This window comes from Erithacus rubecula (assembly GCF_903797595.1).
Source record: "Erithacus rubecula genome assembly, chromosome: 3".
NCBI lineage: Eukaryota > Metazoa > Chordata > Aves > Passeriformes > Muscicapidae > Erithacus > Erithacus rubecula.
This window is the reverse complement of record NC_136689.1, coordinates 38,379,106-38,523,284: the sequence shown is the minus strand read 5'-3', so window position 1 is coordinate 38,523,284 and position 144,179 is coordinate 38,379,106. Positions and strand designations below refer to the sequence as shown.

The window sequence follows — 144,179 nt, the reverse complement described above, 5'->3', positions numbered from 1 at the left end:
AAACAAGTAGCCAAACCTGGTTTCCTCCTTTCTCTGCCTCAAACTTGTCAGCTGCACTTCATCTGCCTCTGAAAGTAGGGAGATTGAATTAACGTATTTTGATTGGAAAAAAGAAGAAAACTTAAAGGAAGAAAGGGCACAGTGATCAGAACAAAGTGAGCAGGACAGACCCAGGAGGGTTTTGACACATTATCATTTGGAAATGGCAAAGCAGAAATCTGCTGTGACTGCAGTGTTTCAAGATTACCAGGCAAGAAAAGTACCTGCCTACGCAAATAAGTTCAACTGTGACATGGAAAACTTGGAGGTGTGTCCCACTCATTTCATAAAATGCCTTTTGGTCATTCTAAAAATACAGCTATCCTTTTGGTGGTATAATTCATGACAAAACTGTAGGGAGTGACAGCTAAGAAAGAAAATTAGCGTTGCAATACTAAGACCTGAACAGTGTAAACAAGAATGTTAACATTAAAAAAAGGAAAAATTCAAATCTTGCTCTTCAATGGAGGCCATTGGATTGGAAAAATCTAGGGGATAAAATGGACTTGGTAAAGGTTAAAATGCAAACAGAACTGTGTTGCACAGGAATCAACAGAGAAATAGGAAAGAGGGGAAGGATGTTATCCTGACTAGAAAATAGATGCGGAGTGCCAGAGCATCTGTATGAAAATAACTGGGGGCAGAATTCAGCTACTAAAATGCTCTCACCTGTCTTCCAGTCCTACTGCTATGTCCCATTGTGGTCTCCAGTCCACCCTCCCTGGGCATTATAATTGCACCTGCAGGTACCACCACAGCCCTTAAGGTGGGTAATGTGAGATTGGCTGGAAATGCCACATCTTCTCACTTACTGAAGCACATGAAATTCTTGTAGGTTAGGACCCTGTCACAGAAAGGATGTGAGTATGGCATGAAACCAGTTAATTCACTGTTTTACTTTGGTTTAATAAAGATAGGCTTTGCTTATCACTCAGATGCAAGACATGAACTGAGTTAATATTTTTCTTCAATATCACAAAATTACCTTCAACCTGGGATCCTGTTAATTAAATGCCAGTGCTGCTCAGCAACATGAAAATGTAAGAATATATTTGTTCTGTTCCATACTTACTGGATTGTATTTTACCACCTTAAGTTCCCTGATTATATAGACACAAGATACTGGCAAAGCCTCTCCCTGCTGAGGGTTGTCCTGAACATCAGACTTATTTGTGCAGTGCAAAGGTGTAAGGGGTGACTTGTGACTTGAGCTCTGATAGTCCTGGGATACTGCTTAGACTAAAACTCCTTCCTACAGAGTGCCTAACCAGGGGATTTAACTCTGCAATACAATTTTTTTTTTTTTTTTTTTTTTAGGTGAATAAGGTATTTTCACCTATTTTTCCAGCTGCAGTCTTTTCTTCCAGGAATGTGGCCATAAGCTTAAATATAAGGGTTTTCCAGAAGTTTGAGCATGTCTAATTATTTGCTTCTTGGCAAGTCAACTTTAACATTGCTGAGAAATTTTTAGGTTTCAGATGCAGGATCATCAGTGTCTACATTGACATATGGATTTCTGGTTGAAATCAGAGCACAGTTACTTGCAGCAGCATTTGCCTTTCACAGAAACCAAGTGGTCAGTCAGGTTGTCCATTTTGTTCTTCAGGATGGATGCTGGCTACAGCTGGAACAGGAAGGAACACAGCAGAATCCTAGAGCTCCTGTCCTACACAGGAATAAAAAAACCACTCAGAATCTATTGGTCCCAGCCAGACTGACTCCACACTTTTACTTGCCTGCCAGGGATGCCACAGCCTAAGCTGTTTCTCTAGCACTTTGCAGGTCTGTGTGCACAGCTCCTAGTCAGCTCTGGAGGAGCCCAGCCCTGGCACTGAGTGAGTGGACACCTTTTCTGTGAAGAAGACTCCTGCCAGGTGATGTAAAAGCATGGCTGAATAATGGCACAGCACTAGGTCCTGCTCAGGGAGGTGAGCTCTGTCCCCAAAAGTTGAAGAATCTGAATACAGGCATACTGTGAAACTGTTAAAGTGGCTAAAATCATGTTTGCTCAACTTATATCCACTGATGTTTCAAGCCCCACCCTACCCCATTATAGTACCAAGATGGGGGATCACATCTAAAGGAAAGTCATCTTCAAACATGGATGAAAAGTTTTGCAGTTCTTGGGACATACAGTGATGGTGGCTACAGTCTTTCAAGTAACACTGTGTTTGTGCAGGAGCACCTGTGCACAGTAATTTACTGGCATAAACTCCACAAAAAAGCAGAGACTATAATGTAAGTGGTCTTGGAGTTCATCTCCAGGCACAAGTGGTTTCTGAGTTCTGGCAATTAATAGTTTCCTTTTGGCAGTGTGCTGAGGTTGGCTAAGCTGCAGTACCCAGGGGCAATGAACTGGAGGATTTAAGAGTGAGCACAGGCTAGCTTTCAGTCAAGAGTGTGTGGCTGCTGGAAGAGACAGGGCTCTTCTTTTGCAAGAAGATTTGTACTCTACAAACCATGTATTTACAAGTACTCTACGCCTGCAGTTTTGCAGGGAGGAAAGACTGCTCACTCTCATTCATTTGGACTGGCTGGTCCTTTAACAAGGTTATTCTATTTAAATGAAAATTGATATGTTTTTGTCAGGCCAAATGGACTTAAGAGTCTATTTAATATGCATCGATCTTTGTGCATGAGAATTCAGAATATATGCTGTTGCATGTTGTAGCTGGGTTTTGGCTTATTTTAGGGCAAAAAAATAATTGGTAATATACAGGAATGGGACAAGACAAGCAATGACAGATGTGGTTTTCACAGTTTGTAGAGTGGCAATAGTAGAAGAAGATTTACCATTCCAAGGGATGAGATGTGCCTTTTAGTTTCAGGAGGAAAGGATGACATACATTTTGTATCATGTCAGTGCTTCCTGTTCACTGTACCAGCATTTGCCTTCCTTCATAGACTTTGGTTTATGCAGGATTAGTAATGTTCTTTTGGTAGGTGAGATGTTGTTCTGCAGCATTGAATATAGTGGATTATTTAGAGTTTGAAAAATCAGTTCATTTACACTCCAAGAAAGATAACATATAATGTGGACAAGTGCTGTTTGTGCACAAAAAAAAAAATGTAAAAAAGTGTCATTTTGGAAGTATCTTGGGTTTCCCTTTTGTATTTTCCATTTTCTTTTATTTCCAGCAGAGGGCAGGTTTGTGCTACAAAACCTGTTTGCTCGCTTGAGATAATCCAATGTGACATTCACCAGGCATATCCAATCCTTCTCAGGAGGGGGAAAGAAAAAAAAAAAAAAAGAGAGAGAGAGGAAAAAAAAGGGTATTCTTCGGTGGTATTTTTCCCTGGAAAAATTTTATAAGTTTCTTTTGTTTAGTTTTTGGGGGTTTTTAAGAAAAAATTTAAAAAACCTAGATGGAATCTGGTAGCTTTGCTAAAAATCTAGTCCCCAAATGCATTCCTCTTGTTTTCTAAAACTGTTGTGAAATTGCCAGTGGTTCATTTCTCTCAGTGCAATTCTTCCCTGTTTCTATCACAGTAGGAATATTTAAGATGTTTTCAATAGTCAACTGTTCAATGCACTTACTGTTGCACAGACATTACATGGTTCTGTTACAGTTATACAGCATAAAATGCTGTTGTACCAGCAAAACACAAATATAATTAAGGCCCAGAGGCTAAAAACTGTAAAAAAAAAAAAATAAAAATTGTATAATCCTGGCATGCAAAACACCAAGGAAAAAAATCAGGTGGTTACATCACAGCAACAAGCCCCAGCAGGGTTAACCACATGCCCATGTTTGTGTAATTCTTCTCAATGCCATTTTGGTTTCAAAGTGACATGTTGTGGCAGTGCCAGAACAGGGCGTTCTGAAGCAAAGGAGGTGAATGGTTTTCTAATTCATGTGTCATCCCTAGGAATCTTGTTCTTTCTGCTGCAACTACTTCACCTTGTGTTGCTTGTGTGTGAATCAACAGGACAATTTCAGCTCCTCACTGGATGCACCAGCTTCTGTTTCCTTAATGTCTCATTGCTGCTTTTTTTGTCTTCCATGTGATTTTGAGCCTTGGGTTTTACTTTTTTTTTTTTCCATTGTCACTTTGCATGCTGTGTCCCTAAATGCCATTTTGATGAAAACAGATATATTTTGCAGGCATTTGTACCCATTAGCCAGTGTTGCTGTTCACTTTCCTATCTGCTATACAAATTCACATCAAAAACTTCTTAAAACTTCTTTTTTTTTTTCTTTTTTTCCTATACTTTTCTCAATCCTTTACTTTCCTCGATCTGTGTCATTTTGAAAAGTATGGACTAGCACAATATGTGGTCATCATAATCTAATATTTTGAAAATTGCAGCAGAAGTGTAGCCTGCTGCCAACAAACTGTGCACTGCTGAGTTAGAAGCTTTTTTTGTCAGTGTTATCCAGGATAATGCCTCCTCCTCACCTTTAAGCTGGTTTTGTAGCTTCATGTTTTCTGTTATTAGAGGGTGGCACCATTTTCCTCTGCATTGGAAATTGGCTCTCACTCCCTCCAGTATTAACATTATTATCTGGATTAGTCAGAATTAGCTAAAGAGAGAGTGAGCTTCACCAAGTCAGAAAGCACAGCCTTCAGTTAACTGGTGAAATGTTAGTGATGACTCCCAGCCTCCAGTGTGTCACTGGTGTGGGCAACGTTGAACCCAGGTCTCCAGAGGTGGAAAACTGGCCCAAGGGATAGATACCTTCTCTAAATCCCATCACATCCCTAACAGTTATTAGGGCAGAATAATGTTTCATGACCTTTGGGTTGTACCATTACCATAACATAATCTAGCTGTGAGAGCTTTGCAAAGGTCATTGTAGAAATAAAAATATTGCCTGCTGTGATCCATACCCTCAGACACAAAAGAAAATAAATATCCTAATAAATGTAGTGATATTTGCACTATAGGGCACAGTGCAAGGGTCACGAGACATTATTCTGCACTAGTAATAATGTCACTATTTTATTCTTGCCCATTGGTTACTGTATGACATTTGTGCTTGCAGGGAAATTCCTGTGAATATCAGTAACTTAAAACACATTGCCTGGAGGGCCTATTGTTCTCCCACTGAAGTCAATGAAGTCAATTTGCCATTTGCTTACCAGTATCTGGTCACAGGACTAACCGAGCACTCCTCATGATCAAAACTGAAACTGTTTCAAAGTGGGTTTGGTGTTTTGTTTTCTTTTTCCATTAAAAAGTATTTGTACATTGGACCTCCAGTGAAACATGTTTCTTAAAAGATTGCAGATAATTTTATCATATCCATGGAAATTGCCATTACTGGATATGTAGAAGACAGATTATATGATGAGGTTTTTATTAAAAAAAAAAAGTTCAAGTCCTAATATTCCTAGGTACTTGTGTGATGATTTATGACCTGGAAGAGAGACATTACCCAATATTTCTTCATTATATTCTTATGTGATAGGTAAATGACTGTCTCTTCTATTTCTCCAACAAAGAAATATATTAATTCAGACTTTTCTCCATGACATGGCTGGAATAATATAACCAAAATGACAGAATTCTTAATAAGATAGCCTGAATTTTGGAGGTGTGGAAGTTGTTGGTTTTGTCCAACAGATTCTTGATTTTGTGCTAGTGGAGCTGGCAGCCCTGAAGCATTTTGGGGGGGTTTTTTAAGCTAAGGTATGTCAGTCTTGGTCCATCCCTATGAGATTGTGAGCTATGTCTGAGCTCTTAGAGGAAGTGGTGGACAGTGTGTATGCAAATGTGGCCCATGTTGGCCTTGGCCTTTGTCTGGAAACACACCTTAGCAATCAACAAGTTTAATATACCTCTGGAAATAAATCTGAGAAGAACTTCGCTTCTCATGTGTGACAAAGGAACTATCTGAGAGCTCAGTCAGTGGCAGGATAATTTAATTAATTGTTTTGGATAATGTGGTGCCTGCCTGTTGTCTGGCTCCACCATGGATGAGGTGATAAATGTTTCCTTCCCCAGCCTCAGTATGTGTCTGTATCGGAGAAAAACAACACCAGTTCTGAGGGAAGTGCATAGACTGTTATTTTTCAAGAGCTTGTGGTGACTAAAATTGTCCCCAGCTGCAAGGGAGCGTTCATGTTTACAATCTGAGGAAGCAGGCAGTGTTGTACCATCCAGGGTGCCATGCCCTGATTGCTGCTCAAACATGCTGCAGGCAGGATTGTGACACAGGAGGGGTTTTGGTGCAGAGCATTGTGAGGGTGGAAGAGGGGCCCTTGTAGATCAGGTGCATCCTTACAGTAGGACTTTGTTAAACATGGAAATATAGTGAGATCTAGTGGCAAAAGAGCTGTCACCTCCTTGAGATCCACTAAGCTCACCTCAGTGTCACACCAACCTGTGGCTCTGCCTTGAACATGAAGTCTAAGCCTGGCTCCAGACAAAGAAAGAGTGGGAACCACTCGTGTGCCACGTCTAGTGCATGAGACAGGGCAAAGTCAATACACAGGGCTGACATTCAAGGTGTGCTCCACAGAGCTGGGGAAAGACTGAGTCTGCTTCTCCAAGACCTTGTACTGAACAGCGCAGGCTGATCCTGTCCTTGTTTTCCTACTCCTTTTCCAGGCCAGGAGAGCAGGCAGATTTGCATAGTCTATTCTGTAGGCATCTGAGTACAATTTTTCCTGTGGGTGGTAGTATTTAGAAAGTGTCCCGCCTTGCCACTTTCAGATTGCTATCACCCTTCCCGATGGGATTAGGAGCCTGGCTTCACAGGCATTGCCTGATCCAGCTGGCTTTCATAGGGATGAGGTGGGTAGTGGTGAGAAAACAGGATGGGTGATGACTGTGTAGCTGTGCTGGTAAACTTTGCTTGGGGGAGGGGACTGAGGGGAAGACATGGGGACAGAGGAAAAAGTTATAATTCTCACCCATAGAAGGAATTCCTTTAACATTTGAAGGAAATTATCAGGGAGCAGACACCAGTCATGCTTTTCTGACTCATTGTCCTGTTTTCAGACAGCATCCCACTCCAGTCTCCTCCTGCCTGTAGCACTGCTGTCCCGATTTATTTCTGTAAAAAGTTATCACAAGAATTTCCCACTTTAAAAATATAATTAAGGAATTAGTGTTGTAATACATGCAGTTTTGCAATGCGCTGAAATCACTGAGAAAATTAACTTTCCTTTTTAAAAAATAAAAAGCAACAACATTCATGCAATCTACAACCTGCATGATTTGAGATGCTCTCATGAGCTCTTCACTTCTTTATATAGAGTCTGCCCTTTGCTCCCAGATGATCCTGACACAGGATGCCTTCAGAGGGACATAAAGTACAGTTTGATCTTATAATGAAGGTTTAGGTAAGAAGATGTGCTCTTCTCCCTAGCTTTGGAAGGAGGAAGGTCTGCAGAAGAGAAATGTTTTTTCAATGTTAGTGGCATCCACAAAAAAACAGGAAGAGTGGTCTGTGAGGTACAAACCGGTGTGTGTTTTCTTCTAAGTCTACTTCCCAAGTTTTTTTACTAATGTGCTATTTGGGAGTACTAAGGAACAGGCAACTGCCCCTTCCCAAGCCTCTTTTATACAGTAGAGTCCAGAGGTAAAAGGCTGGTATAACTTTGCAGTGTCCTCGTGGAAATTGCTGTAAAGGCTGATTTTTGCCACAGGTAGGTTTGAAAGCTTGACTTAGCATGTCTTTAGCAGCAGACACAAGCACTTTCACTTCTGGTCCAGAGTGTCAAGGATCAGCTTTGTCAGCAATAGAAACTCAATCATCTCACTTGATACCCTTTAATTAGACATGCATGCATATATAAATGCATAGATTATCTAATGCCTCCTACTGCAAATTTCTCACTGAAATTAATGAGTTTATTCAAAGAGTAAACTATGAGTAATAATGAATAATATTAGTACTCAGCATGACTAATAGTGGTAAGAGGGAGAGTCTTAATGACTTAGACAAGGAGGGTCTGCTGGGAGCCAGCATAACGATTTGCACAAATAATTCCTTTTCAGAGTGATGAAGCTTGGAGCTTACTCAGAGCCAATCATTAAACGACAGACCCCATTTATCACAGGCATCTTGATCTCTGTCTCTGTGCCTTTCTCAAGGCACAGCTTACTTGTGTGGCAGAAAATGAGTCATGCCCAGGCAGTCGGTCTTCTGATCCCTGCTCTGTTTAGTGTAGCTCGCATCTTTGCAGCAACTTTTATGGAGAGATCATATTTCAAAAGCCTTTAACAAAGCTTGTCACAGGGTCTTATTTTTCATTTGACTGGGAGAGGGAGCATGAGATGAGGAACTGGCTAAGCAGTAAGAAAAAAGCAGCATGAGATTATATTTTGTTACAGTTAACGCTTCCTGGTGCAGTGCCTGGGAGTCTATGTGAGGTTAAGCCATACTGTAATATATAAGTGTCCCTGAAGGATCTAAAAGAGTGGAAAGAGTGATGCAAAATTAAAAAGCAACATTTATGAAGGTTTTTAAAAGAATTAAACATGAGATTGTTTTCCTTTATATTGGATGCTAGATGATCAGCTCTGAATAGATGTCAGGGTATATTTGAAGTAACTAAGACAAATTGGTATGTATATATTACTGTAGAGTCATATACAATAAAATAAAGTCTGCTCTCAAGCTATTCCTCCTTGCTGCAATTTCAAGTTTTTAGGGAAAGACGTGGTGAAAATTAGTTTGGGATGAGGAAATTAGTATTCCTCCTCAACTGCAAAGCAATTGGAACTTCTTTGGAATTAATACTGAAAGGGTGAATACTTTTTATCATTGTAAAAATTCCAGTTCCTTTTTAGTTCTTATTTCCAGTTCTTGCCACTACTTCTCCATCTGTAGCGAGTGCCTCTGCTTTTCTCATTATATATTGTTCAGTAGTTTCATGCCACTAATACAAAAATCTGTGAAATGTTAACAATTTAAAGAGATATCTGGTCAGGCTGGATTTCAGAAAATAGAGTCAAGAGGTCTGGAAAAAGGCAAAGCTGTATAAATCCAGGTTTGTCCTAATCTATCATTCAGATGCTGCTATGGCACCTAATTTTAACAAGTTCCATGTCTAGAAGAATAAGTTAAACTAAAAAGATATATCAGATAATGAGCTTCTGAAAACAGGTCATTTCAGGCTGTTTTAATTGAAAATGTTGTCTTGGGGATTTATGATCCAGGTCTGGACCACAGTAATATTTAAAAGTTTAATCCGTTAAGTGTCTCCTGTTGGTTGAGGGAAAATGCTAGTCAAAGTGTGAAAGGATTAATTCCAACAGAGAATCTCTTTCAGATACTGTTTCTGTATGATTAAAGCTCAGAGCAGAGTAGTTTCTGTATTAGGGTCACATAGAGTCAACCACCTCTCAGTAGCAGTTTTGCAATATGATTAAATCACCAAAGGCATATCAAAATCACTCAATCCATTTTAATTCTTCTTTTATATCATATCCAACTCCAAGTTTTCCCATGCTGTAGGCTAATGAAAAATAAAACCTATACTGCCTATCCTAAAGGAGAATACTACTGTAAATGTTCTTGAAAAGCTGTATTCATAAGCAGCATGTAAGGGATGTAATTTTAAAATAATCCTTGCTTGTAGGCCTCTCATTATATCATTGACCTAAAGATGATCAGGCCCAGTCTGTCTAAATGCAGTTGTCAGCTGCCTGCTTGTCTGATTACTGCATTATTACACCTCTTGTGTACTGGAAGGTAAGAGTTTGAAGGTACTGTGGGCCCTGGGGGTCAGTTAGCCACCATAGCCTGCCTTTTCCACGAATATGACTAAAACAACCACTTCTTTTCTGTTTGATGGATTAGATGAATAGGCTTCTTCTCTACAGAAGAAGACTCAGCAGGTTGATTGTTGTGTGAGGCAATGAAGGTCAGGCAGAGGGGCATTACAAAACTGATGAATGATTCTGATTGATGGAACTTTTATTCCTAGGCATGCAAGAATGGAAATCTCTTTTATAAGAGCTAACAGAAGGCATGCCAGAATAACAAGAATGTTCTTGTTGATTTATCTGCAGCTGGTATTGGGTCTGCGGTAGTGATTAAGTAAATAACAGCAGTTCTATCAAATGTTTGCAAAAGTGAACAAAATCAACAGCACATCAAAACTGAATTCAGATTTCTGGGGTATAAGCTTTGCATAGACTGTGCATTTTCATATCGTACAGAGATTTACCATGAACACTCGGATCTCACCATTGCTGTGGCAAATGCAGTGTGTGTTCAAGAGTGCACTTTGTGTGGCAAGTTGCAGTTTGCTGTTTCTTCTGAAATCTTCTCTGAGTTTTAAATCAAAGTCTGAAAGTCAGAAAAGCCCGTGTGTAGGGTTATTATATACCACCTGCTTGTTACTCAGCAACAAACTAAGTTATCTTTTAAAGAGTGTTTAAACATTTGAATAAATTACAGTGGGAGTTGTTTGGGTTTTATCTTGTTTGTTTACCTTGTTTTATCTTGATAAACTATTGAAATGCATTCAGAAATCTCCATTGCAAAAGAATAATGTGCAATGAACTTTTATATGTGGCAGCTGTTAATTACATCCTTCCCTCTTGCAAAGGAGATCGTTCTGTGTGGTGCAGCATTTTTGATATCTCATAAGTTAGCTCTTTGTCATATCCTCTGAATAAAGCAGAAGCGAGCAATACTGCAAATGGAAGAAATTCTTGATACCTTTGGAATTACTCATCTACTGTGTTGGAAACTGTGAAGAAATCTTTCTTATTGTGTATCCTTCTTTGTCTGTTATTTTGAAGGAAAAAAGCTGCCACCAGCCAGCCAGAATCACCACTTAGGTCTTCAACAAGCAGCTGCTAGGAGCTTGACTTAGAAATGAGACAGACAAAAAGCGGAAAAAATCCTCTCCAAGTGGGTGGGAAGGAAAGAGAGCTTTTACGAGATAGAATTTCTGAATTTCCTTCCTTGCAAGTATGTTACAAAAAGTTGTTTTTGTTTTTCAGGAGGGAAATGCTGCTAGTGAAGTAGTTAAGGGTGAACCATTGTGTCAAGGTAGCTTGCCAGGGGCTGCACACGTGTTTCAGATCAGCTCTCATGTTGCTGATGATTCTTATGCCGCTGAGGTTTTGCTGTTGACTTAATTATGAACAGACAGTGTTCTGTCTCCTTTATGGCTTATGAAGCTGTGTATGATATCTAAGATCTTCCATTTGCTCTCCAGAGAATGTGCTCTTCATACAAGACTGCCCATCTGATTCTGAGGTGTTCACCTTCATTTCTTCTGTTTTGTCAATAGAATTAAATGAACATTTTGAAAATTTAGTATTCAGTAATTCCAGGAGTCCACACAAGCATGGAATAAGCGAGCCGAATAACTGGATGAATGCATTTTAGGGAAATGACCATGTTTACTGACAACAGTTTCCTCATAATTCTACTGCTTGCACAATATTAACTATTGTACAGCTTTCTTGCACTTACTGTCTTCACATTCTTCAGACTAGAAAGAAAATCAGATCATTGCAAATAGGTTTGAACACTTGGCAGTGAAGAAGCTGGAACATAAAAACTCAGGAGAAGACTGTTGAAGTGTTTGCTGACTGCCATTTGTTTGCTGACAATGGACAGATTGGTTCAGGCGAGCACATCATCCATGATTAAAGCTAGACAAGACCTGGAAACCAACCCATTTCAATTTCAGACTCAAACATGTTTATTTCTTGTCCATTTTATTTTTCCTTTTTGTTCTCTTTTTTTTTTTTTTTTTTGCTTGCTGTCCATCTGTTTGTGTGTTCTCAACAATTTCTGGGTTCTTCCATGAGACAGAATAGGAAGTACCAAAAGAACATGCCAAGATCAATTATCCCAAACATGGATTAGTCCCTCCAACAAGTTAACCCACCTGGGGATGGCTTTGTATTCTTGAGAGAGAGATAATGTGAGGGTGGTTGTTTAACCCTCATTGCAAATGAGAGAACAGTTTTCAAAATATGGTTAGTAAGTTTAGGCTCATGGGTTTCTTGGAAAGAAATCTTGGAAAGATGTGATGGAGGAGAAGGACTAAGGCTCAGAATTCAGCAATTCAGATTTAAATCTTTGAGAATGGGCTTCAAATTACTTACTAAGTTACTTATTTTTGTCAATGGGAATGGCATATGAACCTCCTGTTTTCAGACATTTTCATCTTTGTTCTTTTTTTCACCCTCCCCACGTGGCCCTAGAAGTGGTGTAACTACAGCAGTGTGTGGGATGGAGTCATGGCTAGGATCAGAAGGCTGATTTGTCTGGAACACAAGCTGGCTGCAGATGGTTATGTGTCACTTGGGTGACACAGGGAACCCTGGTGTGGTTCCCTGTGCAGGCCTGGTGCAGCTGGCCAGCACTAGTAAGGGGTGCTGCAGGATCACTTTCTTTATTAAGATTAGTCTATTTTCCATATTTTAAAGGGTCCCGTTCCCCCCCCCCCAAATTACAAAAGGAAAACCAATGTTCTTTGTTTTAATTTCTTCCTCAACTTTACCTCTTGCATTTCATGAACATGGATAGTTTAAATAGGAAATTTTAAGAATGTGGATCTATTGTCCATGTATGGAACTTTCTTTGTCATTTTGAGAAACTAAGGAGATTGCCTTTAGTAGCATGGAAAGGTATTGATAAATCTAATTGTATATGTAAATTAATTACAATTATATCCACATCTCATTTTGTGGAGATGTCTAGGTATCAATCTAGATATGCTATGCATTAAATATGCATAAGTATTGAACAGCTGTTTCCATAGTGGTGAACATCTGACTGAAATTTGACTTTGCAGAGTGAAATATATTTATTTATTGATCTTTTATCTAATGCTCTTTGCTTACAGCAAAATTGACAAGATATGCAAAAACCCCCCAACCCTCTGAAAATATACCACTTTGACTGATAATATGAGGAAAGATCAAATATTAAGTCACACCTGAGACATGTATTTTTAGGCACATTAGCTTTTAAGCAGCAGTGCTGATCTTCTTGGAGGGAGCATTGTTTTAGAAGACTGGCAGTCAGGTGACAATCATCAGTCTGCTTTCTCCTTTTAGCTTTTGCCCTGGAAACATGCTATTCAGAATCATTATCTGCATTGCAAATATATTTGCAGTAATTATGCCTCTGCAGGCTAGATGAGCCATTTCATTTTTATTGTGGCATAAAAATGGTTTTGAAATCTCTGTACCAAAGTAATTAGCAGAAGTGAAGGAGGAGATCATGGGGCTGGATTTTTTTATTTTGCTCAAGTAACATGGATTTGCTATAGCAAGTTGGAGAAGGCTGATGTTTCACTCTGACTTCATCGATACTGTAGGTGCAGGAACAGCCATGAGCACTGTGCAACTGACTAATGGATTTACTTGGTGATTAATGCCTATTATCTACTTTACTTCAGACTTTGATACTTGCTAAACCGATTTTAAATAACTAGAAATATGCTGAAATCGCCTCAATTTCTTGCAAAATTGCTTCCTGTGAATAGGGTGCTGCTTAATGCAAGCTAAAACATGCATTTGGGGATACCATTGGGGAATAGGCCTGCAGAGAAGACAAAACCAACTTTGAAAGCTATCATATGTTTAAGACACAGTGTGAGTTTGGAGCTAGCAGCTCCCAGATGTAGTAATGCTCTTTTTTTCCCAATACCTAGCATCCTCTGGACAGACACTGTCTCAATTAATCTGTGCTTCAATGCAGACTCAGGGGGCATGCATGAGGTTAAATGTTACCAAACTCTAGATGCATAATTCCTATCAAAGCTAATGGGAATGACATGCCTACATGTTAGTGTATGCACATGGCCTGATACTATCCTGTGATGCTATTTGTGATGGTGTAGGGGTTTTGCAGTGTCAAATACACATTATATGAAGTGTTATTATATACCAATGCTAGCATGCTTGTCTGTTATCATGATCCTTTTGAAATGCTGTACTGCTCCTTTCCCTATCTCACCTGCCATGTTTCTCTTCTAACCACAACTTGTGTTATTTGCACAACCTCTGTTCTCCAAAGTCTCCACACTCCTCTTTTTATTCACCCTCTCCTCAATTCCATATGACAATGTTTTTCTCTTCCTCTAGAGAAGTTCCAGAACAGAATTGCTGTGTTTTCAGAGAGGGAAAGGGAGTTTCATTAGCCAGAGGGATCATTCACCAAGAGATTTGTGGAGCATCAGCATTCTATGTGCCTTGTGACCCTGTGCCAGGGACATTTGCCAGTTTTTTCTCTTCTCAAGGGTTTTGAGATTAGAGAGAAAAAGGTGGCATCCTATAGGACAGACTCTGCTTTTTGTCAGGGCTAACTGACCCAAGGTACAATTAATGTGGCTGTCTTCCACTCTTAATCTCAAGAGCTAGTTTAGATACTTGCAAGTCCTTCTAGATATACTGTGTATCAGTTAGCTCAGAGCCAAGCTCTGCAAACCAGTAAAAGGTGTCTTTGGGAGAAAGGCTGCACTGTTTCTCTGTTATACATTTGTTGTTGAGGCACAGGTTGCCTTTTTCTGTCTCACTATGGAAATTGATTGCTGAATTGAGAATTGAATTGAATCAGAGTCCCAGTCTCTGCAAGAGCATCCTTCCCAATTGCTTGCAACAGGGCAATTTCCATAGAATGGGACTTTGCTGCAGGTGTCTTCTGGCTCTTCTTTCAAGGTTTGGCATAGGTGACTTAAGCAGGTTAATTTATAGGGGAGGTGAGTATAATCACCACTGGCAAGAGCCAAATGTTGTGGGCAGGCTGTCCAGACAGTGCTGTGCAATCCTTTCTTGCCCTTGGGGCTACAAACTTGGCTTTCTCTCTTTTTCCCATGCCTCTTTAGCCCCAGTAGTTTTCCAATATATGCTTGGTATCCTGGAGAACTATAATTAATGTTTTTCCTCAGAGCAGAGAAAGGCAAAACTGCAGGCTATGTTGCTCTGCTCTGCTCTGCTCTGCTCTGCTCTGGATGTCTAGAGCCAGTGAAATGAATGCTCTGAATGTACTGGCTGCTCCTAGTCAGGGGAAGGGGAAGCCCTGTATAGGGAGGAATGTATATGGCAAAATGCCCTTGATGGCAGAGCCTCAGAAGTGCAAAGAATCAACAGTTGTGTACTCACATGCATAACAATTCTCCACATGAACATGGTGACCTTCAGTCTTGTGGTCTTTGCTAGGAGACTGAGAGCCAAGCACAGCTCAAGCAACTTGAGGAATATGTCTCTGCAGATTCTGGCATGCCTTGGCCTTTTTTCTTGTGCCAAGCTGAGCCTCCAATCATCTACAAGATGCTCCCAGCACAAATTCACCCTTTTAACCTCTCAACACACCTTGTATATGTGCGTGCACATCCTCATGCTCTAAGGTGAAAGGGAGCCAGAGATGGCAAACAGTTTTGGGGAGGATAAGTAGGTACAAGTCAGATAGATCTCTATGGCTGGTAGGTCTATAGTTCACACAGGCAAACTGAGTAATATGAGAGAGATGAATACTTTAATGCTGTATGAGCAAGCCATGCATAACCTGTGAAATAGAAGGTAAAATCAGGTCACAAAACTTCGTCTTTAGCAGGTCTCAACATTTGTAATCAAATAATTATTGATCTAGTTAAGCTTGATATAGCACAGGCAATAGTCCTGAAAGAGGGGAAATGAGGATAAAAACCTTGGGATGGCCCCCAAAACCTCAGTTTTTACTCTGATGTTAGCCTGTTATTGTTTTCAGCAAGGTTTTATCTCTTGGTGTTTCCCCCTCCACCCTTGCAGGGATTATGTTATTAGAATAACCCAAACTTCCTCGTGTATTTTTGATCCTGGGTCTCTGTCTGATCCGTGTGAATGCAATGATAATGTGAAATCTGCTGTTGGCTGTTTAAGCTTCTGGAACGTGATGTTGGGTATATGAGAGTTCCACACCTTTAACCATCAATTGACTAAAATTATGTTATATATTTATTCCCTAACACAGAGCTCAGGGCAGTGTTGCACTGATCATCACAGCCTTGTGCTGCACTTTAGCTCTGTGACTTATGTGCAGTTTACAGAATCTGCCTGGGCAGATTTGGCAGTGCTGTCCTTTCACGTACTTATGCAGGACTAAAAGCAATGAAGTTCTGTCACAAAAGTCTGTCTGCTGCTCACTGCGATAATTGCTGTCCCTTGAGTAGCAAAGGAAATGTGACAGGGCTGGGCACAAATAATTTTTAAAAAGCCCACTTAGAATTGGACAATTTCCTTAGAAAACTCTTATCTTTTTGGCTTCAGGAGTTCTATAGAATGGGCTATACAATGAAAAACTTCCTAAAGACTTCCACAAAGGGGGAATTAGCCAAGTGCTATTCATAGAACTCTATGTCTGTGCTGAAAAGGTAGCAAGCATCCATTCTGCAGGGTGCTCCCCCACAATAGCCAGGAGTTACTAAGCCTTTCAAAGGCAATAATGCTTTCAGTCTTTGTGTGCCTCCAATCCCCACAAACGACCCTATAGTTTGCTTGGGTACTTGGTAGAAAGTGTTTCAAATAGCCCATTTTCCTGAGCTGCCAGTGTGCTAACAGTTTCCCTGACAACTTGGCTATAGTAATTTCTATTTTTTTCTATGCTGATTTCCCAAGAACTGGTAATTTCAGTTAATTCCCTCTTGGGGATATGGGAGTGAGATATTATGTTTGTTTTTCTGTGATGAATTCTGCATGAATGATTTTGCCTTGCATGCAGGATGCAGGGAAGGGAAATTTGAAAAAAGCTTATCAAACAAAAGAAGGGAAATAAAAGGGAAGAAATGGTGAATCAAAAGCCTTTTAAAAGATGGAGAAGAAAGAAAAGGATATCATTCTTCCTTGCTATGAATGACTTTTTTTTTTCTTTTATTTACCTTATTTACAATGGTGTCAATCATAATAGAAAAGGTTTTTGAATTATTTGTTGAACTTTACAATCTTATAGCAGGAAAAAGTATTAGTGTTGGTGGCCTATATATCAAGAATCTATAGTGTAAGCCACAGTTTAGAAGATATCAAGTGAATTCTCAATTTTTAACAAAATAGATCATATTTTCAGCTTTTCTTGACTACAGGAGATCTATATGGGCAACTCTGACAGCATCTTAAAAAAGAGAATATTAACTTCAAAATGTGTTTAACTCAGTTTAATGCCTTTTGGTGCTGGAGTATATGGGAGTTGTACTTTATTAATCCTAGCTGTTGACTACTAGTTATAGCCCAAAGGCTCTGTTAAAACTATTAGTTCTCCAGGGTGTGAGGAAGCATGTAATGCTCTGCTGGAAACTGAATGTGTGTGTGGGTGCTGTGTGGTGAAATTCTCACAGAGTATCCCTGCCATGCCTTTCCTGTCTGGAGTGTGTTCATAGGTGAGCCTTTCTTGTTCTGAGAATGTATCAAGATAATTTTTCATCAGTTCTGTCAGCTATTGAGCATTTAAAGACAACACAGATACAAAAATGCTGTTAGTGTAGGGCTGACTAACAGTAATACTTGAGTTATGGCTTCAAAGGTCATCAAAGAGTGAAGAATTGAGGTTTGGTAAAGCATCCATATTTAATAGCCTCTGATTTTTACTTAAGAGACTTAAGTTCACCATTAAGATCACCATTTAATGATCAATATTGCTAAATCAGACATTGCTCAGAGTCCAAGATGAAAGCCTCTGCAACTGTAGTTGCAAAGTCTCCTTTAGTCCTGGGTTCCCAAGAAAGGCCCTACTGAACTTGCTTAAGTCTGCTTGTCTTCAAAGCATTTCACTGAGGCCTTTGACATCTCACTAAGGCATTTAGCATCAAGGATTTTGGGTTTCAGCTGAACTGTGCCCCGTTCATCATCACCTGATCCACTACTCAAACCTTGTCTGCTGGAGGTTACAGAGAGAGATTACAAGAGTGTGAAAACTAGAGGGTCGGAGATGACCTGATGTGGAGATTCTCACCCCAGATAAAACCTTTCTGCTCGTCTGCTTGGGAGCTATTGCTGCGGTTTTAGCCAGCAGAGGGAGATGTCACACATGTGTAAATCACACACTCTGCATTAGTGGCTGTGCCATACAGGGGGGCACCAACCCAGCCCAGCACTCATATGGAGGGGCTCCTATTTCCTTGGGTGCTGTGATTGTTCTAATGTGCTTTTCAAAGCTGCTTTCTTCTAGGAGGAGCTGAAAACAGAAAATTCAGTAAAAAATCAAGTTGTTCTAAGAACACATTGTAAGAAGCAAGAGTTTATTCCTTTATTTGAGCAAATAAGTGCTCAGAGAAAATAGGTATCAATGTACACCACTTGCAATGGCACACAGGTATTTCCAGGTGCCTTTTACATCACTTTTAAGAGCTGTTCTGATAACACTGTAATTAATATTACGAAGTAATGATGACTAATGGTAGCAGTGAGATACAGAAAGTATATGGAACAGCTACTAAGTGTTGTATTAGTGCTTTATAATAACATCAGAGATATTTTTGGGACAGTCATGCTCCCTGCACAGGTGTACTACCTGGGTACATAAAAAAACAAATGCTTTAGTGTAGTTTTTGTTTGTTTTAAAATTATTATTATATGTGATGTAATTGTTGGTCATTAGACACGGGAAAAGGAAAGTGAGAGAACTGTGCAAAATCACTGCAGACTCAATAGTTCTTGTCTTTATAGTGGGATTGAGCTGAAGCAACTTGGAAGGGGAGTTGACATGGACAATGGCTGCTTAATTCTCAGATGTCTGTGTATATAGAGACACAAAAGTATTTAGCCTAAACTGTTTGTGGAAAAAGGAGATACTCTTCATCATGACAATTCTGGGGAAATCTTGTTTCTCTCTATGTGTTGAACAATAGGATTCAAGGTCACAAGGATGAGCTGGATTTTGGAGATGACACAACCATAGCCTACACCTCTCTTCTCTATACTAAACAAGATTTCTTGGGAGGTAGGTGGACAGGGTTGCTTCAGAGCATTATCTGTATTAGTTCACTTGTCACCATAAAATTAATTTAAGAGTTTGGAAGGCCATCAAACCTCCATGAGAATTGCTGTGTTCACTTAAAACATGAGTGATGTAATGTCTAACTAATTAAACTCTCCTTGTTTTGTTTATAGCAAGATAAGATTATTTTAATACTGTTCAACTATGGACCCAAGTATATTTTGTCCCTTTTATGGATACTGTACTTTGAAACATAGATAAAACTCAGTTTAAAATGTGTGTTTGAGTTTGGTATGCCCTATAGTTCTCTTCTTGGGCAGCATCTCACAACAATCTTATGCAAAGGAAAAAGAAAATAAAATTGAAAAAGGTCAGATACTGCCTCAGGCTTTACTTTAGAAACACACTCCTATTGATGGGCCTGAAAAAAGGCTGCACAAATATGACCTTGATATCCTCCACTTTAAGTGCCTGTATTGAATATGTGATCTTTGTGCATACATTTTTCCTTCTCCCTGTTTCAGAGGCTTTCCTTTTGATCTTTAGATTACTTTGGATGCTGACTTAGTACTGTAACATTGTCATGGCAGGAAATGTCTGTATATGGATATCTTGCAGCTAGACTTCAGTAATTCCCACACAGACTGTCAGTCCTATGCAGTGACTATGTATACTCTGTCCTCATGTTGGCAAGAGAATTCAATTGTGTTCCTACAATGGGATAGGATTTAAAGCTTTTAGTTGCTTTTGTTTCTTGTGGAAACGATGGCTTCTGGCCATTGGAATGGAGAGTGACATGGCCTCTTACACAGGACTTTTACCCATGTTAGGGAACTGATCAGACCTGATTTTAAGCAAAAATTTTGACCTGATACAAAAGAGACTTCAGGGACTGAACTTTTTTCCTCCCTTCACTCTCAGCAGCTCAAATTTTAATGCACACTTACAGAAATTAAGGACTTGGTGAACACTGAGTAAAATGTCAGCACAGCCAGACAGCTTTAATTGGTTTCTGACTACCTCCCTGGCAGACAGTGACCAAATATTCATGCAAGCCAGCCTCTTGATATCATGATAGCACAGTTCCAATAGGGATTATCTCTTCTAGTATTTGTGATAAAATTCCAGGCAAATAAGTGGTGAGGGTACTTGGGACAATTGGAATTTAGACTTTTCTGAGAGAGTAATAGTCAATAGTGTTGTACATCCCCCAAAATTTGATTTAGAAGAAAGATGTAAAATTAAGTTGTCATCTTTTTGAATGTGAAATATAAGAGACCCTCTCTGCAATCAGTTCAATACTTTATTTGTGAAAGTCCAACCTTAACCTAATTTCATTATAATTCCAGCCCAATCTGTCCTCATCCTTTATATCCTTCATTCATTATTTCAGGCATTCTTGCTAACTGCTGTCTTTGGCCATATTAGCCCTGTGGAGTCAATGGAAAGTCTCTTACTAACACCAGTGACAGTGGATGAGACCCTTTCCACTTCCCTCATCTAAATCTTTTTCCTTAGGCTATATGTCTGTGAGGAACACCAATGGTTCTTATGCCCAAGTGGCACTTCTTTTTATCTGATTTCACTTGGAAAATTATTTTGAAGTTTTAGGTTGTTTATTCAGAAAAGCTGCCTATAATTATCTCATCAGCTAAGGATGCAAGCAGCGCTTCAAGAACTTTTTTTTGCCTTGGTTCTTTTTGATGGTGAGGTGTGTTTATTAGATTCCTGGAACAGTAACAACATTTGCTCTTATGACCAATGTAAGACTTATGATAGTCTGTAAATAATGTATCAGAAAAAAAACCAACTCTGAAATCAGCAGAGCAGAGATTTTCTTTGATTACTGTTTGACTCCTAAGATAACATTACTTGGTTACGTGGAAGGGCATAATTGTGCTAAATTGTAGAGTTACCTGATTAAAAACAAATCAAAGCAATCTACCCTGTGCTTTGAGTACTTTGATCATATTTTCATCTTTAATCTTTCTTAGGGGTACTGCTTGCAGAGATCCAGTTTTAGATAGGCTTGTAATGTTGACCTTGACAATGTTATCTAGATACAGATAAACTGTTCTACATAGTCTTAAAATATTACAAATGCATTGAGGAGATAGTTCTCTCTTTCCCAGAATTGTATTGTTTGGACTTTTGGCAACTAAGAGAGCCTGGGTATGAATTAGCTAGAAAATAACCCCAAGATACAGCATATATTAGCAAACAAAACAGCCCTCTCAACCTCAATTCTGAAAGTATCAAAAATGGCTTGATGCAAAATTATCCCAGTTCTTGTGGCCATATGTAAAGCTTATTGCTTGTAGCTGTGGACTGTTTCATTGTTTCCTATTCTAAAATGGTAAAATTGAGGACAAATGACCCCTCTGCAGGTTATTAGCAGGACCAGGAGCAGAATCTGGGTTTGTCTGCTTTTCCACTCCAGTGCTTCCACCCTTTGAAAGAGATAGAGATATTATTCATAGAAGTTGATGAATATTTATTTTGAATGTAACTTGGGAAGTCACATTTCAGTAGGTCGTAGAAAAACTATTTAACAACTGGGAGTAATTAAAATTTTTTCATAAGTTGTTATGGCATTGAGGGCACTAATGGCCATGCCCAGCTTCCCCAAGGGATTTCCCTCACCCTGTCCATGGCTCAAGCCCCAATTCCAGCCCAGCTCAGCCTTGGTGATGCTGCTGCAGAATTAGTCTCCAGCTCCCTGTAGCCCCTCACTGCCTGACCATGGATCTGTACAGTACCTTGAGACAAGTCACAGCAGTTGCTCCATTTCCAGATCTGCTTCACCATGACAGCTCCTCTTCTGTAGTGGTCAGTATAGGATGCTCTTGGGGAAGCATAGCATGCTTTTATTTAGTATGTGTGAGAATCTGGTCCTCAAAGGAGGAAAAATAACAGAAATATCCATTCTACCTATTTATTTTTTTTTAATCAGCCAATACTTTACCTACTTACATCATCTTGTCCAATTCATGTTTCTTTAAAATCTACTGTAACAAGGGTGTTGAGATCCTGTCTAACTGAATCTGGGAAACAAGGCAGAAGTGAAAGCCCAGATCTAGCAAGGCTGGTGCTCAGTTCCTCTGTGGCTGCAGTATTAGTCTGAGGTATCTATATGAAGCCTGGCATTGAGCAGACCTCTCTCAAGGTCTTTAGTCCTTACAGTCAGGCACAATACTTAGTTTTCCTGATCTTGTGCCACAGCTGGAAGCCTGTGGGCCCCGTGGTTCTGGGTTGCTCTGTCATCTGGAATCTCTTGACACAGTGTGGATGCCTTGCTGCAGTTAAAGTAATTGCCAGCTGTTTGTTGAGCTGCAATAACTATGCCATGCATCTGTCCAAATTTCAAAGAAATCATGTTGGCTTAGACAAGGGACTAAATAGATCTTAGTTGTCTAGTGTCTAATCCTTGCTTTTTGTAGTAAGCATGTAAATACCCTACAGTTGACTTTTCTGGCATTTGTTTAGGTGCATTTAAAACAATGAGCTGGACTTTTCTCTCCACACACATTTTGGAGTCATGCATATGCTGTTAAAGGATGTGAGAGGTGCCAAAATGCACTGGGTACTAGCAAAGGGAACTTGAGGGGATGGATAAGTACAATTTTTCAGTTAAGAACTGGACCTAGTAAAGCTAAAATTCCTCACTGGTAATTTCAGGTGTGCTGTTATTACACACAAGCAGTAATAATCCTTTCTGTTTAATTTTTCTGGCTTTCCTCTATTAGTGTATACAAAAGTAAACAGCCACACACTATACCTCTCTATTCTTGCAGCTGGAACTGTTCTTCTGATATCTTTGAAGATAGCTCACTGTTGGGCTCTTTAAATCTTTGTTTTCCTTTTTCAGTGCTCTCCACTTGTTTACTCCATTAGCTTCGCTTTTTGATTCCTGTTTCTTGGGCCAGTATTCTAAGAGATCAAGATAAACATTTGAGGAGATTGCTAGCTGGGCAAGGCAAAACTTCTGTGGCCAGGAAAAACATTTCAGCTGTATGAAACTATTGTGGCTGAAACCATAGAACTGACAGGTGACACGGCAGTGAACCAAGCACAGATATTCTGCACAAATATGAAATACCAGGAAATGCCAATAATATATCTTAATTGCAAGGTTAACTCTGATTCTTGCTCATGTGGCCACTGTGCTCTGCCCTGAGAGCAGAGACTTCTCGACAGCTCCAGGTCCATCTGTATCTTTTCTCTGACAAATGCCCCCCCATGAGATGGAATTCCAAACTGCTGAAACATATTTTCTGTTCAAAAGAAGCCTGTGATACATATGGACCTGTTGTCATATGATGACATAATCTTATGAAACAGTGCACTGACAGGATATCATAAGGATATGTACATGTCTGTTCACACAAGGACTTTTGTACAATTTTTTTTTAATGAAAGGAGAGTGATCAAATTTAAACCTATTTTTTGGTTCAGAATAATCCTGATGAATGAGTATTTGCTGATCATCCCATCTCAAAAATACATTTTTAGACGACTTTGAAATATAATACAAACAGTGAGGACTTTCTAATATTTTTATCTGAGTAAAAAATAAAAGAAAATTAGGCATCAGGAGTTATTACTGACAGAATCACTGGTGAGAATAATTCACCATGTCTATGCTGACTGATGGTACTCAGTTGACTGTGCCATTAAAGTTCAGAACAGTTCCTCATTGTGGCTACAGTTTGTGACAGCAAAACTGTGTTTCAGTTTGTACAGCTTATTCTAGCCCACCTCAGCAAAACTAGCTCTAGATGCAACACTGAACTTCTGCCACTGATGTCTGAACAGCATCTGGCTATGCCAGGAGAGATTCATTGTAAGTGCACACAGGATGTCTTGGTTCCTCCTTTGCTCTACCACTGCCTTGCAGTTAGTTCTGCATGGGTGCCCTGCACCTTTCAAAGGAGGAGATGGGGCACTGCTGCCATCATCTCAGCCCTGCTCCTGTGTCCTGCTGCCTTGCAGAGCAGGGTGGAGAGTGAATCTGGATAAAAGCTCTTTGCCTCCAGCCTTGTGCTCTGCTGTGTCTCTGCTTTGGAGGAACTGGTGTGATAAATACTGTGAGTGCTGTATGTACCACTTCCTGCTACACAAGGCAGAAGCATCAGCCTTAAAAGGGTTGTTGATATTATTTTCTCATGCTGAAGTCAAAGGTAGTCTGCTGTAAAGCACTTTCCTGTGGAGCTATTTTGGTTCTAATCCTGCCATGACTACAACACCTTCAGGCTGACCTAACAGAGACGGATATGGGAGCATCTTTTTTGGGGCAAGCAAACTCGAGAGAGGAAAATTCAAGAAATATCACATTGTGTCCAGAGCACTTTCTTGTCAGATGTTTTCATTAATGAATTAAGCCTTAGGATTTGAAATCCACCCCTAGTTTACAACTTGAATGCTCTGGTTTCTGAATTTATTTCTCCCACCTCACTCTCATTTCCTTTAAAAATATCAGTTATAGGGTAGGCAGCATATGAGGTATTGAAAAGGAAAGGTTCTAGATTTCCAGAATGCAGAGTGTAAGGTATCTAAGTATCCAGTCCAAAGATTCTGGTTGTATATGATGGATTGCTGGTGGAAACTCAGCTGAAGAATTTGGATAATGTGCTTAGAACCATATAGGATATTTCTATTTCAATGGTAAAGCCCCTGTCTCTTAAGTGTCAATCCTATGCTTTGACTGTGGAATCATCCCTTCTTCATTCCAGTGAGTAAATCAGAAAGCATTACCAAATAGAGAGTACAGGCCTATTTTAAATCCTCCATAGATAATTTATTTTTGTGTTGTGATTTAAGTACCTTTTAGGATGTAGTGAATTGCTTTACTCTCTAAATTAAAAAAAAAAAAAAAAAATCTATTAAGTAAACCAAAGTCAAATCTAAATGACAAGGATAGTAAAGAGGAGATACATTGCAGTATGGAGGCTGGCCCTTCAAAGGCTGTGGATGTGCACACCAGTGTGGTTAGGGCAGTGTGCAAAAACCTATGTGGTTTTATTTTTGGCTTGTATTTCACTGTGAATGAGCATACAGTATGTGATTCGGTTTCTCTGAACTGAGTGAAAAGGCTACAGGTGCCAAATTTGTGAGTGCCTTTTATTGCCACCTCAGATCCAGAAGCACCACGGACACTGAGGAGGTGTTTGGGTAGGTACCACAGTGCCTCTGATACATGGGAGCTCCACCTCATCTGCTTGCTTGGACATGTTTGCAGAAAGTTCCAGCCTTTCTGGACTGGGGTCTGAGCAGATCTGTTAGTCTGAAACCTCCCTGTAGTACAGGAGACATCCAGTTTCTTGCTTTTGTTCTTCTAATGGCCTGTGCTAAATCCCAGATCTGTGAGTGCTTATGCATGGATTTTACTTCTGTAAGTAATTCCATTCAACTCAATAGGGTTATTCATAGTCAAGCTGAGCATGTGTGTTCAATGTTTGCAAGATCAGACACTGCAGAAGCTTGCTGCTCTGCCATTTAGGGCTGGCAATTCCATCCCTTAGGCTCCTGTATCCTTGTATGGAATGATTTCATTTTATATAGATTTCACTTTGTTTTCCACGTCAGCCCTCAGTACATGCACTATTAGTACATACCAAAGCTGAATACTTCTTCCTTAGATATTGTATGAAAAGAAGAAAATTAAAAGTGTGTGCAAATTTAAATTCTATTCCTGCCCAGTGTGCTGTCCTGTGCAAAACATTCAGGATACTTTAATGCTGAAAACAACAATCATCACTTCTGACAAAGAAGAGGTCTGCCTGGTTTATGTTGGATTTTTAATCTCTTCTTTTAACTGATTTGTAACATGTAAACTGGTAGAAACCACAGCAGTTTTGGGATGTGCAAATACAGTGAAAAGCAGCTCTGCTCAACAGGAACTTGCAGTCAAGCATCAAGTTGTGATTGCCTTGAGGAGGAGAGGAGACATAAAACTGCCTGGATTTGGCCAAAAAGTATTGAATGAAAGCACAAAATGGGTAAAGGGAAGTCTTAGAACGTGTCAAATTAGGGGATTAAAGCTTGTGTTTTGTGTAAGGTTTAGATATGAAGGAAAATACAGCCATAGAAAACAGGCCCAGAGACTCATTGCATTGTCCCAATTACTTTCAGTTGTCATCTTCCAGAGTGCTCACAGCTCCCTCCAGTTTGGCATTGTTTGTAGATGCAATCAGTCTCTACCAGCTTTCAAATCACAGAGATACATATATTGACTAGCTGAGCCTCTAGAGCAGTGTTCTGCGTAACACAGGTTAATATACTTTCCAGTTGGACAATTTCTCAGTGATAACTCATCATTCTGAATATCTTTTTTCATATTTTGTCCACAAGATGTTGACATGGCTTCCCTATGAGACTGTTATGTAATAGAGCATAAATGCCTTAAGAAGGCAACAATCCAACAATTGCTCATATCTCCACTGGATTTTGGGCTTACTGTTTGCCTTAAAGAAAATTAACTTGCACTGAAGTGATTTGCTACTGACAAAACCCTGTTGATGTGTCCTTATCTGAGGTGCTTACATAGGAGCTGAATGGTTTGTTCTGATGTCTTTCCAAAACCTTAAGTGTTAGACTAAGTGCTCTGTCATTTCTGGGGTCCTCCTATCTCTCTATTTTTACAGATAAGCACTGTATCCATCCTTTATCAAAAACCTCATCCTTCCTCCACAAGCTCTCAATTGATAATTTTTAATGGTTCTGAAATGGCTTTAGGCAGTTCCTAAAAATATTTTGGGTCACTGCTTCACCAGGTTCAAGTCAAACCCTGAGTCTGTTCTCTTTCCTTCCTTGCTTGATTATACCTGCTTTGTTAGTTATATTCTGTCTAATCCCAAATGATTAAAAGCATCTACTAAACAGATTAGTGGCCTATAGTGTCACTGTAAAGGGTTTATGTTGTTGCTGAGTATAGGTAGTAAGTCAACTTAGTGAACCAATACAGAAGCCAAGAAATTTTGGAGATCTTAAAAGCCAGAGCAGAGTACTGCATAGAAAAAGTGACACTGGAAGAATTCAAAGGTTGGGCATGTTGTGAAGGGAGAGTTTTGCCAAAGTTATTCTGACAGTGGAGCTTATCTACAGCCCTGAAAACCACAGAATGGAAGATTACAGTCTGTAGTAGTGCATGGTTAAACATCAATGTCTCTGAATGCACTGGTGTGTTAGAGAGGTCTTTTTTGTTGTTTTTTTTGAAAAAACTGAAGACTTCAGTATAACTTGGATCCAAGGCTCCACAGAGAAGGCTGGGTCACTTAGGCCTGTGTTGTGTTTGAGGTGCTGGGGCCTGTTCACAAGTGACAGGGTGGCCCCATCTGTGCTTCATATGATGTAAGACTTAGCTCTGACCAGCTCAGGTTTTTTTAAAGCAGTTAAGCTCCAGCTATGGTGAAATTTTAATATATTTTTGTGAAATATACTGACTGTCCCTCAGAGGGCAAATAGAAAGAGAAGAACATAAAAGGGAATGCTACATGACAGTGTATAAAATTATGTTTTGAACTGTATTTCTTTCATCCTCTATCCTCTGCTTTCTGTGGAGAGAAGCATAAATATCAGTGCTATAGTTCTTGTGAATGTTTATATCTGAGTGGAAATCCAGCTTGAGACCACTTGCTTTTGAACACTTTAGTTAGTTACAGAAACAGCTTAGCCTCATTCCTTCTTTTTTTTCTCTTTGTTAAGATAGTACTTCAGTGTGGTGTTTTTCTCTTCCTTTTGCTCTTTGTTTCGAAAGACTTTTAGTTGCAGCTCAAATAAAATATCTGTATCTAACCCACTTAAAAAAAATATTTATGCTGTTTTCTGTTCTTGTGAAGAGGGCTTAGAAAGCTAACACCCTTCCACAAAAACAGACTCAGGGATCACACCCTGGTTTCAGTTAACTTGGATGAATTACACTACTAGCTTTCTAACAGTTAATTACAGTGCCTGATCTTGTTACCGAGGATGATGAAACTGATTCATCTGCTAAACAAAGAGCTTCATGGGGTTTTTTTCCCCACTTGCTTTGTTCCAGCATTGCTTTATACTGTCAGTGTGTTATTTGTTCTGATTTATTTCATTATTAACTGTCTTTAAAGACTACATTGTAGTGGTGATTTTTTGACTATGGATACCTGAAATATTTCACACTTAACTTTTTATGAAAGGATATCAAAGACTAAACATCACAGGTACTAAGTAATTTGCAAAGCAGATACAGCTGAATTTTTCCTATTGAAAAGCCAGAAATTACTTTCTGACTGGAGACACTGAGATAATGATTAATGAAGTAATTTTCTTGTCTGTGCACATTTCCTGAACAGATGTGGTTTTCCATTTTGACTGTGGTAGTTTATCAGTTGCTGGTATGGAGAAAGCATATAGGTAAACTGTCTAATAAAAAAACTGATAAACACCAGATACTGGAAAAATTGAATAATGTGTTTGTGAAAAGGGAGGAGAAATAATCTTCTATTTCTTAATTTTGCTACTAGTCAAATTATCTTGACTATTGCTGTTGTCAGCAGTGAAAAGGTAGCTGACTAGAGGAGTAGCACATTCTTCTCACATATTGGATAGAAAATTTATGGTACCCAGTGGCTTGCTGTAGTTAGATGAGCTGCAGAATGAAATAAAATTATGTGCACTTACAAATAATTTATTTTCATGGCACAGTGAAATAATACTATTCAGTGGTAAATAAAATTAAATAATTTACCAGTGAAGAGACAAAATGTCTATTGGTATATGCGATAATGACTTTTGAAGTCCTAGACAATTAAACAGAATTTTGAAAGATAAAGATCTACAGGAATACATAAGTTTCACTATTGCAATCAATGAAATGCAGTGCTGTCCTCCTGCTGGCAACTTCAGCTAACAGTTAAGATCTACAAGACAGGACAGAAAAAACATCAGTCCCTAGTCTAGCAAACAGCAGCCAGAAAAAAGATTAAAAAGACATCAAATATAGACAAGATAACCAGAAAATGGAAAAGAATTAATATTATCTGTTATCTTGTTATCTGTGTTATCTGTGCATGGTACTTGAGTTGCAGCAAGTGATGTTTGGACTGGATGCAGGCAAGGCCTCATTTAATAGTTGAGGTAGTTATCCTTTCTGCAGCCTTTAGGGGGAAAAACTGCACCATCACTGCATCAAGAATCATATAGAGACTGCTGATTCAGTCTCAGGGCTTCTATATGAGGTCTCTTCTGGCCCTGTGATTTCCTCTAAATGGGGCCCAAAGAAAAACCCCTTTAGGTAATGAAAACAACAAGGGCTTGCTGAAAAGTAGCAGCCTGCTGTGTCTCTGGGCAAGGCTTAAATGTCTAGGAAATATCCCAGTTAGGTGGCTAAGACTTGGCTGGTCATCTTGAGTCTCAGGAATACACATAATGAGGGTGTTCATGATTTGTACTTGAGGGAATAGACATCTTACAAGAATGTCCTTGAAACATGGGGGGGAAACTCCCAAACAACAACCAACAAGCAAACAAAAAAATCTTAGTTGCTATTTGTCAGATCAGTATATTTTTAGGACTCCTTCTGAAATGTGTTGGGCACTTTGTTCTGCTTCAAGGAAGGAGCTAAGAGGATGGGCTGGAATCAGCTAATCTTATGCATGTTAGTGTTGTGAAAGGTGATGCCCACATTCTTTGTCACTAACTGGTTTGAGTCTCCCTCCTCCACTAACAAATCTCTTTCAGGTAAGAAAACTGTCAGTTGAACTTCATGGTGTCTGAACTTGTTTCTTGAGGCCTGAGCTCACAACTTGAGTGCTTTTGTTTGTGAAATCCATAAGATGACATATCTCATCTGCTTGTGTTTGGCTCCAGCAGACAGAGGTGTGGAACCTGACAATAACCACAGGAAAAGAAACATGCATGCTAGATAATGGACTCATGCAAAATATGCAACCTATGTATGATATATTTCTTACCTTTTAAAATTTTAGATCCAAGTGTGTCAAAGAACATTGTGACATTTACACCATAAAACCATTAGAGACGTTTTCTGGTGACCAGTGATGGTCTGTCTGATTTAGAGTACTGTTTGAAATCAGCATTCATGACTTTGTAGAGAAATATTCTCTGTCTTCTCCCTGTGGTATATCTTGTATATCATGTTAAATGAATCCATGAAGCTTTCAAATTGATTTTATTTAACCCAGAAGGAATAAAAGATTTAAATGACATCAATAGCACCTGATACACAGTGCTCACTGTGCAAGATGCTGATTTAGCTTGATGAGCTATAGTAAGTCTAATAGTTCTCATCTCTCCTACTTTGTAAGTTCTTTAGATGCAGCTGTTTGCCTAAGAATCAGTCTAAGACTCTACCAATCTAACAGTCATTTAGTTTTTAAAAGACCCTTATAATCACCGAGTCCAACCATAAATCTAACAGCTAAATCCACCGTGTCCCTTGGCACCACATCTGCACATCTATGAAGTACCTCCATGGGTGGTGACTCAACCACCACCCCGGGCAGCCTGCTCCAGTGCTTGGCAACACTTGCAGAAGGTGAAAGATTGTAATGGGCAAAACATTTCCTCCTCAGAGAGGGGACTTCACACTTAGTGAAGTCCCATACATTTCTCACCTGTTTGTCTGCTCTCCAGCAAGGAGATGATTTAGCACAGGCAGTCAGAAGTGCCAGCTTTTTGGAAGTGTAAGAATTTTAGTTATTTGCTGCAGGGAATTGTGGGATGTGGATTGCAGAGAACAAAGTGAATAGTACAAATCTGGTGTAGGGATTTGGGTAAGGATGTCTTCCCAACAGGGTAGTTTTTTAAAAATACGTATTTATTGATTCAGGTCGAATTACTTGAAGTTTAGATTTGGATTCTCTAAGGTATACAACTGCCCAAATTCCTCATATTAGGAATTATGCACCTGAAAATGGAGACAAGTGCTTTTAAGTGATTTTCTGCCCTGCTCTGGTGGCTGATAGGCGTGCTGGTGAAAGTTCACTGGGAAGCTGGAACAGCAGTGAATGTGGTTTTTCCATGTATTTGAATGAGCTGTTCTTGATGCAGGTCTAAGTAGAGCATGTTTGTACCTGCTCTCATCTTAAAGGTGTAATTGGACTCAGAATTTTTTTTTCTTTTTCCTTTTATTTTCCAGTAGGATCATGAATACATATCATGGTGAAAGTATGATGAATCTCTTACGTCTGCTCTGAATGCATCTGTCTGCAGAGATGTATGGCTTAAGTTGTGCCCATCTGAGGTAGTTCTATTAATGCCAAAAATTACACTGTGTGTTACAGTTTTAATACAGAATTGCATCTTTATTTTTTCCTTCTTAAAGCCAAGAAGACACTTCAAGTGGGATGTAACATTGTGAGAGTATCTGTGTGTGTTGTAGGAAAGAAGGGATATTTTAAGGCTTCAAATATGTTTAAAAGGAAAGACCAAATAATTATTTCTGCAAGTATAACTGACTGTGAGAAAACTTTGCTGAGTGTGGTTCCAAGTTCTAATTTTGCTTATTCGTGCTTATTTAAATCTAACATATTTGCACTGAAGTCATTGGAGCTGCATGGAATTAAGTGATTGCAGAATTTACATCAAATGGTCCCCAGAGCTGTTTGTGCTGCCATAAGCAGTTACCATTCATAACAGTAAATGAGCTAATATGTGTATAGGAGATTCTTTTTGGATGGTGTGAGATACAGAGACTGTCAATCCAATTCTCATGAATGGAATTTTCTACAGCAGCAATGAAAAAAAAAAAAATCAAATTTCCTTTTAATGGAACTCAGAAAACTTAGAGATACAGAAAATTCACTTTATTTTAAAAAATAATTTCCTTCATTGGTATCTAGGTGTTATTCTGTGATCTTTTTACAGTCCTCAATAGAGGCATAAAGCTGACAGTCTTTCAAGTCATTTCTATCAGACAAAATAGGCCTAATGTTAGGAGTGCCTGTTACTGCAAAATTAGCCTTTTCTGTTTCTGGTCCAAGGAGCAGAAACAATGTTTTATTTGGATTGTCCTATCTCTAGGGAAATAATAACTTGCACATACAAGGGATTTGATGCATCGTTTTGGTAAAGCAACAGTATTCCATGCAAAGAATCAGATTAACTCTGTCTGACATTAGATGTGATGCATTCGATCAGAGAGTTTTCCTTAGGCAACAGCAAAACACAAAGCTAAAGGAAATCAAAGCAAGAATCGAAACATTTTATGGAAAGCCATCAGTCTCTTTTTCTGCCTTGCCTTTCTCTGATTAATATATTTTTTCATTTTTTATTGTGCATCTTTAGCCACCTTCAGCTGAAAAGAACATCACCATCAAATACACATTTCTAGGAAAAAAGATATTTCTTGAAGTGCAAGTCTGCTCACTTTTTCCTTCATTAGAATAGTGTAATGTGTCTCTAATGCTGGTTCTTCAAGAGGGTAGAGCTTATAAAGACTGTTGTGGTGACTTGCACTTATGAGATCCAAAATATACCTAACATATTCAACATGTGTGAAGGTGCCACATAAATCACATATTGCATTAAAAACAATGAAACTGGTATTTCACCATGAGATAGGATGCATATCCATGTACGAACATATCTACTGGCCAAGTTAGAAAATAGTTAAACTTGTCTGACTACATACAAGAAAAGAAATTAAGTATAAGTGCTTTCATGGGCATAGAAACAAACAGAAAGAAGTCCACGGTCAGTCAGATTATTTTTCACAAACAATATCCTTTGCAAGAGTGGAAAGATAAAACCCAGCTTGAAGCTTGGATAAGGAGTTATTAAATGAGTTCTGTTTCTGAGAAGCTGTTCCAATAAGATAACGTAAGAAGCAAACATTATGGGAGCAGTAGTCAATATCCAGAAGGCTGGTTTCTACCAAGCAGCAGTGGTTTGTGTGATACAGGCTCAGGCTGCCAGCAGGAAGCCATGTCCTTTGGTGCAATATAGAACACTAGGTGCAGATCAATCTCTGCTAGCAGAAGTAAAGAGAGAGGCTATAGTGCTTAGGCTAATTCCATATAGATGAACTCAGGCAAACTGTTCAATTTCTTTATGCCTGTCACTAGTCTTGGCCAACGTGACTAAAGCCAGGTCTGACACTAAAAGCTAGAGTAGATAGCCTTTGGCTGCTTGGCTGTTACGTTGTGCTCAGGATCTTTGTGATATGCCATCATTAGGAGTAGCCACAGACACTAAATGCACAGGCAGTGTGAATGGCATCCTACCAGCATCCAAAGTCCTGTTCTGTGCTCCATATCCATGGAAAATCTAATCTTCTAGTTTGCAAGATGTGTGAATGCCATCCCGTGAGTATCTTGTCAAAATCCATTGGCTGATAAACATATTTGGGTGTGGTCACTTGCTGTGTTAGAATTCCAAGGTGCTGTCACATGCTATTTTCCAGAGTCAGGACCATCAGAACCACTTTCAGTACTCTCCTAGCCTCCTGGTGTGCTCTTCAGGGGAAATTCTCAATCCTTTCCTTCAGTCTATTCCTTAGGACACACCCCTGGATTAAGCTGGTTTTAAAAGTCAAATTTTTTATTCTCTAACTACCTGCATACATCTCATACATTGCAAAGGAGGGGGAATATAGATTACAGCCTTCCTGAGTAAGAAAAATGTGTGCCAGTAATTTGAACTGTCTCCCCTTGCTCTTACTGTGTCTCTCTCAAAGTGCAGGTTTAACCTGACTTAGGACAGAGCTATTCCTGATGTAAATGAAGTCCATATCCCCCTCCTCAGTGTATATCTGCCAGGTATATATTATCAGGTATAATACCTCAAATCCATTCTCAGTGGGCACTGCCAGTTCTTCTTCTGGGTCTTAGAAGGTAAGGATGACAGGTGACATCATGAGTGATAACACTGGAGGAGCATCATTGCCAGGTTTATCAAGAACCTCTCTATTCTGGGGGAGACCCTGGACTGTATATTTTCTTCACTTCTCAGTAAGGCTCTTGATATTCCTTTACCTGATGTGTTTCTAGAAGAGCCCACTTTGCTTTCCAGGCTTCAGCCACCATATAAGTGAGTCCTGCATTGGGATCCAAGAGGCACTATAAACTTCTAGGCCTAAGGGATCCAAGAAACCTTTCCCAGGCAGCAGTACAGTTTAGAGATGGAGATTTTGTCTGGGAAGGAGGCTAGGAAATGAGTTTTTCAGAAAAGAGTGATGGTGTCTGAATTCCTGGGTGGAAGAGTGCTAAAAAGCAGCTGCAGTTTATACTAGCTGAAGAGCAAAGACACTGTGGGATAGCTGCTGGAGGATTGCTCTTATCAGGACCAGTCATATAGAACCTGTGCTGGCAAAGTATGTCCAAAGAGTACTTAGTTTCTACCATCTTATTTTAGTAACACACTCTGGACTTTGATACCAGGAATCTCATTTGGGCCTGTTAATAAACTTTGAGGTGCCCCAGATTTATAGTGTGCAGCTTGCTTGAGGACTGTAGCAAGGATAGAAGGAATGGCCTTTTGGGCCTCTTGCCCAAAACCCCTTTCTAGTAGTGCTGAGTATCCCACAAGCTTGGTGCTTATGAGGAATCTCTACACGCAAAAATGCATATGAAGCAGTGAGGCATCCTGTGTCAGCAGCGTGCAGGTGACATTCAGGGCTCTTTCATCAAAGCCAAATAACTTTGCTACAACTGGGCAATGTGCTCAGGGCTCACACATATCTGAGGGAAGAGTGGAAGAGCTGCTGTCTGTGGGGTTTAGTCTGTAGGATAGGTTAAGAGCAAGCCATCCTCTCTTTTACAGTAAGTGTTGCTGGCTTGAGTCGTTCTGCTGCTCCTGAAGGCAGCTGCAACTGGGGGTGGGGGGGGGAGTTTCATCACTGAACCCTATTTTTCTCTGCTGAGCCTCACAGGCATAGGGAGTATGCATAATGGGTAACTTATTTAGTAATGTGCAGCCCAAGTAACACAAGTGCTCCTTACCTCACAATTCTTTTTTAAAATTTTGATTTAATTTAATTTTTTTTCTATATATTGGTGATAGTAACAGCAATGGCAACAGGTACCAGCACTGGAAGTACTGGTACTGATACACACATCACATGTTCCTTGAGAAACTGGTCTATTAGATCTAGGACATGGAACTTCTATTGCCTCGTGTCTCCAGCTTAAATTTTTGTCCTGTATGTGAGCAGTATATAGCACAGACATAGCCAGTACTTCAAAGACTGTCACATAAACAAGTCTTGCAAATAGGCAGGGTAAGTAAACAAGGGGGTTATTTTTGATCTCTGTTTATAACACATTGTCACTGCATGTCAGCATTTTCACTGATGTTAAGTGCAGGGGATTGGAAGTGGAAGAATAAGATAGCTCAGGGTATGCTTATAAAGAGATTCAGATAACTGAGAATCTGCCAGAGGAAAGCCAAGGGCTTCAGTCAAAAAATCTAGGGGAGGAGATAGAAGAGTCTGAGTGATGGGCAAGCTGGAGCTGTGAATAAAGGTGCACTGTTGCACCAACTGTAGCTGAACTACTGGGGGCTGCCATGGTCCTCTCTCCTTTGAGGGCTGAGCCAGACAAAAATGAATCCTTTTTCTTTATGATTGTTTTTCAGCTGGCTCACCTCACCAAGCAGTTGCAGAAGCAGCAGTGCTAGTACAGGAAAGGAATGGTAGCATGCAGAGGAGGGCAAGACTGCAGCAGCCCAGGTGCAGATCAAACCACATGGGATCACACAACAGCCTTCTGACTCTGAGTCAGAAATAATAGGTGCAAGGGGAGCAGTCTCACAAGTTAGGAGTTGATTTTTGTTCACTGCCATGAGCTCTGCAAAGAGCTCATATAGTCTTGCTCTCAGGGACTGGATTTGAACAGAGCATTTCAGTGGTAGAAATAGATGGTGGTATATACTCCCTTGCATGGAACAATGTGCAAAACTTGGTAGTAGCAATAAGCTCTAGAATTGTAAATTGTCTCTGGCCTAGACATCTTGAGAGAACAGTGTTATACTTGGGTTGTTTGGGGTGTAGCTTCTCACAGGCGAAAATCTTTTCCTCTGTAGCCACAGAGAACATAAAGTAGCCAAAAATACCTGATTACTGTTGCTTCTGCTCTGAGACAAAATGGAATTTATCATCTCTGTTGCAAAGCTGTCCTATTTTAATGGAACCATTTTTCCCCACTCTGGGTCTTCTCCAAAAAGCCTAGTGTCAAAAGGATTTTATATTAACTAAAAACTAAGAAGAAAGAAAGCCAGATATGATCTTGAAAGTTAATCATTCTGTTTCTAGAAGAAACTGTTTTCTAAATAACATAAGTTCTTTCAGTCTCCTAGTGCCAGAGTTCTTTGGGGAATTATTCTAAACTCTAGTCCTCAGCAAAGTAAGCTTTCCTGCAGCCAAGTGTTAAACTCCAAGCTTTATTTTTATCTACAGTTTTCTTGGCAAATTGTGAAGCTTATGTTTGGCATTTTATTTCCCTTTACAATCTTCTATCTTTGGTTTGTATTACAATTTGCAGAGCTTAAGGTTTATACAGGGTTTTGGGTGGGTGATATAAATTCTAATAGGCTTTTATATAATGTAATTTAGAAGCTTAAACAAAGAAAGCCATATTCTGTAGTGGAAGATTTGTGCAGAGCTTTGCTGAACTTATGTTAATGTTGAATTAACAACTATTTTCAGTAGTGTTTTGTTTTTATTTCAAATGGAACTGTAATGGAGAAGAAGGTGGAGAGCAAATTTCTTACTGAAATTCAATACAACAGCAACACTTAAATATCTTGGGTGATCTGAAGATAGAGACAAACTTGGGGCCCTAACATTTCCATTATTATGCATATTTACTTTGAGAAACCAAATCCTAGATTTTTTTTTTTTTATAGACAGTTTTGATATGCTAAATTTCTGGGATATATTTCTCTGTAGTTATCATAGTAAATTTTTTGAATAGAAAAAAAAAAGAAGTAAGCTTGTATAAAAAAAGAAGTAAGCTTGTATAAGCAAGACTGCATGTTCTTATTGCACCTTGCAATTAGGGATCAAAAAGCATGTTACAATTATTGGTTGTACTAAGTCAGAACTGAATGTGTAAACATGGTTTCTGTATCTGCTGGTGTAAATGAATGTTTTACTCACAGCTTAAGTAGGTCTGATTATAAATGACACTGCCAAAATCAAACCACACCACAGAGCTAAAGATAAAAGAGTTGTCCCTGTGTGTTTTTATTTGTGACAGAACAATACAAATAAAAGTTTAAGACAAATGCTGATGGGAAAATAAGGCAGAAAGCCAAACCACAGTGCATATTACCTTCAAACTTCAGCAGGCTGATGGTGGCAGCTTTAAACTGGGAAGTCTCATGTGGGTTTGTTGAACACACTTCTAGTACTGGTTTAGATCCAGAAACTGGGAAGGAATAAAATAAGAACCATCTCTAGGCTATAAATGGCAGCTCCCATAAAAGGCAAAGGAGAGTAATAAAATGTCAGCAATTATCTGGGGGTACATCCCTATGGACACTTTCTCACCAGAGGGATCAGCTCCATGATAATGTGCCAAATTGCATCTCAGTTTAGAATAGTCTCATGCCTGGTCAGCTTCCTTCCTCCCATCCCTCCCTGCACTCTTCTGAGATGATATACTGCTATTGCTTAGGCTGTACATGGACTGCTTGACACAGGTGCAGTCATGCCAGGGTAGCCAAGATGATTTACACTGCAAACCTTTAGTAAGGAAGAGTCTTGCTCTGAATATGTCTTTTTCAGGAAAGAATGAAACAACAGAGACTGTATTTGGCTTTTTCTACCCCTTTGACCAAACCAAGATGATTTTCGGTGGGATACAGTTAGTATAGGTCTTTATAATAGAATATTTTTGGAGTATTAGAACTACAAAGATGGAAGAAAAAAAATTTCTAAGATGAAATAAAACAGATAGGCTTCAGGAGAACTACTCACTGTAAATGGGATCCTGAAAATGGATATATATTAATTTTAAATGCATATATGCCTTTAGATCACTTGCATGCATCATCAAATTTGGCTTCTTAAAAATCAGCGTAGTCTAGATTGTCTGCTATTGCCCTATGATATTTTGTACTTGTGGCAGAATTCTTCCTTTGGTGCCATAGGAACTTGTATTTTCCTGGAGATGGTGCTAATATTTGTTTGTGCTAATATTTTGATCCTCTTATCATTATGTTTTGTTGTTTTCTTTTTTTTTAAGTAGAAAGAATCTGAAAACTTGTATCAAAATTAGACATGAATAGAAATTTTGTGCAACTCTAAAGAGCACTAGTGAATCTGTTTCCACAAGTTTTCCCTTTCCTTGTTATTTATTTAAAATTAATTTATCTAGCTATTGCTTCCTCTTTAAAATATGTATTATATGATCTAATATCTGATTTTATAAAGTCCTTTGTATGAATTTCTGAGCAAATATTGTGTATGAAACTTTCTGCTATGCTAGATGACCTGCATGATCACAAAAGGAAAAGTTTTTCCTAACAAGAAATTTGACCTTTCTATTATCAGATACGATTTTGAGATTGTCTAACTATGTTGCACCTTCAAAATAAAACATACTAAAGAACTGGCGTTGTGAAGAATATAAGGAGCACCTTAGCAGCCCAGAGAAAATAATGCCTATCCCATTTGCTTGCACACCTGTACAGAAAACCATTTTTTCAATATGAAATATGCAAGAAATGAACTCACAGTACAAAGGAATTTTGAAGGCAGCTGAATGGAAGCTGAACGTGTCAGTACAACCAGATAATTTTTGAATACAGGAAGACAGGATAAAATTTTAATGTTGCAAATTCAAAGGAAGAAAACCCATGAAGCTCTTTTCTGTCTAAATTTTGGCATCAATGGATTCCAACTTGCTTTCTTACCTCATTTCTCAATAATACCAATCAGTTGAAAAAAGCCAATTTTGAGATAAAATAATTGCATTTTACTAAAACTGGAAATCCATATGCCCTGGCTATTCACATTTTAATTCTTTTCTAGACAAATACAAGTGCATTAGCAAACTGTTTCTGAACTTCTATGGCTTTTTTTTTTTTTTTCCCAGATTGGCCTGCAACTTCATGGGCAAATGGTTTTGCAATAGCTATGGAATTAAGGTGAAGTCCGTATTTCAGATCTGAAACTCTTAAATGCAACTTCTCCATAATTGGAAATTCAGTGACTAGATGTCTGTCAGGGCCACAGCTATTTGTATCTTGCCAAAAACAACTTGGTGGTTCACAATCACAAGGGAAAACTAAGCTTCCCAGCTGGCTGAGGGGATGTAATCTGACTCCTACCCAGTTACCAGAGTGCTACAGAAACATGTGTTCCATTTGTTGACAGAACAATTGTCCTGAGTAGCATTTACTTACAATTCAGTACTTTCATAAATATTCTAAGAGCTAAGGTGGCACAGCACAGAGAGTGCAGGTAGCAGTTTCCATTTGCACTTCCAAGCTCACTGCCAGCTCACTCAGCAAATCCTTTAGAATGGAGTACAGGCTATTTAGGAATTGACACAGGTCATGCTGTACCTTGCTTTCCTTAGCTGGCCATTCTCATTTTTGGCTGCTTTCTTCTTGCTCTAAGCCTCATAGCTTCTTTGCTCAAAATTGTCTAATGGGTGGGATTTGTGCCATGGTGATTTCCAGACTGGAAGTAGAGTAAGTCATTAGAATTGAAAGCATACGTGTGGAAGAGTCCTGAATGACAAGAATCAGAGTGCACTTTGATAATGGCTTAGGAAAATTTTCAACTCTGCTCTGTTTTTTTGGGTTTTTTTTACCTAGGCTTTTTTGTGGACATCCTACCTCTTGATACAATCTGGTGAATAGCTCTTCACCAAGAAAAAGATACAAGGATAGATTAGATTACAAGGACCTAGTAAGTATTATTTTGTTTCATGTTATCTATTGTTGATGAATTGTTTTTGCTAAAAAGAATATTCAGAGGGACAGCAATCTCTGAATTTATGCTGTAATGGCTATCTTTCCTGAATAATGCACCTATATTTGCCATTGGTAGTTCTTCCTTTCAGTGGAGAATCTTTAACATAGTATGTTGTAATGGTAATTTTCTCTAGAACTCTGAGATGGGAGATCTGAACTTTCTAGAAGTCACATTTACACACGGGATTTGGACAACAGTTTCCTCATGGGAGGGTATAATCTCTGTAATTCCTAATCTGATTTCCATCAGGGAATACATACAGCTCATTAGCAGTACTGTCATCTTAATTACCACATAACTAAATGTGGGACGTGCCTTTGACTTGTAAATAAATGCTCCATATATCCATGGTCCTCTAAGAGTGCCAGAAAACCAGAGATAGTGAGGATGATGATCTGTGCAGTATTTCTCTTTAAGTGAGGGGGTGAGCAGGCTGCCACTTCCTCCCCCCAAAATATCACAAAGCTGTGCCTCATTTGCATCAGTCGTGTCCTTCATCCACAAACACATTTTTCACTATACTGACCATGCTCTGTTAGGAACAATAGTCAAATCTGTTCTCTCCCAGGAGGCCAGGAGTGAAAGAATTACCTTCCTGTTTTACTGGTACCTTACTGCTTAATTCCCCTTTTAATGTAAAGGTTTTCTATCTCTCGTGGAGAAAATAGAAATATATAAGGTTACATTTTAATGTAAGAGAAAAAACAGGCAATGTTTAATAAATCTGATAATATTCAGTAAAACACTTATGTTGCAATCTGTTATTAAATAATATTGTACTTTGATTTATTATAACTGCTTATTTAAATATTCTAAGACTATGAGTTTGTTATGGCTCTATTTTCTGTACTTCTCAAGATCTGAAGCATCTTATATATGAAAAAAGAGCATCTGAAATTAGGCATGCTTTTTGGCTATATTCTTGGCCAGAAAATGACCACAAATAGCAAATTGAAAACTTTTTTGTCATAAAGATACTTCATTTGGACAGGTGGCAATTGCAGAAATTTATTGTGTCTGGTTTTGCTTTTGCTTTTTTTTTCCTTATCCCAACTGATTATTGAAATAAAAAGGAAAATCATGTTTAATGAAGATGATGTTACAATTGTTTATAAAGGTATAGTCACCAGATCCAAGGTGAGGACCTTGTGGTACATAATTTTGAAACAGAAATACCAACTCTGAAGGCATTTTATATGTAAATAATTAGCATGTGGTGTATTGGACATTTTGGAACTGATTCCAGAGGTTGTCCAAACTCATTTAGATCTTGGCTTTTTATCACAACATGTATGGTTAAACTCCCTGGTGTGATGGAAGAGAAATTGTGTGGGAAGAATAGATCAACTGGAAAGCCTTATGAGAAAAGAGATTTGGTGTCCCACATTGCACAATTTACCTCACCTACCTGGAGCCCTGGATATATGAATATCATTGGTGTTTATTTACTGTCTTCCTCCTGTGCATGAGAAAAATTTTTACATGAGTTGACTAATCTTTAATATTCTTCCTTGGCTGAGGAACAGGTTAAAGGTTAAATTCATTACTTTAGGCTAAGTAGGGCTATAATAATAATAATACTGATTGTTTTGGTGATGCTAAGACCTGCTTGGGTGAGGTTAAGATAATACACTGGGAGCCTGTGTAGAAAACAAGGAACAAGTGCAGCTATGAAATGTGCTAGACCACATGATGGGAAAGAACTTCTTGGAATCTTTTCTTGGAAGAGTCTTCTACTGCAGGCATTTACATGCTGAAGCCCTTAGTTACTACTTCAAGGTCTATCTTAAACTAAGTAGTTTCTAGCTTTCTCAAGGTTGCCCTAAACCTGTCCTAAAAGGGTTTCCTAGATTTCATTCTTCTGATATCTAGAAATGTTTTCCAGCCTAAATTGTGCCACTGTTGTCTTTTAAGCTAAGCAGCTATCCTTTTCTTTGTCCTGGGGAAAAAGTACCATAGGGTACCATAGGGCTAAATTATGTGAAGGTATAATGTCAGCAAGGTGTCTCCTCCTCCTAAAGTGGCCATGGTGATGCTAAGTTAGCACTGAAATGCAATGAGCATTAAACATATGGTAAAGTCTGAGGATGGATTTCACTGCTTTTCTACACAAGGGTACATTTTAGGTATTGCACACAAGCTGGAGGGGGTAAGAAATACAAATTGGTGTTAAAAATCAGCTGCATATAATTGTGACTTATGTGGAAATTTAACTGAAAATTTCTTTGAAGTCTGCTACTGCTACTATTGATGCTCAAATTTATCATTTGTGTTAGTGTAGTTGGACAAGGTAGGTATTGTGTATGATTAAGGGTAGTACTGAGGAGGGATAAAAATCTATAGATGGACACAGAGTCAAGACACTTGGTAGTGTAGAGACCTTTCATACTATCTGACAGCCCTTTCTAAATTGGCCAGGTTCTATACACTGAATTTAATAAATATTTTCTTCCTATCAGAGGTCTGTACCACAAAATTATCAAGCAGCAGATTTTTTTTCTTTTTTTTAAAGACAAAGTGAAATAAATTTCCCCAAACTAAAACTCCTTTTTGGACTATGTAACAGCTCAAACATACATCTGATTTAAAATGTGTATTCTTTCTCTCTACGTGGAAGAAATAAAGAAACAAAAGGACAACTAATATTTTAAAAGGAGAATTGAGGAGACAAAATGAAGTGGAAGTGATTTTATTCATTAAGTAGCCTGTCTTGACTTGCTATATACCTTTCAAATCTACTTTACTCATCTGAACCTGTACTTGTTGAAGCTAGTGACTCTAATGATGGTGACATCATCGTTTTGTTTATACTGAAATCTCTTTTGAGTACAAGCACAGAAGAGATGGTTTTAGGAGATTGATTACTCTTCAAGTTTGGAATTTGGTAATTTTGGTATACCTCAAACATGCTGCACTTGTCCTCAAGTCTGCTTTTCTTAGCTTTAGATTATGAACTCATCAAGCCTTTGATTATTTCTTCATAAGCATTTAAAAACCACATAGTACACTAAATCTCCTGGAAAGAAACAAGAATAACTTTGATCCTTGACCATATGAATTTACAATAAATATTTAGTCACAATTTTGCATTTTATATTACACCCACAAACAGTGCAGAGATGAGCATTCAACATTTGTAAATCTTAGTTAAGGATCTGCTAGAACGTGCAGGTTTTTCTTAGTTTTCATTTGATCCTGTTGCTCATGTGCCTTATGAGATGGTTTTCATTTATATAGTTGCTTCAGGTTTTTTTGGTTTTATTTTATTTTTTTTTTCACAAGATCATTCATATGCATCCATCATAGAAAATATGAGAGCATTTACTTAACGAACAACTTCTAAGTGTTTTATTTTAATTGTGCAGACTTAGGACATATTTATTTATTATTCACTGCACTGGAGTGATACTATTGTTTTTCTTTTTAGCTTTTTACTAACATTCAAGTTTATAAATCTGCTGCTTTTTACTAACATTCAAGCTTATATATCTGCTTCTTTCATAAGCACTTTCTTGATAGCTTTCACAAGCATGGGAAGGGGGATTATCTTTTTGCAGCTGGCTAGCTAAACAATGTCAAATTTCAAGTGATCTTCAGTATCTAATTTTAGATACCTCAACTGCTAATTTTTTCATATGCTAAGTATTGTATGACACTTGTCCTCAAAATGCAGCATCATCTGGCTTCCTTTGCACATGTCTTTGCCTTTTTTTCAGTCTGAGCCTGGTAAACAGGTACTCATTGTAAAGAATACACCATTTAGTTGAGCACATAGAAAAAGGTTTAATTTTTCAAATGTCCTATAGAAATTACATTGGCAGGGGTGTTGAGACTCTTCAGTTTTCTCCTACACTCCTCCTAGTAGAGAATTCTCCTCCCCTAGACCCTTTCCTTTAAGAACATTAGGTCAGAATGCCTCTTTTTCCTTTTGTAGCTCTAGTTTGTGTGTTTGTTACCTCACCCCTTCTTTCCCTGTTTAACATCCAATACTTACCTTTCTGATCACTGAGAAATCAGGATTATTTTCTCCCCAGGTTTACTCCACTTCTTTGCTTGGAGCCAGTCTTCTCAACCTACCCAGGTGTTTCCTTCTGTACATGTGATTGTTTGCACTAGTATTTGTGTCTTTTTGCTCTTATTCCTTTTGTTTGACTATTGTTCCTCCTATTTGAATGTTCTTTGTCTTAGTGTAGCTATAGGAACTGGTTGTTTGCATACTGCTTCCCTCTCCCCCTCACGCAATTTCTTTAATTTTGTTTGCTTCTGCCAGCATCAGATTCTCTAATGAAGTGGGGGCAGATCCCTCATCTTCTCCACTCAGTTCCTCCTCTTATTTTTGTATTGATGGCTCCTCAGTATGAGGAAATTATGTCTGCTTTGTCTTGAAAGAAAAGGTAACAAGGACCACGGAATAATGACTCCTGGCATTTTCCTCCTTCACCATTTTTAGGGGTGCTATTGCTGCTAAAATAACTTCCTCTTGTGATTACCTACACCAGGTACTCAGCTCCATTAAAGCTGACAATGTTTTCATTAGTAATATTGTGTCAGCTTATAGGAACAGCCAGTATGAATCGATAAAAGCCTTGAGAAAGAATCTACTTTGGTAGAAGTAATGGCTGTTCCAGTTATCCCATCAAACATCATCTTTTCATTCTGTTTGTGAAGTCCATGGCAACTTCCTGTCAGAGATCCTACTTGCCAGAGCAGCTGATGACTGGAGTAGATCTGATGCTGGTTTCAGGCTGAGTGGAAGGTGCTTTTATCAGCCTCTAACTTCCTTTCTTTGAGTCTTTTAAATACCTGGTAGCTGGAAAGAAATTAAACAGCAGGAGAATAAAGTGTAAAGCTGACTCTTATTGCATTGTCCTACGGAGACAGGACACAGGCAATTTCCTCATTAGAGATCTGGCTTATCCAACAATTTCTGCTGCTTCCATCTGTGTCCAAGAATGTGTCTGGGGAAGAGGTGGGGAAGGAAAGGGAGGAAGAGGAGTGGAGGAAAAGCACCATCAGCCACTCTTAGTAGATGAGGTACAGTATCTACTAAAGATACTGATGGTGCACCTCTTCAGTGCAACACAAGCCCTACCCATCTCCTTTCATACATCACCTGATATATCAGTGACAACTGCACTCATATTCATATGCACAAAGCTGCCCTGCTTCTATTTTGATAATGACTTCTGGGAGGTTTGGTAAGTTTTGAATGTTTTGAAGCTCTGGTCAACTTGTTGTGAACAGCAGCATCACTTTCTTTTCACTCAGGCAGCATGGCATGGGGGGAGCTAGGTTGGCCTTTTCTGCTGTAGTTATACATATGGTGACCAGATGGAATGCAGTCAGTTTTTCAGCTCAGCAAATGTCTGTGTTTTCACCTGGAGATGTTGCTCTCAGCTGACTGCCAAAGCAAGTATGAATGAATGCTGGGCCCTTTTACCCTGCTGAACCTTGATTTGTCCATTGGGTATTCTCAGATGGCAGTGAAAAATGTGCTAGAGCATCTGGTCAGAGATCCCATCTCAGAGATCATGGGGGATCATTTTATGCCAAAACCTATCTGGCATTCATGTCAGTAGGCTCCTTTTTGATGGATCAAACATTTTTCTCACTCTAACCCTTTGTCTGCTGTCCCGAGAAACCTCACTAAATACTGTTGTTCACTGCACATTATGGGAAGTCCTGTTTTAGACATTACTGCTCTCTGGGCTGAATCCCCAGAGAATGGAGAAGTTCAGTGCTCATGAAGATGGGTTGTGTTCATCCCAATATCAATGGAAGACCTCTGCAATCTGCCTCCCAAGACGTATTTAGCACCAATTATGTGAGACCTGAAGTTACAATCCATTCCTGTTATACCCATGCTGTTTTGTACAAGACCATTTTCAATGGTCTTTCTGGGCTGAAACTCTGCCAGTACTGTTCCTGGAAGAGGAAAGGACATAATAGGTCATTATAACTATAACTGCAGTATAACTATACTGCAGGTGTATCAAAGCCCTTTTTATTAAGGTTATTATTTTTGTGGTGGCTGTGCACAGTGCTTTATTATCCATTAAAACTCATCTGAGACGTGTCTGGGTCATAATCTTTGATTGAAGAATGTGTTAAGACTGCTCCCTATTCAATCAGTTCCGCACAGCTTGCCTTACTTCATCTCCTCAGTACAACCAGGCAGGTGTAGTTTGCACTAATGATGCATTCTTCAAAGGGCAGGTTTTAGTGACCTGGTGCAGGCCCATGCCAAATCTTTCATTTAAAACCTCCCTCCACGTTGTATGGGTCAGGAGCTCTGGCCAGGATTGCAAGGACTGCATCTGTGCCCATTGCCATCCAATGGTGTGTGCACCTGCTGTTCCCTCCCGGGCATTTGCTTCTGTTCAGAGAAAGGGTGAACTAATTTCTTTGCAGACTGATTTGGCTCTGCCAGCACCTTTCCTGAAAAGCATAGAGAGAGTTGCTGGTCATCAGTCAGCTCTTCCTCCCCAGGCTCAGGCAAATGTCTGGAGCCTTTCACTCTCCTGTGGCCAGCCTCCAAAGCAAGCCAGGCTTTGAGGCTGTGCTGAGCCTCCTGCTGGTAGGCAGTGCCAGAGGCCTGCTTTCCCTCCACAGCCAGGTTTATATTTTTGTCCACAGGCTCTGCACAGCCTCCTTTTATAGTATTCTTAGTTCAGCACAGCATTTGTTGATGCACACATTCCTTTCATTTGCTGCTTCCAAAACTGCTGATAAGACCAGAAGCTCTTCTGTCTCTGTTTGAGAGGGCTTGTTTGAGACCCAGTCCAGCTGAGATCCCCTCACATTGCTTTGTCTTGACCGTGCTGTATCTGCATCAGTCAGCCTGCCTTCACTTTTGCACTGTGATCCCAGCCTGATCCTGAAACCTCTGTGCCTCTTATCAAGTGACTCTAGACTTTGTCTTTCAGAAGCCAAGCTGGGACTGGTCCTCTGCAGCAAAGCCACTGCTGTTTTCTTCCTGCCACTTTCCTGCCATTCAGAGTTCAGACACTGCATGTAACAAATGCTAAGCCCAAAGCATCCCTAAAGCGATCCAGGGAACTGGCTGAATTGCCTGTGTTTTATGGAGTTTCGCGGCCTCTCTGCCCTGCTGGTGCCCATGTTAGAGCCTCAGTGACAGCTTGTGTCAGAAATGTGGGCAAATAAAGACTTTTCTCCTCAGGCCAGGCAGAGCGTCAGGGTAAAAAAAGGAGCAATTGCAAAGTATGCGATCCCCCCTAAAGTGTAGTGGGGGTAGATGGAAGGAGGAGCCCGAGGGCAACGTGGGCATGTAGTCAAGAACAGGAAGCATGAAGAGATGGTTCACCTGCTGTACGTGGATGTTCAGCCCCATCAGCACAAGGTATTTCACAACTGAATGAGCCTAAGGAGATTGCAATTTTTACAGAGGCAGACGAGGCAAAATTATCTCTACTAGACAAGTGTTAACAGCTGTTTCTAAAAACTTTCACTGGAGCAAAGCTTTACAGGGGGAGCCAGAAGTACAGCCTTGACACTGCTCCCTCCCACCCCCCCAGCCTTTTCAATAAAGGATTGTTGGACTATTTATGCAAAGAACATTATTTTTGGAAATGACTGAATTATTTTCCCAAAAGAAAAAAAAAAAAACCAAAACAGCCCGAGGCAGACACCTGGCATGGAAAATTTCAGCTTGCGTGGTAAAACCCTGGCAGAAGTTAACGGCAAGTGCGAAGTGTGTCCAAAAAAAAAAAAAAAAAAAAAAAAGAAAAAAAAAAAAAGAAAAAAAAAGAGAAAAAGAAAGAATAAAAGGAAAAGGAAAGAAAGGCAAGCCAAGCAGGCGCAGTCCCCGGCAGCGCGGGGAGCTCGCTGCCCTCCCGGGAGCCGCCCGCCCGCCCCGGCGCTGCTCCCGGCGCGGGGACCGGGCCCGCCACGCGGCTCCGCGTGGGACCGCGCGCGCCGCCCCCGCGCCCCGCGCCGCTCCAGCCCCGGCGGCGGGCGGGGCGGGGCCGCGCCGCGCTGCGCCGCCTCCCATTGGCCCGGGCGGCGGCGCGGGGCGGGGGCCGCGGGCGCGCCGCCGAGGCGGTCCGGGCTCAGCCCCCGGCGCGGCGGAGCAGTCGCGGCCGCCCCGTCCTGAGGGCACCGGCGCCGCCCGCCTCCGCCAGGCAGCGCAGCCCCCGCGTCCGGTTCCAGCTCGCCGTTCGCCTGCCGCTCCGCGCCCTTTTCTCTCGCTCTGTCTCCCGGGCGATATCGGCGGGGCCGCGATGGAAGAGGAGCGGGCGGGCGAGCAGATGAGACCGTTGCTCACCACGGTAACAGGGGGTGCGGTGCGGTGGGGGACGCACAAAGGGGCCGCCGCGGGGCAGCGCCGCCCCGGGTCCCGCCGGGGTGGTCCCGCTGCCCTGCTGCCGGGGCACGGCGGGGGCCGGGCCGTGGCTCCCAGCCCTCGTTGGCGGCTCCTCGGGCGGGGGTCCCGGCCGCTCCGGCCCCGCGTGCCCGCCGCGTGCGCGCGGCCGTGTCCCCCCCGGCCCTCCCGCCATCCCCGGGGGGCGGCGGCGGGGCCGGAGCCTTTTGTTCGGCCGCGGGCTCCGTGCGCTCGGCGGCCGCGGCTGCCCCGTGCACCCCCCCGTTCCTTTGTGAGAGCCCCGCGGGGCTGGTGCCGGCGGCGGTGGGCGGCGCGGCCGCCCCTGGCCTCGCCTTTCTGCCTGCCCCGCCGGTTGACGAGTTCCTGGGCGAGGGAGAAGTGCGCACACATGGCAAGCGGCGAGCTTCCCTTGTCCTGGCGTTGCACGGCGGCGGGGTCGGCTCGGGTGGTGGGCGCGCTGCCCCGGCGGGTTTGTGATCATGGGGAGTGGAAGCGTCGGTGAGGAGGAGATGGGTAAAACTGCGGAGCTTGGGTTCGTTTCCTTCTCGGGCCGGGTGGCTCAGTGAAGCGGGCATGTGTTGCCTTCCTGTGCTGCTGAAAAATACATGTGGCTCCACGCTTGTAATTTCCCCTCCCTTCAGATGACTCAAGGTCTGGATTTTGTTAATGAGCCTCCGAGCTCTTTCTCTGATGTTCTCCTTCAGGGCCTTTTCCAAAAAGGTGTCGCACAGGGATTTGTCCAGTGCCTGAAGAGGAGGGATGTGTAGTGTGTAGCACAAAGAATGCTGTGACGGACCGTGAAATAACATTGAAAACACATGAGTTTCCATCATCTTTCCGTTACTCTTCAAGGAGAGACTTGAGTCACATTTGATAAAATTGGCAGTCTAATGAAGTGCTCGCTTCCTGTGACATCAGTATGTTCAGTGTGTTTTTCCTTTGTTATAACAGAAGCTCGATAACTTAGTGGTTCAAAGGGCCATGAATTTTGCAAATGTTACCATCTTTGTATGTTAATGCTTATGCTCACGTCAAAAGGTTTTGCAGATGTATTCTAGAGCATTTCTCCAACTTGTCACTGCTTCTACTGCAAGAAAGATATTCCCAGTTCATGTAAACTTGTTCAAGGTATGTTTCATATAAGAGCAGTGTACTTAATCAGTTTCATTCATGTTGAAACTACCTTTCCTCTCTATATGAGGTATCTATTCTTAGCTGGCAGGATACTCCCATATAGTAAAGAGAGATGCTAAGCTGTGTGGAGGGAGTTGAAAAACTGAGCTTCAAGTGTAGGGTTGCAATGGAAGATGGTAATGGTTACCCTCAGGTGAATCCAGATGTAAGTAGTATTGCAGATGTCATGCAAGTCAGTGTGCCCTGAGCACATTTATCGGGTCTGGCAGAAGTCATTTAGGTTCTGTTATAAGAAAAATGATTTTTTGGGACAAACTCCTGCTGTATTATTGCATGGTTTTTTTTGATACAGGTGTTTTGAAGAGAGATGCTCTGTGGAGGGGTCCAGATTGGTTTCCTTGCAACAGCAATACCCAGCTTTGGTGCTAGAGTGCATTTGGGAGGTAATTCCAGCTGAGTTGAAATGGTTAGAAAAGTGAGAGGACAGAAGAGTTGGTAGGAACTGGAAAAAAAGGAACTTCTGGGGAAAACATATGAAGTAAATGGCTTACAGAAAGGCAGGACAGGCTGATCTTTGGGCAATTGCATAGTATAGCAGTATTGAACTTGTGGTTTTATATGTAAGAGAGCTACTTAATCCATACATAAGTCAAGCTCTACTGTCAAAAATACTTTTCTAATTCTGTGTTTCTTGACAGTTCAGGGTACCTTCCTGCTAGCAAAGCTTGCTGCAACTCCTTACATATGCATGAGTTTTTCAGAAATAAACATCTCAATAGGATGAAAGGACTTTGTAAGAAAGTGCTGATCAAGTTTGAGAGCTTCATTGCTGTGGCTTAAAAGTACAGAAGTTTAATCAAACAGAAGGATCCCTAAAAATTTCTTTTATTTCTCCTCCAGTGTTGTTTCTGTGTGTAATGAATCTGGTGGCTCTCTGGAGGAGCACTTCTGTCAGTCACATGCTGCCCCCTCTCCCTCCCATTTAGTTTATCAAAAATCCAGAGAAATCCTTTAACTTTGCTAGTTTTATACTTTAGGTCCAGTCATTCAGAAGAGAATGAATAAGTGTTTAGAAGTTTGTTGTTTTGAGGAACCTGATTGGTGGCAATATATTAATGTTGGAAGGCCAGGTGAAACAAATGCCTGATAGTTATTACAACCAGAAAGCAACTGATGATCAGAGCATCTGGGATGACTAGAAAATACAATAGGAAAAAGATACATAACTGCATAAATCCACTACCTTGCATACTCTTAGATGTTCTACCCCTCATCTTAGAAAAGATACATTATTATTGGAAAACATTCACTGAATAACAAGGAGATATGAATTAAAGATGATAAAGGATTCAACAATCTAGGACTTGTCAGCCTAGTAGAGATGATGGAACAGTACTATAGTAAGGCTCTATAAAACTGTGGAGAAAGTAGGTGAACATGGAAGAGGAGCCACACAGTCAAATCAGACTTAGGTGCCAAGTTCAGAACAAATAAAAGAAACTCAGGGTAGGGATTCACAGCTGTATTTGCTATACAATGTATACAACGTGAACCTAAGGGGAGGTTGGACGAAGGTTGGAAGACAGATACATTGAGGTTAATGGATGAGCAACAGCCCCAGGAAATCCAATTTGAAAACAGCTGGAGATTGTGAGTAAGGAGGAGGAGTTGTATGCTTGTCTTGTTTTTCCTCTTCCTTTAACAGCTACTTATGGTAATTCTTGTTGGGTTTTTTAAAATAGGGGTGGGACGTGGTAGTTTGTTTTCTATACAGTGGTGAGTTTTACAATTGCAATTATGATATTAAAAATGCTTGATACTGCATATGAGTGATCTTAGTTCCAGCTTCTAGCTTTTGTCATTATGGTGTTCATTACCACATAGTTTGGGGGGCTTCTTTGCAACAGCTGTAAATAGCATTTAAAGGAATGTGCAGTGCAGTTCTGTCTCTAGATGTTTTTGCAAGTAGCATTTTCTATATACTTTGTTATCTTAAAGTAGATGGAAACTTTTTTTCCTGTTAGTATTTGTTACTACATCACATGCATCAAAATAGTCACAAGGTTGTAGATTATACAGTATAGTTAAGTAATGGGTTTGTGTCTTCTTTCAGTGGAGCACATCTGGTTTTATCATTAATTCTGCTGTAGATAATGATAGAACTGAAAGTGGCTCTGTTGGAGAAGGGCATGTTTCCAGGGATCTCCTTCTGGCTTTCCTAATCAAACCAGGGAAGTACTGTGGTCTGCCTTATCTCACTGAAGAGGGCATTAGTGTCACAGTGCTTTTTCTGAAGTGGCTACATGGTTGGCTGCAGCTTTTTACTTTTTTTCACAGCTGTGCATGCATGTTATCAGATGGGTTACAGTCACTGTCCTCTGCTGTCATCTTATTTAACATGGGGCTTCTGTGATGTTAAGTCAAATGACAGGTCTCTGAAGAGTATTATGCTAGTGCATACAAATTTTTTTTCCTACTAACATAGTAAGCTCAAACTGGTGTTTTCCCTTTATGGCTGGACAAGGGTAACTGAGGGTATGTTTGTACTGCATAATTGAGGACTGTGCAGGAAACTCTCCTCCCCCACAAGTTTGTGGCATCTGGCTGAACAAATGCTCTGCACAAGTTAAAGCAATAGAGTTATAGCTATGTGGCAGTGCCCTAGCTAAATAGCCCTGATCAGAGAGAATTGCACTGGCTTGCCAGCCTTGCAGACCTGAAGCTGTGACTTTGGAGAGACAAGCTGCTTTTCTGTGTTGTGCTCTTTGGGTACGGTGCGTACCTCGCACAGCTTGCTCTGTGTTGTGGGCCTCTGTAAGCTTCTAAGTGTGTGTCTGGCAGTCTTTCTGAGTTCTTGAAAAGTTACCACGGCTGTCAAAAACTTGTTGTGTTATTTGAGAACTTTCATTATGCTTCATTGTAGCAGTTTTATTTTCTGTCCAGAATAAGCTGGGGTGTGCTAAGTGTGCTACTTGTTGGTTTATATCCTTGTCATTTATCTGCTTCTGCAGGTGACTTTTGACATGTTGTGGGCCCTTGAATATTGATGCCCCTTAACACAAGCACATATGCTGCACAAGATCTTTAGTGGTCCTGAAGCAGCAGTAATACTTAGTAAACAGAACTGCTCTATAACTAGTGTTAGATTAAAAAAAAAACCTAGAGTATAACTTTGAGCATCCTCAAACTTAGCTAGAGATTGTCTCCAATGAATATTGTCTTGTTTTTTGTATAGCACATTCTGGAATGATAAAGTTTAGGGACACTTTTGCTAAAATTAAGACAGATGTCCAACTAATGCTTTGAAGTAGTGATACTAATACTGAAGTTCAGCTGAGTGTTTTATAAATAAGGACACAGAGATGAGCACCAAGTACTACTTAACTGTGTAGAATCAGAAAGTGTCTGAATGGTAAAATGAGAATTTTCATTCATTTACAGATCATCTTACAATATTCTTAAATATTTGAATTTCTTAAGTTACATTTGCAAAATAACCAGTAGATGAAAATATTACATTATTTTTAAAAAAGACCCACATGTGTTTGAAATGTCCCAAATCTCAAATCTATCTTGCTGGCATATCTCAACAGTTATTAGAAGGGATTATCTGTCTAAGAGTATTGTGTTTCTGTGTGGCACCCTCACAGTTCCTTGTTTCTGCACTACAGTGTCATAACTTATGAAATCTACATTTTAACCAGTAGATGGAGACATTTTAGTTATGTATCAGTGTGTCTCTTAAGTTTGGAAAACTTTGTTGCTTAAAGTGTTTTCAGTCATTTTGTCTATAGAGGATGACTTTTTTTTTTTTTTTTTTTTCATTTCTTTGTCTACAAAGAAAATGAAATTTTTTATTCTTCCCATGATAGTGCCAGGACTGTACAGCAGGAAGGCTTTTCTGTTTTCATAAGTGTGGAGAAAAAAGTGAATGCTTGTTCTTTGTGGGAATTACTGTTGTCTCTGTAAATTGTTCAGTGTCACATGAGTAGAGCTGTGTAGCCTTTGTGCACCTTGTGTTGCCTGAAGTAACTTTTTGGAATATTGGTCTGTAGTGGTGTTATCTGAGGGTCTGGATGCTCTGGTGACTTCTGCCCAGGAAAGGCTATTGGCTCAAAGTTTTTTGAGCTTTTTGAAATTTTGTTTTTCCCCCTCCAGTCCCTTAAATTAAAATGACTCAAAGCAATGTAATGAAATGATTGTCCTGTTTGGATATACTGGCATCAGCTGTCTTATTTCAGCAACGCTGGAGTACTTCATAACCTTGAAATACCCCCGATTTATTAATTCAAACAAGTCCCATTTTAGCAGAAGCATTCCCAGTGTTTTACTCATTGTGTTGTCTTATATTTTCCTTCAGCATCCTCTTTTCTAAAATCTTTTTTTTTTTTGTTTTAATCTGCTCCTGCATTATATCCTTAGTAATGTGCCACCTAGACTTTCCCTTTCCCCCACTCTTGTCTTCTGCTTTTAAGATGATTTTAGATTAACACAGTGCCAACTTTAAGAGTAAACTCTTATTTAAATCTTCATTTGAACTCTCAATATATGATTCTTTGTGAGGTATAGGTGAGTCTTCTTTCCCCGAATCCTACTGAGAGATTTTGAGATTTCTTGTGGTTCAGGTCTTTTGTTGTATTTGTTTGGTTGTTTGGACGTTTTCTTATTCAAACTAATTGGAAGTTTAAATTTTCTAAAATTTATACAGAATGAGTACTGATATTTTTCATAAGATGTAGTTGTGCTCTAAGGTGTCTAGACTTACTTTCTTTGCAGTAATGCTAAGATAGTATCCTGAAATACAAGAATATTTCTAAACTTGAAAACAGACTTGCAGGTTTTTTTAAACTTAAGTAGATGCTTCCAGATTGGACACCTGTTGTCAAACTGTTGTCCCAGTTTAACAGAATGTCTGGAGTCTGCCTCCAAACAAACTGGAGCTTCCTGTGAATGAGGCACGTGGGTGGAAACTGTGGAGAGGAAGTGGGAATTACAGAGAAGCATCCCCTGTATGTTGGAATTGTGCTGTTTGACCTACTCTGCCCTCTGCTACTGTTGCTTTTACAGTGAAGCTATAGTGCTGAGGATCTGGTAGCTGACATCTGCTTGCAGCTGGGGTGAACTGAGGACTTGTATGAAGACCTGTCTGGTTTTTTTTGGTTATTATGTTTTTACTATGTGGCTATGTATTTAGAGTGTGTATATAGAAACACTGTCTTAAAAAACTATGCTTCCCTAAAATTTAAAGTGAAGATTTTTTTCCCTTACTCATTTTTGCACTAGGCTAATTCCTTTTTATTTTCCATGACTAACGTCTACTAAATATATGCTGGCTGTGTCTTGACTGGCATCTATTTTGGGAGAAAGAAAAAGGCAGCTAAGTTATTGTGGATACCTAGGTTATGGGAGGGGTAATGATACCAGTAATTCTGTGCTAGAAAAAGCTTCCACAAAAAGTGCTACCTTTGAACACTGTGAACACACTGATTGTGTCACTAGCATATTATAATCAGAAGACTAAGAGAATCTCTAATCAGCTTGTTTTGCATGTATGTCTTTGTTACCAAAGTACAGAAAGAGGTTAAAGCAAATCTTGTTCACAGAGCTGTTGTGATAGAATCTTGTTTGGTGTCCATTTCTTAACTGTGTCTGCTTCTCAGTGCAAAAATTGTGATGCTATGTCTAGAGATTCAGGCTGCTGTGTTCTGGATCTCAAAAATCATGCTAAGTGGAAGCATGTGTGATTTCTTTCTTTTAGATAGGGTTATTAGTAAGCTAATACAGCTAATAAATCACATTTATTGCTAACTGATCAGATTTCCAGTTTGCAGCCTTAATTTTTCAGTTTTTCTCTTAGATTTTTAATTAAAAGATAGCTAGCAGATGCTGGCATGAATAATGCCTTATTGTACAAAGATTTTTTTTCTGTTTCTGCTGTATAATTTCTCTTTTTGAATGAAAAAATGAAAGTGTGTTTTCTCTCCTTCATAGTGTCCTTCATATCCATTATAACTTTCAACCACCGCAGAACTCTGGCTTATCAAACTCCACCCTTGCACAGTTAGATAATGTCTGTATATTCTTCCCACTCCTGCTTCCACCTTTCATGTATTCTGTTTTGCATTTGAGCTCAGCCACTGTCACACTGGTGCATTGTCAGGCCTGCTTGGATTCCTGCATGTTGTGCTTTGAGCATGTTGTCTTTAAAGGTCAGCCAGTACTCACAGGCTTTGCCTCTTTTATGGTCTTCTGGGAGATTCTGCCAAGCAGATCCCTGGACAAGGTGAAATCTGCTTTCCTGAAGTGCCATGTTGTAACTATGTCCTGGGTACTGCACTGTATGCTGCAATATTTGTCTTTCTTCTCTCAGGACTTTAAACTCCATGATTTCATGATTGCTGCAGGCAAGGCTGCTCTTGGCTTTCACATCTCTGTCTGCTTCTTCCTTGTTTGTGAGCAGCAGGTCCAGCAGAGCATATTCCCAAGTTAGGTCATCGATGACTTGCACCAAGAGGCAATTTTCAGAAAATTCAAGAAAATTCCTGGAGTGCTTGTGTTTGGATATACCCTCCCAGCAGACACTAGTCATTTTAGGTCCTGAAATGTCTTTAGTCATGAAGTTTCCTTTCAAATACAAGCTTTTTCTACCACCTTCTTAATCAGGAGGTCTATAGTAGGCACCTAGTACACAGTTGCCCATATTGGACAGTTCTCTGGTCCTTACCTATAGGGTCTTCAATGCCTTGTCACTCATTCCAAGCAAGGCAGGGTGTGTTGCAGCCATCCCTTTGCATAGATTGAAACCCATGTTCCTTACTTTTCCAGGCTGTTTTTCCTAGAGAGCCTCTGACCTTCCATTGTAGCACTTTAGCCATGTAAGCTGTCCCACCATCACTCTCTGATTCTCATGAGGTTATAGCTCTGCAATGGTGCATGGACTAAATCCTGTTACTTCCTGTGCTGTGTAGAAGCACTTGAGATGGGCTCACAGAGAGGCCACTTCTGCAAGGGTAGTGTCTGAGCCCCCTGACTTGTTTTCCCACATCTTCACTTCTCCTCAGTGTGACAGCCTTTCTCTACCATGCCTAATTTAAAGCCATACTCACAGACTTATTGTGCCTAGTGACAGATACACTCTCACCACACTTTGTCAGATGGATCCTTCTTCCTGGAAGAGGTTTCTGTGGTCATAGCATAAAAGCTCTGCCAACAGCCATATACTGGCCCTCTGGATGCATCCAATCTGCCCTAAGCCTTTTGCTTCTCACTGGAGAGACTGAGTAACCAGCACATGGGCTTCCTTGCCCACAGTTCTCAGTAGTCACTCTGCTCACTAGCTGCATTCTGGAAGCATCACTGGTGTCCATATGGATAAACAGCAAAGTCCAGTAATTCGAAGATTGGATGAGCCTCTGTTATTCCAAAATGTTGTTTGGCAAACAGCAGATCTCCCAGGACTTCCTGCTTATCTTATCTTCCCTGTTGTGCCATGTATTTATCTCCTCCTGCAGCTCTTTCACCTGGCCTGCTCAGCACCTCAAAGATAGCACATCTCCCATAGGGTGAGGGAGGCCACTGTGATTGACAGCAGTGAGCAGGGAGGAGCAAGGAGCTCCTGCAGGCCAGCATCTGGATGGTGTCATCCTCCCTGAGCAGTTCTTGGAATTGGGATCTCTAATGTACCTGTTCCTTTGGCTGGTGTTGGAGACCTCACCTTGTAACATTGCACAAGTTTGAAAGGTGTTTCGGGGCCCTTTGTAGCTTTGGCTGTGAGCTGCAGTGACATCTGTTGGCTGAGCCCTGGTAGGTGGATGTGCTGTTCTCACGTTTATGTTGTGAAACTGTTACACTACCATCCAGATCTGTTAGCAATATAGGTTTAAAACACATATGTTCATGTGAATGCTTTGGTCTACCTGCAGCTGTTTTTTGATGAGCATCTCACATCTATATTGCTTTAACAATTTCAGTACTGTAAACTTGTAACGACTGCTATTTCTTCAAGGCACATATTTCAGCAACAATTACATTTAAGTTTTTAGTTGGCTGGTGCTGTTGCTTTGACTGATGTTGCATAACTTCTTGGCCTCTCAGCATGGAGAAACAAATACAACAGATTTTCATGTTCAAATTTTGCCAGATCATGCACCTGTAATAATAGGTATCTCTTTCCCTTATCTGGAAATATTTGACAGTATTTAATAACTACCTTATTATGTAGAGCAGAAACATTTCTTCCATACTGGAGATGCTTCAGTTTTTGAATAAACTATTTTTTTTCTTTTTGTTTGTGATATCTGTAAACTTAGTTTGTTATAGGTGGAAACACTGTGTCTTCAATCCATGTTCCAGGAATTTCTTCATCTCTGTCTCTTTTTTAGAGGGATTTTAACTGAATAATGCTACTGGTGCTTACAAGGGTGAGTACAAAACTAGGGGATCTTCTTTTCTAGTTGCTCACCAGAAAGATTGTTGGTATGCCAAGGGTTCTCTGACTAAATAATGAAGTCAAAGGACTGATTGCAAACTTTATTTAGCAGTCTAAGCAACAAGTTAGTATTATTTAGACTACTGCCAGATTTATTGCTTGTTTCTATTAAAGAAAAATAAAACATATTGGGAAGATTACATTTAAACTTACTGCTTGTTTTAGAGTACTGATTTTTGAAACTTTTTTTCCTTTGACTTGTATAGCACTATTGTGAGGATATACTATTATGTAAGCACATGCATTTCTTTAACATGTCAAACATATTTCCAGACAGACTTTGTGTACGAAAAAGGAAATGAGAAACTTCTTACTGAATAGCCACAGTTGGTGTTCCTGTTAGTGGTAAGGTCTTCATTTTGTTTGTCAAATGACTACACCCTACCAGCCATGAATTTTAAAACTGTTTAAATAAAAACAAACAGATAACATCTGATGATTGTTATGACTCATTTAAGGAAGTGATAAAACCCAAGAGTAGCAAGGATCCTTTCCTTTTTCAGCTTGTTTATTTTTATTAACTTTGTGCTTGCGTGCAGTTGAGAGATATCAAAAAGGAAATTAATAAAGCAGATACCCTTAATTAATATTTGGTTGAATTGCAGATAGATAATGATTCAGCTTATAAATTAAGTTTACAAAACCAGCTTTAATTTTAGATAGCAATTGCAAGCAATTTGTTTAAAGCTATTCTAACTGATTTTTGTAAAAATCCTTGAGCTTTTCAAACTGCTGATATGTCAGTCAGAAAAAGAACAACCTTTTCCTTTGCTTGTTGGCATCAGTGTTGCCATCCATTGCCTGCCTTAAGTGCTGTTGCTATATGAAATGCTTGCAATTTCTTTACATATTTTTAGAAACATAACCAGAGGGCTTTTGCCAGTATATTGTGTGGTGTATTTTGCTAGATGGACTTTGACTGCTTTTACTGAAATATGTAAATATACATGGTTCTGAGTGTAGTAAGAAGAGATATTTGTGGGCCTTGTTTCTATACACAGATGCTTTAGGTAGAGCTTCAGCTGGAGACCAGTTTATTGAGAAGTTGAGGGTGTTGTTCATGAAAGTTAATGGAATGAAGATTTATTTTTAAACTAAATAAAATTGTAGGTTTGAGTCTTTAGAGGACACAGTAAAAAAGTTTAAAAAATCTGATCACCAGGAAAGAGAAAAAATTAAATAGGGGTAGGATGCTATCTTTTTTTTTTTTTAGATTGAACAGCTGTCTACCAAATCATTTTGTCGTGATGGGAAACCTTATTTGTCAAAAAACATTTTGTTTGATGTGGTTAAATGTACTTAAGCCATTTATGGACACAGATAAATTCCAATTCTTTATAACTTTTGCATAGAGCAGATGGGCTTGGTAGGTAGCCTGTTGGCTTATAGTTCAGGAAGAAGATGGTCATATTCTGTTGAGTGAAGCCAAATAATGTTAGTCTGAGGCTTAAATTTTTAAGCATGAGTAAGCTGCCTTTGCTATGAAGATATAAATGAAGGGGAAAAAATAAATAGTGTTTTGAGGAGATTTGATATGCTCAAGGTCAAAGAATATACTACTACTTGTATTCTGTGCTTTGCATTGACAGAAGGTTTTGAAAAGCCAAAAATGAGAGTTCAGTGTGCTTTCTCATTGGCAACAGGGCCAACTTACTGTAAACCATTTGGTATATGTGATTTTAGCTAGTCCTGGTAGAGAAATATCTTGAAATATGCTGCTTTGTTAAATAAGATAATGAATTTCTCTCTGTCACGTTTAGTGATTTGTTGTATGACTGGATATTTAATGTATTTCATTTATGGTAGCCCAGGCTTTGTGCCTGATGATTACATTGCCTCCAGGATCTGGAAGTTTATAAAGGTGAGCATTTGCATGTGGAAACAATAGTCTTCAAACCAGGTCTACTTCCTAGTCCACATATGTCAGCTCTCTATCTGTGCCTCTCTGGGAGAGGGTTGGAAGAGTAGGTCTCACTTTAAAAACTATGCTGGGGGTTAATGTATTAACAAATAATTACCTTCAGCTGTCTGGAAAAAGACATTCTTGGAAGAAATGTGTAGTGCTTGATGACCATTGTTTAGATAATAACTTTTCAAACAGCAAAAGTTGTAGTCTTGTTGCCCTAAGAGATTGCTGCAGAATACTTTTGAATTTAAACTGCCACTGGTATTCTGAGTAAAGTCACAAGTGTCCACTTCCAGGTGCTGGGGTAGGTTGTAGCCGGAAGATGAATCTGGTAGCACTGAAAGCACCAGGGACCCAGGAAAATGTGTTTGTTTTCAGAAATGGTTTCTAGAGAATGGTGGCAGTATTTTCAGAGGTTTCAGTTTATTTTAGAGTCTGCAGAGGTGGCAAGAGCTGGGGATAGCATGGGCAGTGGCAGTACAGGTGTCAGGTGCTGTTGAGAGCCCAAGGGGGCTGTGTCTGGGGAGCTGAATACTTTTGGAAGTGGCAGGAAGGGAATCTGTATTTGTATGCATGCTTATTTCTGGATACAAGTGGATACATGCTTGACTTTCTAGTGAAGAGTAAAGAAATACATACCTTCAAGGTGGCATGTTTGTTTCTGTCTTGTGGCTTGTGTTAGTGCTATAGTCAAGCTCAGAGGATCAATTATAAGTAAGACTGTGAACAGTTTTATATATTATGGCCACCTTAGGATATAGAGAACCTGTTTGAAGCTTCAGTTGTACTATGGTATAAACAGGCTCTTGGGTGAAGATAGAAAAAAATTTCCTTCCTGTCTTGAGGGTTGCTTAAAAAAAAAATCCAAATACCATGAATGGTTACAATATGCTGTACAATTTAATGAAAGCTGAACAATGGCTCTTTGGTGGTGAACATATTGTTTCTGTGTGTATGTATTTATCTTTAAGGTGTACTAAATTTAAATGGAAAAAGTTATGTATTGTTAGAGAAAAGAATGGACATGACCTTAATTTGGAGAACTTGTCTCCTGTAGAGCTCTGCATCAAAATACATTTGTACAAATCTAACATGTCACTAACAGATACTTAATGAACATTTTTAGTCCAGTGGTATTCCTGAAGTCAAATATCAGATAGAAAAGAGGAGAATAATCTGGGAACTGCTTTCAATGTCTCCTTGCTTACATAGGAATCATTAAGATAGGTAATGGTCAAGAAAGTGGCTTATTGTGAGGGGTGAAAGGGGGCAAAGCAGAGCTTGATGGTATCATTCTGTAGCTTTTGTGATCAAGGTAATTCTTGAGAATTCCATGGAAAATTAATGTGTAACAGCAAGCGAGACAAGTTGTAGGCATTTTGACAAGTCTGTAGTTCTTCCTTTCCCCCTTCATTGTGGTTTATTATTTGATATGTAATGCTTTTCATTGTTGGGGTGAGGTTTGCCTCACTTCCATCCTTAACCTCATGTGTTTATGATTGGTCAGAGGTTGGCCTCTATAATCTTGGAGGCTTTTTCCAACTTAATTGATTCTGTATTGGCAACTGGCCTCAAACTGGATTGTCACTGAGTGCCCTGTTCTGTGTGTGAGCAGTGAGTCTGTGATGTTGAAGGATTCCCACAGGATGTTTTCTATAAAAAATGTGCTTTGTGACTGAAAAATGGATGTGGTTACTCCACATACCTGCAAGAGTGACAGTGACTTATACTGCAGCAGGGAGAGAAGTTTTCTTTGTGGCTGTAGACCAGTGCTTCTCAGTTAAAGTGAGGAGGAGGCATTTGCAACTCAGCAGTGTTTGTTTCATGTACTGCTTCATGTGTAACTGAAAACTGACTTCATTTTAAGTAGCATAACATTGCCCTTCCTTGTGTTACTGTGCTACTATCTCAACTTTGGCCTGAGTTGCTAAGCTCCAGGTGAAGTGTGTTCTAGGCAGAGACCCCTAGCAGCTTTCCAGTGTATTAATTCTAGGCAGATAGTAATAAAAACTGAAATGTAAATGTGCCCTATATGTGACTATATTCTTTTGTTGGTTCTCTCTGACATTTGGTGTTCATATCACTGAAGAAAGTGGTTGTAAACCCCTTAGGCTCTAAGAAGGCACCTAAGTTAGAAGTTTCAGAGATTGAAGAGCCTGTAAATACATTTTTGTTTTCCTTTGATATACATAGTGATCATGCTCTGGGATAATCATGTGCATCCCCTAATTTTGCACCAGCAGTGGGGACAAAAAGTTTCAAACCAAGTTACATGCTTTATATTCTATATGACAAAAAGATCAGCAATCCTATATCCATCCAAATCATAGAAAATCCAAACCTGGAAACTTGGTTACAAGCGAAGTGGCAAGACTCTAAACGAGCTCATGTAGAAGAAGCAGAGCTCTTGGTGCAATTGATCAGTGATAAGGAAGCTGATTTTTACTAATTTTGTAAGTTTGTGTGTTAAACTTGCTTGTAGCGGGTGGTTTGATAGAAGTCTTATGAATGAGAACAGTGGTTTATATCAAAGTTGTTCAGAGACTAGATGTAATGAAACAGCCAGAATTACTTGGTTTAAACTGGATAATTGGTTGTGGTCGTGTCATGGACCCTCAACTGAGAGCAATCAAGTCTTCTTTTCATCCTAGAAAGTGCTGTAGCATACACCTACAGTACAACAGGGGAGCTAAGGATTGGACAATGTGTCTTCCTTGGCATCTGAGGGCTAAGTGAGGTTTCTGGTTTTAAATACTTACTGATGACTTTTGTTGTGTATATCTCTGTTATTGTAATAGAGACTGCCTGTAATTCAAGGCCTATTCACTTTGCAAAGAAGTGGTGCCTGATTGTCAAGACAGTGTAGTGTGGGTGAGTTATGTTCATACCTTCTTAGATCATATTAGTAATGTCCTTTTGTGAATGGTGCCTTCAGTGGCTTCCTAATTTACAATAGTTACAATATTCCTCTCTCTGGTTTCAGAAATATCCAATAGAAGCAACTTAAGCAGAGGATTTCTTTTTTGTGTTGTGACTTTATTGCTGTTTGTTCGTAAGATCTTGGTGAATAAGTTAGTGTTAGAAAGGGTTGATGCTTCAGAATTAATACTATTAATTAATTAATACAAAATATTAAGGGTGTTCCACTTCAGCAGTGTAAACACTGATGTCTCTCATTTAAGTGGAAATCAGACTCATTCAGGTTGGAAAAGATCTTTAAGAACTTTGAGTCCAACTGTAAATATTTGTGCTTTATTCATACACATTGACAGTTGTTAACATTAGTAAAAAAGAGTTCGGTTGCATTGCAACACCTGGAAAATACATGAATGGTTAACTGAAAGAGTAAGGGAGTTTTTGGGGAAACTTAGTTATGGAGTATAATACTGCTTTAAAGTATCAATAAGTACATAGAGGTAAGAAAATTATTATTTAAAGAAAAAGAAAATGGGCAATTTTAGGAAATCCTTAGTGAATGCTCTTCTCTCACCCTCTTCCTCCATTTTCCTTATAAAGTGTTGGACTGTGAATGTGACTAATGACATCTCTGAAAACTACATGCCTATCTTTGTCTCCTAATGCTTCTAAAAGGACTTTTAGAAATCTGGGGTTATCTTGTATATTCAAATTAATACCCAGAGTAGAAGTGAAACCTGCTGACACAGTGGTTCCAAAAGTCTGAATTGTGGTGTGGCACCCTGTTGTTCAATGTGCCCAGGGTGATCCTGTTTAGGAGAGCAGGCATATTTATGACTGTGTGTAAGTTGCTAATAACATTTTATCATGTGTTACCGAAAATCCAAAAGTTGCATCCATTATGGAATGAGTCAGAAGTAGTAACAAGCTTCAAATATGCAGAGCAAAGATTCCTTCAGGCTGCTTTGTTTCATTTCCTAAAAAGTAAGGGTAAAGAAACATTGCAGCCTTTTCAACTGCTTTTTGTTTGACGTAATTTTCTTGGTATTGAGTATGCAGCTTCATAGTTTTCTTCAATAAAAAAGACTGGAAGAACTGCAAGAATGGAGGAAGTGATGGATGTTGTCTGTACTACTGTACAATAGCTTCCTGTCTGAGGCAGGCTGTCAGAGTGCAATGTATTTTTCTCAATGTATGACTACATGTCAGATGTTTAAGCATTATGACCTCAGTTGTCTGCAAAAAGTTCTCTTCCCTTGTATATCTAAATCACTTGTTCATGAATGAAAATTAAGAGTTAATGGCAGGATCAGAGTGTGCAAAAGATTTTTGAAGTGGATTGCTTTCAGGTTCCCCCTAGTGTCCTGGTATGGATGTTGTATTTCTAAAGTGAACTACAGTTCAGTTTTCCTTTAATGGGAGAGCTTCCTTTTGGCACAGTTGTTCTGTCCCAGTGAAAAAAGGGCATCTTACCCTTTCTTTGCATTCCTATCAGTGCACAGGGACCTCAGACAGCATAAACAGCTTTTAGTAGACAGTTGACCTAGTTGTAAGTATTTTAAAATAGCCATTTATTTGTCTCATTGTGCTTGAATGATTTTTCTTTATATGCTTTTAAAAAACCACCAAAACCCCACAAAACAATGCTCCTGCTGATGTTGATGTTGATAACCAACGATGAAAGTGTTTCAAATTGAAAAGACAGGTCCTTTTGGAAACCTAAGTTTTTAAAGTCTGTGAAAGGTTGCTAAAATCAGATATGAAATTATTACATCTGTTTTAATGAATTACATCTCAGACAGAAGCTCTGAAATTGATGTTAAGATAACCAAAAGCTATGATGTTGTGCTGCCCCAAATATCAAAGTGTATTCAAATGTCAATAAAAAGGTACCATTTTCTGCCAAAGTTGAATGTCTTGTCATTCACATATGATCTCATTTGATTAGGGTTAGAGTGCAGTAGAAGCAGGTTTGATTCTGTTTGTTTTGTACAGGGAAAATTTTTCCAACTTGCTGTTGGTGACACTTTTCCAGCCTGGTTTACAGGCAGTTGATTTTCTTCTGTAGAGTCAGTCCTGTGAAGAAATGTGAGGATAAATCCAAATGATTTAGTGGATAGGTTGATTTGTTTGTGTGTGCCCAGACTTAGGTGAAGTAACACTGGAAAAAGGAACTTGATCGCTAGAAACATGGGCTGTTCCTAGAGGACAAGTATGTTCAAGTTTTTCCTATTTAAATATTTCTTTACATGTTACTTTTGGGCATAGGTGAGAAAGTTTCAATAAAGCGGCTCTTAACTGTTGTTTCTTTTGTGTATCATATTTATTTTTTCAAATTCTCTTCTATATCAGTTTGAGGTAGAACAGTCTTTTGGATTATGGAATGATCAGAGCTGTGTTTGATTGCCAAAAGCCACCATGTAAAGATGTTCTTCTCTCCCAGAAAAACCCAGTTGAACATTTAAGGTTGAATAAATGCATATGTAATTAAGATGTCTGATTGCAGAAATTTATTTGATATGGTAACACATCCCCGGGCTGTAAGCTGTGTTGTTCATATTTTATATTCCACAGTAAAATAAAGTATTGGACTCTGTGTAGATGAGTTCTCTATAAATTTGATAGTATTGGAAAGAAATACTTGTTCTGGAGGCTTGGTTTCTAAATAATGAGAAACATAATGCAATTTTCTTTATTTTCTCTTTTTCTCCTTATCTGATATGTGTAGAAAATTCATTTGGTTGCCAGATACAATTGCCACTGACTAGACTAACTCTTGCATTCTTTTCAGCATTTAAAAATTCCCTGCTAGCTGTGAAATCCTGGATTAAAAATGTTTATAAAGTTCTTGTAGGCACTGAGTGTAGCATATTTGATTCATATCGCTGGAAGGTCTTTTGCTTAGATCTTCAGTCTGGATGATGTATTTTATGTATTTGTCTTAATGTTTGGTTTACTGTGCATTTGCCTTGGTATTTTATTTTATTTTTTTTATCTGTTAATGGTATCAATTATGTTTGTAAGGACATCTTAAAGCTCTTTCAAGTTCAGGCAGAGAGTGCAGGAGGAGACTTTGTGTCTAGGGCCATGACTTTGATTTATTGATGCCAGCTTTAGAGTTCTAGGGCTGGTCAGAATTGCTATGGTTGCGTCGCAAGGAGCATGGCTGGTGTAAGTTTACTCTGCATGTTCAAATTTGCCTTACGAGAAAACCGTGGCTGCAGAATTTTTATGGGTCGACTTTATGCAATAATTGTCTTCCAGAATTCAGTGTGAAAGCAAAAAACCTGTCGAAGTTCTTTGTTGTAAATGCTCTAATTTGCCTTACAAGTTGTCTCAATGTCTTTCCTTGAACATGTGTTTGTGCTGCTGAATGGAAGTGTATAGGTTAAGGTGCATGAAAATGTGGTCTATGACTATTAGAAAGATGAGTGACTTCTGTTGTTCATTTTAAAATAATGAAAAATGCCTTTTCAGAGAGCACCCTTTTTAATGGTCCTTGGCTGGTTAGAACTCCCATGCAAACCATGCTAATGCTCTGGAGTACAAATTCCAAGTGTTAAGCAAATGAGGAGCATCTGATCTGCCTGCCACATTTTAAATGCTGTCAACTTTTCTTACTAAGTAGCCCCTCAAGTCATAAACTTTCAATAGGAGTCCTACAGCATTGTTTTTTCTCTTTGCAAGAGAAATATGTGTCTTTCTTAAAAGTACGGTGCTGCAGATTGTCTTTTACATCGTTATTCACAAAACAAAAACTAATAAAATACTAAAACCATTATCAGTAGTTGTTCTCGAGGCAAAGAATGAAGTGGCTTCAAGGCTTAAAAAGAGGTAGGCTTTTTTTTTTTTATTGCTAATTTTAGATCTCTATTTCAGTTTCCCTTTGCATTTTGTCAGCTGAACTTTTCTGTAAAATAAGCACCGTGTACAGTAGCATGCATGAGTCAGTTGTGTCAGAATCAACACCTTACTTTTAAACCTTCTAATTGGACATAGTGAAAGCATTACTCTTAATACATCAGAAAATCAGCTTTTTGTTTTTATTTTAAACAGAAAACTAAAAGAGCTCATTTGCATAGCTTTACAAGATGTTAGGCAAGACAAATGAGAAACAGAAGTGTATCTCCTTTTAAATTTCTCTTCAGTGGCCCTTCTGAAGGACCTTGGAATGACTCCTAGGAATTTTAAATTCTGACATTTTTTGTCTAGCAATGTCTTTATTTCAGGCTTTTCAGACTTTTAAGGTTGTTGTGCTTTACAAATTCAGGAGGAAAATGGAAGAAATTTTGGCAAGAAAGTATGTGTCTTAAAATATGGCTTCATGGTAAGGGTGAGTTAGATTAACTAGTTGCTAGTTTCTGAAAGGTAAAAATGTCATTCCCCCTACCTCCTGTCTCATTTTTTGTAAGGCGATTCAACTTCTGAAGCCATTGAGCCAGCTCAAACAAAACCTTAAAAAACACCCTACAAGCTGAAAAAGGACTTGTCAGATTTAGTTTTCTAAAATGAATGTTAACTTGAGTTTTGTGTTCATTCTGTAATCAGAATCATTGAATCAAAAAATGGTCTGGGTAGGAAGGCAGAGTCTTCTAGTTCCAGCGCCCTTAGCCTGAAAAGAGACAACTTCAAGAAGACTAGGTTGCTTAGAGCACCATCCAACCTGGCCTTAAACACTGACAGGGGTGGGCAGCCACAAGTTCTCTGGAAATCTTGTTCCATTTCCTCGCCACCTGATAGTGAAGAGTTTCTTCCTGATATCTAATGGACTCTACTCTCCTTCAGTTTGAAGTGCAAGAGACTTTCAACCTTTCCTCCAGGGAGAAGTGCTCCATCTTTCTCATTATTTTGGTGGCTCTCCTCTGGACTCTCTCCAGCAAGTCCATGTCATTCCTGTGCTGGGAACCAGGTGGGGTCTCACTGGAATGAAATCATGGAATCACCTCCTTAAAAGTACCAACTGCATTGGCCAGGAATCGAACCCTGGCCTCCTGCTTGGCAGGCGAGAATTCTACCACTGAACCACCAATGCTGGTGTTTTATTTTTTTGGCTTATTTTGCATGTTATCTTTACATTAAAAAAAAAGGAATAAAGCGAAAACTTCTATTCCACAAACACACAGGCACCACCAGCTTCTTCGCTTTTCCTCCCTTACGCTTCTACTGAAGAACTTTGCTTTCACAATTGGGAGTTTCTTGGGCAGCTTCCCTTTGCCTAGCACTTAGCCTGAGTGCATAATGTCAGTGACTGTGGCCAGTCTGGCCTCATTTTTCACATAAATGAAACTTTTCTATTAGCTTCTAAGGCTCCACAGTTTCCAAATTGACAGTAGCACAGAATTTTTTGGTTTCTTTTCAAGTGACAGTGTATCATGCCTTCTTCTCTGAAGTAAACAGGGTGATGCTTGTTGCAGTTCATCCTGTGATGTTGCATACCACCAGCATTATTACCATGTCCTCTGGGATGTTTCCTGTGTGTGTGTGTGCCTGTGGCTGATGTGCCCCCTCAGCTTCTGGGTTCCCTTAGTCTGGAAGGCATCTTGTCATTGTGTGCAAGGGCAGGGGAAGAGCCTGGTGTTTATGAGAGTAAGGAAAGGCAAAAGGAGCAGAAGTGGAAAAGTATCAGGTCCAAGGTAAGGCAAAGATATTGCATTGTCAAAGTATTATGAGAAGACTGGAAGGTGATGTGACTGGTACCTCACCATTTCTCCAAGCTGAGGTGTGAAGCTACAGCAGTGAAAGTGTGTGGCTCCACTACAGTCTGAGCCAGGCTTTGCTGGAGTTACCCTATGGTCCAGCTCTACCTCCTCTGGCCTCAGCAGTCTCCTCTGCCTGCACCTCACTGGTATTGAGTGGCATCCAAATTCAAGTGGCAAAATACCATCAGTGCAATTTATTTGCTCGATCAGTTCCCTGATCTGGTATCTTGTGGGTTCACATTGTGGTCAGCACTAACACAAAACAGGAATTGCAGCTTTCTGGTACTGTCTGCCTTATTAATATGTGTGGATTGTTAAAGCTTATTCCTTTTAGGTAGCTGTGAATTTGTTGTGGTAGAGGCTTGCTAGTGCACTGGTGGCTGATTGATATTCAGTATGTATAACTGGTAATAATCTGACTGGCATTCCTGCTACAAGGATTTCAAATACCTTCCTCAGCATAACTTATATGAATAGAGAATTTGAGACACAGGATAAGCCAAAGGTGAAGAATTAAGCCTTGAATTCCTGTAAATTGGTGAGATTAATTATTTTGCTGTTCTGTTAACATATAGGTGAATAATCATTCAAAAATTACACCATTCAAGGAAAGAATTATTTTATTTATTTGCTGCTGATGGTTGATGGTCTTGTCAAGGAGCTGTTCTGTTTGGGTGTAGTTTGGTTTAGTTGTGTTTGAGCAATTTGTCCTAACTCAGTTATTGGATAGTTTGACTTGTTAAATTTTTTTTTTTCTTTTGCTGTTTACCTCCTGAGGATCTGCTGTCAGGGAAAGGCCTTCTTATGCAAGCACTTTAAATAATGTCAATAAAAACAAGATAAAATTATCTGTCTCTTATTATGCTCATCAGCTGTTCACAAAGATGCCATCTATTCTAGGGAATTAATCTAGAGGATAAGTGTTTAATATTTGGACATTGAACTCTTGGAGGGAATCCAGAGGAGGGCCACCAAGTTTATCAGAGGGATGGAGCACATCTATGAGGAAGGGCTGAGAGACTTTGGGTTGTTCAGCCTGGAAAAAGGAAGGCTTTGGAGATCTAATTGTGGCCTTCCAGTACCTGAAAGGAGATTACAGGTAAGAAGGGGCAAGATTATTTATGAGAGAATGCAGTGACAGGGCAAAAGGGAATAGGATCAAGTGGAAAGAGAGTAGGTTTAAATTAGATGTGAGGGAAAACTCTTTACTTTGAAAGTGGTGAGGCACTGAAGCAGGGTTCCCAGAGAAGCTGTGAATGCCCCATTCCTGGAAGTGCTCAAGGACAGGTTGGAGCTCTGAGGAACTCTGAGAAAGGTGTTCCTGCCCACAGCAGAGAGATTGGAACTTGATGATCTTCAAGGTCCCCTTCCAGCCCAAACCACTCCATAATTTAAAATATTTGTACAAGTGGTTGTAGAGCAAAGAAAAACTAGAATATCGCTCAAAAATGTTACCAAAGTGCCTGGAGAGGAATTTAGCTGAAGGCAATATGTTACAGTTGTAAAGTGAGCAGCTTTGAATTCCTCTGTCTCCCTACCATCCCTTCTCTGCTCTCCCCGAAAAAACCCAAAAAACAACCAACAGAAAATTCCTTGAAGTTTAAAAACTCAGCCTTCTGAAAACCCCAACAAATCAAATCACCCAACCCTCCTGAGCCCTGACTCACTGACATGGTGACAGACATGAGCTGACCACGTGCTCATACATGCTGCTGTGAGATGTTGGTGGGGTTCTGTTGGAACATGGTGAATTTCATCCATCTGTGCTGAGGGATGGCTTTGAGTCCTGGAACATGTCCTGGAAAACTTTACACACATCTTTTGTTTTTCTACATCATCAGTGTATTCAGATCAGAATGTGGTGTGATTAATCAAGAAGTACTCTAGAGAACATAGTAATCTTGCTGTTAATGAGGGTTCAGGTTATAAATTTCAGTGGGATCTCTAGAGAATAAGTATTCAGCTGTCTAAATGACGTGCAATTGTGTAATGTCAGGAGGGCTTAAACTAGTAATCTGCCTCTTGTTTGCTCTTGGCATCCCGGTGGCTTCTAAAAGATGCCCTGCAATGTGCTGAGAAACCCAAGACTCCACTGCTGGGGCAATACACCAGAGAATATCTGTACAGAATACATTTATCTTTTTTCTTCTTTTCTTTTTTTGGAAAAACCCAGTTCCGTGTGTACGTGCCAATGCAAACTGAGGCAAGCTGAAGCGTGCTATGCAGATGTATGTCTTGGGAATTAGGTGTTATGTAGGAATTGTGTTCTGAAAAATACTTGTAGGCAGTAAGACTTTTGGATTTTATGGTTAGTTTTAATTCATTAAGTGATGAGCCGCTGCCAGCAAAGGTTTCTGTGTTCCCTTGCTAAGGCAATAAGGATTCTTTAAAGGAATACCCTATATTTAATTTCTTCATAAAAGAAACTCCTAGGAAGTTACCTTAATATGAGTTAGTAGATTCCCCTTTGATAAGAAACTGAACAAAACCATCTGAAGAAGTGTTTGACATATGAACTTTGGACTGTGATGCACAACTTGCCCCCTTCATCATCTTAATCCCCTAGCACCTTGCCTCCCTCCTGCCTGCCCCCATGGCCTGGGCTACCCTCACCCCCTCCAAAATAAAGCCTCATGTAGAAGTATTGTCATGCTGTCTCATAATACTTCTTGTTTTTTTAATTCTTTCCTGAAGAGAGATCCTTAGAGCTTGTTAGATGCTGTCCTTTCAGCTGCATGAAGAAGGGTGGCAGTGGACTGGGTTGGTTTTTTGGGGCTGCAATGTCAGAAAAGATAGTTATAGTGTCACAGGCTAATTTGAGTTGGAAGGGAAACGTAGGGATCAACTCCAACTCCCTGATCTAATTTGCTCATATAAGAAAGGGTTGATTTTGGACTATGGATGCAATTCTTAGCACCCCACCTCCTAACCCCCCCAAACCAGGGTTTTAAAGCATCAATAGATACAGAGTTTAGAGAGCTGCAGGTGTGGGTATGCTAGTGTGGTTTCTCTGCAAGCAAGCAAGTGCTCAGTTTCCTTGTGCTCATATCTGACTCTGTCAGATAGCAGCTGGGCTGGAGCTCATGTGGTAAATCCTGCTGAGAGCTCAGTCCTGCTTACTGCAGCTACTTTAAATGTCCTGCCATTTCAGAATGGCAGATTAAGCACAGCTCTGCCTGCTAGACACTCTGCAGACCCTGCAGTAAGGCAGTTCACTGCCACCCCATAATAAACTGGTATCAGAATTGTATATCACTTGGGAAGAGATGAAAACTTTTTCAAAGACATAAGACCTCAGATGAATTTTTTTTTATTATTTTTTGTCTAGATAAGTGGTACATACTCTCCTGGGCCTCTTTTTCAAAAGTATGCTTTTACAGACTGAGATAAGGTCAAATAGGTGGAACTTGTAACAGTATGGAAGTAAAACTTAAGAAGAAAAGATTGAAGGAAAAAGTTATGTTTTATGGTAGGTACTTATGTTTCTTTTATTTAAAAAGACCCTCATACTCTTCTTAGGGATTTTTTTTTGCAGCATCAAACGTGGTTAAAATATTGCTCCAGCACAAATAGTTCTGCTCTGAGTTCTCACATTGTTGTCACTGAACATGTTCAAGGATGTGATAGTTTTGAATATATTTGCCTACAGTTTGTTTTAGAATACTTCTGTAGTTAAACATGTTGAGACAATTGCAGTTTTAAGTTGCTCTGCTGTTCTCCATTTGATGGGAAGCTTTTTCCTGGTATTTACTCTAAGGGAAGAGCAGACATTTATCCACAAAATGTTTTGGTATGGGACTTGAAAGACAGAAACTTCCATCTGTTTGAAAAAAACGTGCTTGTATTGCTTCTGAGTGGGTTTTTTTGTTTGTTTGTTTCAAGACTGAGTGACTGTTAACAAGGAATTGGTTGACTACAGACCATAAAGAAATTTCAATAAGCTGCTTCAGAGAGTTGTTTTTTTTTTTTTTCTATAAGTATTCGAACCAAGCAAGTACTTTTTTCCCAAACTTATAAAAGTTAAAAAAAAAAAAAATCAAATGTGTCATTCCCACCCCTCTTATTCTATCCCTAAGGAATAGACAGCCTCTTTTCCCTTCACACACCCACTCCTAATCTAAACAAACATATTTTTTACTTGTAGCAATTGAATTACTTCTAGTATGGGTTTATGCTAAAGGACAGTTCTTTGTAGTGTGGGAGAGCCATCAGGACATAGTCCAGCATAGGTGTCTCAGTATTCATCTGATCAACTGAAGAACTGCATGAATCTGTGCTCTGCATTAGGGAAAGAGTAGGTGTGATTTAGAATGCCCAGTTTAGAAAAAATCACTAAGAGTTAGGGTACCTGATATATATGTTTAACTTTGTGCTTTCTGTATGAATAATTTAGTTTATAGCCATTTACATATGGCAGCAGAGAGGCCTTCAATAGCTTGGAAGTGAAAAGATGTATACGTGTGTTAGAGTGAGCGTCTATTTACAGAGTGGAAACAAACTACTTTTAAACTCTCTTGTCAGCACTATCCGAGAATACTTTTATTAGCCTATGGTCAGAGAATTTTCTGGACTGAGGCAGTGAGAGGAACTGAATGTGGCCTTCTGATTTCTCTATAGTTAGGTGATAAATACCATCTTCATAATTGCACAATGTATTTGCACCAAGTTCATGGACAGTATGTTACTTGTTCTGTTTTGTCCAAGTTGTTTGTTGGTTGGGGTGGCAGCAGTCCAGCTTCATTACTAGAGTTCTCATCAAACAAGACATAGGAATAAAAGAAGGGAAAGGCAGTGGCATGTCTTAAAGGTTAAGTTATAGATAACTCCTTAAAGAGCCAGTTTCCCTGTCCATTTTATGATGAGACAAGGAAATTAGGGTGTATCAGTGATGAAGAGGTAAAGAGTGAAATGAAGCTCTGACTTTGATCTGCTGGAGTAGAGGTTGCATTTTTCAAAGGCTGGCTTAAGGAAGGAGAAAATACAGCTACTCATGTAATACCTGAAACAGAGACGCCTTTCTCTGGGAGGACATGTGAGATTAATTGGAGCTAACATCAATGCTTTTTCACCATTTCAACAGGAGGGGACAAAAAAAAAAGAAAAAGGATTTTTCTTTTTAGGAAGCCTTGGTTTATTTTGTGGAACAAGAATATAAGAATATATAGCTTATGTTAAAAAAACCCCGAGAACAAACACTTGTACTGGAATGAGTATTTGGTGAAAGGTTGGTAATGCAGCTATAAACACACTTAGCAGATGTTTAACTTCTGGGTTGTTCTGTTCTGGGACCCGAGGTACAAATGCATTTTGTAGTGCTAAGGAAGTCTTGGATCAGAGCAAAAATATTACCTTGGAGCTGTTCTTAGCAGCTGTTGATGCAGAAAATGTGCAGTGTGGAACTCAGTTCAGTTCCTTTTTTGGTATTCCCTGGGCTGGAATTGAAGGCATGCCGTCGTGCCCATCCTGCTGCTGTGCGACCCTGCGGTAGCGGCAATCGGTGTCCTGGGAGAGGAGCGGCTGGAGCAGGAGTGATTGGCTGGGGAGCAATTTCCCGGAGTACATCTGTGTCAGGCACAGCCAGCTACAGCAGTCATGTATGCGCAGGCTCTGATCTCTGGGGAGGTTCATTACAGGGTCTCGTACAAGGGCATTCTCTGCTTCTGCACATCAGCATGGAAGAAGCTCGTCAAGGGAAGAAAATGCAACCTGTATGTAAATAGCAGCTGTGGAACGTAATAATGGCTCAAATGTGATTTGTTGCAAGTGGTATTTAGCAGCTGTGGTTCAGAATTGTGTGCTACCTTAGGCTCAGTAGTTGTGGAATAAATTTTTGAAAGATCTGCTGACAGAAGTAGTAGTTTGAATGGATATTTCTGTTTTAGGGGAGATATTTGCTGTGTTGTTAGAATTGCTTAATCATAGTAAGCAGCTTAATTCAGAAAGAAAATGTGCTCTTCCAATTGTGATAGTATGCTACCGGACTTAGAGAGTGGTTGAGTGTTTTGGATTTGGTTTATTTTTTCTTCTGCATTACTTTGAGTCAGCCTTTCTTAATTTGAAGGCTATTAACTGTGGCTTTGCTTGATTCTGTGCAAATATAGCAGGGGTGTTTCTGGTAGAGAATCTTGAAATAGCTGGTTAATTGTTTCTTTTTGCAAAAAAAGGAAAGTGAACTTAATGAGCTGTGTAACTCAGGTAAAGTGTTCACGGAGATAACATTTTCTTCAGACCTCAGTGGCACAGATAAAAAACCTCCATTTGTGGGGATTTGTGCAATTCTATTCATTGATTCAGAATTATTTACAAGCTATTGCTTAGCTGTTGTATGGGCTGTCATTACCATGTAATTGCAGTGCAGCATGTATCTGGGATTATTACTTTAACAGTTTCCTGGAAACTAAAATCTATGGGATGGAATTTTCCTAAAGTGTAAAACTCTAAAGATCCCTGAATGATTTTATGTATGACAACTAAATTTTCTATCCCCTTGTGTGAGCATAAGAAAAAGTTTGATTTAGATGTGTTAGAGTGCATCAGATTGCAGTGACCTTTTCTTTATCAAGGTCTTTGAAGTACAGTGTTTGATTTTTGATTTTAATTGTGGTGCTACTTTCAGCTCTGGGCACAGAACTCTTATCAAGCATGCATATGCCCAGGAAACTAGGCAAAGATGTGAGGTGACTAGTTGTAAACATTATGGTACTTCTGCTATTTTTTTACCTGTAATTTCAGAAATTCACTTAATTGCATTTCAGTGAATGGAGATATGGATTTTTTTTTTTGAATGAAATTTGGTACTGTGAGGCAGTGATAAAATGCAACTTTGTAAAACAGCTACTATAATATTAGTAACGCAATTTGATATCTTCTGTTGGATTTGTGACAGCATTTGCTAAGTTTATGCATGGTGGTGAATTTTCTGGCTTGCAGAATACTCAGGCTGAATTCAAATGGGCTTCTAATTTTTATCAAACACTCACCTGCACCTTATTTATACTTGGCTAGGAATCAAACCACCCATTTTTCTTGTGCTTGTTCAAATCTAGTTTTTTGGATGAATTGCTGTGGTGTGCCATGGTTGATAGTCGTTCACAGCCAGTCTCTTGTTGGTACTATGTTTCCTTTTCTTTCTGACTTTTTCTTGCAATTTAATTTCCTCTTGAGATTAACACAAACACTTGGTTTACTGTCCAAAGACATGTTTAGTTTTTCTGGAATGGGACATGGCTTCTCTAGTATGTTGTGGTGCTCACTGTGACCCTGGCTGGAGTAAGGCCTGCTAGAACTGAGATAAAACTACTTATAAACATTAGATTGCAATGGTGCAAGAAGCAAAACATTAGAGTGTTTAGAATTGCTTTTTTCCTGAAAGGGCTTGGGTTTTGTGGTGCTTAAGTAACACATACACATCTTTAGTGCTCTCCACTTACAGTTTTGGAAAATTAAAAGTACAATGAAACTTCTGGAGAGTCTGTCTGAAGTCTGTTGATGTCTTTTTGGGCATACTTGTCCAAACAAGGTTTGTAGAGCCGTTGTGTTTATTGTAAGTCTTCTAGAAGCAGATTGGTCAGATGTATTTAGTAAGGCAAGCTGAGCAGTTAATTACAGGATTAGTAGGCTAAAAAAATGTCTAAGTATCCCTAACCTCTTCCGTTATAGTTATGGTCTTACTGAAATAAATCTAAGTGTCACACCTCCATGCAAGGCTCTGAGTGTAGCTTTGGTTAGGAGGGGCTGTCATTTATATGTGAGGATTGTTGTGTGAAATAGGAATTGTATAAGCACAGGTAAAATTCACAGGAAAAGGGGGTGTGGTGTCACCAAAGCCATTGAGCTGATCTAGAGTCATTCCTGTAGTGCTTGAGCAATACCCTCTGCTAAGATAGTAAGGGAAAAAACCCTGGAAAGCAGCTGTTCTGTGCAAAGGAGACCATAGAAAATACAACTAAGGGGGAACCCATCAACAGTATCCTTCCTATTTTAAACCTGGCAAGTGTTCTGTTTGTGAATTATTATTAATTGTGCTCTCATCTGTATATATTTAGAGGGAAGGCCAGCTAAAAATTGTACGATGACAGTATGAGACAGGGCTCATTTATATTTGGTGCATTTTTCCTTGGCTGTTAGGTTAATGTGCTTGATTTAGAGCTGGTGGTGTTTCATCACTCTGGCAGCTTGTGACAATTCAGTATTGCTTCGTAAACTGTGCCCAAAGAACTTACTTCAAATGCATCTAAAGGACACCTGTGCAGTTCAACTAAAGTTGAACAGTTTGATAGACTGCCTAATACCTTCACTTACTGTTATTTAGAAAGAACTTTGATTTCTTTTTTTATCCTGGTTGTCCTTCAAGGAGGCAGCAACTAGAGATGCCTGCCCTTCTGCCCACTGTGGGCTCATCTTCCCTCTGTTTTAAAAGCAGAATCAGTCTGAAAGAGAAGTAAAACAATATATCTAGAACTTACCAAGTGCTTCTGTTAGTTGTTCCTGCAAGTAAACACCCCCTTCCTATTTACTCACTTTTAACTGGAGCTGCCTGGTGCTATGTATGGGTAGTAGGGGGAGGCCTATGGGGTAGACCTGATACTTGCTTAAAGAAGAGTGATTGTCATTCAACTCCCTATACAGTGTACAGAGATGGCCTTAACAAATACACTGTTTTTCTGTTTTCTTATTCCTCCCATTGTTGCTGTTCCAGTTGCTGTTATCTGTATCTATATATTGGTTTATCTATTTTTGAAAAAGATCCATTTTAAAATATTTTGTAAATGTACACACACATACCTGGACATATTTGGAAAGTGAAGCTTTGTAGTTCATCTTTGATTATCTTTGAGATATATGGTCAAAATGAAGGTTTTAAATTATTTTTATAGCCAAACCTTAATTTTTGAAGCAGAGCAATATCAGCAATCTTATGTTAATTAATTTTTCTGTTTGTTTTTGTCACTTTTTTTGATGGCTGTCATAGCTGTCTCCTGAATGCAGATCCCACAAAGGAGGGCTCATAATAAAATGAGAGTGCTGCTTTGGCTGTGCTTCCTAAGGTCAAGCCACTGTTGACACTGATTCAGTTTGCACTATTGCTGTGGGCCTCTCCTGTTGTGTCCTCTTGCAGATACCACGTTGATGGATGGTTTGATCCAGCTGAACTGCTCCTATGTACTTAGTGGTGCTTAAAGAAGGAAGAAAAAAGTGTGAAGGGCAAAAATGCACTGTGCACAAATTCTCAATGCTGTTGAGCTTGGTAAATCAAGAGTAGTGTGTTACAAGCGTTTGCCAGTTGGATCTGGAAACAGGGTGCGGTTCTGTTTTGAGAGGGGTGATTTGTTGGTGCTACATTCCAGCCTATGAGCTAAATTCTATCTACCAGATCTGTGCCTACGAAAGTAGAGATGTATCCATGGGTCCTTGTGGGAAGGAGGGGGGAATTGTTTTTTTTCGCTTTCTCTCCAGCCGGAGAGATTGGGGTACAGTTCCAGTCACAAAGCAGTATGAAGGACCCCTGTGATGGCGTAAACAATGATATTAGAATATAATTAGAAGAAGAAGTGTTAAACTGTTGGTCAGGGACAGATGTATAAAGGAAAAAAGTTGATATGAGTGCACTCCTCCCTCTCCATCCTGAGTTGGGATTAGTAGATGGAGCACATAAACATTGACCTAGCTAAGTAATGGTCTTAAATGTTGAACTCAAATTATTCTTAACACAGTTACTGTATTGCTCATAGATTCCAAAGGTTTACAGTTAGCTGCATAAGCCATTTATGATCACTGTCTATCACCAGAATGATTTGGTTGAACTCTATTTCAAGTACCTTAAAAATGTGCTTCTAGCAAGTTGTCTGTCGTGGAAGTGGTTACTCAGTAATGCACTTTGGCAGCCTGCCCGTCTGAAATCTGTCGTGTGTGTGACTGCACAAGGTTAAGTGAGCTGCATGGTGAGAAGTGCTTGCAGAGATGACAGTGGAAACTTGCCTTTGGATTTGATACTCCACGTGTCATATTCGTGCCAGTCCTTGAGACTGCGGCTGTCACGTACTGCTGGAGCTTGTCAGTTCTCCAAACTCAGTGCTTTCTATAAAAATTCATGCAAATTAGGATTGACTCTTTTTTTTTTCAATACTAGTTTTAAAAAACATGTGGCATTAATATGGTAGATACCAAAAGTGTACTATACTAAATGGCGACAGACGTTTGAGAAGGTAAATAAGTAGTATTAACAATTTCTGGTGCTTGTTTTTCTGCAAGGGGGAATTACCCTTTTCTCACAGACTGAGAAAAGACATTTGAAAACCAGAGGTGGCAAGAGGAATCCTTGTCTGATCTATAGCATTTGAAAAGGGATTTCATTTTCATGCTGAGGAGAGATAGAAGGCTGAGAAGACAGATTCTAGTGTATGCAGACACCTCTAACTGAATATGAAGGTTTTCCTAGAGGTTGTTTCTGCAGTGTGTTTATGAGTATCCAGAAATGTGGTGTTAAGAAAAAGTAAACTTGGTGTATTGTAATACAATGTAGTGCATCTTATTGCACTTAACAATGTGCTAGGCTAGTTCATTTAATTTTTTTCCTTTGAAATACTCTGGATTTGTTCTGTTTTTATAAATTACCTTCTCGTTGTTAAAAAAAAAAAAAGCAAACAAAAGGTGAAAGCTTAATTTCTCCCTAGGGCACCTTGATTACTGCTAATATTGTTTTTTTCCCCTTCTCAATTGTTCTGTCTTTTGACTGAAAGCGAAAGCTATATGCATTCTAAATTAGTATAGAATTTTACTTTGGCTTGTCTACATCAGCTGTGTTTGGGCATCAGTGGGATTGTCATGCATAAAGTTTCACATGTAGTGAATGGTAAACTGTCCAGGAATACTTGCTTTAAGCTCCAGTCATTCTCTGCCTAAAAAAGGGAAGTTGACAAGTTTTCCACAATCCTGCTGTTCTTCGTTTACGTAAAATGTTCAGAAAGTAGGTGAGAACTAAAACAGAAACTGTAGAATTTTCCTTCCCTTCATGCTTTCAACTGACATGATAGATCATTTATAATTACTGGAAATCTGTGCCCTACAGACTTTATTTTTAACCAGGAAAAGGTTGTAGTTTGGAATTAGTTTATAATGTATTTGAATATTTTTGATTTTTTACCTGACCTAAGGCAAAAGTATCTCATACTGGGATTTGCTCTTGGCATCACAAAACAGATATGTTAAAATGATGCTTTGTGTTTTTCTGAACAAAGGCTGTAAATGATACGCTTCCTTCATGTATGATATTTGTGGTTGTTAATGGTTTATTCTGGGAAGAGTCTTTGCATATGTTGAGTACTTTGAGATAGTGATAGAATAGTTTGCAAGGGCACGCATGCCTTCCTGTAATCTAATCTTAAAAGACGTTACTTTCACATGATGTGGTTTTTAAGGCTGCTTCTGTATGTATGAGTTTGGCTGAGAATCTCTTTTATTAAAGCAAAGGGTGATAAAGATTAATAACGTGATATAAGGCACACAGCAAATCCAGTTTCAAAATGTTGTTGGGAGATAAAAAATATTTCCTTATGTGTATGTTTTTCACAGTGTTTACATAGTTTTCTACTGGCATGTTGTTTGTATCATCTGGAGAAAAACTCTTTCTTCTACTTCAGGTAATTTGTAGGATTTATAATTGTTCCATTTCTGTCTCTACTTGGAGTTTTGTGGTAACATATATACTGTGTGTGTCTGTTTCTGTGAACGAGAGTGTACTATAGTATGCTGGATTTTGGTGTGTAGGAGATAGGAATATACCATGTCCCCCCATACTCCCCTCTAATCTTATTACCACGACACATGAAAAAATTCTACCACTTCTTTATTAACAGGTTCTTGAACATTTTCACAGATTTGCCCAACAGACATCACCTCAATTTTTTAAACTGTATCTCTGTGAGAGTGTTCAGGGTTTGGATTTTTCTAACCTACATGGCAAAACTCTGCAATCACTACAATGCAGCAGTAGTGACAAAGGTTACTGTGCAATGCCTTTTTTGAAAACCTCATTTGCAGGACCACAGCTCAGAATTTACTTGTATTTAGTTTTCAGAGGTTTATTCTGCCATGCTCTTGTATTTTGACTTATTTGCATAGTGCCAGCTGCTTTTGGTTTTTTTGTGGTGTAGCTGCATCTATCCTTTTGTGAAACAAACCACATCAGATTTTTTTTCCCAGCATGTGGTGCTCATCATCTTCATATTTTTTCATCTTTCCTCAGTAGTTAAATGTTTAGATTTTTTGTGTATATGCACATAATATACTATAATAAAGATATGTTTTGTTAAAAACAAGGAGCTCTGTGTTTAACTTTTTTTTTTTTTTTTTTTGAGTGGGAGTTGATACAGTATATTTTAGCTTGTACCTGTTACACACAGATATGTTGTTTTTCATCCTTGCTACTTTTTCTGTGAGGTGACAAACTTGTTCTATATATAAAGTAATTGTGTAATTCTAAGACCAAAGTTTAGTTGAATGTTACCACTCTCAGGGTTCCCTGTTCCTGTAACTCTCTTGAATTAGGCTTCTGTTTTTCCCTTATGAAACCATTATCACAGATCCTCCATGGATTGGTCTAAATGCATCAGATCAATGTAGATGCTGCTAGAAGCAGTGATCAAACAGATAAAACTTGTGGAGGATCTAGCTGTCATACAGCCACAAGAAAAGCCACTTTGGTGAGCTGATCTAATGGAATAGTAATGAAGTTGTTATAAAAAAGCTAAACCCCTGCCCAAACAAACAGCAAAGAAACCACACCTTTTCTTAAGCACTTTTTTTCTGATTTCATGATGGTTAGGTTGACCTAAAGGAAAAAAGTGTGTGCCCAAGGGAGCAGAAAGATCAGGGACAGTAATCTTTAGCAGTTAGCCTTCCCTTATATTTGGATGTAAAATGTCACCCTTAGGCAGTTGTTCTTTTGGAGAACCAGCTCTGTCAGAAGGCTGTAATTTGTGAGCTGTGAGAAGTGGACTTTATTGTAAGAAATGCAAACACCTGGAGAAAGGCAACTTTGTTGTTTTGATGTCAAATCAATCTCAGATGGACTTGAGATTTCTACTACTCAGTTACTTCATTTTTGTCAAGACTGAGCAAAAGACAGTTTTAAGGTCTGTTTTAGCAAAGTGACTCTATGATTAGAGGACATGTTCAGAGATAAATTTATATCTATTTCAAATATTGTATGTTATGAGTAGTGTGGTTTCAGTAGGAATGGAAGCTGAAGAGATCTGCTGGAAACTGTTGCTTTTTAACTTGGTGGATTAAAAAAAAAAGTGAATTAGGTTAACAAGCTGGCTCTTGAACCTGAATGAAGCAGTTATTTTGGTATTTTCAGAGCTGTTGGTATAGGAAAGATACTAGGTTGGATAACCTAACCTTCTTGCTACCCCTTTGTTGAAAAAAGCTTCTTATTTGTGCTGGAAAATATCACACAGGAATTGCCCCCTAAAGAGAAGAGTTTGAGATTTCTCAATATTAACTTCTGTATATTTTTATAAATTTATGAATAGTTTTATTGAAGTAGATTGATGGCTGTTGAATAAAACACTAAAAGAATACTGCAGATTTGAAATGTGTGTCCTGATTGTTGATAAGATGAAATCAAGAACATTGCAGGAGGAAATTTTGTGGTATTTAGCCTATCTGTTATTTACTCTCTTTTCCTTCAATGCAGAGTAATGCTTTCATGAAAAATTGGACGGGTAGGTTTTCAGTGATGACATACTCTTTCAGAATATATTTAGGAATTTAGGAAAAAAACCAGTTTTATTTAGTTTTAACTTAAAATTGTGTCTTGTTTTTTCAGGGTCATGATGAAGAAGCTGTTGTGGATATGGGCAAAATTAGCTCTACTATCAATACAAATTTTGAGAAAGAAGAGCTAGAAAGTAAGTTTGTGGTGGTTTTCTGTTTGCTTAACATGCATTTTTTGCCTAGGGAGAAAAGATGACTTTTCCTTGATAAAGGGAGTCAAAATTTTATGGCTTCATGAAATTCTGTGAGTAAAACTGGTGAAGGGCAGAGGTGACCCGCCCTGTTTTTTGTCTTTGTGCATGCTAGTAAGTGTCCACTGTTTTAATTTTAAATAAATTTTAGAATTGAAGCGTTCCAAGGAAAGCTTGCTACTTAGACTTAGGTTTCAAAAAAAATTATTCTTGTTGTTAAGTAATTTTCCAGCATGAATGATGTCACGTTCTGCAGAATTAAAAGTCAGGAAATAGGGGTCATGAGGGAGATGTTTGTTTTCTTTTCTGAAAGTTAAGTATTCTTGTGATTGTGATCATGCACTTCAAATACTGGGTCTGAACAGATATGTAGCTGTCCTTCTGGTTCCATAGTAAACTACATGTTCCACAATCTGCTATCAGTAAAGTATTATGGTAGTCTTCATTATTTGACTTGGGATTCCACATTTAACAATAAAAATAGCAGTGATTCAGTTTCATATAGCAGAATGGAAGATTAGATATTTCATCTCAGGCATTACTTTTTTCCTTACTTGAAAACAAATTGGTTTGGGATTAGGATTCATGGATGCCATTAATGAACGAGGAAAAGACTAGGGACATACAATGTTAAAATCTTCATTATTTGCCTTTCACATGGAATGCTCTGAAGCTTAATTAACATCTGCAGAATGCTAGAAGGCAATAGATTCACTGAGTTCTACTGACTCGTACTGCTTCAGCACACTGGAAAACCATAATGGCAGCAATTTCTGACTAAGAAAAGTTAATTTAGGTTGCTGTCATGTTTTTCTTCTACTGTGGTCTAACAGGAGAGTCACAGTTTAAAGTGATTTAAGTTATTTGCTGCTATTGCAGTCATACTCTTGCTCTGTTCTCTTAATTGTGTTCCTGTTTTCTGTCTTGTGCTAACACTTTCATTGGTCTGACCAAACCAGAAGCCCAGCTGTGTTAAGCCATTGGAAAATTTAAGTCTGACAAAGGAAGATGGTCAAGATCTCAGCTGTTGAGCACCCGAAATGCCACACAGATGCACACAGTGCCAGAGCTGAGCAGAGGAAGGAAGTGTAGATGTGAGGCTGAGAGATGCAGCAATGGAGGCTGTGAAAATGCTGATTTAAATGAGGCTCTGCTGTAGGGAAACCATTGGCTTGGCAGTTTCTGCAGTTGAATCTTGAGTGCAGATTTAAGGTGTCTCCTCCTTAATTTATTTCTCTGCTTTTCTCGACAGATGACTCAGAAGAAGTGTGTGTATGTTTAGCAGGGAGGCAGGGGTTAAGGGGAAGCAGGCATCCAGCTGGAGCAGTATTTGAAGCAGCAGCCTTAGCAGCTGTAATGCCTCGGCCACAAAGAATGACATGGGAATGTGAAGCCAGATCACTTCCCCAGTCTCTTTCAGAGCACATTCTTGTAGGAGTGCTTCAGCTCCTACACCACTGCAGTTAATCAAGATACTGGGTAGGAAGGCAGGGGGCTCAGGCTGCTTGAGGCAATTTAAGCACTTGCATGACTGTTATGGAAAATATCCCTGTCTTACCCACAGCCAAAGAGTAAATTAAGGTGAAATGCAGACTGCTGTCCCATGAACAATTGAGGCAATGTAAGCACTTTTGAAAGGAGGAGTTGAGATCTCACTGTCCTCACCTTACTTTTAGCCATGCAGCCTTATCTGTTCTTTCACTCCCTCACTCATTTTGGAGGGGCCCAGTTTGTGTCTCAGTGCAAGAGGGGGCTGGCTATCCAGAGGTTTAACAAATAACTAATAAGAAGTATCGGACAAGAAAAATGTTTTCCAGTAGGATTGTCGCATACATGAAGCTGTATACAGGCAGAGATTTTCTCACATAAATAGGAATTATTCTTTGTGTCCACATATATTTTTTAGTATCTTGTTTATTTTGTAAAAAATAAATTTTTTGTTGGTAGAATGGGGCAAGGGAGGGGCAGCATATAGTTTGATGAAAGTGAAAACTGTTACAAAGTAAGAACAAAATGTTTTTTCTTTCCTTTGTGGAAGAGAAAAAGATATGTAAGTGTGATTGTTCAACTCATATAGCTACCTTCTCAGAGATTTTTAAAATTCAGGGTGTTTTAGAGGATAAATTTATGTGAACTTGCGGCTCTGTTTAAGAGTTCATTATTTATAAGCTATGATGAAAGTAAATATGTGGAATTTTTAGGTTTTGTTTTTCATTCTGATATTAAAATCATACAAGGAGAGAAATAGAGTTGTTGACTGCAAGCAATAAAACAATTTCAACTAGTATGATTATTAATTTCTGACACAAACTTTTTCTTGTAGACTTGGTAAGCCCTATACCTAAAGCATTGGGCATTGGAAGTGTTTTAAGACATTATTTCAGTCTAGTCTTTCAGTATGTGTTTCTGGTGACTTGGAAAGGAGTTCTAGGAATTTTGAACCTTTACAGAAGTGTACATTGATGTTTTTTCAAGGAGGGTCAGCAAGCAGTGAGTTGAGTTTAGCTCTGTTGTGAAGCATCACACCTTTTAAAAACCCTCATAGAGAGGTGATACTTAATCTCTTTAAAGCATGTGCAAACTAATGTTGATAGGTTTGATACAGTAGAAGGCATAATTTTGCTATTAATACTAAAGGGAAGATTCCATGGTGTTGTCAGTATTGAATACTTGTATTTTCTGGAAATTTTGTGATGAAATATTAATGGAAAGAGAAACAAATGCTAAAGGGAAAAATAGATCTTGGACTTGGAGCTTCTCAAGCTCTGCATTCTATTTATGGTGGCTGGCAGAGTGTGGTACCTGTCTGGAGTGACAGTGTTTAGGTTAGAAAGGTTAGGCACAGGCTGCTTGTTTCGTAACACTCTTCCCATAAAAGAGGAATGGTTAGAGATGGTAAACTGCAATTGTGGGCAGACTGTGTGTACTAAATAAGGGTACTGCAATTTGCTGAAGCTGTAAGGCCTTATTTTGAATTAACAAATGTCAGTTTACAGAACAGCTAGAAAGGGGAATAACATCTTAAAATAACCTTTTTAAGAGCACCTAATGTTCTTAACTTGATGCCAGGCTCTTTGAGCTACAGTGAATGAGAGTAATAGCAAAGTAAGTAAGCCAGGAGTGGGAAGTAAGGCAAGAATATTAATGTCAGAGGTATTTAATGTGATACTGTAAAAGGTATTTTTCTGTTAAATGATGTTTAAGGAAAACTTTCTTTCACTTGGGTTAAGTTGTCTGATTGATACTGCCAGTCTGCATCTTTTAAAATGTGTGGCTACTTTTCAGCTGTGATTTGAGGATACATTTACTAGACATAGTTTAAGGGAAAAGGGATACATTCTGTTACTCGTAGCAGGCATAGCAAAGATAAGGAGTTTACACATAGCTGAGGTTTCGTTCCAGAAACAATCTTGAGGTCAGGAATGTGTGTCTTGGTAGGCTAGTTTTCTGTGGCATAAATCCAAGCACTAGCTTTCAAGACTTAAGATGGTTTAATAGCTATTTACTCTCACATTATCCTGTGGCAGGTGTAAGTAATGTTTACATTTTAAGTGACCCTATTATTTCTTACACCTTGATGAGTCTTACCTTTTATTTAAGAAAAGAACTGTGCTTTTCACTTAATTTTCATTGACAAGGACAAGTAATCAAATAATATTGTATTTTTTTCTCCCCTTAGGTGGATATTGTGCATTCAAGTAGAAAATTTGCTATACAAGTGTTTTGCAATTTGAAGCTTTTTAAGAGTGTTTGACATAAACTGTTTTTTTCAAACGTGTTTTATTTAAGAGAACAATATATAATGTTTTTGTTCCGACTGCATCAGAAATTTTATAAAAAGACAGTTAACTCCTAACTTTAATAGTTTTATAATCTGAAACACACATAAAATTATGATTAAAGTAATATGGTCATAAAACTGAAGTTCTACCAAACAGCACGAACGAAAACTTGCAACTTGCAGTAAACTTGATAGTCCCATATCACTCAAATAAAAAAAAATTGAGATGAGACAGAAGAGACTGCTTGATTCAGCAGTCCATGACTTCTTGATGACATTTCATAACCTTTGCCTTTTTTTAATCTCTTAAAAAGTTGTTCCAGAAAGTGGAACTTGTGCCTTGTTGAATATGACACCTATTTCTGAATGGATGATTTCTCTATTTGCAGTTCACTGAAAGATAGTGTTTCATAGCAGTTTAAGGTTTTAGGGTGTGAGATTTACCTTTTTATAATTTACAAGATAAGAAATTAAAAAGGCAAAGACTTTGAGTCTTTCTCTGGAATGGATAACCCTTCTATGAAGCAAGATTCCTTTTGTAATTTTTTTCGTATCTTAAAGTATCAATACATGTATTTGGCAAATCAATCCATTTAAGCACTTGTACAAGAGAGGGGTGTGATCAAATTTGTAGTGACAATGTATTTATCACTCATTGATGAAGTCAGAAAATTTTCATTTCAAAAGTTTCTTATGAAATACTTTGCAAGAGCAGTGTTTTGAATGTGGAAGCCTTGTGTCTTTACCAGGGTGATGGGAAGTGATGATCTTTAAGATCTGTTGCAACCCAAACCATTCTGTGTTTTATGTTGTGTTTAGTGGGCAGAGGGCTGGTCTTGAATGTTGGTGGGACTTCTGCTTGAATTGCTTGTTTCTGGGTTTTCTCTCCTGTATCAGAAAAAAAAAATCTTTGGAATGACCTTGTATGTGTATCCTTTTTCCTGAGCTCTGCTGCACACAGGCTGGGCCAGGGGTCCTGAGCTCAGATAAAGCGTGGGGCCCAGTGCAGTGCAGGACAGCTTGTCCTCCCTCCCGTGGGTACCAAGGGCTGGCTCCTTTCCCAGGCGAGGAAGATCAGTGCTGGCAGTGAGCCACAGGTGGAAATCTGTGCTAGAATCCCTGTGTGGCACTGCCACCCAGCACTAAGCTTTTCCTACTGCTGCTCCTACCTGCATGCCAGGAAGGCTGATAATGCCTTCTTGAATATCATTGATTGTGTCTAATGGAAGTATTCAGTTCATTTTTCTCTATGACTGCCAGTATGAAATCATTTGGTTTTAAATCAGAAAAAATTACTTCTGAGTGTAATGAGAAATCTGGCATATACTGTTTTTGTCACCATAATATGCCAGTCTTTGTCATTTAGTGAGCACTCTCTCTGCACTGCTTTACCCTATGCTATGCTAACTATGACTTGGGATTGTGCTTCTCAGTTTTATCAGTTCAGGTATAAAGAGTGTATTCTCAGATAGACCTAATTGCTAGAAGCAGCAGGAGGTTTCAGAGTGCAGCCCAGGATGTGTAATGGATTCTAAAATACTCTGTACTGTGGAGAATTTTGGGTTCTAGTCATGGTATGCTGCTGTCCCTTGACAGAATTTTCTTGACTTCTTTCTACAGGTTTGGTTAGAAAATTTTATCTCAAATGTTTAATTCTGAGAGCAAGAGATAGCTTTTGTTAAATAGTTCCTTTAACAAGAAGAACCCTTTTTAATTAAGGATTTCTTAGTAGTCAATTCACATGTGGAAGACCAAGATTATATTAAATTATTTTATATTCACTTTTGATACATTAATTCCATAGAAAATAATGACTCTTTCTTGGGAATGTGCATGAGAAGCTTATAAAATAAGTGAAAAATGCTGTTTATTCTGAAATATTTAGTGTCTTTCTTATGTCAGGAACTTCACTATCAATATTATTTTGTGCATTTAATTGCATCATTCAAAAAGAGGACATTATTTTTAATTTGAAAACTAGCATAGCAGAAGTATTTCTTGTGAATTAGTGACTTGAGTGATTTTTCATTGTAAGTAAGAGGGAATGTGTGTGTGTGTGTGTAGAGGCATTGTTCTTGTTCCTTAAGTTTTACCAGAGCCAAGAATATTCGGAGAAGTCCTATGAGCTGTGAAAATTTTAAGTGCAAGAAAAGACACTTTTGTTCTCACTCTTACTTCTTCCATCCACCTACTTTCTCCTTCAGAGCAGTCTTGTGACAGAAAAGGTCACAAGAAGTTGTGCTCGTAGATTGCATTGAGCTTGTTTTTGTGCATACAAGTACTCTCTGTGATGTAAGGGAAATTAATACCAAGGAACGAGATGCTGTGTTCCAGATCTTTCCTACTAGGGTAATGCATTTGGAGATGTGAGTTAAGACATCAAACAGCTGGATTTCTTCCCTGTTCCATGATCTTAAGAAATGGATTAGGATCTCTCCTGCAGATACTCCAGTTTTTCCATACTGGAACACTCCATACTAGGATGAGATAGATTATGGCATTATTTGATTAAAAAAGGCTTCTGTATAAAATAAATTATCCATCTTCAGATTATTATTTGAAGATTTTCAGGAAAAACAGTAATTCTTGTCAAAAATGTTTTAGTCTTCAGCAGACTTGAGAGCTTATTGAGAAGATGGGGTCACAGTGGTACCTTGTGAAAGGGTGAGGAGGATCACAGATAAGGCACTATATTGGAGGTGATAGTTGGATATTAGGATTTCTTTTTTTTTTTTTTTTTTTTTTTTCAGCTAGTGTGTTGCTGTAGGTTGGTATAGGTTTCCTAGATAGGCTGTAGAAGATATATCCTTAAAAATACTAAAAGAATGGCTTTCATCTTAACTAAACTGATTAAAACCATGGCTTCAGCTTTGAAGTTGGCTCTACTTTGAGCAAGATGGACCAGGTCGCTCACCTCCACATCCATCATTAATATATGATTGCTCTTAATTCAAATTTCTAAGTAACAGGATTTGAGAATCCACACAGATATAAACTTGGTATTCTTTGCTTTTCTTTAAGATGGAGAACAATATCCTCCTTTCTATGAAGCTTAAAAGGCATCTAGCCAAAGATAAGAGAAGGTTCTGTGTGGAATTGTACTTAAAGCCTAGTGACATCAGGGCATTTTTGTTGATCTCTCTCAGACTTCAGAAGTCTCCTGTTACCATTTTCATAGGAGCTCTGGGGAGAAATGCAGAAACATAGAGCATTTTCTTTTCTGTAAATGGTGTAGGACTTTACCCAAACTGACTTTTGGAGTGAGACCAACCATGTGATTGGAGATCAGCCATGTGATGGAGACATGTTTCAAGTTCCTAACATATAAGTTTGTTTCATATCGATAAAGGCCTTAAGCAGTAAATACTCTCAGTGGATTTGAACAGCTAAGCTTGGATAAAGTCATGTTGGATTAAAATGAGCAATCATCTCTTGAGCTTTGTATTACTAAATTTAGTATTGGGCAGTCTACTAATTCTATTGATTATTGGTTTATAGTAATTCTGTAAGAAGCTTTGTTTGAAAGTGGTACTCTGCTACAGACATTTACGTGAATAAAGCTTTGAAGGTCACATTATGTACCTTTTGAACTTTTAAACACAGTATTCAAGTAAAGGTTGTGTCCCCTTTAAAAATAACACCCAATGCTAGAAACTTGAATCCCAGCCTTTTTCAAGTAAAATTTCTTTCTGTTGCTTTCACTGATGTTAATTTTATATTAATTGCCTTTCTTGAAGGTCTGTTTTTTTATTTTGTTTAGGTTTAGGTTTTTGGCCAGGCTGAAGGATATCATAAGTTGTTTTACCCAATTCATTGAGAATGAAGGAAAAAAAGGGCCATATTTTAGTTTCATTTTGCTTTTCCTCATAAATTTGAAAGTAAATCTTTATCTGTCCATCTACAAATATAATTACTCCTATCTGAATAGTGAAGCTTAAGCAAACACACCTACTCAGTGCAGCTATCCATTTTTTAGAGGGCTTTTCAATGCTTTGCTTTGTTGAGTTAGATTCAAAGTTAAGCTTGTCCAATTTTTATTATGTAGTTTTGTCCCACCTTTGGTGCTGCATATGCCTGTAAAATGTTTTGGATAATCATGGCAGTATACTCAACAGCAGTAGTTTTAGATTTTCTAGAAAGTAGTTAAAATGTCTGTGACTGTTTGTGATACCAGAATGAAGGTCCTTTTCCTAAGGAACAGTCAGGGGCACTCATAAGCTTTTGTTTGCTGTAGGCAAATTTTTCTTGGTTTTATTGTACTGCCACCTGCACTGCCTGCTCTGAAAAATATTTCAGAAGTTTTGTCAACATCAGGTTTATTTTTTTCAAGTTATTCTGATAGAATTATATTGGAAATCTGAAAATCTTTTGTTTATTGACATTTCATATTAGTCACAAAATACCATTACAGATATCTGAACACTTTGCATATGCAGAAGTGGTTTAGGGAAGGTATTCTTGGCTTACATTTGCCTGCAAGACCGTGTCTATGTGAGGAAATAGTCTCACAGTAGTCCCTTCTGGGCAGTGTGGGCTGAAGGGCAGGATAATAACCCATGGCTGGACTGTTCCCTGTCTCTGTGACACCCTCCTTTGTTCAGGTAGCAAGAAGGTGCTTCCTTTAATTCTTCCTTTTGGAGTTGAACAGCAATATCAAATGTTACAGGTTACTAGACTGGCTGTCTGATTTACTTGCTTGGCAGTGCCTACTTGGTCTGCTTGAGGCAGCTCTGATGCACCTCAACATGATTCTGTGGTTCTCTGATAGTAAAAGTCACTTGCTATGGACACAGGTTGTTTAAAAACACCTCCTGTCTGTTGCTTTCTTGAGCTCAGTTTTCCATAGCTGTTACCTGTGTCTCAGCAGCATATCTGCTCTCCTCCAAACTTCTCTACTGGAAAAAATAAATTCTGTCTCATTGGAATTATATAAAAGGAGATAGACTCCTCATTTGCTTGTTCCACCCCTCCTCCATGCAACAACGTGGTCTTTGACTATGGAAATGGTCACGCTATTACAAATGCCAATTTTTGCAATAGCAAGGTTTATTGTTTAAGATGGAGGTCCTTGGAAAATCTGGGAGGGATTTTTGTCTCAAATTAGTGGAAACAGCAGGAGAACAAAATGTGGAAGTCCATATTTCTCAGGGAGTAAAATCCTGAACAATTTCAGATTCCTGTAAGGTTGGTGGTCTTTTGTTTTGTTTTGTTTTGTTTTGTTTGTTTGTTTGTTTTTTGTTTGTTTTTGTGTGCTTTGTTTTGTGGTTTTTGTTTTTTTGTAGTGAAGTAGTCAAAATACATGGTTAAAACAGTCTTATTAACAATACTAAAGCAAGCAGTTATATAAAATGCTCTCTAGAAGTATGCTAGAGTTTCTATTCTAGGAAGAAATAGTTTGTGCAAAGAATTCAATACTTTGGCAACAAATAGAAATGTTCAAGTGTATATATAAACTGTAGTTTGATACTTGCTAATTGAATATATGAAATAAAACAAACTCTAACAGGCATAGTAACAGCATTTGCAGTGAGTGGTGGCTCACTCAGTTGGAGCTTTGAGTAGGATGTGGTGAGTAATGCAGTTATTTTTGAACCTCATACTTTTACTTTCCCTATCCATAAGTTTATTGTATCATGATGGCGTTAGCAACATGGCCATTGTTAATGGTGTCCCCTGATCATATTCTATACCAAGTGCAGTGATTTATAGGTGTCACATTGGCATTAATTTCTCTGGGAATTGCATTATGCATAGCAGTCTTGGAGGTCAGAGGTTAGGTTGCTGGGCAGGGGCTAGCTATTGTTGTTGTAAGAAACTCACAAAAGACAAGTCTCCCTCTATAAATAGGGCTGATGAGTGCTTCAAGAAATTAATCTCTTTTCCACTCTTACATGGAAACAAATAGCTTTTGATATGCTTAATTTCAGATTTGGTCATAGTGCCAGTCAGTCAACTCTAATTAAACTAGTGTTGGAAGTGTGTCAAGAATTGGGTCTTGTTATGTGAAAAGGAATATTTGACCAAATTAATTAAATGTTGAACTTACATGTGTTAATAATGATTTTTGTTTGTATTTTTAGTCAATGTAGCACTGTAACAAAACTTCTGTAAAGAAGTATCTTTTTGGGCTTAGGTATTCTTTTTTTGGGAAATAAGCTTGACATCTTTTTATTTCTTTGGAACTCTCTAACCACCAGGAATTTTCAATATCTTAATCTAGTGTATGTGTGCTAGGCACACACATATGTATTCATATATGTGTAGTCACAATTTCTAGGGCTTGCCTGCATAATGTAAATTTGCTGAATTTGCATCTGTCTAAGAGCTGGAAGACCACTTCCTTTTCCTTTGGTTATTGTCAGGCTTCTGTAATAACTCTTCAACACTATGAAACAGAGTATTTAGTGTTAGAGTTAATTTGTCTCTTCCTGTAATTGTTTGTTTAAATAGGAATTGAAAAGCCTATTGTATATGCTATCTTCAATACAGGAGACATGGTAGTAATATTTTCATAACAATCAGTTGATTGATATCTTTTGCTAAGATGTTGATGCTAGTATTGTCTTGATGTGAAAGGTCAAAGGAAAAGCAAGATGTTGAAAGTACATGCCTGAAAGAGCAGTATGTATTAATTTGTAGATGTGCTCCTAAATTTTCTAAAACATTCTAGAACAGGAAAAAAACCCCATCCCAACATCTCTGGAAGTTACTTGAAGTGTTGGACATTTCAAAACAAGTTCCCTTTATATTCCTGATACTAAATTAATGGTGTGATTTAATGTGAGTTTCACCTTGATGTGTTATTTGCCACTTGAAGAAATATTAGCAGCTCTTTCAAGGGCAGAAAACTACTTGCAGACTCTAAATGGAGGATAATTTCTTGATGACATTAATAAGCTGAACCAGGAGATTATTTTGCCATTCTTACAACTGTCCTGTTAGGAATCCCTGCAAAAGAAGAAGACTGTAATGTAATTTCTCTGCCTTGGCCTTGTGTTTATCAAGTAGCTTCTTTCAGTGTTACAGGTAAAGCTTGTACTTCTGAATTATGTGTTTCACAACTGAATTCTTAAACTGAATAAGAATATGACCTAGTTTATCAGAGAAATGAGTCTAGTACTGGTTCCTTGACACCCTGGAAGGACAGAAAGGAAATGGTCATGTTAGTTTACTAAAGGTAGTTTTGTCAAGTGGTTTTGGATTTCTATTTCTTAAGCTTCTTGTCTTTAGATACTAAATTTGGGCAGTAGGTAATTTTTTGTTTGCTTGTATCCTTTTAAACTTACTTGAAAAGGCCACAGAGCTGTGTATATTGGAGTTCATGTCCCACTTGGAAAGTCAGGCCGTCGGCGGCATAGACATCGTGGGCACAAGCACCACAGAAGAAAAAAAGAAAAAGAAACTGATAGAGAGGATGGCCGAGAATCTCCATCATATGGTAAGAAATTTGCTGTGCATGTTCTTCATGTTTCCTGAAAATAAACTTGTAACAGCTACTCTGTGCTTAAATGTTGTTTGTTTTGTGCTATTTCTTTTATTCTTTCTGTAATGAATGTCTTTTTGTGTACAATCAGACAAGGATTTTGTGGTTGTGTTTTATCTAAGTCAGAAGCTGTTGGACTTAGTCCAGCTGTCTGCATGAATGTTCAGCAGCCTGCACTGAATAGGTTAGACTAGAGCTTTGTAATGCTCTTCTGTAGCATGAAAATCTGTGTTATTTAAATTAGACACCTTTTTTCAGATTGTGTAGTCGTGTATACTTCTTCCTCTGATTTTTGAAACTAAGCATGTAGCTGTGAAAAGCAGCATTTGCCATAGTAATTCGATTATTGATATTATTTTGTTTAAATATTTACTTCAGCCTTCTTGCTGTCTGTTAGTAAAGGAATTGTACTGCTTCATAAGTTTTTGGTTTGGATTATGAACTGCCCCCCGCTCTGACGTACTGTCCTCAAGAGATGACAATTCTGTCATATCATTCTCTGAAATGAAATTATTTGGCAGTACACTTAGCAGTTTTTCTTTAAGTCCCTAAGTCCACTTTTATTCCTAGACTGCCATGAACGGCCAAATTGTGGTGCAGTATTTGAATATAAGTGTGGACACCATGCTGTTCACTATTACCTTTCAGTGACTAGCAGCATGTTCTACATGGGGCCACTACCTGAAACAAAGGAGTTTCCAAATGAAAATGACAAATCTCCTTTTACCATTCTCCTATGGTTCTTGGTTTCAACCATCTTCAAGGCTTCCCGTCCCAAATATGAATTGTTATAACTGATTGATGTTATGTTTGTAGAATTTTGCTGTGCAGTTTTTGAAGAAACAGGTGATATTAAGTTGATAGAAATTTACTTCTCTGTTCTGGTTGTTTCTGTATACTCCATGAACAGGATTTGGCAGGATTTTGGAATGTGTTGGTTTTTGGGATGGAAACAATCTGCTATCGACCTTAACTCATAATGAATGTTGTTTGCATTCAAGAGCACATTTCAGAATTATCCTATTGGATGGTGGTATATACCAGAACAAAAATGCTAAAGCAAAACTCAATTTTAAATGAATTTGGTAGTAATTCAGATCTTATGTTTAAATCTAAAAGGCCATCTTCCTTCTGCAGTGGAAGCCTACAGTTGTGTATTCATATCTTAACAGCTGTGAGAGTGATGTTTCCGTGAACAAAGTTAAGAGTTTTAAAATTTTTTAAAGTTTTGCTCATATTAATTGAAATTTAGTACTTACATAATCAATAAGGATAGTTTAATTTTCTAGCAAGTTATTGAACGTGTTCCACTATGCATTATATTATGAGAAGTTAAAATATTTTCTGGACACTTCAGCTACATAGTTTTCTACTTTTCCTATGTTAATTTGTGCACCAACCATGCAATGAAAAAATTTTATCCTACATAAATAGCAACAGACAACAGAAATATCTGCTGCTCTAACAGTGAGCACCTGGCTACTCACTGATGACTCTCTTGAACTGTTGCTTGGGCAGCTAATCTGTAAGTAAAGCTGTTTGTTTCAACTTTTTTAGCGTCTCCTGACATGATGGTATTAATTACTTTGTTCTCAAAATGAAAATAAGTTTTCCAGTATTTTGGTATATTAATTTCTACTCTTTTTTAACCAATTTTGCTGTTGATGTTAATTTTCACATTGGCAATCTACAGAAGAGCCAAAAATAGTTAATTAATTTTCTTAAATATGGATTTCCAAATGTTTTGTTTTCAGGAACAGTGCAGAATTTTCAGGGAGCCTTTTTAAAAAAAAACACGTATATTTTTGTTTTGTTCCTCTTAAAGAGAATGTTGTCCTGCATATTTCTAGCTGAGGACAGGAGATTTTACTGTTATGTAGCGTTTCTTATATCATAAAAGGATGAGTACTTCTAAATTATTCAGTTTCACCTTTTCTTCAAGACACACCATCCCAACGAGTGCAGTTTATCTTGGGTACTGAAGATGATGATGAACACATTCCTCATGATCTCTTCACTGAAATGGATGAACTTTGCTTCAGGGATGGAGAAGAATATGAATGGAGAGAAACTGCTAGGTAGGTTTAGAATAGATTGTTTCAAGGTATACCTTATAGTAATTTTGTTTCAAAGAATTGCAAACCAGGTTGGGTTTAGAATCTTCACTGTCTGTAGGAGTTGTTTACTCAAATTATGCTCAGCAAACCACAACTGCAGTTCTTCTTGTCCTACTCTGAAAGAATCAATAATGTTTTCAAAAGACCCTCAGTCTTTCTGGTGATGTGTTATTTTCCCTAAAACTGATCAAACCAAACATTTATAAAGGTAGGAGTTTGCCAAGTTATAATACACACACACACATGTATATGTGTGTATGGATGTTCATCCATAGAGTGTGGTATTTGCAATCTCAGAAATCTCTTCAGTATATTATTGCCAATATATTTTTTTCTGAAACATAAAGAAAATTAGGTGGTATGTTTTTTCTTGGGTAGTATGTGGTCAGTTTTTAGCAAATTGCATGCATGAACATTGCAGGATGCCATGATTGTTTTTAACCCTTACTGGTATAGTTGTATCCTTATGCATATGCATTGTGGTGAATTCTTCTGCATTCAGTACTTCCAGCTACTTTGTTGCATATTAACTTTTGTAAAAAATCAATTTGCATACTGCCTGTGAGTGGGAATCAAGATCAGTTTATAGTTTCATGTGTTAATATTGCCTAACTCTTAAATGTCTCACTTAGCAGCCTTAGGAGAATTGAACATGCTATATGGTATGTTTCAGACAGCTTTCTAATCCTAAAATACTAATGAAATCAAGATGCAAATCAGGTAATAAGGCAGACTGCCATATTCTTCACAAGAACATGTGAATAGAGAGGTATTGGTCAAGACAAAAGAAACAGAATGGGTAAAAATTAAACAGTTGAGTGTAATTATTAAGGTCTGATAAAAATGTTTATCAGTTGGGCTATGTGAGAAAATGAAAGCTGGCATGATTTCATGGGATTTTCTGTTCTGTGTCATGCCTAAGCCACATGGAAGAGTGGGATTGCTTGCCAAATTCTCCTTCCAGGAGAAATATCAACGTGTATATGTGAATGCATTTCAGGTGGCTGAAGTTTGAGGAGGATGTGGAAGACGGCGGGGATCGGTGGAGCAAGCCTTATGTAGCAACTCTGTCTCTGCACAGTCTCTTTGAACTGCGGAGCTGCATTCTTAATGGGACGGTCATGTTGGACATGAGAGCAAACACTCTTGATGAGATAGCAGGTTGCAGCAAAAGTTTTTAAAAATATTTTTCTTTCTAAATTCTGCTCTATAACTTGAGGTGTTTTGGTGGTGTGTATGTTTTTGAAAATACTGTGTTGAAGAAACATGCATGCTTGCTGCACTTTTCTTGGTTGAGAGGAGCTGGTCCTACAAACTTCACTTACAAAAAGCGACGCTGGATGAGTAGGAGCACCTTAGTATGTGTTTTAGGGTGAGGCCCAGAACTTGCCTTTATGTTCTAATCCCTTAATGTGTTCTCTGTGTTTATTTCTACAGATGAATTGTAAATAACTGCCAGAACATTTTAGGAGTTATTTGTGCACTTTAGTTTCATAATTATTAATCATATTTTGGCTGATGTTAACTTGATGCCATTAGTGCAGTTGGTTGTTGCACATCTGGTATTTTTTTCACCTTTATAAGAGGTGAGCAGAAATAAATTTTATACATGATGTTTGACTTAGTGTATTGAGTGTCCTCACTAATCACATGGTCATTTTAGATACTATACAGGCAACTTTGAAGACTTGTGCATTTATATATATATATATATATATATATATATATATATATATATATATATATATATATCAGAAAAAATTTATAGATACATTCACATATATATATATACATTATATGTGTCTGCTTGCTTTAAATGCCTTTGAATTAGTTGTACATAATTTTCCTGGTATCTCTTGCTACAGATACCACACAGTGGAGTGCCAACTCAGGAATCACATTAGACTTAGGGTTGACCAACATGTGTGTGAAGGACAAGGTGTTTTGGCCTTAAAATCTTTGGCAGTACTTGAAATGTTTTCTTGTTCTGAAATCCTTGAAATTCACTCAGGAAATTGGTATTCCCTTCCTATTTTTCTGACTTACTGAGCAAGAGTGTTCAATACATCATTCGTAAATGTAATGTTTTGGTTTATAATTTATTTTTAGTAATTGAATTTAGCAATAATATTAATACATATGGAAAGTAGTTGCTTAATTCCATGTAACCAGCACTCTGAGTACTGGGTATTTTAGTTGGAACTACGGTACCTTACGAGATTGTGTGAATTTGTTTCAAGTTAATTTTAGGTGCCATTGTGAAAGCACATCAGTTAGCAGTGCTTGATATATAAATGTGTTGTCTTGTTTCCAGGAGCCAGGAATACCCAGTGGGTAATATTATTTCTTACTCATAACAGGAGAGAAAGTGTGGCAGGTTTTCTTCTGAGAACCTGTAAAAAGTGGCCGTGTGTTACCAGTGATCTCAGAAAGAAGCTGCACTGTTCTGACAGACACTTTGCTGTGTGTTGTTCTGTTTGTAGGGACAGAGCCCTGCCCTGAGCTCTAACATTTTTCATTGCAAGAAGTTCTGTGCAAGCTCTATGGGAAAATATATTTAAAAATCTGTCACATAGGTTTGTCTTGCTTTGTGCAGGTTTGGGTCTTTTATGAATTTATTTTTTCTTTTTATTATTAAAAAAAAATAGACCCTTAAGAAACCACAGTAGATGTTTTCTCTGATATGTAGGCTTTCTTTCCTGGTGTGAACATACTGGTGAGATGCCCTTTTGAAACTTGATGTTGTTTGACAGATGAGTAGTTAGTTTTAGAGGATATACCTAGATTTTGTTCCATACTTCCTCTTTTAAAGCATGTGAATCACATGAAGTTCAGTGAGAGTCTCAGGAACTTAGAGCATCTGAAGATGACAGGAGTTATGTAATTCATCTCATTCTATAGTAATTCCCATTTTTATGTAGTTGTATATACTTTGTAAAATAGGTTAAGACTGTCACAAGTCTGTTTTCCATTGTGTTTGTCTTTGTGTACTCACCCCTAGTGTAGGTTTGTTGAATACAAAAAATACTTTTTTTGAAAATGGGTTTCCATTGAAAGTTGACATAAAAGGCTATAAGGTACTAAATAATTTATTTCTTGAAATGATGCTACTAATAAATGCTCTCTTGGATCTGCATATTGTGCTTTTCGTATTCTCACATTTGCTTGTTTAGTGATGTCTGAAAATTTCCTGTGGATTCTTGAAGATGATTTTGCTAAAGAGAAGACTTTAAAATAGATTTGATTTTCTTTTATTATTTGATGCAACTACAGTGCTTGCGTGAGGTGAAAAAGATTTAACAGCTATCCTATAATTTTCTTTTTTCTTCCTTTCTTATTATTATGTAGATATGGTTTTGGACAGCATGATTGCCTCTGGCCAGCTGGATGAATCCATAAGAGAGAATGTGAGAGAGGCTCTTCTAAAGAGGCATCATCATCAGAATGAGAAAAAATTCAGCAGTCGGATTCCTCTAGTTCGGTCTTTCGCAGATATAGGCAAGAAACATTCTGACCCTCTCTTGCTTGAACGAAATGGTGAGATAAGTTGTAGCATCCAGTTCATACTAACCTGGTAAATGATGTTCTCACTGGGAGATGAAGGAAACGTCATCTGGTAATAACAGATAAGTGTTTCCTTCTGGGTGAGCAAAGAACTAACAATAAGAGTGTGTGTGATGTGTAGCTGTGGATGATATCTTTTAATTTACTCAAATATTCTACTCCTGCCTGTATGCCATAGCATGCATTATTATTTTGAAGTACAGTTACAGACCTACATTGATTCTGATGGTTTTTTAAGTATATGCTTAAATAAAAAATGCAATGTTTGAGGAATCTTGTGGCATAACTTACATGTGTCAGATGGATCCTCCTTGGTTTTTACAGTGAACATGAGTTCAGTGATGCTGACAATTACTCTGTTTTAACCCAGTGTTGTTCTGTTCATTTGACAAGAAGTTTGCTATGCCAATGGTGAAGGTAGTACTGTTAGTTAGGACACTGTTTATTTTTATCTTGTTATGTAGAGAAGGGTCTAATGGGAACAAAAATCCCAAACCCAAGAAAGGCATTAGTAATGTTCTTAGAAGCTGCACTGTATCTTTTTTGAACCAATTCCTGAAAATTTATTCTAGACATCCAGTCCCAAATGCTAAATAGCAGTATGTACTACAGAGCAGCTTACTTGTGTTCTTGTGTTTTTATGGGGCCTGTATTTTCATCTTTGTTCTTTATTTTCTTTTGCCTTGCATTAAGTAAGACACATAGAATTTCAAATGAAATTTTTTACTCCAGTGAAAACTTAATTCTGGTTTTAGGGATCTGTCCTTGGGGTGAACTTCCTTTTCTGTCTCAAAAGATGGCCACATTGCTTAGAATATGTTTACTTAGTTAAGTGCTTGTTAGGAGCTACATACCCTGGAGTATTCTCCAGCAAATGCCAGTGCTTACTGATAGTTTTTGTTACCTTGTGAATATATATGACATATGCTTAAATACTTCTCTAATAGTTTAAGATTTTTTTTTTCCAAGAATGAAAATGCAGCTAATTTATCCAAGAGCATAATGTCTTCTGTAACTCCTGACTTTCATGTTTCATTCAGCAAACATGAAAATTTCACACACACAGACTTGTTTTGCCCATCTTTGAACACCTGTATCCCCAGGTATAATTCTGCAAATTTGAGATCTCTTTCTTGTCAGTTACCTTTCATGTATCAGTTTCATTTTTTAAGGCATTTTATTCTTAATATCTTAATCCTCTTTCTAGAGGAGATTATGGGATATATGCTGAAACAAGAAGCCAGTATAATATAATAATATGATGAACTCCTTGTCAGCATATACAGATTTGCTTTTCTCTTTATTATTCTTTGACAACCCTTTAATAAGCTGGTAAACCACACATGCATATGTGCAAATTAGTTCTTAGGCTTCTTGGGGTTGTGTATGTTAGGACATACCATGTTCATGATTTATCACAGGTATTCTTATGAAGTTAGTAATTACTGTAGTGATTAATTTATAGACAAAATCAATCAAGTCTGTTCTATTTGTTCTATTTTCTTTACTGCTCTGCAGTTTTGATGTTTTAATAGTTGAGTTTTGAGGCTTTTGTTCTTAAATCAGGTTTGTATCTGTAGATGATCCATTCTTGCATTGTTTGGAGGGGGGAATCTATGTGAGTTTTACTTAGGTCTGCTTTCTGCACCTAATCCTTGTTAATTATTCTGGGGTTGTTCAACTTACTGGTCTCTGTAGTGCTTGGTATAAATGGGAGACTCAATGTTCTAGTTTGCTGTTTCCTTGCTTGATGGCATGGTACATAAAACCAGCATGCTTTGGATTTCAGGGATTGTAGGAGAAGCCATCAGTAATATTTTCAAGGAGACTGGAAAAGTGTTTGTGACAAATGGGAGAAATGGTATCACTAAACCTCTTAATGGAAGCACTAATATGAGCATAAACAGTCTCTCTTCCTGTTAAGGAAGAACTGAAATCTATTACAAGATCTGGTCTGAAGGAACTGTCACAAGACTTTGTTCTCTGCATATGAAATTAGTGGGACATGGAAACTACAGCAACGAAAGTAACAAGGGATTTTTGAGAAATATTTGATTTTAGGTGTATGGGGCTACTGGTAAGTCACAGCAAGAGGATATGGAGGAGCTGTGTATCTCTTTTTTGTGCCCTCTTCAAAAATATACATTAGACTACAGCTGCCTGGGAGAATTCTCAGTAAAACAAGACTTATTGAAAGACAGTTGCAATTAACACATTTAGATATGTTTGGTCATGATTACTTTTTAAAAAATTAATTCTTTGTGTATAATGTATAGAGTTAACTGAAGTCTTGTGATGTTTTGGTTGCTAATGATTTTTTAGTTTCTTTTTTGAATGGATTAACAACAGCTGCTGTGCAATTTGGAATAAGGAATTCTAGAAAAATTGAAGTCAGTTTCAAGAGATTTTTTTTTTTTTTGTTAATAAATCTTACTCTGACTTAGATCTCCCTCAGATCTTTGGCATTCTAATTAGTACTCCTTAGTAATTTCTGACTTTCCTAATGTCTGATACCAGATTTTCTCTTATCTCTTACCTTACTTGCATGAGTATGACACTTTGGCCCATAAAGCTTGCAATTTACTATGTAAATTGTTAATGCATGTTTGTACCTGTGTGGGTTTGTTTTGTTTTAATGTAGTGTACCATATCCCTCATGGTGTTCCGTTTGTTTTATCTCAGGGGAAGGCCTCTCAGCCTCCCGCCACTCTTTGCGAACAGGTCTCTCTGCCTCCAATCTCTCCCTGAGAGGAGACAGCCGTTTGTCGGTTCTTCTCAGTTACCTCCTTCCTTCTTCAAGAGCTGGGACCCCGGCAGCCTCAAGGTGTACCACCCCTGTAACCACCCCTCAAAACACACCACCCTCCAGCCCTACCTGCAGGCTCCCGCCAAGCCCACCTCAGGGCAAGGAATTGCTGGTGTCACCTGCCAGTGATGATATTCCTTCAGTAGTAATCCACCCACCTGAGGAGGACTTAGAAGTGCAGGAAAGCCAGGAAAAGAAGACAGAGGAAAATATTGGCAAAACACCAGGCAACTATTGAAATTTAAGCTGTCGATGTGTGATGCTCTCTGCATCTGGATCACTTGCATTGCAATGTTTTTGGCACAAAGAATATGATAACTGTTACCTCTGCCTGCATGTTTATTTCTTCTCAGTTGTGACTGTCTCCTTGTTTGGCATTTTTAACTTTTTAGCTTTTAACTAAAGCAAGCAAAAAATTCTTTAATTAACATTCATTTGTGTAATTAAAAAGGAATATGGTTTTAAAATCTAATATATAAGCAAAATGTCAAAAATGGTGGCCTTTTCCTTTCACTCACCTACAGTCCATAGCAGGTTTTGCTTTGGGTTTTGTCAATAGTTGAGTTAATGTTTTAAATCCAGTGTTTGATATCCTGAGATAGGTACAGCTGAAACCATGGTAAAGTATTAGAGGTGAATATGAAGAGAGTTAGAGTTAGGAAGGATACAATTATCAGTGGCATTCACAGTTTAGTTGTGTCATGAAGCCTTCAAGCAGTTTTATTTTTGCTTTTGTGCCTTTTAGAACCATGACTGCTAAAACCAACACTAGTTAATTGAGGAAATTGTCAGGTTCAGTTCACCTGTAGCTGTTTCTGGATAGTTCTCCGTTAGTGCACTGCTTTAGCATCAGATACTCCATTAGTGTTTTGTTGTGTTTGGTATGCAAAATTGGAGACAGGAGCTTATAATTGTAGGCCAGAGCTCAGAAATTTATTATTTTGTTATCTTCAAAGCTATTCTTTATATGTAAAAAGGTATGTAGGTGTATAGGTAAGTTGAAAGAAACTGTTAGAACTTTCCATCCTTTCTTGGAATGTTTTTAGTAAAAGTTTCATAACTTGTGCATTCTGCATATGTACTGTTATGCTTGCTTTACTTTTGCAAAATTACCACCTATTTAGAAACTTCAGAATTTTCTTGGCAAATTGTGTTTTTAAGGGGGGATCATCTTTCTTTTGGTCTTCAGGCTCTTTCCCCTCTTCCTAGAAATTAGTCTTGCCAAAATCTAGCTTGTAGGTTTGTCTGCTTTAGGCCTGTGTGTGTTGGGACTGGGGGGGACTGATCTCCCTCAGTTCTTCCATCAGTTGAGGCTTTGCTTGGTTTCTTCCTCATTTGTTTAATAAATAAGAGCACAGTTACATATAGCAGTGAAAATATGTTGACAGAGAAGAGGCTGTGGTTATCTGCCTTTTCACATTGGCAGCCAAGTCACTGAAAAGGAAAGAAACTATGTCATAGTTTCTTATCTTCAGTTGAAGTATAGGGGCCTCTTCATGACTTAAATTCAGAAAAGCAAACACAAATCTCTTTTTCTGACTTCCTTATGGGAAATTAAGAGAATTCACGTGATAATAATTCTGTCACAGGTCATCTTCCAAATGTGCTTAGAAATCAGAAGTAAAATAATAGCTGGAATTTTTTTTCCAGTTATCATTTCTCTGACAGGAATGACAGCATGCCAGGCACAAGATCTTTAGAATCCAGGAGAAGGCAAATAAATGAAGCTCAAGTACATGATGCTATTATTATCACTCATAAAGCTTTCTAGTAGAAATCTTCAAGTTGTGTTAACATCACTTTTGTTCCCCATGTCGATGCTTCTCATAAAGAAAAGAATCTGAAAGGGATGATTTCCCAGTTAATCTATTAAGTCTTTCCAGAGAATGATGAAAACCAGCAATGAAGATATTTTTGTTTTCTGGGGTTTTCTTCCCTTTTCTAGTTCAAGAAATCATCTGACCTCAGAAAGACACGTTTTTTCCTTAGAGGTGCTTTTGAAGACATTCTCAGACTATGACTTCAGGGCTACAACTGAACAAATCTCTGTCTTGGGAGACAAGAGTCAAAAGAAAACCCTGACAAAGAAGTCAACTTCCTGGTATTAAATAGGGGAAAAAGCCCGTGGGAGTCAGCCCAAACTTCCTGGTCCATTCCAGTATAGGTTATGGTCCATATCACTTCTCTAGTAATTCAGAATACTACAATCTGAATAAATTTTACAGATCTGAGTTTGCTTTGCCTCCTGTGAACATGAGGAATTGTGTTAATTTTCTAATAGATGGGTTTTTTCTGTTTACATTCCTCTCTCATTTGCCTTGTGTTGTTTAGACACTTATTTTTTAGTTTTCATAAATAGCTGGAAGGTTACTGAACTTACTGTGAGTTACTGTAAAAGGAGGGAAAAGAGACACACCTTTGGTCTACCACTTAATTTTGATCAGCCAGTCATTAGTTCATAGTAAGTCAACCAGACAAAGGCTTCTCTTAATAATGTTTTTAAATTTTGTCATCAGTTGAAGAGCAGTATTTGTTTTCCCATCCTTGAACTGTTGAATAGTGAATTCCATAGGCAGAGCTGGGAAGTGAGCCATGTGTGTCACAGCTAAAAATTAAAACTGTTAATTCACCAGCATCATTGAGGTTTCATAATGTCTGTGAACAACAGCAAAGGAGTCTGTTTTAAGAGGTCTTTTGGTCCACTGATAAATGTACTTTAAAACTGAACAGTATAATGTTTACAGCAGCTTTCCTCTTACAGTAAATGCTTTCTGAAATTAATAATTCAGAAAAGTTTGCATGTTAGCTCTGTAGTAGTAATTTGAACTTTTTTTTTGCATTAGAGCCGCATAGGAATTGCGTTTTAAAAATTGATTTTAATTTCTTCAAATACAAATATAGTTAACCTCATATTTAGAAGGTTTGTATTATGTAATTTTTGCCATTCTAAATACAATTATTTTGGAATAGTCATGCTAAGATGTTGGACTCATTATATTACTCATCTTTTTATATGAAACAGATGTGAGACAAATGTATGTAATCTTCTTGCTTTCTTTTTTCTGTAGATAATCTTAATTAGATTTTTGTGATCGCAGTATTAAGTGTAGTTGGCTAGAAAAAGCATATGATCATTAGTGAAGGTGTAGTTATAAGTAACTTGAATTTACAGGATTTTATTCCAAATTACTCAAGGCTCACTCCACTGTAGTCTTTTGGAAGAGATGAGTGGTCCATCTGCCTAACTAACATCTGGAGGAGTGCTGTGTTTTTAAGGATCCCCTCTGTAGCTTGGTAACAATGAGTTTCTCTGTCTTAAAATCTGAAATATACTACTAGGTAGTTGTCCTTGAGTTTGCATCTACTGAACTAGAGAAGAGAGGGAAACAAGTTCTTTTATTAATGTGAGATTGGAATAGAAGTTATTCACTATTAAAGAAGATAATTCTTTTGTTCACAGTTTCTCTGTAAATACCAGAATGATGGGTATGTGTAATGAAGTTCAGTCTCATGCAGAAATGCTTGCTCAGGTCTGTAAAGCTGTGAACAGTATTGTCTTGTGAGAGCAGCGGTCTGTCCAACTGTAAGGCCAACAGAAAGGAAAGCTATTCACACATGGTTTAGGATCAGACAAATGCTCCTATGTCAGTGCCAAAACCTGTGGGCCTTAACTGTGACTGATTGGTGGAATTTTGAGGGCAAACCCTTTAGAAGAATCAGTATCACTTAAGTACTGAAATAATAAATATTTCTGCTAATATTTAGTATCCTAATTCTCTGACCTTCTCCTTCATTGTCTCTCTACTTCTTGTTCTCTTGCTCACAGTGCTTTTCCAGAAAATGCAAAACAATTATGGCTCATCTTTCACCAGTTAAAAACATTTTAAGTTACCTGTATTGCTACAGAGAAGGGGGAAAAGTGAAGAAGTTTAGACACAAACTTCTATATTATGCTGCTCTTCTGCGAATTGTTTAATATTTCTTTCTAGTTCTACAAACATGAACTCCTGAGCAGTTAAATACTTTAATCAGTTGATTTCTTAGATGGTTGATGATATGATTCTTGTGAATAACACACAAATCTTGGAGCAGAAGAGTAGAATGTGGTTTTTGCTGTTGGGTTTTTTTTTTTATTTTTGTGTAAGCTCATTACTTGCAGGCGTTTATGAAGGAAATGACAGCCTATTAATTTGATTTGATTTTTACTTCAGGAAAAGCTTCCCACATCACTTATATCCCTTATGAACTGTAAGAATGAAAATTAGTGGTAAAAGCTTCTTGGACCTGCATTTTTTTATTGATATGATAGCTTTTTTGAAGTGTTTTTGGAAACAAATATGGGAATGAAATAAAGTGAATTCAGTCATCATTTGAAATGCTTAAAAAAATGTCAAAATTGAGAAATTATGAACATGGGAGTATGCAAGTAGTTATGTGATAGTAGGTATTATAGAACAGTATCCCAAAGATAGCCAGAGGGGGCTTCATTTATATGGTGACTAGAGAGATGCTTGAACTTAATACAAACTTTCTCCATGTAATACAATGTTTAGGCTTCAGTCTCTCTGGATGTGGTTTTACAGGCGTGTGAAAGCACGTTCTGTCACCACAGCTGAAAGGTCTAGTGTAGACAAGCAAGAAAGCCAAATGCACTTCTAGTGCATGTTAAACTGAGCAAGTAAAAGCTCTGAAATTCAAAAGATGGGATTTGGGCTTGGTTATGCATGCCTAGACCAGCTTTTAAATGTTAATTGGGTAGAGAGACTCGTGATGCAACATGGAATTCAGTGTGTATGAATGCTTGGGTTACTTGCCTCATGCACCCTTTACTGAACCTGTAGTTCAGTGCTTCTGGCAGTGTAGCAAGATACATAATGTGGTTTTATTTTGGTGCAAGTGTTAGAGAGAAGCTGTATGTTGAACTTGAAAAACTTTTTTCGTGTGTGACTCTTCAGCTCAAGCGTATGTTCCGTATAGGGTGGATAAATAGTGGGAGCTTTGGTCTGTTGATTGAAAGCATGGTTTGCAAGCTATCCTTCATGTAGTACACTGCTTACTTTTACAGCTTAGTTAACTAGTTGACTACATTCCTTGTAGTTGTAGCCTTAGGCTTGCTGACACTTTTGACAATTGCAGTAACTGCTACACAGCAGAGTTGAGGTGTTTGCATTTGGTATCCGAGGACTTCTTAGTATGGTGAAGATGCTGTATACTAACTACTGAATCAGTTATGATTAATATGCCAACATTTACTTTTTCTGTGTTTAAAGTAGCTGATGTTTTCTGGTGACTGTTCTGCAAATGGCCATCATTTGGGGCAATACTTAATTTTTTAATTATGTCATTTTTTTGACAATACAGTGACTTGTTAATGTTGCATTTATGATACTAATGTAGGGCACTTACTGAATAACGTGCACTTTTGCATTAAGCAAGCTGCCACATTGAGTTTTGGTAGTGTTGCACACTCAGTTGGTTTCCTGCACCATTTTGAACTTAACAAAACTCATTTGTTTTAATTCAGGGCTATTGGCATCTCCACAGTCAGCACCTGGAAATTTAGATACCGGGAAAAGTGGAGATGTTAAACCTACTGGGACAGGAGGAAGCAGAGAAAACAGCACAGTTGATTTTAGTAAGGTAAGTAACTGTAAATACCTTAGTGTTTAGCATCAATTAAGTACGTAACAAAAACTGCTGCTTGTAACTTCCCCCTTAGTTACATCTAAGACATGTGTACCAGTGTATACATGAAATGGGTACTGAGAGATAACTTGTGTCACAATATGATCTAGGCTAAATGTGACACATGTTTTGAAATTCTTCCCAGTGGGAACTGTTTGATCTTCTTAGTATTTTTGTAACGTAAGAGTGCAGCCCTGTACTTTCTCATACAGATGGAAGTACTTTCACATCTGCTATTGAAACTCTTATGAAAGCAGTTTTCTACATTATATTGTAACTTCGTTTTCTAGAACTTTTTGTAGTTTCCTTTTTTTTTAAAGTTTTTTTTTGTAAAGAGGGTTTTTAAGAAGGATTTGCTTTATATGTATATTAAATACATAATGCTTTAAATGTAGCTTCCTCTACAAAAGTTGTTGTACATCTTAATAATTAGAAACATATAATACCACTTTCTGAAGTAAACCTTGTAAAAAAATCTTCTGTAAATCTCTTACACTTCTTTCGTAATCTAAATTTGCTGGGCAAGTTCAGTCAGAAGTTTCATTTATACTGTGAAACACTGTAAGAAAATTGTTTTGTCAAGTTAAATAGTTTCATTTAAGGAAATAGTTTTGTTAAGGAAAGTTTATACTGTAGTTCTGATCTAATCATGGCAGGTGCCATATGTTCCTGCTCCTCTGTCACAGTTTTTATATTTTTGCTTGGCCTGTCCTTGTGTACACCTGCCTTGTCTCCTGTTGGACAGGAGTCAGCCTCCTGGCACTGTAGTTGTGGCACACTTGGTGTGGGACTCAAGAGGCCATCTGTAAGTTCTCTAGCCACCAGTGTTACTGGTGCTTGTGTGTGTGTGTGAGTGTGTGTGTGTGTATGTGAACACAGAGTTCATGTGCTGTACCATTTTCTAATGCACTTCTATAATTATGTACAGAAATAAAGGTGAAGATTTTCAGCCATCATATTCTTTATGAATGAAAATATAAATGAAAATATAAATATGCTAATTATTTTTCAAAATTATGACATACTTGAAATACATGCCATTGAAATAACTTACTGCATTTTAGAAACCATGTGTAATTACATGAACTCTCCTTACTTAATTGTGCATAGATTTTGTTAATTTATGTCCTATCATGGGATGTTTGTCATGATAATATTAGTAAGGTGATTATGTGGTTTTGAGTCTTCTAGAATATACTAGGTGTTAGTAAATCTAATTTATAGAAAATAATTTATTATTTGGTGGGCTGGCTGCCATTTTCTAAATGTGTTTGTCTTTTCTGTATTGTGGGATACTTAATTTGCTTTTTAATTTTTCTTTGTAGCATAAATGTCTAGTAAATTCTGATAAGCATAATTGTGGAATTCCTGCTAAGAAATGTAAGGGAATAAACACTTGTTTCATCTTTGTATGAATAGGTTGATATGAACTTCATGAGGAAAATTCCTTCAGGAGCAGAAGCATCAAATGTGTTAGTGGGAGAAGTAGATTTTTTAGAAAGACCTATTATTGCTTTTGTGAGGCTCTCCCCTGCTGTGCTTCTCTCGGGTCTCACAGAGGTTCCGGTCCCTACACGGTAAATAAATACCTGGAAAGTCTGGCTTTACTTATGCAATAAGATAATTATATTTAAGATCTCAAATAGCTGTACATTTTTATATATACTGTATTAAGCTAAAGAAATGTAGAGTTTTGTTTATGTCAGTCATTTGCTGCAAAATTTGAAGGAATGAGATCTGTCACAAAATTGTCAGAATGCATAATATATATCTAGATATATAGATATATAACTGTATACACACTCACATACATATATACATTTATATACATGTAAAGATGCTGTCCTAGGCAAGTGTAGGAGTAGAAACTGATAGCTGATTTGGAGTAAAAGCAATGAGTCTTCCAAGTTTGTGTTGACATTTTAGAGATGGCCATGAAGGTAGTTATAGTTCCCTTTGGTGTGACACAGTTTGTCAGTGGGGAAGAGCACACTAAGTCTGCAGGTCTGTCTAATCTGAACATCTGCTATTTCTGTACAAATTCTCTACATATGAATGACTGAGGTGGTCAAGAAACAATTGTATGCCTAAATCTCTGTGATTGACATTGGAGTAGTCAATTTGCAGGTAGTAGTTTTCAGTCTGCAATATGCTATCCAACCTGGTGCAGTCAGCCCTGCTCCCCCAAACCCAAGGATCTCACCAGTATGCTGTGGGTATGTTTACCACAGGTGTTCAAAATATCAAAATATAGATCTCATGATGAAAGCAGAAGATAATTTCATCAATCATCACAGATGATACTTCGTTTTCTGTGCACATTGGTGTATTCAGCTGTTTTGTGGTATTTGGCATACATTTGTGCATTTATGTTTTTGGTGGGAGTTTAATGTTTTAAAATTGTCAGTGTTTGTTCATCTTTGTGATTTTCAGCTTATGCACTCTTTTGAAGGGTAAAAATACATATATGTGAGAATTTTCAGTTGACAGCGGTCCTCTTAATGTTTGTTGGGAAACTCCAAAATTTCTACATGCAGATTACTGTATTATTGTAGTTAAAATTATTCTGTCCTGAGTTTTTCAGAATGGTGTAGACTTGCAGATCTGAATAGCATACTTGCATTCTGAAGATACACTGTCAGTTTCAGTTAGGGTAGTAAACTTACAAAGGAGACAGAAGTGAGCTTTTTGTAGTATGAGCCTAAAGAAGGCACTACTTTTTTCTGATGTGTTGTGCTTGGGAACATCATTTTCATGGAATATAGGAAGAAGGTTGTGAAACAAATTACTGAGGTTCACTCTTTGGTTTGTATCCTTTTGAATTTATAACATGCTATTCCTGTTTAAGGTTTTGGTGAGCTTCATGTTAGGCACTGTTACTGCACAAAGATCTGCTAACATGTGCTGTGACCCAACCCTCAGTTTAGATTAGCTTCCCAGAATGTCACTTACTTTTTTAGGTGTTCAAATATCCAAGTTCCCTTCCTTTCCACTGACACAAAACCAGGATGTGACTGTATGAGTATGCTCAAGTGTATTGCAAGAGGTTCAATAGGTGCATCCTGCCATGCCCAGTCACAGCAGGTGAGGGGGTTTAACTCCTGTGGAAAGGTGATCATCAGAGAGCGTAGCACAGGTTATACAGCTCCTAGGCTCCCACTGAAGGGAGTCTTTGCTACTGGCAATGTCAGGCTTAGAATCCAGAGGAAATAGTCATTGAGCTCTAGTCTGTGATTTCTGCAATGTTTAAGGCATTGTAAGAAGTTGAAAAATTAGGCTTAATGAAGAAGATAGCCAAGTAATTTTGGCTCAGGATTTGAGTTCGTTCCAATAATGACTTCAAGATGAACCTTTTCAGTGTTGTAGCAGTCTTTTAAGGTCTGAAGTGGTGAAAATGGTATTTTTACTTCACCACTAAATTTTCTTTAAACATCAGTTTGAAAGACCCCCCTTTAAGTATATGCAAATGAGTCGGCCATACTCATCTGTATTACTTTCTCCACAGGTTTTTGTTTTTGTTGCTGGGACCAGCAGGCAAAGCTCCACAGTACCATGAAATTGGACGATCAATAGCAACACTTATGACAGATGATGTGAGTGATCTGTTTTAAATGCTTCTAGTTAAAGTCTAGAATGATGTATTTACCAACTGATTTCAGTAAATGACTTGGAGTAGTAGGTAAAAGAAAAAAAATGATAAACTGGTTAAATGAAGAGCTGTAAACTTATTTATTTTTTGTGTTTGTGAAGTATATAACAGTATATTAGCTTTCCTCCTTGTCTGTCTTGAAGAAATCCTAAATGTATTTGTGAAAAAGTTTGGCTTTGTATGGATTTCATTTTTGTGTCAAATTGGTTAACAGAACTGTTAAATAGAATTGCATATGATATGAGTCACTGTATGTCAGGACAGAAGCAGCTGTGCAAGTGCTCAGGGCACAGAGTTTTAAAAATGTATGCAATTGAGTCATCATAGATTTTATTTTTTTCTTTAAATCTAAGCAAAGTCATATAAATGAAATTTGAATTTTAATAGCCTTTTGAAGTAATTTGTGTAGAGCCCTATTGGTTTGAAAGACCACAGAAGGGAACCAGGACTCTTTAAGTGTTGCCATCTTACTGACCAAAATCACTATGCTTTAATTTTGACTTCACATTGAGCGCCACCTACTGAATTGCTGATAATTTTTAAGGTAATCTGGCAGAAATGCCAGTACTTTTTACTCTAGAACAATTTGTAGTTTGGTAATGTAAGCTAGAAATTTGCCATTTTGCAATTGGTAATGAGTCTGTGAATACAGTTTTTGTTCAGTGTGAGAATTTGATATTAAAAGCTTTAGTTGCTGCTTCTGATCTTTTTTAGATGGGCTGATAGGATTTTTAGGAATACTGTAGATTAATGAAATATAAAAAAATGTCAATTGTTTGATGGTCTAAAAAGACCTGAGTAGACTTCAAAGATCTGTTACAAGGTTTAATGATCAGATTTACTGGTATTTGGAGAAATACAGTTCAGGTCTCAAATGTACAGAACAATTTAGGATCATCTTCTGCAAGCAGTTTCTTATAGCAAAATAGCATTTTTTTCCTCTGTGTATATTAAGTGCATCTTGGAGTTAATGTTGTGGTAGTATTTAAAACACTACAGTGTTTTTAGTAAGTTTGCTTTCATGTGCTTTCTAAGTAGCCTTCTAAATTAATTAAGGTAAGTGTATAAAAATGGATTATTATTCTTAATAAAAACTTGTGGTTTGAAGCGTGAAGCTGATTGAAGTATTTTTTGTCATGATTTAGTACAGCATAGTGGTACAATGGCTATAGGGCAGAAGTATTCAGACAATGGTGCATTAATTTGATGTCCTGAATATTGAAGATTAACTTCTCATTTAATTTTAGAAATTAATTCAATATTCATTTTGAGTTGGAAGATAAAACTTCCATGTTTTATGGTCCATAGGAATGTGCAGTAGTTTTTAATATAAAAGTATGTAAGTAAAGTAAAAGCCAAACTTTTGAGGACCTACAGAACAGTTTCCATGCCTTTTAAAAATAATCAAGTGTAATCATTATATAATGATAATCAGTTCCTCTTTCAGAAAAATAAAATAAAAAATTAATGTCAAGTACTTTCTTCTTGTAGGTTTTCCATGATGTTGCCTATAAAGCAAAGGACCGAAATGATTTGTTGTCAGGAATAGATGAGTTTTTAGACCAAGTGACAGTCCTGCCTCCAGGAGAGTGGGATCCATCTATACGAATTGAGCCACCAAAAAGCGTTCCTTCCCAGGTAAAGAGAGAAAAATGGTCCAGTCTGTCTTGTAGTGTCTTGTGTGAACTGAGCATAGGATTTGAGCTGCTGAGTCCAGAGGGACAATCACTGCCCTCATCCTGCTGGCCACACTCTTCTTGACACACACCAAGATCTCATTGGCCTTTCTGGCCACCCTGCTGGCTCCTATCCAGATGGCTTTAAAGCATCAGGAAACTTCCCACATCCCACATTTTGCAAGAAAAAGTGGATTGTCCATTTAAGTTAGAAAAATATTTAGAAAGAAACGAAGAAGAGGAAAAAGGCATTAATCACTTTTCTGCTGTGCTGTTAATTTAGAGTATTTCCTTTTGAAAAACTGAAATGAGTTCATGTGAGAACTAGAAGAATTGGGAGAAATTGTACTTGAGTTCATGTTACCAAATTTTATTAGTCTAGGAGTGATCAGCAAGAATATTTTAATTACTGTAAGAACTTCTGTTTGCATACAGCATTGATTGCAATGTTTAATATATTTTGTAGCATATACTGTTCACAGAATGTTTATGAAATAGATAAAAGTCAGTCATATTGCTCAGTTTTGATGAATTAGGCTTAGAATGAGAACTAATGAAAGTGGGTCCTTAGAGAGACTTTCTTCCCCTCTTTTCTCTTTACAACTTATAGGAAGCAGGGGGAAGACCACTGCTTTTGGTTCAGAAGGTTGACAGTGGTGTTTTTGTTCCAGTGGTGGTTTGGCAGCGTGGGTGGAATAGAATGGGGTAGCAGCAGTGCAGTTTATTAATGAATAGCCTGAGGTTACCATGTAACTTGTTTCCAGAATAAGCAGGGCTCAGGGTTTTTTGGAAGGAAGGCTCAGCTGAAAAATTTATGAGGAGCTGGTAAGCAGCTTGCTCAGCAGGGGAATTACTTCTCATTTATATTTCAGCTAAGTACTGTGTGTATCATAAAAAGAGGTCAGTTTCTGATGCATGTTAAATATTTCTGCCCTGGAAATGGAAGAAAAAATGTATCTAAAGATTTGTCTCATGGTTGATCCTCTACGGTGTGTTGAAAATCTAGGCTTTGTTTCATTGTGTTTCAGGAATCTATTTCATGTAGATACAGGGAGATGAATACTGTTGTGCAAGGTACTAATGAGGTCTTCCAGGTGGTGTTGTACAGTTTTAGTCATCTGTACTCAACAAAAGATCAGTTTGGAAAATGGTGGACTGCTGATGAGCTGGGAATATGAAAAAGGGTGTGGAAGGCATAGAATTTCTGCACACTCTCTTTTAATTAAACTTTTTAGTGTAAAGGCAGGCTCAAAGGCTTTTTATTCCCTTTTTTCCCCCCTATCTCCTCTGTAGGAGAAAAGGAAGGTACCTAAATTTCCAAATGGATCTACTCCTACAGGAGAGGCTCTTAAAGAAGAAGGCCATCATGCTGGACCTGAACTTCAGAAAACTGGAAGGTGTGTTCACTTCCCTAAATCAAATTAATTTCTTCCATAAAGAAATAAAAGTGATAGATCATCATCTTAACGATTGACATTTAAACATTAAAAAAATCACAGAACAAGTGTCAGAGTGCATCCTTTGTCCTTTTCAAGTGTTGGATTCTTGCCTGTAAGTGCCAATGTGCTTAAAGTATTTTCAAGCCTCTGGCAATGTTTCTCAACACATTTGTGAAGGATTTCACATAAAATGCTGCCTAATTTAACTAACTGACTTTTAAGAGTTGGGTTTTAAATTTTAATTTTCAGGAGCATGCAATTATCATAATTACAGCAGGAATATGCAATTTTCAGCGTTGGGCTAGGTACTAGAAAATCCCATTAATGCAAATCTGCTTTATTAAGCATACATGAAATGGAACAAAAGAAGTAAAAAGTGGCCAAAAGTAGTTTTGTATTGGTTAGCTTTGGGTTTTGGTCAGGTTTCTTAGAGACAAAATAAAATTGAAGGAATTTATTTCAGTTATTGTTGTTCTTTGTTAGTTCAAAAATATTTTCTGAAGAAGTCTCCAACATTGGAAATACCTGCTTATGATTTAACTTAAATGTCTGCATTGAGAGTAGAGATTAAATCAATTGAAAAATTTTGTAATGTATATACAGTGTTATCCCCAGAATAATAAACTTCCAAATCAAATGCATCTTTTTCATACAGTTGCAAGAAAGACTTGACAACACTTCTGTTGATTTTTACCATAGTGGCTTTGTTACAATTAGTTTTTATTGGTTTTGTAGCCCAAATGTGGAGCTGAAAAGTTCATTTCTGCTCACAGAATTATCTGTGATAATTCTTTTTCTTTTCTTTTTCTTATGAGTGTTTGGGGTTTTTAAAATAAAAGTTAAAACAAATTTTTATAAATGCAAATTAATGTTTAGTATTTTAAAGTCTTTAAGATTTTTTAAAATTGTTTTTTAAATTCTTGTTAATAACTTACCCAGTTGAACAAACTTAGATATTTGGTTTTATTCTAACATTTATAGAATATCTGTGTACTCCAGATAAGAACATTGTTAAAAATGATAGAACTAAATCTTTTCATTGACGTAATCATATGTATGTAGAGAATTCAAATAAAATGCTACAGCTCTATGTTGTAGTAGTAATATTGAAATACATCCATGCAGTGATCTTGTTTGAGGTTTTGCATATTTCTCTGTTCCATTGTTGTGCATATCATAAGACAGATTTGACATAAAGCGTCGTTTAGGTAAAATTGTTTGCAAAGTTATTTTTCAGTATCTAGCCCATATATAAGAAAACCCTTAGCTTTTAAAAATGTGGGTAACCTGCTTGTTTGTATGTGGAATACTGCTGAATTGGAATAGATAAGATTCTCATTTACATTTTTAATTGTTATGCTTTAATCTGGATTATGAAATAGCTAATTTGTGCCGGCAATAGGCACTGGCAGTCATGTGTAGCCCATAGTTTTAAACTAGCTAGAATCCTTTAGTGTACAGTTTGACGAGTTTCATCTCACCTATTTAGGCTTTTTGGTGGTTTGATACTTGACATCCAAAGGAAAGCACCTTTTTTCTTGAGTGACTTCAAGGATGCATTAAGCCTGCAGTGCCTGGCCTCGATTCTTTTCCTATACTGTGCCTGTATGTCTCCTGTAATCACTTTTGGAGGGCTCCTGGGAGAAGCTACAGAAGGCAGAATAGTGAGTACAAAGAATGGTAGTGGCCAGGCTTATAGACCTTCAGAGGCAAGTCACTGTGTGCATTTGTCTCATTTATTTATACTTGTATTTGAAGAATTTACCCACAGCACTTGATTAGCCTGTCCCAAAGCAGATCTTCCCCAAAAGGTAATTGCTATGGAAAATGTGGGGAACCTATGTGAACAGGAGAAGATGCACAGGGGAGGTAAAAAATGTTAATCCTGCCTTATTGGATGAATGGCTTCACGACTTGAGAAAAGGCTTGCATTGCCTTCTTTTTGGCTGCTTAAGAATAATGAAAATTAGTAAAGGTGCACCATCCCACTAGGCCTACTTTAGGCAAAGTCAGAGGCTCAAGGATCACCAAGCACAAGTACTGGCCTTGAGTAGTAGGCCTATGAGGATGATAATAATGCCTGCAGTGTGTGGCCAGCAGTCCATTTATGAAACTGATAGGTTAATACTTGCACTAATATATATGTGTTGCTGACAATAAAAGGAAGTGTCTGAGGTTTATCAGCAGAAAATACTCTTCATTGTAAATTACTCAAATGTAAACCACACACATACAAAATTTTAGTAGTATTATGTTGGGCAGTAGATAATACCAGCACCTTTTTCACCAGAATAACATTGCGCTTTAGTTTTTGAAGCAGGGAAAAATTCCTTAATATCAGCAGTGTTAGTAGCTTAGTGACGATTTGGCTTATGACTAAACTAGTTTGAAGTGTATTTTCTGTTTTTAAATCTATCACAAAGAACCAGGGCTTTATCCTTTTGTGGGAGGGAAGGAAGTATTCAGACATGTCCTTTACAAATGCTAAAATTCTGTTGAAGCTTATAACGTTACAAAATTCTTCTTGTTACTTAAAGAAATTTTTAATCTTGTACTATATTAAAATTCAGTTAACTATTTTATCTCTTTCAATTATTCCTGTTGACTCAGATATTTATTTATTGATGTACCACTTCAAGCTAATAGAGAAATATAGAAATCAATTATGTTTTTTCTGCGTGCTGGTTTTGTCACTGTAAATGTAGGAATGATTACAATTAAATTACAATGTAAATTTTGAATGTACAGTATGTATAATAATGAAAGTACCTTCCTTTCAAAGCTTGATTCTCAAACACCTTCTTTCTTTTAGCTATCTGGAAATGTTTGCGGGTTTGTTCCTGCCTTCAGATACTTGGTGTGCATCATTGAATAAAACATTTAGTTACTGCACACACATGTTCAAGCACAGTAGCTGACATTGTAAGGTACACAGTTTGTCTTTGAAACCTTCCCTCGCATTCTCAGAGGCCATCACCTCCACAGTGCTCCTGTCCCTGCCACCCTGACTGAGAGCCCCAAGGTTAATGCATTGACTAACCAAAAACACTAATTTAAAGGTAATAGAACAAGAGACTGGAATTATATTTTTTTTTCCCTAATGTTATTAACAAAGGATTGTTTTTCATTTTTAAAGCCCCAGTTCAGCAAATCATTTTGACCATTTTCAGATGCTTTCCTGAATTGGAGCTCAAGTTTGCATAATTCTGTTTTCTTAGGCTTGCATAATTTCAAAATAGCAAATGGTTAAAAGTTCCACCAGGAACACTGTAATTCCATCACAGAAATCTGTAATCCATGACTTCTCATAGTGGTAGGTGGTATAATTAACTATTTTCAAATAAATTTAATATCATTTTAGTATTTAAAATTCTGGCCTCTTTCTTTTGAGGTGCATTGTAACTGGGTATTTTTGGCAGAAAATATTATAGGGAAACATTTAATTCAAGAACTGAAGTAGATACCTTAATTCCTTGAAAAGAAATGCATTACCAGGTGGGACATTGGTTTACTGCTCATCTATTTTTGGTGTCATGTATACATAAACCAATATTCTTCAGTAACTTCCCCTGCACCTTTGCCTGTCAGCTTGTTTTGTTTTGTTTGTTTTTTTTTTTTTCTTTTGTAATGCTTGGTTGACTGATGCAGGTTTGATACGGCACACTGTAGGTATGTTGCAAATATAAATATCAATTTTCTTTACAGATACCATTAATTTTTTTCTGTAAACAACATGTTGAGGAGCTATTTTATTTTTTCTTTGTTTGGTTTTTTTTTGAAATTTGCATAATTGTTGGTATGCTTTTCCTCCAGAGCAAGCAGGGTTAGTAACTTGTTCTCATGGTTTTGGATGGCTTTGTTTCTCAGGGGTGAAGTTTTCAAAACCTTGTCCATGGTATTGTTTCTGCAAAACTGTGTTAAGTTATTCTTGTCTCAAACATGGGTATTAATTGCAATGTGTTTACATCTTGTCTTGTTTCTAAGTTAATGCATCTTAAAGCTTTATTTATGAAGATGTGATGCTAGATGCTAACCTGAAAGGCAGCAAAGTTACAGCAGTTTTTTTTTCCCCCAAACAGAGTGCAATAGAGTCTCTCTTTGGAGCCTCATTAACTGGGATTGCCTATTCTCTCTTTGCTGGGCAGCCTCTTACTATCTTGGGAAGCACAGGACCAGTTCTAGTATTTGAAAAAATATTATTTAAATTTTGCAGGTAAGTGATGTTTATATTGGCTTGATGCACTTTTTAACATTCTAGCCTGTTACAATTGCTGTAATTGAAAGCAGATATGCAGTAAATCTGTATGTCCATGGATGTAAATACAATGGCAAGAGACTGAGAAATTGAGATGGTTTGGCAAACCTGAATGAGAAAATCAGTGATAAGAAGTGGCAAGGACTTAAATAAAAGTTATATTCTGACTATGTGAAGTTGTTGGCTTTGCTTCTGCAGGGGTAAGCAGAGATCCATCTGCCCTCTAGGAGAAACCATCTGGGTAGTTCTGGCGAGATCCATCCCCATGATGCTTCCCAAGCTAGGTAGTTGCACTGTCAATCCTAGAAACACCTTGCAGTGTTGCTTTGCTTTGGTGGGAGATGAGACAAAAACAAAAAAAAATTCTGCTTCCTTCAGAGCTAATATCAAGCATGAGAAAAGTGCTGAATACCTATAAAGCTTGGCCTCAATGTCTTTTCAAATATATTATAGTACAGTTAGATTTTGGCTCAGTTAATGCTTTTTCTTTCTTCACACAGGGATTATGGTCTTTCCTACCTCTCCCTGCGAACTTGCATTGGTCTGTGGACTTCATTTCTATGCATTGTGCTTGTAGCCACAGATGCCAGCAGCCTCGTGTGCTACATCACTCGATTTACTGAGGAAGCTTTTGCAGCGCTCATATGCATCATATTTATTTATGAGGCATTGGAAAAGCTTGTTCATTTGGGAGAAGTGTATGCTTTCAATATGCACAATGATTTGAATAAACTGACTTCATATTCGTAAGTACCAAGTCTCTATCTCTTAGTGAAATAAATAGGAAAATATAGAGAGGCATATTGTTTAAATGGCAGTATGTGGCACTTCCAGGAAGGGTAGGAGGAATGCTAGGGGTAGTATGGGCATGAGAAACCTCCAGAAAATTCTATTCAGGATGCTGTAGAACTGAATTTTCTGTGTTAGCTATGGGTGGTTGGAAGGGATAAGAGGCTGTGACAAAGCCTGCTTTGTTGCAGCTTTACTAAAGGTCAGAACAGGACTTCTGCCTTGCTACTTGCTAACTTCATGAAATAGGATGAGTTGGGTTACCAGCTCACACCTGCCAGATGAAGAATCCTGCTCACTGTTGCTCAGAGAAAACGGCTCATTTCTCCTAGTTTAAATGAAATTATTTAAATGCTAGTTCTCCCCTCCTGTTGGAGGACCTGCATCTTCCAACTTTAGTTGTACCTGTGTGGTTACAGTGTGGGTGAGGGACCTCCACAAGGTCATGTCTGTGCACCTGTGGTGAGGTCCCTGCTTGGTGCACTGGGCACTCATTCCCTAGTTGGAATGACCCTAGTCAGCTGCTCTGCCTGGCCAGGACAGTGATCATCTTGCACACAGGGTGACTTCTAGCAGTGTTGAACCAGATCTGGTTTACTGTGTTTCCCCTCCAAGATCTCTTCTCACTTTTACAATCATTCAGTGCTTGAGTATTTCTTTCAGGGGAAAAGTGCAAACACCCTGTCAGACTGCTTCTTGTATTCACACTTGACATTTACACTTCCCTTTCTACTGGCTGTTCATCCTTCTGTTTCAGTGGCTCTGGGTCCTCACTGGACTTGGGCATGTTAAATCCACTGCTCTGGCAGAAACTGTACTGTAGGTCATCTGGCACTTGGCACCTGATTGTGTTTTGCCACAGGCAGGCCATGAGGGTGGGGGCAGGAAAGTGGGATTTTAATTTGGTTTAGCTCTGTGTTTTTTGGGACATACCACAGTGTTCAGTTTGAGTTTTTCCTGCATTTTTTTCTCTCACAAAACTGTAGGAGATACAGCTGTTCACAATTGCTTTCTTCTTCCTTTTACTTTCTTTCTCTTCCCCACTGTGTCACCCCCAGTGGGGAAAAGGGTACAGAACAAGCATGTGCAGTTAATTAAACCACAAAACAATCTCAAATACTCTTACATTTTTGGGGGTTTTTTTTGAATTTCTGCTTATCTACTTGGTGGCGAGCTTTATCTTCATTGCCTTTGTTGAGAAATTTGTCAACTCTTCCTTCAGCATTACTGTTTATTTTGATGCCTTGACCAACAACTAATGATGATTTGTCTCATCATGCTTGTTGTTGCAATTCCTTTCTCTTCCAATGATTCTGTGGAAATTGTACTTTGTAGGAGTTACTGCTTTCCACTGCTTTCCCATTTCTATTTGTTGGTACTTTAGAATTCAGTCAATGAAAGAAGATTTGTTTACCTGGTATTTTTTAAATTACCAAACCTTATGCTTTGCAAATCTAGATTCTTTTTGTCCATCTTTACCTTCACACCACCAGGACGCAGATTTTCCCTTCTGTGGTTCATTGGGGGTTTTTTCAGTGTCTTTAGTGAATCTCATAGAAAAAGGAGACTTCTTGCTTATAACCTCTTTCTTCTCTTTTACATAAATGCTTACTTCTTAAGCTTACCAGTTGGTGTACTTGAATAGCTTTATTTGAAAACATCCTGTTAAATCAATATTCAGTCTGTTGTGTTTTGGGGATTTTTTTATCTGGTGTATACTTCTGTCAGCCTATCTGATGGAAAGGATTCTGCAGTGCAAGTTTGCAAAATGCTGCAATAGAGAGGGACATTTTTACTTATACCAAAATATTGCTAAAATGTATATATACAGTTGCTTTAAAGCTGAGCACTGTAAGCATTTATATGTTTGGTTAGCTCACCACACATTAAGTATGGTGTCTTACTTGAGGGTGACCTAATTCTTCATTTCCCCTACCCTCTCAATAGTTTTGGGTCATGTGATGTAAGGAAAAGCCTCTTCACGATTTTTGAATTTCATTCAAATTGCTGCATTTTGGCACACAGAGCTTAAAAGCATGTGAACTTTTCTTCTTCCCCTCAGATGTGTGTGTTCTGAGCCTGAGAAACCAAGCAATGAAACATTGCGTCTGTGGAGGACTATGAATAAGTCTGGGGAAGATATAGCATGGAGTAACCTTACAGTTTCTGTGAGTATCTGAAAGCTGTGCATATGTATTGCTGTGTGTGTATGTGCATATGCATCAAAAATAAATACCTGCAGTTTTTATAACATCTTTTCATCTGATTTATTTTTTTAATTGAACCTGGACTTCTTTCCATAAAACTGTGTTTTTGAACTCTGTTAAATTTCTTCTGTAAGGCTTTACACAGTCATTGTAGAGGACTGGAGGAGTGAGTCCAGGGAAGTAAATGCTGATATAAATGTCTCCTTGAGGTAGCCACCTTAATGCTCTTAGATACCACAATCATCTTCCTGCAGGTGAACATGATGAGGTGAATAAACAAGAGTTCATTTTCTTCCAGTTCCTGAAAGAAAGATTTTTATGTATATCACATCATGATGTGATGATGGAATTTGTAAAGTGCGGTAGCAAGCACATTTCATTAGTTTGTTAGACAGTAGTACAAAATTCCAACAGAATCAATGGAACTACCTAAATATTGTTTGGAAGAAAATAATTATTTGAAATTGAAAATAACTACTTAGAATAGGCCTGAAAATATTAACTTCTGAAGTGGATATTTTATACCAATATTTAATTTTGTGTGTAGGTGAAGAGGAGGAAAGTTACCATGTGCAAGTGTTCTGGAAGGCTTTTAGAGACAAATTGTTTTGCTGATAAGTAGTTTCTTGGGCAGTGTGCAGTGGAATAAATGCAGCTTTGCTTACCCTGGCATCTGATTCCTACCTGCATCTTGAATGACTTGAATGCTGTTCTATTTGTTATGCTTGCAAGGTTGTGTGCCTACTTTGGCCACCTGAGGCTGTCCAGAGCAGTGGATATCTGTGTATGGGTCCCCTTGTGTCTGAGCATAGACATTCACACTAAAGCACCACTTCAGCACCGCAGAAATTCCATGTAAAACCTCAGTGCTTTACTTTACTTGTAGCAGAACTGGCTACCAATGGTTCCTAGTTTGCCATAATCACTTAGGATGGCAGTTTCTTTTGAACTTAGTTTTTATATTTCCTTCATGTTAATTATTTATTTTATATGCTTTTTCATTTATATGCCTTTACCTCTAAAGCATCTTAAAGCTGATACTGGATATATTGCTTTTTCTGGGCAATCTTGCAATGCTTTGAAAAACAGAATAGAAGTAACATAACTGTAAAGAATTTATTTCTTCTTGGGCTTCTCCCAGCATTTTGGCATCCTGAAATAATCAGTGGTGGCTACTGTGGCTTTTCTAGAACAGACAGCACACATCTGGCTTTTTCAGGGTGAGGTAATGATGAAGGAAAGAACCCCCTTTTTGGAATTATGAACATTCTCAAATGTGTTTTCTATAGGAAAGTTGGATTGGAAGCTTGGTTGAATGTACCAAATGAATAGAACATAGACGTATGAAGAGTTTTTCTCTTTGCAGGAATGTTTAGAATATCATGGTGTGTTTCGTGGATCAGCCTGTGGCCATCATGGACCATATATTCCAGATGTTCTCTTCTGGTCTGTCATACTATTTTTCGCAACATTTTTCCTCTCCTCTTTCCTTAAGAAATTCAAGACCAAACGTTATTTCCCAACTAAGGTAATTCTGATTAGAGATGAGACTATTGCTACCTTGTAATATATACCTTAGTAGAATTTTATGGCATTGAATTCTGTCTTGAGAGATTTCTTTTAAGACAGGAAAAGAAATTAAAAGTCAGCTAATAATTGGAAAATTTAGGACATTTGAGTAAAGAAATCATCTGCAGAAAATTTGTTGCTTATTCTGTATTTTTGTAGAGTTATTAAACTTTGAAAGACCTAAGTAGTCCATCTCCTTACATTGATTGGTATTGCCAGGTATTATTAGTAGAGACAATATTGCTGCTCTTTTCCTCACCACCATACAAAACTATTAATTGCTTTCCCCAAACTACTGATGTCTATTGGGTTTTGAGTGGTTCCCCCGGGGTTTAGTATTTCTAATAGATGCTAATGTGATAATTCCTTTTAGATTGATTTATGTAACTTCTTGTACTCAAAAATTAAGTGGTTAGATCTGCTGCAAACCTTAGCTCATCCCTGTAATGTCTTCTTAATGTTTAATAAAGTTATCTTTGATAATATAAATGTATTGCTAATAATCTGCTTCCTATCAATTAAAACATGAAATGTATGAATATTACTGATCTAAGGTACCAGGAAATAGCTGTGATGGCTGAGCCTTCTAATGGGATTGAGGGGAGAGGAAGATGATGGAGCTGTTTGAAGTAATTTGCCTCTTGCAGTAGACCACTTTTAAATGAGTGAAAAGTTGTACGAAATAATTGTCTTTTGCAACTTCATACTACGCTGGCAGGCAGCCTAAATTTTAAAGTAACAAATAGATAATGTTCAGTGGTGTAGTGCAGTTAAATAAACTTCACTTTTTATAGGGGAGAAAATTGTCTTTCTCATATGCAGATTATAATGGTGAAAAAGCAAGACTTAACATAAGTCTTTTCTTTATAGGTGCGTTCTACCATCAGCGACTTTGCAGTATTTCTGACCATAGTAATCATGGTTGTGATTGACTATCTTGTAGGAGTACCTTCTCCTAAGCTTCAGGTTCCAGAGAAGTTTGAAGTAAGGAAAAAAACCTTTGAAAAACACAACTTTTAAAATGCTTGCAGTTTTATGAACAGTAGAACAAGCGACTTGTATAGAAACAGATTTTTTTTTTTCTATTTTATTAGTTTATGTAGTTGATGAAGTAGTTTCTCTTTTGTGTTTTGGGTGTTATGTTTCACCTGACAGAAGAAATTGTGTTTTGTATTATTACTGAAAGGGAAGCATTCTTCTCTGCAGATGTACAAAATTAAGGAATTTAATAGATTTGTTTTAGTTTTTTCTGCATAAATGTCATGTTCACCTGTAACAGCTAAATAAATCTTTCATCAAAGCCATTGGAAAACAACCTAAACCTGTACTTAGGAGACTGATCTACTGTTCATTGAAACTGTTGGTAGTGATAAAGTCTGCATTCTGTTTTAGTCATTTAATTCTTGTTGTTGATTGGTTAGTTGTTTGTTTTTTTTTTTTTTTTTTTTCCAGCCCACCCGAAAAGACCGAGGATGGTTCATAGATCCTCTTGGAAGCAATCCTTGGTGGACACTCTTGATTTCTGCTCTTCCTGCTTTACTCTGTACCATTCTCATTTTCATGGATCAACAAATAACAGCCGTTATTATAAACAGGAAAGAGCATAAACTGAAGGTAAAAGTGATTTTTATGGAAGTCTAATGTTGTGTAAGGCAGATTTATTTTAAATCAGATTCATTCCAAAAATTTGTGAAATTACCATCAGCTGCTAAATATATGCATAAATTGACAAATCAAGAACAAATATAGTTTTGTGGATACTCTCAAAGTATCTGACCTTTGTAGTTGCAGGTTATTCACCTGCTGAGTTAGAAATATGGTATCATATAAAGAGAAAGTTTATAAAGTTATTTTTTTCTTACTTTTACAGAAAGGCTGTGGTTATCATCTTGATCTGCTCATGGTTGGTATTATGTTGGGAATATGTTCTCTCATGGGCTTACCGTGGTTTGTTGCTGCAACTGTCCTGTCTATAAGTCATGTTAACAGCCTGAAAGTTGAATCTGAATGCTCAGCACCAGGAGAACAACCAAAGTTTTTGGGAATCCGGGAGCAGCGAGTGACAGGATTGATGATTTTTGTGCTGATGGGGATGTCAGTGTCCATGACCTCTGTGTTAAAGGTAAAAGGCAGTTTTCCCAAAATATTTTCTTTGTGCTTTTGATTTTGATGTTTGTGATTTAGCATTTCATAATGCAAGAAAGTTCTGTTATGTTATATAAGATATGCCTGAACTCATTCTCAAATTGCTTTTTTAGCAACAGATGTTAGTTAAACAGAAACAAAATGGAAGGATGAAAGAAAATGAAATCCTAGAAAGCTAGGAATGTAGTGAGTAGTGAGAAAGCAACTTTTCTGTGTTGCCTGATTTTCTTGCCATCTCTTTTTTAGTTTCTTGGGTTCATGTTACCTGAAAACGGCAGTTTTTCTGTGAGTGCATAAATGGAGAATGAAAAGGAGTGTGATAAAGAAGTAAAGTTATTGAGCAGAAGTAATATAGTGTAGCAGTAGAAAGATTGCTTTAAAAGGGAAAAATTGCATTTTTCACTTTTTGTTCTTCATCTTACTAAACTTCATTTGATTTTTACTGTCAATATTATTTTCTGCATCATCACAGTGTAATGGGCCTTTTGCAGGTTGTGTTGTAGCATCAGATTGCACTTTATCTCTTAATTTCTAGCCTTAGTGACTTTTCAAAGACTCTGTTGGAAAAAGGATACTTAGTTCAGTTGGTTTTTTGCTCACATTTACTAAAATCTCTTCAACTTCTGTTTTGTTGTTTCAAATCCAGTAGTTAAAAGGAGAAATGGAAGAACTATCTTTTTGTTGCCAGAAATTCAGATATTGCATAACTGCTGGTATTTCTAAAGAACTTTGTAAAAGTCTTTTTAAACAAAGAAGGATCTCAAGTAATTTCATAAAAATGTGGCTTCTCAAATTTAGATAATGGGAAAGAATAATCCTGTAAACATACAGCTGTAGTTTAATAAGTAGTTATGTATTATAAATTTTAAATAGTTGACCATTTATATGTCTATTAAAGAGTATAAAGATCTGAAAATAATAAGGCCATGGCAGTTACTAAAAATAAGTATTCCTATTTGATAATGACTCATTAAAAAGTTACCAAGAGCTCAGCTGTATAATGCGAATATTCAGAATCAAAAGCAGAAGTACTGAAATAGATTTATTGTTGCTCAAAAGCAAAAATTAACAGTGCTGGTTTCTGACAAAAAGTGTTTTAAACCCTGTATTTTAACTTTTTACTTTGTGTTTTATGGACCCAGGGTAATAGGAATACAATTATTACTCTTTGCTCTTTAAGAAATGTTTTTCTTTTTCAGTGTGAATGACTGTTATTGTTCAAAAGAAGTAAGGAGAACAAAGTTTTGCATCTGTCAGTTGCTGTGCTTTTGTTCCATGTGTGGATTTATACTGATTTAATGCAGTAGAAGATACAATATCAAATTACAGATCTTTACTGAAGACAGTAGAGAGACACACACACGCAGTAATAAATCCCTAAGGCATAGTTTTATTTCACACTGTTTAAATTAAGGTTTTTGCTCAGTCTTGATAACAGCAGTTTTTGTTAAGATTTCACATTGTATCTTGGCTGTCCTTTTCTTGAATTTTAATGAATTCAGGAGCAAAGAGGGCTTCACTGCAGAGGTTTGATGCAAGTGCCACTGAAATCAGTGGACAACTTTGTTATCTTAGTAAGCTTTAAATTTATAAAAATATCACACAGGAAAAAATTATATAAGCTGTCTATTATATATTACAATTGTAATTATTATAAATATTATCTTTAAGATTTTGATTTGTCTTCTTACTGGAGCAAAACTTAGCTCTGAATAATTAGCACATTTTCATATCTCAGTAGGTATGGTGAGATTTTTGTATTGTCTGGTCCAGATATGCAAGTGTTCAAAAGTAAAACTTAACGTGGCAATTTCATGAAGATGTACAGAATACAGTAGTCTTGATACAGTTCCTCTCAAATAGCAACATAAAGCAGTATACTTAGCATGAATAGAAATTTTGATTGCAGCATAAGGCAGAACTACTTTTTTTATCCTGGTGACAGCCTTATTAGTTCTAAATTTTTTTGCTGCTCAATGATACATATGTATTCTTTTAAATAAAGGCCTCAGATTTCACTTAAATAAAATATGAAGTAACTTAGTCAGTGCCTTTCTCTGATATGGACTGCTCTCTTATGTCATGTTGATTCCACTTTTAACTGTGAGTGTTTTTTCCTCCCCAGTTTATTCCGATGCCAGTTCTGTATGGTGTCTTTCTTTACATGGGAGTATCTTCATTAAAAGGCATTCAGGTAAAGTCTGATTTTAATGAGCTGTTCACTTTTGTTTAACATTGAATGAAAAGGAGACTAACACCCTGCATTATGTAAACCACAGTAGAGTTGTGCCATATTGTCTGAATAGCATGGAGGATAATTTCCTGAGTGAGATGTTCAGGTATATGTTCTTACAGTATTGTGTCTTCACTTATCAGTTCTTTTTTTGGTGATCTTAGAGTAGTGTAGCTAAGAAACAGATTTTCTGAAATATTCTGAAATAAGTTTTTATTACTTCTGAGAGGAAGGACACCCCCCCACAAAATAGCCCCCAGTTCCACCCTCTTGAATGTTTACTGTCTTTCACTAGTATTTTATTTAGGATTATCTTACATTTCTGTAGTCCCCTAAATATTTTCTTCTGGAAAGGCAAAACCAGAAAATTAACTGAAGAATAATTTTATTTTCCATGCAGTTTTTTGACCGTATAAAACTGTTTGGAATGCCTGCCAAACATCAGCCAGACCTCATTTATCTACGTTATGTGCCACTCTGGAAAGTCCATATCTTTACAGTTGTTCAGCTCACTTGTCTAGTTCTGTTGTGGGTGATTAAGGCCTCTGCAGCTGCTGTTATTTTCCCTATGATGGTAAGTTTTCTGGTTTGCCATTTAATAATTATTGTACAAGGTTTGCATGTATCCTTCAGGGTCTCTTCAAAAGATGTTTGCTGCCCTAATGAAAGACGGGAGTGGGAAAGAAACAAAAAGCCCCTGTAGTACAAGCCATTCACTTTTGAAACACAGAGACTTCTCATTTCCTGAAAACAGGCAATTCAGTTGTGAATAGCTATTGAAAGTGGAAATTACTACCTTTGGGGTAAAATAAAATCTAGTACTAGAACACAGGGCTTCAGTTGCAGATTCTGAATGTACTCTGTGTGTGTGCATTTTTGTTCATTTGTATAGTTTAATATAAACTGTTTTGTCTGTGGTTCCCTTTAGGTTCTAGCATTAGTGTTCATTCGCAAGCTGATGGATTTATGTTTCACCAAAAGAGAGCTTAGCTGGCTTGATGATCTTATGCCAGAAAGTAAAAAGAAGACAGAAGATGACAAAAAGATAAAAGAGAAAGAAGTAAGTGTGAAAACAGTCAAACAGACCATGTTATAAATTTCTAGGAGATACTTAATGCAATTTAAAGAATTCTGTGTGACCTGAGCATATGGCCTTATATACCTGATATATATTTTGAAATTCTTCACTGAGGTGAACTTCTTTACTAGAGGAACTGCTCCTGGTGGTTAAGGAATTAAATCAGTGCTACAGTTACACTATTTCAAACTATGATTCTTATTTGTGATCAAAATTTTCAAGCAAAGTGGAAAGAAGCAGTTGTTAGCACAAAAATGTTGGGTTTTTTGTCCTTTGTCAGATTAGAAGGAAAGAAAATGGAAAGAGACAAAGGAAAAGGAAGTGGTGGAGTGGGATTTCTTTATTCTGCCTAAATTAGTCATAAAAGTGTTCATAATATCAGGGACATTTTGCTATGTGTTTGTGGAGCTATCATTAAGCACAACTGCTAGTTACCTATAATACAGTAATACAACTTCTGTAACTTATTCATAAAAGTCCTGTCTTGCTGTACACCATCTAGATGAATTCCTTGTGGAGCTTGTAACACCCTGTTTCTCCAGTCTCCCTTGTCCCCTGCCTTAAAACACTTCTAAGAGGAAAGGTCATAAGCTCTGTCTTCTGTATTCAACTGTGGTACCTACAGGGAAGTGCCTCTTACCCCTATGGAATGCATGTCATGTAACTTGAATAACTTGAGATAATAACTTAATAACTTGAGTTATTATTGTGGTTTCTGCTATGTGAGTAATTTTACAAACTTCTTACTTGGAATTTACAGGAAGCAGAAAGAATGTTTTCAGACAATGACAGTGTACACCTTGCATATGGACAAGCAAATCTGGATTTTCCTGTAAAAACTTTGAAATACAGGTATAAAATAATGTGTCTGTTTAAAATTCTTTTATTAGAGACTATAATTCGCTTTATATTAAGTTGGTTGTTTGTGAGTTGAAATATTTTTTCCCCAAGCTGCTAACTTAGCCATTATTAGGAAATATGAATATATATCTCATGGTGCTACATTAGTATTTTTATATTGCATTGTTCTTTAAAACTGCATCTTAATTATAAATTTACATGACCATCTTGAACAGATCAGATGACTCAATTTCGACCAGCTGTACTAAAGGTGAAGAAGCATCCTTGGTCAGTTTCTATGGAATATTTGTGTGCTACTGTGCATGAAATTCTGAGCATTAAGCAACTAATAGCATCAGTTGAGCCATGTGTTTGCCAGCCACTTGGGTTTTTCAGAAGAAATCTAACTGTGTAATTCATTTGGTTTACCTAAGAGAGGGCTAAAGTCATAATTTCTCTGGTACAAAAAACCTGTTTTACAGGCAACCATTTTTACTTTAAGAGGTTCTTTTCTGAACATAAATGTAAGAATAGGTTCTCTTCCAGAAAAGGAAGTACTGGAATTTTAGTCATGGAAATTCTTTCAGCTTTGGTAGGCATTTTGTCTCAGTTGGTGTCTCCCTTACTAAGATTGTATTTTTTAGCTGAGTTGTCAGGTATTCTCAACTGTTCCAACATAACCTGAAATGTGACAGATAAACTTACAGGTAGCTTACATAATACTAAGGGTTCCTAGGTTAAAAATTGGCTTTCTTATGGATCTAGGGTAGTAATCAAGTATGCCCTGATGAGAGTTGGGAACAGACAGAAATTTGGATTAGACAGATATTCCTGCTGAGTGCTGTTGCCTATTCTAAGAGCAGGCTTAATCAGACTTATGCAACTCGAATAAAAATGCTAAAGCTTTTTAAAAAAACATTTGAGTTGCTAATTGCTCTCATAGTAGAGTTGTGATTTCATTAGCTGTGTGTGTTTTGTATTCTGCTGCCTTATATGTCTTATGGGGGTCCCTGAGGAAAAATGGCTTTGAAAGTTTCTTCTGCCATTTGAAAAACTTACAAATGACCTTGGGTAAATTCTGAAGCTTAAATATGGAACAGAACAGAAAACATACATATAGGGAACACCTAAGTGTGCTGTACATATAACTGTGGAGGACACAAGTGCAAATAAACTTTAAAAACTTATCTGTGAGGATAAACTTACCTTCTGCAGTACTTGGGAGGGGTCTAGAAAAAGAACCTTGCAAAATATCTAATAAGGCTTTTGAAGAAAAAAATAAACAACCTTACCCGTTAAGATAATTGTATTTTCTGGATTTTTAATTGTTTCAAATCTCACCTGAATTTTTGAAATTTTATTAACCTTTGCTCTTTTGCCCTTATTTCCTAGAAGCCACTTAAAGTAACTGATTAATGAAAGCCTTAGCAAATCAATGTGATTCAATTAATTATTTCTGGGCATGCAAAATAATTTTCTGAAGTTTGGTGTGGGTTACCTCTCAAGCATTCTCAATATCTTACTGGTATCTACAGGAAAACCTGTTTGAGATACTATGTAATTATGGTAGGGCTAGTGAGTTTAACTTCCAGGTTTTTGTTGAAGTACACTTTTAAGAGATGAACTCCACTTGTGGCTGTGTAAATACTGAAAGAAGGCACAACTGATGTAAGTGATGAGTGACAGTAAGTATAATAGTGTTGCAAGGAATTGAATACTAACCAGAAAGTATGTTTGTTCTTTAGCATTGATCCCTCAGTTGTAAACATATCAGACGAAATGGCCAAAACTGCACAGTGGAAGGCTCTTGCCATGAGTACTGAGAATGCCAAAGTAACCAGAGCTAACCTGAGGTAGCTATAATTACTCACGCCTTTTCTAACTATTGTCTTGTGTTTAGCAGCTGTATTTGTATTTATTCAAATGTATCTTAAAAAAATAAGTATATGTGGTTTATAAATCTGAGTTACTGACTTCTTACTTTAGAAGGACTTGAATTTGAGCTTAATTTTTCCTCTTTACTCTGAAGTTTATTACTTTCTACAAGGAATTATTTTATTATTATTTTATTAAGTATTATTTTAAATAGTAATTTTAAAATGACTGTTTATTTACTTAATACAAGTGTTTACTACTCTGATGAGCTTAGGGTTTCTAAATGCTAGAGTGTGCATGAACACAGGAGTGGTTTGATCCTCAATAATAGAAATTCCATTGAGAATAAAAGGTAAGTCCAGCACTTTCACTGTTGCTTTGTACTGCCCTAGAATCTGCCCAGTTTTTGTGGGCGAGTGCATTGCTTGGATTGCTTTTCCTCCACTCATTTTTAGTATCTAAAAATTAAAGCTGTCTCAAATACTATCTTCATGGAATGTGAAATATACTTGAATGAGATATGTGGACAGGTCATGAGCTCTCAGTGCTGTAAACATTTCCTGTAAGCTGATGCACATCTTCTATGCTGGTTAGTAGCCTTTCTTCTCTGTGAGCTCCCCATCAAAGAAGAAAATTTGAGTGTGGTGAATCATTCTGCTATTCTATTGTAATTTCTTCCCTGTCGGGCCAAATCTATCTAGGGAAACAAGCCAAAACATGAATATATATGCAGAATATCCCCAACTTCCTGGAATTCTTGTAATTTATAGGGGCTAATATCTGTGGACTGCTCCACATCTATGTAGCTATTGCTTACTAGTTTTAATTTTGGAAAGGAGAAAATGGGCATGTTTGCCACAGAAAACTAAACCTAAACAATCCTGTTGTCTACTGTATGCATCTTCTATTGGTTGATCCCTTTCAGCCAATTCTGTCAGAGGAAGGCTATTTCAGAGACACAAAATTGTCAGGTTTTGTATAAAACTTACATCTCAGTGAAAGTGAAGTGGTAAGCAGGGAGTGTTCATACTCTGTCCAAGGCTGGAACATTCCTACTTTGTTCATGGCTCTGTCCAAGCCATCTCAGGTACTGTTGGAAACACTAGTAGTGACTTAGCACTTGTATACCATCTGTCTATTCACCACGTGTATTGCTCCAAACTAGGCATGGAAATATGCTGTTCTGGCCAGACAGCAGGTCAACCAAGGGTAAGGGAAACAGAGGAAGAGCTTTGAGGTGTATTCTAAGAGGAAAAGCTTAAGAGACTCATCAGTGCAGGCACCATTTCCAGTGAATGTCTAGGCTGCATTGTTTAAACATTTTAAAATGTTAAATACCTGTTTAATTAAAACACTTCAAAAAATTGAGTACCACACGAGCAAAACCATCAAGACAAAAAATAGAGGTATTAAAGAGAAAAGTGAGTATGTGTGTCAGTACACCTTCCTTATTTAATAGGTTTTCTTCTTGCTATATTCTCAGAAGCCCATTACAGAATTTGTAGATGATTCTAGTGCATTATCTGATATCCATTGGGTGTATAAGGCTTGAAGATATACAGGCCTGTATTTCTTTTTCCAGACGAATTAAGATGTTTTATTTCAATTTTCAGGCAGTTATAAGTTAGTACAATTTCATCTCTCACTTTCGGTTTCCTGGGTAGGTTAAGTTAGTATGGAATTATATGCAATACTAGCAAATGAGACTTCTGAGCAGTTTGCAGTGGTTTTTGTTGTGCTTAGCCTTGTATTCATTATTCCATCTGTTTGTTATGTTTTGCTATAAGACGATTTTTTAAAAATTTTCTTTGATTCCGTAATATACCCTGCTTGAGCTTAGTGCAGTAAAAAAATCCATCTTGTTGGGTGGGGAGCTTGCTAAAAGTATCAATGAAAAATAAAAACTAGCCAGAAACTAGCTTTTTCACAGGCAATCTGCTATTGCATTTATCTGGAAAATGTTAGACTTCTTGAGCCTTAACTCAATTGGTTGCTCTTCTGAGGTATTTGCTACAGTTTCTTCGCATGCTGTTGAGATTCAGAGGTGACACTATTGGTCATTCAAAAGTAATTTCCAGTAAATTACTCATTTCAGTTCTACTAAGGTTTTTGTGCATAACTGTCTTCATCTGGTGGTACACAGACATTTAATGCTGTGGTAAAAGTGGTTCTGTAGGCACTGCTATTTTCAGTTTAAGTTCAAATGCTAGTGCAATTCAAAGGAAGAATGTCTTTTATAATTTCAGACTACGTGTTGTGTGTGAGTTAGCATGATTTATTAAAATCATCTATTTTTAAAATAGACTTCTAATTTTTTTTGGCCTTTTCTGAATTGATCCAGATTGCCTTTTCTTTCTACCTCAGCCATCTGTTGTAGTTCACAGACTTGTGGAGTCCCAGCACACTTGTATTTTCTAAGGAAACTCAGAATTTTTCTCTTTGCATGAATTTCTAATATATTTTTTTCCTTAAAGAGCAACTCTTCAAATGTCTCATCTCTTCTGAAATTCATCATCTCTCTTAGGCTGTTTCATTTCATCTTCTTCTGACTTCCAGCTGCCTTGGGACATTCCTTATTGTCTTTCAGTCAGGTGCTATTTGGTGTCTGTGTCCCTAAGAGTATCAGTTGTTGAGGTGCTTCTTGTCTTTAGGGTCTTTTGCATCACTTGAATGGGCACTTAAACAGGTTTCTTCCTGTCCTCTGCTGTTGTTGAAAGTGTGGTTTCCCCTTTGGAACAGACTGAAATGTCCTCCCATTCTTATGAACAGATGGTTTCCCTGCCCAAGGATAAAGACATATTAATAAGATTGGTTGTTATGTATCTTTGATTATTTTTACCTAGACAGTTTTGCAGGCTATGCTGGGGGTTTGTTTGTTTGTTTGTTTGTTTTTAAAGATGTTTTGCATTAATAGTTTCAAATCAATAAAAGCAGTGGAATTGGATATGGGATTTATGAAGGAGATATTGATGTTTTCTCTCTTCTAAGTTTGTACAGTTCCTGTGAATAATATTTAACAATTACTAAAATGTAATAGAAATGCTTCTTTATAAAAACATCCTTATGTAAATACTTTAAGTGTTCATTGTGAAGTATTAAATGTTTGAAATTTAACCTTTCCTAAAGTGACTTAGACCTTACGTTTTCTTGTTTGTTTTCAAACAGCCCTGAAAAACCAGAAAGTGTGAAAATAGAAGTGGAAAATTCACCTGTTGTGAGATATGTTGATGCTGAAACATCTTTATAGAATGGAACCAATGGGAATTGTGTGTATTTGTGTGTGTATATACATCACTGTAGGATATTATACCATGGAAGTGTGATTTCCAGTTTAAGGAGCAACATATATTTAATTTCTACCATTGTTTAGGGCACTGTAGATATGCTTGCATAATGTGAAGATTTTCCCATCAAATAAGATGAGTGGTAATCACACTTCAGCTATTTATTTTATTGGAAATTTTATTTTCATTTTTAAATAGGAAGACTGTAATGAATGCTTATTATTTTCAATAATCAATATGTGCATAAGTTGCATCAGCTTTTGCTGATGATTACTGGTCCACATTGCTTAAAATTTTGCAATACCTCTGTTTATAATGTGCGCTGCAGAAGTTTTGTTTTCCATGCAGGCAGTTAGTGCTTGTTTTTGCAGGGTATACTTTTTTTGTGGTTTCATAGAACAAATGTTAATGTGCTGTTGACAAAAACTACTGTGTTTTATGTCTCCACTCCATGCTAGTGTTTTCTGGATTCTGTCTCTCCTACTTTACAGAAGTGGCCTAGAGCCCTAAGTCAGGTGGTTAGTTAAGCCTTAAAATGTTTCTAAATACCCCGGTGTGCTGCTTTCTTTGGTTTTTTTTTTTGGATTCTCTAGAGTTTTCTTTATTGTTCTGTAGCAGTTTGAGTGCAGTAATGGTAGCTACAGTCCCAAGTCAGTATTTGCCATTCTGGACACTCCATGTTTACACACTATGAATTGGATTTACAGGCACCAATTGGTATATAGGAAATTATAAGTACTTACCACATTAGTACTCTTGAATTCTTTTCTTCCTCTTTTTCTTTACATTTTTCCCCATAGATTTTCAGCATCTGATTTACTCAGCTCTAAGATTTTAGGGTATTTCATATCTTCATCAAAGATATTTCCGGGTTAATAAATGTTTTAATTTACTGTGTATTTGATTAAATTAGTTGTAGCTCAATTCTGGAATAGGTTTATGATCAGTATTATTTTATGGATTACTAATTGCTTGTGGTATTTGTATGTACAGTTCTGATCTTCTCCATTGTAAAGGGCATATATGATAGCACACCAACTTATTTTTAAACACTTTATTTATTTTAATTAGTATAAATTTTTATCATGTAAGATGAATTGAAAAAATAAATATTCATTTATTAAAGTAAATGGGATTTTTTGGGGACTCCACTGATACAGATGCAGTCAGTGCATTTATTGTATTTACATTTTCAAGTTCTAGTGTTTAGCTTGATAATATTTGAAATAATGAGAATTTTATATATAAATGAAAATCTTGATCACTTACCTGCGCAGTTTCCATTCTTAATAGTTTTTGCCTTATGCCTTAGGTTTTTTTGGCTTTAATTTCCAACATTATCTCTTTACATCCTGAATTGCCACTAGCCCTTTCTGGATGCATTTTAGTGGCTTTGATTAGAATCTGTGATCGTTTAATACTAGAAGATGCTTTTTGCTTAATTCTGCTTTTGGCAGAGTTGGGAGTTTTACCATGGACCAAGTGATAAAATTCTCAGCAATTGCAAAAGGAGCTGTTTCTGGAGGAGGGCAGACTTTATCTGAAGATACCACTTGAGGTGGAATTTTGGTGCTCTTCAGCCAAGTGTCACCTATAGAGAAGGTAATTGTATATTACAAAAATAAAGCAATCAGTGGGAATAAATGGAAACATTTAAAAATAGTATTTAAGTTACATGGACTGTTACTCTTCCCTTTAAATGTAATGCGATTATTTAACTTTTTTTTTTCCTTTTTTCATTTAACTGAATTTCGAGAAGACAGTTTAAAGAAAGGAAATCATAGTGTACAGCAATATGAATGATGGTATCCAAACTGTCATAACAGGCTCAGGTCAGTGGCAAAGCAAGAGAGGTCTGCATTACCAGATTGAACCATACTGTGTAATGACCTGCATTCTTAGATAATAGTATAGCTTGTGCCTTAGCTTGACTTCGTGGTCTCTCAGAAGATAACCCATGGTTTCCCTCTGATAAAACTGAGACAACAATGAAACTACAGCAGATGGTTTCACAAAACTTTCTACATTATTTAAAAAAAAAACAACCCAAACACCATCTGCCTATCAGTAGTTCACTACTAAGTACCTCTTGCTCTGAATCAGAGGGAAGAGATATTTTGAACATTTTATGTAGCATCATCCACAATACAGTACTTCTGTTCTCTCAGCAGTATTTTACACTTCATGTTCACAGTCCTGCAACAGTTTCCAAAGATTCAAAATATTACTAGAAGCCTCTTGGATTGTTAACTGTTTAATGCTGGAAATCAGGGTTCCATGGTGCTGCACACCTTGTATTTTGCTTCTACTTCATAAGGGTTATGTTTTGGTCAATATTACAGGAAGTAGGTATATTTTGAGTGAAAGTCGAAAGGCAACAAAACCAAAGCCCCACAAGTCTAATCACAGTATTTATTTAATTGTGTAGATATTTTAATCAGTGCCAGAAATACCATGACTTGGCAAACCAGTATACAGTGACCTTTAGTTGCAGTGTTGTTGGGCAATAGTTTTCCTTGCACTTTCTTCCCATATGAACAGGAGAAGATCTGGTATTAAGTGCATAAAGCCCTGTTGCTAATGTATGGTTAAGTGATTCACTGCTCATTTTACACCTTCTCTGCTTTAAAATCACACATAGTATTAAAATAAGACAGCTAAGGATGTAGCTTATTGTATGTAGATATATGTTTTGCCTTAATGGATGCAAAGGAGCAGTGATAATTGCTGTGCACTGATTTTTTTTTTTTTCCATAGGGCTTAAGCCCTGTAAAACCTACGCCAATGGATTTCCATTCCAACAGTTAGAGGAAAATAAACAACCCTGCACTTTTTATAGATGCCTTGGTTTCCTGGAATGGAGCTTAGTGCTACTGTGTACCTGGCTGCAGAGCCACCTCAGGAAGTCCCTCTTTTTTAATTTTTTTTTTCCATCTTTTCCTTTTTTCTTTTATTTTTAATTTATTTATAAATATTAATGTTTACATGAAATGTAGGTCTTAATTTTGACCACTCCATTTAAATTATCATCTAAAATGTATCACTTAAAATGCAGTTTTATATTTAAATTATATTCTAGAAAACTCATTCTTTTTCATATGTTTTACAGTAACACATTTTTCATTCTGTTTACATATGCCCAAGTTAACAACAATTTTCTCCTAGATTAACATTGCAGCTATAACATTTTATACGATTGTTCCGTGAAATGTTCCAAATTGCCAAGTTTGTCATCATAAAACCTGACAGGGTAAAACTCGATGCCCTAATGGTTTTGGGATCTTTTTCAACCAAGTATCTTGGCCATATTTTTTCTTCATTTAATGAAAGTTCTCCCATAAGTTATCATTTGCTTCACCTGCATCTCTGTCTTTATGCGGTCACTTCCTAATTCGTGCCCTTTGCAAAGGCAGGTTCGACAGGCTGGGAAATGTTTCTGTAACAAATGGGTGTCACGTCGCAGAGCCTGCACGCTCTAAAGGGTTTGTCTTGTACATAGATTCTGTAAATCAGAAAGTAAATGGTTCATGACTCTCAGTTCACAAATGTAATCTGTCAGGTGAGCATCACCGCGAGCTTAGTGTTCTTTTTGCTTTCTTACGATTAGTAATGTTTTAATTACTCATCTAGGACAGAATTATCAAGTACAGTGAAATGTGGGAAATATTTTGTCTATACCAACAGTAATTTATTTTATGGCAACTTTTAAGACTATAGATGCACACAGCTTTGAGTCAGCATAAATGTAGTGCTATAAATAAAGCATATTGCTCAGTACGTTTGTCAATTTTATTTTATAATGTTTTTAGCGAAAACTTATAGGACTTTGTAGTTGGCATTGAACTTTATCTAAAGACACTTTCATATTGAATTTACTATCTGTTGACATTTATTTGGAATAATGAATTAGCTTGAAAATCGATACTTTTTAAAATTATTTTATTGGAAAGACACATAATTTCTAGTATTTTCCTTTCTATTGTTGCTGATGCTCCTTTGCAAAGGTGTCTTCCAGGTTCAGCTTTTGCAGCTGAACTGCAGTTTTGATTTTAATATTCTTTATTTGAAATGTGATTACATACTGTATGGTTCGAATTTTTTATGACTGCTTTTCTAATTACAGTGACGTTTTCTTACTTTATAAACAAATCCAAAGCAAATGAAAACATTATTCCAACTGTAGAATCAATATTCAGTTTATACAGAAAACACAACTCTCAGACTTGTCTTTAATGTGAAAGATTCAGCCTTTGTGTTGTTTTAATTACTGCTAGAGTAAAATTATCTTTTGTAACGTTTCAGAAAGTTGGTAAAAGCAATAAACAATCTCCTGGACTCCATTCACAACGCTTTTGTTTTCATTGCCCCGGGGGTGCTGGGTCGGACCCGGCGGGGCGGGCCCGGCCGGGGCGTCACGTCCCCATGGCAACGGCGGCGGGCGGAAGCGGTGCCGTGGGAGCCCGGCACTGCGCAGCAAGGCGGCTCGCCATTGGCCGGCGGGCCAAGAAGAGGCGAGGCGATTGGCCGAGGGGACCCGCCCCGGCGGGGAGAGCGTCGCCGTAGCCGGGCGGCGGAGCGGGGGCGAGCGCGGGAGGCGCTGAGGCACCGCCAGCAGCGGGAGTGAGGGACGGGAACGCAAGGAAACGCAAGGCAAGGGACGGGCGGGTCCTTTCGAGCTCAGGCAGGGATAGGAAAGGCAGTGCAAATTATCAGAGTCCTCCTCCCGTTGCGCTGAGTGGTGTGCTCCACAGCCCTGCGCCTTCTCCCTTCGGTAGGCATTGAACCATTTCGTGATTCCCAGCGGCTCTAAGTAATAGCGGTATAATTCCCTATAAAGCTCTGCTTGGTAGTGGGAGCAGATAGGGTGAGCTTCAAAGAGCTACGTCTTTCTCTCGTTGATACTGAACTGAGCTGCTCCGCAGAAATCCCCTATTCTTTGTTTAGTTTTGTTTTGTTTTACTTATATATGTGAGCTGCTGTTTAACAGGGTGGATTTAGGCAAACTCTGCAGAGGAAAGTTATGCTCTGGAAATTAGGCAAGAAACTGACATATGGTGCTCCCAGCAATCTGAGGAAAGGCCTGGCCGCTTACGGAATGAGGTGGTACAGAGAAAAAACAAAACAAAGTAAAAAAAAAAAAAAAAAACCCAAAAGACAAACAATCCCAAAACAGCAGTAGCTTGAATATTTTCATTTCAGGAAAACAGGAAGAACCTTACCCTTGTTAACCTTTAGGGAATCTCCAAGAAGTTCTTAAAAAAAGATTGAGACACATATATGCATGTGGAAGTTTTCGTGCATAGCACACACGTAGATTTCTGTATTGATTCAGTTAATAAAATGCAAGAAATAGTCTTCAAACATTGTCTGTGTGGGTTCTTCAATACAATTTCCTAGACACAGGCTATCACTGGTGGGAGTCTATTATGACTGCCATGCTCTTGGATAGTAAGAGGGGAAGCCAGTCAGAATTCCCTTTTTTCCCATCAGAGTGGATAAGAACAAGTACCTTTTGGGAATTTTGCATCACCTTTGGTCTTTCTTTGCCATAATTTTGACCATGTTTGAAATCCATTTCTGTTTATAATACAATAATATATGATTTTATATATTTTATTCTGTTTATATACAATATATTTTTCATTGCTCTTTTAAGGAGTGAATTTTCACCTGACCTTCATCTGACCCAGCTTATGGTATTAGATGGGGTATTAGATACATTCCTATCCAGCAACAGCATCAGAAGTCTTATTAAAGCCAAAATATCTACTGCTTCTTCATCCACCTTAAGCCTGTTATCCTGTGTATGATTAGTCAGTGGAATTTGGACACTGAAATGATTAAGAAAGGAGTTTAAGGGAAAATCAAGCAACTAGTTGGCTTACAATCTATCCATATCCAGTAGTTGTTGCTACTGAAGACTGAGACATCTTTTTATTGAAGAGACCATTACACTGTGGTCAGCAGGGATAGATTTATCCTCCAATGCTTCTTTGTGGTTTTGTTTATTTTGGGGCTTGTTTTTACCTTCTGAAGCTTATGTGCTTATGTCATCTGGGACAGATACTAGACTGGGCCACAGATCAGGTCTGGGGTAATTCCTTTGTCTCCTGTTTCTCATCGTGTGGATTATTTAATTTCTGACAGGGTTCTTGGAGCTTTTCTTGTCCTATCCTGCATCCCAGTCCTGTCAGAATGTATCTCTCTTCCTATATAATTGAATCAACATAACTAATTAAATGTAATTATCCCCAATTAAATGGAGTGCATTACTATTGCTCTAATTTCATTTTCTTAAATGGAATTAAATGAGACTGTGATGCAAGGACATTTTTCTTTTAATGTGTCTCTGTTCTTTAAGAGTTGTCTGAATTCAGTTTTTATCTGGCACAACTAAGTGAGTGTTATTTGGTGTGTTTCTTATACATTCCTTGTGGCTGGTGCCATAGCAGGGGGATAATTATGATGGCAGTGAATAGCCTGGCTCCATAGAAATTTCTGCTGGTTTGAGTAAAGAAGAAACATGGAATGGGAACTTACTTAGTGACATCAAGGAACTGTGAGAAGAGGTAAGGATTAATGTCTGTTTTCTCTGGGTTTCTGGCTGATAGAAGGAAAATGAAGTTGTTTCTGTTTGTCTACCCCTCACTCAGGACCTGATACTAGCTAGTATCCTTACCTGATTTAATGACTGGTTACTGATGGGGATTTCTGCTCTTCTCCCTTGATTTATACCTGTGCATCCTGCCCTGTCAGCAGAGACACTCGTCAGGTCACTGTAACAATGAGCTAAATTGGTAGGAAAGGAACAACACAAAGGGAAGTGCATTTTTTTCTCTGTGTCTAGCTCTCTAAACAGACTCAGGTTTGGGTCAGATCAGCTGAAGAAGTATAGAAGAATTGCTGGCTGAAGGAGAAGGGAAGGAATGGGGAAAGCCATTTTCACTGGCAGCTGGCTGTTAATTAATTAGTTTAATCTCTGTAGTAAGGTGAAGAGCATAACAGTCTAAGATGCATGGATTAGTCCTGCTTTATGCATATTGTCCCTGCCCTTGTACAGTAGAAGTGCTTTGACAAGCACAAGGTAATCAGGGCTAAAGTAGGAGAGATTATTTGTAACCTGAATCAGGTTTCCCAATCCAGTGAGCTGTGCATCTGAGATAATGCTGGGCTGACAGACTGAAGAGGTCAGTGCAGGGTCAGGCTGTGGCCAGAGCTGGCCTCTTTCTTGAAGGGCTCCCTGACCTGTGCTGACTTGTTGGCCTCTAGGAAACAGAGAGGTAACCTCAGGGTGAGTCCTCAGAGCTGGGTGTGGGCTGTATCCTTGAGTGAGCAGTGTCCCTTCATTTGGCTTGATGTTTGTGAGGTTCAGTTTTGCACAGGGATCTGTAACAACAGACAACAAACTTTTAAAATATTTGTCATTTGTTACTCTGTTTCATCTTTACCAAGGCAGAGGAAACAGCAAAAGAATTGGAATGACAGCTCTAAAGCAAGGTTGGTAGACAGTTATAAAATGTTCTAAGTAATCACAAAGACCTAACAGTTCTGCATTAAAATCTATCCATACTGGGAATCCTGCTGTTTGCAGTTTAGAGATTTAACCCAAGGATTTCACAAGATGCTGAAAATTTTAACTCTGTTTTCTCATGGACACGTTATTTCTGTGTGGGTTGGATCAATCTTCAGTTGGTTGAAATCTGTTCTTTGTGCACACGTACTCATGGTCAAGTAGACAGTTTGTGAATTTCACAGTATTTCCTACTGTGCAAATGTGAGATGCTTATTGCATCGTGTCATGCCTCAGTAACATCCCAAAAGGATGGGGTGTTGGGGAGATGATATAAGAAAATCACTGAAACAGTCCATGGAAATTCTTATTCATGAGGATTCTTAGTGTGCTTAGAGATGTACATGGCTTCTCTTAACTTTCAGTGCTCTTGAAGCAAAGGAAATAAATGCTTTGAGGAAACTGCATTTGGTTTAGTCTGAACTCAGTAGTTTTGTCTGCTGAGTGATAGAACAAATCCTGTTCATATTCATTCCCTGGTCATAATTGGTGCAACAGAAGTCTTCTGAGGTGTTTTTTAATAACCTTCTTGAGTAGATGCATGGAAGATAGCAAAGTTTCTTGTGGATCCAGATCAACTCCATGTGATAGGATACAGGCTTGTTTAAAAGACTAGATATGGATGAACTGGGCTTACAGGCCACTTCTGAGAGGGATTTAATACAGTGCATGAGTTCATGCTGTCAACAGTTGCATTTTGGGTAGTTCTGAGATGTGAGATTGTGTAACTAGAAAAATAACTCTGATGTTCATTTCTGGTAATTTATAATGCTTTTGTTACGTGGCCAGTTTATTCTTTGTCTTTCTGAGGAGTAGAAATAAAAATCAGTAGCAGAGAATTCTGCTCTGCACAGCAAGAAAAGGAGACCATCAGGTTTGATACAGAAAGTTCTGTGAATGACATGCCAAAGGGAACATCCAAACAGTCCATGTTTAGTGAACAGTAAAATAGGTAGAAAGGATCAGACAGTGGTATTATATCCTTGGTTTTTAAATTGGAAGTACTCTACCAATATGCTGCACCTGTATGTAATTCTCCAGGATAATTCTCCAGCCCCAGCCTGTGCCTGACCATTTTTTTTTCACTCAGACAAGAATCTGCATCAATATGCTTTTGTTGCAGCAAGATATTCCTCTTGAATATCCTCCTTTCATGTCTTTCTGTATGTTTCTAGGGCTTTAGAAGATTTTCAGTGAACAGGTGTTGTTTACTGTGCAAGTGACTAGCTGAGGGCTTTTGTGGGAAGTCAAACCTACATATTGAACGTTTGTCTGCAGGGATTTAATGTGTGGTAATGGCTCTGATGTGGCCATGCCATCCACATCTGCTCATCTGTGTAAAGAAGCTGTGTCCCCACTGCAAGGAAAGCAGGTAGGTTTAGTATAACATATTCAGAAGGCCTAGATTCTAAATTGCTGAAAATTTCTGTTGTTCTTTGGCAGACTGCGTGATCATAGATTCATAGAATGGTTTGGTTTGGAATAAACCTTAAGGTCATCAAGATCCGAGTCTCTGCCATAACAGAGGTACCTGTCACTATATACCAGGATGACCACAGCCCCATCCTGACCTTGGACACTTCCAGGGATGTCCACAACTTCTCTGGGTAATCTGTTCAGCGCCTCATCATCCTCACAGTAAAGAATTTCTTCCTGATATCTAATCTAAACCTGACTTCTTTTAGTGTAAAATTATCATCCCCTTGTCCTAACACCACATACCCATGTAAAAAGTCCCTCTCCAACTCTTTTTAGGTCCTTTTAGGTGGTGAGATGCTGCTCGATATCTCCCTTAGAGCCTTCTCTTCTCCAGGCTGAACAACTTCTCTCTCTCTCTCTCTGAGCACAGGGAAGGTGCTCCAGCCCTCTGATCCTCTTTGCA

General features: G+C 38.0%; 1 protein-coding gene across 15 annotated transcripts; it reads left to right on the top strand.

The window, feature by feature from the left end:
• Window positions 1-47,856: 47,856 nt before the first annotated feature.
• On the top strand, window positions 47,857-139,067 carry SLC4A7 (solute carrier family 4 member 7). 15 transcript variants are annotated; one of them, XM_079301427.1, is made up of 27 exons: window positions 47,857-48,086; window positions 82,114-82,195; window positions 93,328-93,471; window positions 95,459-95,594; window positions 96,634-96,794; window positions 98,982-99,170; window positions 101,880-102,230; window positions 107,528-107,643; window positions 108,434-108,493; window positions 109,108-109,265; window positions 111,194-111,281; window positions 112,829-112,975; window positions 114,307-114,410; window positions 115,942-116,116; window positions 118,532-118,665; window positions 119,208-119,453; window positions 121,559-121,664; window positions 123,070-123,231; window positions 124,143-124,256; window positions 124,725-124,886; window positions 125,143-125,394; window positions 127,543-127,611; window positions 128,051-128,224; window positions 128,579-128,710; window positions 129,489-129,580; window positions 131,314-131,421; window positions 134,609-139,067. In XM_079301427.1, the coding sequence occupies exons 1-27, from the start codon at window positions 48,039-48,041 to the stop codon at window positions 134,688-134,690; spliced, it is 3,792 nt and encodes a 1,263-aa protein (XP_079157553.1). In that variant the 5' UTR covers window positions 47,857-48,038; the 3' UTR covers window positions 134,691-139,067. The 15 variants fall into 15 exon arrangements, with proteins under 15 accessions (XP_079157553.1, XP_079157556.1, XP_079157551.1 ...); XM_079301420.1 differs by lacking the exon at window positions 47,857-48,086 and adding an exon at window positions 48,518-48,608; XM_079301432.1 differs by lacking the exons at window positions 47,857-48,086; window positions 131,314-131,421 and adding exons at window positions 48,518-48,608; window positions 129,805-129,856.
• The last annotated feature ends 5,112 nt before the right edge of the window (window positions 139,068-144,179 follow it).

What these genes read in the sequence shown, in the direction of transcription:
- SLC4A7 (XM_079301420.1), top strand. Translation starts at nt 48,528, where the DNA reads ATGGCAAGCGGCGAGCTTCCCTTGTCCTGGCGTTGCACGGCGGCGGGG. An exon ending in TGGGACTCAAGAGGCCATCT is followed by an intron (nt 108,494 to 109,107) that starts GTAAGTTCTCTA and finishes TTGTATGAATAG; the next exon opens with GTTGATATGAACTTCATGAG. An exon ending in GTAACCAGAGCTAACCTGAG is followed by an intron (nt 131,422 to 134,608) that starts GTAGCTATAATT and finishes GTTTTCAAACAG; the next exon opens with CCCTGAAAAACCAGAAAGTG.